This window comes from Toxorhynchites rutilus, chromosome 1, assembly GCF_029784135.1.
Source record: "Toxorhynchites rutilus septentrionalis strain SRP chromosome 1, ASM2978413v1, whole genome shotgun sequence".
Classification (NCBI taxonomy): domain Eukaryota; kingdom Metazoa; phylum Arthropoda; class Insecta; order Diptera; family Culicidae; genus Toxorhynchites; species Toxorhynchites rutilus.
The window spans coordinates 27,930,318-28,050,943 of NC_073744.1; the positions used below are offsets into that span (position 1 = coordinate 27,930,318).

General features: G+C 40.2%; 9 protein-coding genes across 17 annotated transcripts; 5 read left to right on the top strand and 4 right to left on the bottom strand.

The window, feature by feature from the left end:
• Positions 1-592: 592 nt before the first annotated feature.
• Positions 593-1,915, top strand: LOC129766256 (NAD(P)H-hydrate epimerase). The gene is made up of 3 exons (XM_055766774.1): positions 593-733; positions 1,060-1,559; positions 1,619-1,915. Exons 1-3 carry the CDS (start codon positions 677-679, stop codon positions 1,845-1,847), a joined length of 786 nt encoding a protein of 261 aa, XP_055622749.1. The 5' UTR covers positions 593-676; the 3' UTR covers positions 1,848-1,915.
• Positions 713-40,154, top strand: LOC129766248 (saccharopine dehydrogenase-like oxidoreductase). Of its 2 annotated transcripts, none has more exons than XM_055766771.1 (5): positions 713-733; positions 38,441-39,308; positions 39,367-39,457; positions 39,523-39,791; positions 39,858-40,154. In XM_055766771.1, exons 2-5 carry the CDS (start codon positions 38,482-38,484, stop codon positions 39,952-39,954), a joined length of 1,284 nt encoding a protein of 427 aa, XP_055622746.1. In that variant the 5' UTR covers positions 713-733; positions 38,441-38,481; the 3' UTR covers positions 39,955-40,154. The 2 variants fall into 2 exon arrangements, with proteins under 2 accessions (XP_055622746.1, XP_055622742.1); XM_055766767.1 differs by lacking the exon at positions 713-733 and adding an exon at positions 33,215-33,447.
• LOC129766193 (osmotic avoidance abnormal protein 3) lies at positions 1,921-33,690 on the bottom strand. 8 transcript variants are annotated; one of them, XM_055766741.1, is made up of 6 exons: positions 33,107-33,690; positions 4,563-4,927; positions 4,220-4,369; positions 3,476-4,156; positions 2,386-3,412; positions 1,921-2,330 (listed from the first exon to the last, which is right to left on the bottom strand). In XM_055766741.1, the coding sequence occupies exons 2-6, from the start codon at positions 4,632-4,634 to the stop codon at positions 2,038-2,040; spliced, it is 2,223 nt and encodes a 740-aa protein (XP_055622716.1). In that variant the 5' UTR covers positions 4,635-4,927; positions 33,107-33,690; the 3' UTR covers positions 1,921-2,037. The 8 variants fall into 8 exon arrangements, with proteins under 8 accessions (XP_055622716.1, XP_055622699.1, XP_055622680.1 ...); XM_055766724.1 differs by lacking the exon at positions 33,107-33,690 and adding an exon at positions 20,315-20,427; XM_055766705.1 differs by lacking the exon at positions 33,107-33,690 and adding an exon at positions 20,074-20,302.
• On the bottom strand, positions 20,660-22,403 carry LOC129766240 (saccharopine dehydrogenase-like oxidoreductase). Its single transcript, XM_055766759.1, has 4 exons — positions 22,228-22,403; positions 21,349-22,167; positions 20,943-21,296; positions 20,660-20,883 (listed from the first exon to the last, which is right to left on the bottom strand). The coding sequence occupies exons 1-4, from the start codon at positions 22,386-22,388 to the stop codon at positions 20,763-20,765; spliced, it is 1,455 nt and encodes a 484-aa protein (XP_055622734.1). The 5' UTR covers positions 22,389-22,403; the 3' UTR covers positions 20,660-20,762.
• Positions 40,155-43,174: 3,020 nt separating the features above from the next.
• On the bottom strand, positions 43,175-44,872 carry LOC129766233 (phenylalanine--tRNA ligase alpha subunit). The gene has a single exon (XM_055766752.1). The coding sequence runs from the start codon at positions 44,763-44,765 to the stop codon at positions 43,275-43,277; it is 1,491 nt and encodes a 496-aa protein (XP_055622727.1). The 5' UTR covers positions 44,766-44,872; the 3' UTR covers positions 43,175-43,274.
• Positions 44,873-48,955: 4,083 nt separating this feature from the next.
• LOC129767631 (cyclin-L2-like) lies at positions 48,956-64,541 on the top strand. Its single transcript, XM_055768705.1, has 4 exons — positions 48,956-49,458; positions 49,999-50,183; positions 62,803-63,762; positions 63,827-64,541. The coding sequence occupies exons 1-4, from the start codon at positions 49,165-49,167 to the stop codon at positions 64,122-64,124; spliced, it is 1,737 nt and encodes a 578-aa protein (XP_055624680.1). The 5' UTR covers positions 48,956-49,164; the 3' UTR covers positions 64,125-64,541.
• A 5,820-nt stretch (positions 64,542-70,361) lies between these two features.
• LOC129762673 (claspin) lies at positions 70,362-76,893 on the top strand. Its single transcript, XM_055761156.1, has 6 exons — positions 70,362-71,275; positions 71,333-71,476; positions 71,539-72,910; positions 72,968-74,217; positions 76,503-76,661; positions 76,723-76,893. The coding sequence occupies exons 1-6, from the start codon at positions 70,634-70,636 to the stop codon at positions 76,846-76,848; spliced, it is 3,693 nt and encodes a 1,230-aa protein (XP_055617131.1). The 5' UTR covers positions 70,362-70,633; the 3' UTR covers positions 76,849-76,893.
• Positions 74,415-76,298, bottom strand: LOC129762674 (cytosol aminopeptidase-like). Its single transcript, XM_055761158.1, has 2 exons — positions 75,962-76,298; positions 74,415-75,902 (listed from the first exon to the last, which is right to left on the bottom strand). The coding sequence occupies exons 1-2, from the start codon at positions 76,187-76,189 to the stop codon at positions 74,496-74,498; spliced, it is 1,635 nt and encodes a 544-aa protein (XP_055617133.1). The 5' UTR covers positions 76,190-76,298; the 3' UTR covers positions 74,415-74,495.
• Positions 76,894-87,628: 10,735 nt separating the features above from the next.
• On the top strand, positions 87,629-119,136 carry LOC129769057 (enolase-phosphatase E1-like). Its single transcript, XM_055771071.1, has 7 exons — positions 87,629-88,041; positions 103,592-103,747; positions 106,870-107,006; positions 107,360-107,616; positions 107,775-107,974; positions 110,341-110,941; positions 115,723-119,136. Exons 1-7 carry the CDS (start codon positions 87,949-87,951, stop codon positions 117,639-117,641), a joined length of 3,363 nt encoding a protein of 1,120 aa, XP_055627046.1. The 5' UTR covers positions 87,629-87,948; the 3' UTR covers positions 117,642-119,136.
• Positions 119,137-120,626: the final 1,490 nt, after the last annotated feature.

Below are 120,626 nucleotides of genomic sequence, written 5' to 3' on the forward strand. Positions count from 1 at the left end.
TTAGAGGCGCTGAAGTGTGAAGAGGATTGTTAGTATATGAATCATTTAATTCGAACGCACCGTTGGTCGTTCTTCGTCAGCTTGTGCTGAGGAGCGTGCCTGGAATGAGTGGCGGAACGGAACGGGTTTTCGCCTGCTTGTGAGGTGTGATTCTGTCAGTTATCGAGCGCTATACGACAGGAAATTTGTGGTGCATGGCTGAGATATCTAGTGTATAACTTTGATTCCATAGACGTATGTCCTCTGTAGTTGGCGTACGAATCTCGCGTTTAGATTATTTCTTCATGAGACCTGAGCTAGGATGCATGTCATCACACAGAGTATTTGAGAGCACTAAAAAAGCCTCAAAAGCAGTGCACAAGTTTTTCTGTGATGTTTGAAGCAGCAACATGAAGATTTTTTGAGTATTTTTCATTTTACGAATGAAAAAAGAAACTGTTTCAACACAACATTTAATCACATTTAAAAAATAAAATATAAACATATACTTATTTTTAGCAACTATTTAGTATTATCTGAACCTATCTGAACGAGGCAAATGTTGAAATTGAAAATTTTCACGACAAATAAATCCCACGGCTTTACGTTCTGCAGCACCTTGATGTAACCCACCTATTTTTACAATATTGCACAGCATTGAGCAAAACAAACGAACAAAAAACAAACCGGTGAAATTATGTTATTTCGAAATTTCATATCCTTTAATAGAGTCTTTTTGAAACCAATATTCCGAGTAAGTAAGAGTAATTTACTATTTTCTCAACATAATTATGCTATTGTTGCATGACGCTGGTTTTTGTCGAAGACCACTTAATAGTTGCAAATTTATGTTATCAGTATCAGCCATGAAGATACAATTTATTTTCAGATCACTCCTTTTTATAAATCAAAATGAAATTTTCATGAAACATTTCATAATTACCATATGTTTTATAGACTTTTTTAAGTTAAACTGTGAATTGACTTCATTACGGTATGAACTATTTACCGTGTATATTTTAGCTCCAAATAAAACATTATTCGCCATCAAATCCCTCTTTATTGTTTGTAATCATACAGTCGCCTGTTAGAACCTTTGCCACCCTTGGCAGGATGAAATACTTGAACCAGCGAGAAGCTATCAGCGTCGATGAGGAACTTTTCAACGAATACAAATTTAGCGTTGACCAGCTGATGGAGCTGGCTGGCCTCAGCTGTGCTCACGCAATCGTCCATTGTTACGGTACCAGGGGCATCAAGAACAAGATACTGGTTTGCTGTGGTCCCGGCAATAACGGTGGCGACGGGCTTGTAGCTGCTCGCCATTTGGTGCTGATGAACTACCAACCACTTGTGTACTATCCAAAACGAACGGACAGGGAATTGTATGCTAACCTACAACATCAGTGCGAATCGATGGGAATCGAAGTGATCGATCAGTGCCCTTCGCGTGAACTGATCGATAAGGAGTACGGTCTAGTGGTAGATGCACTTTTTGGGTTTAGCTTCAAGCCTCCGGTGAGGGAATCGTTTACTCCCATCATGGATGTCCTAAGGCAGACTAAAGTCCCGATTGTTAGGTGAAATTATCTCCCTGTTTTAGAGTTGGTTGTCGTATTATTTCAAGTTGTCATTTCAGCATTGATATCCCGAGCGGTTGGCACGTGGAAGATGGTCCTCAAGGCGAAAATGCAATTAGGCCCGATTGTCTGATTTCACTGACCGCCCCTAAGATGTGCGCGAGGCATCTCACTAACTCAAAACACTATCTTGGTGGGCGTTTTGTGCCTCCGAAACTACAAGAAAAATACTCAATGGAACTTCCAGCATATGTTGGAAACAACCTATTTGTTGAGTTGACTAAGTGAATGGAATCATTAAGTGTTATCATTTCGGATCAAGAAATATACCTATTTTTAACATTTGAAACACACAACCCTTTGAAACATTGTATATTTATTGCGGAAAAATAATCTTTGTTCATTTAATAAATATCGAAATCTCTAAATCGAGTCAACTAACAAAATTGTACAAAGTTTATAAACTCTCGACGCGCTTTCATTTATTGAAATTTCCCCAGCTACTTCGATAGACTAGCTCGGCTGCTCGTCGTGGACGGAAGTAGGCCAGCGCCACGTCCTCAATCTTGGGGAATGGATTACTGTTGGTGCTTTTGCTGAGAAATTCCTTTGTGCGAGAATCGCCAGCAGATGAATTGGTCTCGAAGCTAGGTAGTTTAGCCAGGATCATCGTTGAACTGCGCTCCAAGCGTCCCGGCGCGGTTAAAGATGTCTGACTATCGCGACCGGTTTTAGATGGTGACGTGGGTTGTGGTGAAGGGGTGGCTTCCGCTGAAACATATTTTCCAATAGCAGGTAACAACGACGTTTGAAAACATCTACTTACCAGGCGGCAAGCGCACCCGCAGCAGAGTGTCATCCGGTAATTTCCATTTCTTCAAGTCATCATTCCACTCCGAGTCCGTTTCCAGGCACTCCAAATTCCAATACCGTCCGTCCTTTCTCAGCACTGGCAGTGCTTTCTGGAACACGGCTTCATAGAAGAGCACTTTCTTCTCGAGAAGTCTTACCGTGGCCAAATAGTCAGCACGTTCCGATTGAAACTCGCCCTGAATATCCGTTACCTCACGCTCTAAAGCTTTTATCCGTTTCCGCTGTTGTTTCATTTGTTCATAGCGTACCTTCAACTCATGTTGGATATCGGTATAGTGTCCCTGAAGCAGATTTCGATCTTCGCCGTGTTCCACTCGACTGATCGCTTGTGCCAACGCATTCAGACGCTTCTCCGAAGCCAACTTGTTCCGATATCGTTTTTCCTTGAGCTGTATGTCATTAGCTCTTTCACCGCCTATCAGCGCATTTTTAATTTGTTTGATCCGTTCATATATTTCCTGTTTATATACTGGGTCCACAGGCGTGGCCATTGCGCTCACCGGTTCCGACAACTTTTCGGCATTTCTTTTCGATATCAGCTCCTGCATTTGTCCTTCGTAGTATGATTTGATTTTCTCTATATCTTTAACTAGTTCCTGTTTTGCCGTTTTTTGCTGCTCGTATTCTTTGCGTAGATTAACAACCTCCGTTTCGTATTGATTTTTTAGGATTCGTTTTTCGTCCTTGTACGAAGATAACGATAACGCGCCGGTAGGGTCAACAGTTGAAATGTCCGCATTCGTTCGACCATTTTCAGCTACCACTTTTCCTTCACTTGAAAGTAACTGTTTCAGTCGTAGAATTTCCTGTTGATACTCGCGAAGCATTGTGTCCTTCGGATCCTCGTTAACCTTAGGTTTGTTGGCGATATTTTTCGCTCGACTAGCGTAACGCAAGGTGGATAGCGTTTCATCGTAATTCGAATCGGCCGGTGAGATACAGGCGATCATTAGAGTTTTTGTGTTCCCACCTAGTGAGTCCTGTGAACAATTGATGATTTACAATATTAATTCCCCTAAAGTGGTCAGGGATGATTGCCTTACCTGTAACAGTCTCGTCAATTTGGAATCCCTGTATGGAACATGCCGAGTCTTACCATCCACCAGCGCCGAGATCACATTCCCCAGAGCCGACAACGAAAGATTAATTTTGGTCGCCTCCTTCAATCGGTCCCCCGTCGCACCGGTTTTACTCTGCCTCTCTGAACCAGCCAGATCGACCAGATTCAACTTCCCTCGCTTTATCACAGCCTTTTTTCCCGCACTCGCCGCCATCTGTTCTAAACTTATGGTGAAAATGGAATGCGATCGGGAACTTTCGATATTCATTAGCGTCGCACCGACCATCCTATTCTTGGCCCCCATTTCCAGCAGCTCGATACACTCCTTCATCCCGTGCACGGTGTGCATCGATAGTCCCTGCACGGTCACACCGTCCCCCGGTACCTCCTTGATCGCCAGACTGCTGCCGTTCGCCGCCAGCAGATCCCGTATGGTTTCATTGTATATCTCCAGGTAACTCACCAGCACCAGATAGCGCACATCGCTGGCCAGCGCGATGGCTTCGAACACGTGCTCGAACGAGCGTGGAATGATACCGATGTTGTTGGCGTTGTTCGGATCCGCTGCGGACAAATTATAGGTGGTTCCCTGCATTGTGTGCGATTTACCGCATCCGGTCTGGCCGTACGCGAAAATGGTTGCGTTGTAGCCCTCGAGGACACTCTAGAAAGAAGATACGGGAAAAATACTACAGTTGGAGTCACAAAGGTGTAGTTCACCCTATACCTCCACCAGCGGATAACAGATGTCGCTGTAGATGTTCTCGGTGGTTGCTGCATACCCGTAAGCACTGTCGAATTTGAACGATTTCTGTGGTGCGTTCGCATCGTTGGGATTGTCCAGATTAACCGTGGAATTGTCGATTTGGGTGATGTTCTGGAAGAACGGAATGGTATACGGAAAATACACATATATGAGCTTCATTGAAAACTATGTAAATCAATCACCGATTGGATCATGTTTCAAGAGAAGCTAATGCAAGCTAAAGTATGTAGAAACTTTGAGATAGATATTTTAGTTTGTGCTAATTCTATTCGAAGTTCAAAATATTGATAGTTATTTCTCTCACCTTACACCCAGTCTGCTGTTCTCGCTTGTTCATTGGCCGACAGCGGACTACAACTTTCACGTTTTCCGCCATTCTCGGTGCGTTTAATATCTACTACTTCAACTAGTATTCACAAGCGCATTTCACCAGCAAAATTCGGCTTGAGTGTGAATTTGATGTGATAGGTGGATGACACTGCTTAGTGCATTTCCGCAAACACGAGATAGCGGGAAAAAAGCAGATCTACTAAGGTCCAAAAATAGGGATGTCGTCTTCATAAGATTGCCGTATAAATCCATTTGCAGTAATTTCGTTGGTTTTACCCCTTTTTATAGTTGTTTAGATTTTCCTTTGTGGTCGATCGCACGCTTATTCATCACGGAGACCTGTTGAGGAGAACACGGCAGGAGAACATAAATATGGTAATCAATGGTGCCATTCAATGCCAGTTATGTATGAAAGGTAATAACTATGTTAATCGGTACAAATAATAATTCATTTAGGCGTAACAATCTGATGACGAATGGAAGTTTGTAAGCGGCAATATCCTAGTCATCCGTAGATGTCGTATAATCTTAGCACTTCATTCAATAAAGCCCCTGCTTAAGTACCCGTAGGTGGCAGCTTGTCCCAGCATTCAAATATTATTTCATCGGCCGCTATATTATTGATGACAGAATAATCGATACACATATGCTCGGGTGGGTCGGTTGGAACAGCAATCCTCTCTCAACATGTATATATCTGCCTTTGCATGTTTACGCGATTCCGCAGCTGAGACAAGGTCAGCAGGGAACGGAAATGAACGATTTGTTTGAGCCACATTAATAATACAAAGGTTCCCGGGAATGTTATTTGTACGGGCACTAAATGTGTCTTTGACCGCAGAAGTGTTCAATTGATTGATGGCAGATAACATTCTTCTCGGTCAGAGGGCCATTAAACCAAACCGAAAAAGTGGAAAATAGTGTATCTATGTGTTTAAAGACCGGATTAGGATACATCTTCTTCTATATGTATAAAAATGGATTTCTGTCTGTCTGTCTGTCTGTCTGATTCTTATGGACTCGGAAACTACTGAACCGATCAACATGAAATTTGGTATGTAGGGGTTTTTGGGGCCGGGGAAGGTTTTCGTGACAGTTTGAGACCCCTCCCCCCTCTCTCCAAATTTGGCATGTGGAGTTTTAGGATACAATAAATGTTTTTACGGTGGTTAGACACTCCGCGCCCTTCTCTAGGGGGGAGCTTCCATACAAATGAAACACGAATTTCTACATAACTGGTGAACTAATCAAGCAAATGAAGCCAAATTTGTCATGCGAATATTTTATGGGACACGAAACGTTTCCATGGTGAACAGACAATCCTTACCTCTCTCTGTCTCTCTGAGGGGGGGGGATGGTTGGGGGTGAGATGTCATACAAATGAATTTCTGCATAATTCAAGAATTAATCAAGCAATCAAGCAAACTGGACCAAATTTGGCATGTACAGGTTTAAGGGGACAAGAAACATTTCTAATGTGGTTCAACACTCCTCCCACCTTTCTGAGGGGGGAGGGGGGCTGCCATACAAATGAAACACAAATTTCTGCATAACTCATGAACTAATCAAGCGAATGGAACCAAATTAGGCATATGGAGGTTTTGGGGTACAATAAATGTTTCTATAGTGGTTAGACACTCCACCCTCTTCTCTAAGGGGGGGCTGCCATACAAATGAAACACAAATTTCTACATAACTGGAGAACTAATCAAGCAAATGGAACCAAATGTTGCATGTGGTGCATTTTGCATAGGGTGCAATCAATATTTTTATGGTGGTTTGACACCGGTAGTGAGAAATTAGAGAGATTCCTGCCGTGAAACACGTGACCGACTGTTGTTTATCGGTCCTCCCCCAACAGCTCCCGCAGGTGAGAGTGGACACGATTCGGCCGACAGTGGTCTGGCTGACTCAATGTAGTTATGAAGAAACCAAATTATCTAAAATCTGACAGTGTCCATGTGCTATATGAAACGTCCCATACCAGAAAAACAAAAACAACAAAAAACGAATAGAAAGAATAAATATGAAAAACAAATTTAGTTCAGCGAATATGCTTAAAGTGTAGGAGAAGATAATGAAAATTGTGTGTTAAAAATTTAAAAAAAGTTGTATTTGGCCGAGTTTTTCAACTATCCACAACCATTAATGAAATGTACTGATGCGGTGACGGCAGACGCAGAATTCATTTATTTATCTATAATTAATTTAATAAGAATTTTCCTATCCATCTGTCTATATATAAAAATGGGTTGCTGTCTGATACTTATGAATACTTATGATAAGATCGACGGTGTATTTATATCGTCTACAAGAGCTACCTTGAGTTTAAACAGAATGAGGGTTTGTTGTCATTTTTTCAAAGAAAAGATGAAAAAGTTGTTAAAAAAACTTTTCTCCTGTGAAAGTGCCAATCTTCCGATGTATGGGTGACTTGTCGGAAATTATAAGAACTATCATATGTTTTTTGAGAATTTTAAGAAAATACGTTGTCGTAAAAAAATAATTTCATTTTTTTTCCAGTGTCATTTTTGAAAAACAAAAATTTGGTATTTTTTTATGAAAATTCAAACAATGTCCTACATTTTATCCTTTGACCAGAATTTTGTAGATATTATAGTTTCAGGTTATAAATTGTTGTAGAAAATTGAAAAAAAAAATTGGCTCTTTTCAGAAAGTAGTCTAATTATTTTTTGAATATTTCAAATATGCAAATCTCATTAGATACTTAGAAAGTATCATACAAATAGTATTATTCAAACGAAAATCCCATTCGTCTTCCTATGCTCGAAGCCGCCGGACGGTTTTATATCGTTATCGTCCATCGTTGAAGTGATACCGTTATTTTCGTGGCTGGTGAAGTGAGTGTTGGACACTAACGGGATTCCCTGTGAATTCATTGAAGCAGACACAACAAGCGAGAGGAAGAAACGCTGCACGCGAGCGCTGAGTGCTGGTGTGTTATCGCCGTAGCACCGTCTTCGACATCATCACCGCGTGGTGCGATACACGGGTTCAGCTGTACCGAACGATCAACACGCAGCACCGTTATAAATAATCCGCACTGGTGTGCATAATAAGTATACTCAAATTAATAGGTTAAGGTTATTAGGTTAAGGAATTATAAAAAAAAATTGCAAAAATTATAAGAAAGTGTACATCTGCCATTTTAAATGGCAGAAGGTGAAGAAAGCGTTGACATGGATATCGAATCCACTGTCTCCCCCTCCCCAGCTACGGGTGCTGGGAAGTCGCTTAAACGCGTTCCCCCCTCAGAAGATGTCTCTTTACAGGAAGAGTTAACTCACCTCAACAAGCCTCCCTCAAGAAAATTTGCAAACCTTTCCTCTTCACCCCCTCATTCTCCCGCTCCCGTTTCCGCTCAACTCCCGAACTTGCCTCCCAGCCCTACTGATCCCGCTCCCGCTCAACAATCGACCTCGACCTCCCCCTCAGTTGCTTCCTCTCCTCGTGTCAAGGTCTATCCAGAAGATTCACCTGGAGCTGGCCCATGGGTTGTTTTTTTCCGGCCCAAACCGAACGGAAAATCCATCAATGTCATTCAGGTTTCGAAAGATCTGGCAAGATATTATTCCTCCGTGGTCGAAATCTCTAAGGTTAGACCGAACAAACTGCGTGTTGTCGTGAGTGATCGGAAACACGCAAATGCAGTTGTGATCGACGAGAGATTCTCCCTAGAGTATCGTGTCTACGTGCCGTCCCATGACGTAGAAATCTCGGGGGTGATAACTGAAACGGGTCTGACGTGTGAAATGATAAAGGAAGGAGTTGGTAAATTTAAAAGACTCCCGTTGGTGGGCGTTAAAATTTTGGACAGCCGCCAACTAGGGAAAGTATCCCAAGAAAAGGGAAAAACTAAATTCACGCCGTCAGACTCGTTTCGAGTAACTTTTGCTGGTTCCGCTCTCCCTGACTACGTCATGGTGGGCAAATTAAGACTGCCTGTGCGACTCTTCGTGCCAAAGCCCATGACTTGCCAAAAATGCAAGTCAGTTGGTCACACTTCAGATTATTGTGCCAACAAGGAGCGCTGTGCCACTTGCGGAGAGCAACATGAGGGGAAATCCTGCAGTGCGACTGAGCATAAATGTCCATATTGCGGGGGATCCCCACACGAGCTCTCAGTTTGTGAAACTTACAAGAGTCGCTGGGAGAAACAGAAGCGCTCTTTGAAGGAACGCTCGAAACGCACTTTTGCGGTTATTTTAAAGGGCGCTTCTCCACTGGCCCAACAACAACAACCAATCATCACACAAAATGTCTTCGCCACGTTACCCGTTGACGAAATGGAAGCGGACACAGCTAACGGGGGCACACCGTTCATTTTCCAAGGGAATCCCCGGCGCAAAAATGTGACCACTCCCAAAGTTCAAGGACAAGCCCCTCCGGTTATACCTCCTGTTAGCATGCCTAAAAAATCGAGTGCAGCGGACAAGCAAAATCAGGTTCCTCCTGGCTTCCGTGGGAATAGTTCACCTTCGAACGACCCAGCACTCGAGGGGACATCAAAAACCCCAAATGTCCCTATTTTTCCGTCCAGCTCAACTCCCCAATCGGGATTTATAAAGTTGTCTGACCTTTTGGACCAAATCTTCAAGTGTTTTAATGTTTCCGACTCCATCAGAACCATTGTCATTTCAATGCTTCCAGTATTAAAGACAATTTTGCAACAATTGATGCAAACATGGCCCCTCCTTGCAATGATTATCTCTCTTGATGTCTAATTCAAATAGAGAGGTCGGAGATATCACTGTTTTACAGTGGAATTGTCGTAGTCTTATCCCTAAATTGGATACATTCAAATTTTTAATTCATAACTTCAATTGTGACGTTTTTGCTCTGTCCGAAACTTGGCTTTCTTCGCGAGATGATATCTCTTTCCACGATTTTAATATTATACGCTTGGACCGTGTTGACAGATACGGAGGGGTGCTATTGGGGATCAATAAGTGCCACTCATTTTTTAGAATTGACCTTCCACCTATTGGGGGGATCGAAGCTGTTGCTTGTCATGCAAACATCAGAGGCAAAGACCTTTGTATTGTCAGCTTGTATTGGCCTCCGAGAGCTGCGGTTAGCCGCAAGCAACTTGTTGACATGTGCTCACTCCTTCCTGAGCCACGATTGATCTTGGGAGACTTCAACTCTCACGGAACTGCCTGGGGGGAACAGTACGACGACAATCGTTCATCGTTGATATATGACCTTTGTAACAGCTTCAATATGACCGTTTTGAATACTGGGGAAACAACACGTGTTCCTAAACCTCCTGCTAACCCAAGTGCTCTTGACCTCTCGCTTTGCTCGAATTCACTATCGTTAGATTGCAAGTGGAATGTAATCCAGGACCCCAACGGTAGTGATCACTTGCCAATCAAAATTTCCATCACTATTGGTTCGAATTCTTCTGAATCTATAAACATGGCATATGACCTCACAAGACACATTGACTGGAAAAAATATGCGGACGCAATTGCTCTAGCCATCAATTCCAGAGATGGTTTGCCTCCATTGGAGGAGTATAACTTCCTTTCTCGTTTGATATATGACAGCGCGGTTCGCGCTCAAACGAAACCCATCCCAGGCTCCACTTTTCGTCAAAGGCCTCCCAATCCATGGTGGGATAGCCAATGTTCCAAGCTTTATCAGGATAAATCGAACGCATTTAAAGCTTTTCGGAAACATGGAACCATTGAGAATTTTCAAACGTATTTGGACCTTGAAAATCAATTTAAAAACTTGATCAAAGGGAAAAAACGTGCTTATTGGCGAAATTTCGTGGGAGGTTTGTCACGAGAAACGTCAATGAAAAAATTATGGAAAGTGGCTCGAAACATGAGAAATCGCTCTTCATTGAATGAAAGCGAAGAATATTCACATCGATGGATTTTTAATTTTGCACGGAAGGTTTGTCCCGATTCCGTTCCTGTGCAAAAAATTGTTCGAGATATACCACAAGATAAGTGCGATCTTGATTCCGAGTTTTCGATGGTAGAATTCTCTCTTGCTCTCCTTTCTTGTAACAATTCGGCTCCAGGAACGGATAGAATTAAGTTCAACTTGTTAAAAAACCTCCCTGATGTGGCGAAACATCGCTTGTTGAATTTATTCAATCGGTTTCTGGAGCATAATATTGTTCCAGATGATTGGAGACAAGTGCGAATTATAGCTATTCAAAAACCCGGAAAACCCGCATCCGACTTCAATTCGTACCGTCCAATAGCAATGCTGTCTTGTATACGGAAATTGTTGGAGAAAATGATCTTGTTTCGCCTTGATCGATGGGTTGAAACGAATGGCCTACTCTCAGATACACAATATGGGTTCCGCAGGGGCAAGGGGACGAATGATTGTCTTGCGTTGCTTTCTTCAGAAATTCAAATGGCTTACGCCGAAAAAAAAACAAATGGCTTCAGTATTCTTGGACATAAAGGGGGCCTTTGATTCTGTTTCAATAGAGGTTTTGTCAGACAAATTACACTCTCGGGGTCTGCCGCCTCTGTTGAATAATATGTTATATAACTTGCTTTGTGAGAAACAGTTGAACTTTTCTCACGGGGATTCGACAGTAAATCGGGTCTCCTACATGGACCTCCCCCAGGGCTCATGTTTAAGCCCCCTTTTGTACAACTTCTATGTAAGCGACATCGACAATTGTCTTACACAAAATTGCAGCCTAAGACAACTTGCAGATGACGGAGTGGTGTCTGTCGTAGGATCAAACGAATCCGACCTGCAAGGACCCTTACAAGATACTTTGAACAATTTTTCAACCTGGGCCATTGGGCTAGGGATCGAATTCTCCACGGAGAAAACAGAGATGGTGGTTTTTTCTAGGAAGCATAGACCAGCAAAACCAAAGCTTCAACTTTTGGGTAAACCGATCACTCATGCTATGTCATTCAAGTATCTTGGGGTCTGGTTCGACTCCAAATGTACTTGGGGGGCCCATATTAGGTATCTGAGTAAAAAATGCCAACAAAGAATAAACTTTCTCCGTACAATTACCGGCACCTGGTGGGGAGCCCATCCCGAAGATCTTATAATGTTGTATCGAACAACTATTCTCTCAGTGATGGAGTATGGCAGTTTCTGTTTTCAATCAGCTGCCAAAACACATCTCATTAAACTCGAGCGAATTCAGTATCTTTGTCTCCGTATTGCGTTGGGATGTATGCCCTCAACGCATACCATGAGTCTCGAGGTTTTGGCAGGCCTACTCCCACTAAAAGATCGCTTCAATTTATTATCGCTTCGGTTCCTCATCCGGTGTAAGGTTATGAACCCATTGGTGATCGGAAATTTTGAGCAGCTTATCGAGCTAAATTTTCATTCAGGATTCATGAGCTCATATCATGAATTCATCTCCATGCAGGTTGATCCTTCTTCGTATACTCCCAACCGTGTTTGTTTTCCTGACTACATCAATTCCTCTGTACATTTTGATCTGTTCATGAAGGAGAAAATCCATGGAATTCCAGATTATCATCGATCGGGGATCGTTCCTACGATCTTCAATGCAAAGTATGGGCGTGTCAATTGTGATAATATGTACTTTACTGATGGGTCCTCTATGAATGAGTCCACAGGATTTGGAGTGTTCAACGAAATTTTTAGCACCTCCCACAGTCTTCAGAATCCTTGCTCTGTGTATATTGCTGAATTGGCAGCAATACATTGGGCGCTGGACAGCGTCGCCTCACGACCTGTTGAACACTATTACATTGTAACGGATAGTCTTAGCTCTGTCGAAGCTATCCGTTCAGTGAGGCCGGAAAAGCACTCGCCGTACTTCCTTGAGAGAATACGAGAAAATTTGAGTGCTTTAACCAGACGCTGTTATGTCATTACCTTTGTCTGGGTCCCTTCACATTGCTCAATTCCGGGTAACGAGAGGGCTGACTCATTGGCAAAGGTAGGTGCAATTGAAGGCGATATTTATCAGCGTCAAATCGCCTTCAATGAATTTTATTCTTTAGTCCGTAAAAATACCATCGTTAACTGGCAACGTAAGTGGAACGAAGATGAATTGGGTCGGTGGCTTCACTCGATTATCCCTAAGGTTAGCCTCAAACCATGGTTCAAAAGTCTGGACTTAAGTCGGGACTTTATTCGCACCTTCTCTCGACTCATGTCCAATCACTGTTCGTTAGACGCGCTACTCTTTCGTTTTAATCTTGCCGATGGCAATATCTGTGCTTGTGGCCAAGGTTACCACGACATCGAACACGTTGTTTGGTCGTGCGAGGAGTATCTTGTTGCCAGATCGAATTTAGAAAACTCTCTTCGGGCTAGAGGAAGGCAGCCCAATGTACCGGTGAGAGATGTGTTGGCTCGGTTAGACCTTGATTACATGTCCCAAATATATGTCTTCCTAAAAGCTATCGATCTTCGTGTGTGATTGTCCTTATATCCTTATATTCTCCTTTTCCTTTTCCTTCGCGAGAAATCAAATCCCTTCTTACTAACAATAGAATAAGGTGAAATGTAAATACATGTTAGATATAAGATAGGCTTAAGAATTGAGTATGATGAATGTGAGTGCGAATGTGAGTGTGAACATTGTCAACATATCCTTATATCCCATCCTTTTCCTGAAACAAAATGTCACCCTTCTAAACTCGAGCAAGCCGCGAGTAATCGGTTCTCTACCTCATTAACATTAGAATTAATAAAAAATGTTTATGTATACTTGTAACTATACAGATAGGAGTTTGGCTCCTTTAAACTTATGTAACTGAGCCTGTAAAAATAAACGATTTAATAAAAAAAAAAAAAAAAATATGCAAATTTGTTTAAATGATCAATGTCCTCAATGACCCACAACGTTTCACTGTTATTTGAGATGGGTCGGATGGATTAAACGAAAATCAGAGATGTGATGTTTGTCGTTTTTGAGTTATAATTTTTCAAAGTTAACGGATGGTCCGAGAAAAAAATTTCCCTTTAGTCAAAAAATTGCTTTTTCATAAACTCATAGCTATTTAACTACTGGATCGAATCAGATAATCGATATATCAAATTGAAAAAATATCACAACTCGACGAAAAAATGGATTTTGTTTTCGTAATTACAGATTGTAATCGTTATTTATAGACAAAAATCACATCTTTGTTTTTTGGATATATTATTTGCAAAAACTTAGCTCTAAAAAAATTAAAAATATAGCGCCCTCTAGTCCAAATTAGAATAATCAATAATCAATAATCACGAAAAGAAAATTCTATTTTTTTTCAAAAGACTAGCTAATTGGCTTTAAAATAAATTTTCTAAAAAAGTCATTTTTGAAAAAAAAGGGGGAGGGGAAACGGACCACTCTAAAATGGAAATGGACCCACTGATGAAGAAATAAAATACTAATATTTTGCGCTAAAGAGAAAATTTACCACTTTTCACGAAAATCTGAGAAGCACTATATCGGTTTGGCATGGGATGGTTGTATATAAACATATGCCGTTAGACGCTTGCTAAAGTTCGGTCGGAGATCCTTCCAACGGGTCGTCGGTCGACTCGGATCGCGTCATCTTGGCGGCTTGGGCAGGCTCGATTTCTTGTCCTCGTTAAACTTCGCTCCCATTACATTGACCTCAGAATAAATTTCAAAAAAACGAAAACGAAAAAAAAAATTTACGCAGTGGATGCCAGATATAGCAACCCGAGCATGATGAGGCATCTGTGTGAAAAGCATTAGGGTGGTGATGAATATATATATATATTTTTTTAATCTGTATTATAATGACTTTCAACTCATTTGGCTGGTTCGTCACTTTTACTTCCATTTTTGGAAGAATGTCGGGAGTGAGAATTGAACTCGTGACCTTTAGCGTGAGAGGCATGAATGTTACCACTACGCCAGATCGCCTCCCCAAGGTGATGAATATGCTATTCAGAATTGTGCCAAACCCTCAGGAGGCGATTGGCAATTGAGGGTAAGAATGTTTGAAACAAACTTATGCTACGTTACACAAATCCTAAGTCATGCGAAGTCAATGGAATATTTTTTCAAGTGCATTTTGCTTGCGAAACAATTATCTTGCAACTTTTTTTCCCTTCACTCTATCTGTCGAATGTTTCTAAGATCGAAGAAGTGTGTGATTAAAAATACGTTGTTTAGTGAAAAACTGTCTGAATATGAGTAAAAATACGTAAGTTTCCAACGTTTCCCCTCGGATGCATTCTTAAAAATGCACTGGGTCGGTTTTCGTGGAGACGACAAACTTATTCCGAACAAGGGTTCCCGTGTACGTGGAATAAGTGCAATGGTTGAATTATTATAAACTAATAGTATTGCAAAATTTTCATTTACTTTTAAAGATTTTCGGAATGTCATGTCACATGTCACTCAGATTTTACGATGTTGTCTGGATTAGGATCTTCCCGAATGAAATCCGTGTAGTTACGAATATAGCGGCAAAGGAATCTGCGCTATGTGTTGGTGATGGACGTAGTCATCTTACTCGACAATCGGCCTAATTGTTGAAAAGGCGTTTCGAAGTTTCACCAGGTTCCCTTCTCGGTTGAACTGGAACAACGTATTTCTATGAAAATTATCCTGCGACAACATCACAGAATCTGAGTGTGAAATCCCGAAAATTGTTAAAAACCATGCGGAAATCTACCAGTTGGTCCGGGGAAAGATCAAAACACCAAAATTTTGTGCCAAATATCAAAGGTAGTTTTTCTGTTTGTATGATACAATCCTGATTGATACATTCAGAATATTTTAATTACAGATTGCACGAAATGTAGCGACAGAAAGCTCAGTACTGGAAATCGAAATCCAATCAGCTGAGCAAGCACAGCGCTTCAGTGAAGTGTTCAATGAAGGCCAAATTCAGGTGGCACGATAGCCGAAGTAAGGTAATTTTAGTATTATTCATTGAACCTGATTTTTTTGCCTTTTGTATGAACTCGAATAGAATATGTAATTTGTATTTTTGTTTTCATGAAAGAAAAATATTCTTAAAACGTCTGAAAACACATAAAAAATTACAAATTTTGTCGGGAAGTAAAATTGTATTATATTTAGTTTAAATTATCTCAATAATACTGAAATATCAGCTCCTGCCAAAATATCAGCTAGATCTTTCTGATTCCGAACGCTAGTATTAATTTATGCAAAAAGATAGTTCGTTCATTTTTATGAATTTTGATTTATTTTACCTATGATAACAATACTTTATCTATGTAGTGGATAATTGTATTTTTCCCCTCCTGATTATTGGATCTCTTTTGACATCCGACATCCGAGTCTATCCGCATGACCCAGCACAAATATATAAAAAAAAGGTAAACAGAAGAAATCCCACACGGGAGCATCGAATCGATCGAATCAGATTCAATCATATAGGAGATAACGGTATCAATCAAAATTACAATTAAAAATTACCGAGACACAACCACATAGCTTACATAGGGTTATGTTAGACTATTTATTACATATTGATTGGGATTGAAAAATTTCATCAGTAACTCTTTGATAATAATTTGGGGTCCTAAAAGAATAGCTTAGCTTAGAATAGCTGCTTCGGTTTGCGATGCAGTTCCACTTCTCGTCAGGAACTGCACACCTAGCGATATGCACAAATGTATGCGATTCTCGCATGCGACCCTCGATTGAGTACAGTAATCATTCGACAACTAAACCTGATTTAAATAGACTGCTGTTGTACTGGCTTTAGCCCAGTTGAAAACCAGAATTTCGTAAACAATTGACGCCATATTCAATTTGAAGATTTACTGTAAGGGGCATTCGAATGTAACTTGGGATGTTATAAAAATTGACATTATTATATGTCCCTAAATTATATAACATATCTGTTGTCGCACTCAATGCAAAACTACCATAGGAAACCATTTGTTTATTTAATTTCACGATCAACGTGAATCAGTTAAAAAGCGAATGTCGATAACTGGTCTTCCTTTCTGGTTCAGTTACCGAATGATTACCGTAAAAGAGCTATCACAGCTTGCTATATCGTTCATAATGATTATGTTTAGAAACATAGAAGCTTGAAAAGGAACATTTGGAATACTTAAACTAGAGGCGAATGAACTCTCCGATTTTGTTGTAGCTTCCAGCAACAACAATAATAACATAAACTAAACTCTCGGCCTTCAAAAACATGTGATATGTGTGAGGCACACCAGCAGAAAACATACGCATATTTTATTGCACAAGCCAGTATTCGTTTCGAATGAGCAACTGAGAAAATAATTTCTAGTCTATGTAGATAAAAATGGAAGGCTTCTTCATTTTTTTGTATTCGTCTCTTCCCGTAGATCAATATAGTGGAGAGAAAAATCGTGAAATTTCCGGAAAACTCTGAAGGAAGGTAAAAAAATTGGGAAAATTCCCATATGTTCGAAAATTACATCATGATAAGCGTCGTTAGTCCATTCGGTGTTTGCGCTATCGAAATTGATCTTTGTTCAAAAGTGGAAATGGATTTTCAGGCAAAATAACGTACTCCTATATCTTCTATATATATAAATATAAATGGAAGGCCAAATGTGATGCGTAAAACTCGAGGAAGGAATGATCCGATTTGAGACGTATATTTTGTTGTATTCGTCTCTGCCCGTAGACCAATGTTATGGTGAAAAAAAGTTTAGAAATTCTTGAAAAGCTTTGAGAGAAAGTTTGAAAAAAAAATCTCATTAGTTCCACTATGACATTGTTGTTAGTCCAATTGGATTTCGCGTTTGCGGAATTGAGCTTCGTGTTCGTGTGAAGTTGGAAAATAAAAATTATGAATGAAAATTTACTTTTCTGTATCAAACGTTCAACGGAGAAGCATGTTATTTGCAAGTGAACCAAAAATCTTCAGCGAAAATCATGTCTGAAAATAAATTTATATTTTAGTGGTGAGTTTTGGTAGCAGTTATGGGAAATTTATAGTTAATGGAATTTGTACAGATCAATCAATGGGGAGTTCTGCGATTGAACCCACGAACGTTCACTCGGTAAGAAAACGTGAATGTTCGGAAGAGTTCATATAAAAAAAAATCTGGGCGGGACGAAGTTCCCCGGGTCAGCTTCTTCTTCTTCTTCTTCTTATATGGCACTAACGTTCCTAGAGGAACTCCGCCGTCTCAACGTAGTATTACTTGCGTCATTTTCATTAGTACTTAGTTGAGATTTCTATGCCAAATAACACGCCTTGAATGCATTCTGAGTGGCAAGCTCTAGAATACGCGTGACCACAGTGCAAGTCAGAGGAAATTTCTTTGAAGAAAAATTTCCCCGACCAGAACGGGAATCGAACCCGAACCCCCGGCATGTTAGGTTTGACGCTAACCATTCGACCACGGGAGCCACGTCAGCTAGTAAATAAATAGCTAGCCCCGGGTCAGCTAGTAAATAAATAAAAGCACGTGAAATTTATATATTTTACATATTTCTTGGGCGATCCATGCGGTGAAAACACTCCGAACATGATGCCTTCTGCCTTTTTACGAACACAGGAGATTTTCTGGCGGTTTCAGAATCATCAAACATCAAGTGCAATAGTACCGAAGTACAAGCCACGGGTATGAAACGTAAGAATTACTTCTGCAACCCTAATTATCTGAGCTTGACTGGATTTCTGCACCACATAGTTCAGCATGGATTTGAAAGTAGATGTCAATCAAATATTCTGACAATGTTTCGGTTTTTGGACATGCATTTCCTAATCAGATCTACCTGTAAAGTTTCATTGTTAATTCAAACTTCTGTTTCAACAACATATGCAGCGTTGGCCTCATAATCCTTAAGTTCTTTTGTGAAAACCGGGTATTTCTGGGGCAATTCGTCGGTAAAATGACACTTTCTTTTAGACATTACAAAAAATTAACTTAGAATATCGAGACAAAGCACAAAAACATCACCGTGGCCAGTGAAATAAAATCTCTAAATGAAAACAGATGAAAGATCTTGTGGAAGATCCAACTGCTACTCTTTCTATGCTCACAAAACTTTGGTCTTCAATAAAAAAAATTACTCAAAAACATAATACACTGAAAATAATTCTGATTCTGCAACATTGAATTTCTCTTGAAAATCAGGACAAAGGCTAGACTGTGAAAAACAAAACAGGACGCCCCACAGATGGTGACCCTAACCAGAACGCGTTTTCAGATTTTCGTTGAAATTATGCTTGATTTTTTTAAAAATTCCTCAATTATTCGATAGTTAGTTTCATAAAATAAAATATTTTCTTCAGAGTAATGAATTGTTATGAAGTGTTCAAATCGATTGATACGAAAATCTATATATGCTAGCTCTTGTCCGTTCAATAGGGGTTCAATTTGTATCTAGCCCACGTGGCAATGAGCGTTTGAAATTGAACAGTTTTCGCGATGCGATCGATTTTCGTTTTCCAACTTGTACCTCCGAGAGACGTCCTACGTCAAAAAAAAAGAATAGTAAATATAAGAATTTCTATTGTAATTTCTAACGATTTCACCCAATTGATTACCTGGCGTGGGCAATGACGCTATGAAAAAAACAACATTACAAAAGTAATCATTTTTCATGTTTAAATTCCTAATAAACACGCAAATAATCAACTGTTTGAACAAACAAAGTCAACAGAAAAAACCAACTACCACGGGTATCCGATAATATAGGCCACGGTCATATCCAGCGCTATTTTCCATTTGTCACCGTATTCCAAACTGACCACACCATGCAAAAGCATTTAGTTGAATCATGTCGAACTAGCGTGGGTTTTCCCGCCCCATCGGAAGCAAACAACCAAACCTTCCGCGATGTGTGTGTGACCCTTTCAAGTCAATGGTCACGCGAGATCAAAAGCCATCAACCGAGTTCATTCGGGTGCAGGTTCGAGGTGCAAGTACCACCGAAGGGCGGTAATGGTCGTCGTGGCGTGTCGAATTCACCTTTTCCAACTGCCCATTTCACTCACGAAAATTCACTGAACTTGACTGGTGATTTTAAGGAATTGACTCGTTTTGTATTCAACGAAACTATTAGCTTCTAGCGACGTCACTTCCGTACATATTTCATACGTTGCATAGCTGTAGGCGATTAGCGAGAGCAATTCACTTCACATAAATGTATCCAAACAATCACTTTACTGGCCGACGGTCAATTATTCCAGTTCAATTGATGGCGCACGCTGTCTGCATGCCAACATAGTGTCCGTTTTCCACCACACAGACACGCCTGTACGCTCGTTTACCAACCCCTGACTCCGAACGGGACAATTGCGCCCATCAATTCAACATGAACGGATAGGTGGAGCGACACTGCATTCGATGGTAATTTTATCATTATCTCGGTACTTGTATCTCGGTAAGTGGATGGCCATATGATGTATCATATTTTTGTTGTGACTCGCCATAACCAAGCAACAGCTACTGCTGCTGACCACAAATTATTCCGTTTTACAACAAGTCTAGCAATCGAAAACCGAAAAAAATGGAATTCCGTAATTCCCTGCCAAAAGTTTGTTTACCATATCGCTTTCATTGGGCCTATGTTTACGATGGTAGCTGCTACACAAAAATCCAAAGAAGGCATTCAATACAACTGCAATAAAGTGTACATTTTCTAGAATAGCTTCAATAACTCAATAATAAGGCACTTGATAAACAATGCTTAAGCCACATCGAATTCAACAACATTCACGATATCCTATAACCAATAAACGAAATTTCACATCCAATATTTGTAAATCACTTCTATCAATGTGGCACCTTTACGCCGGAACCGTTCGATATCGCGTCTCACGTGGGTTTGAACTGAACGGAACAGCGTGCCGATGTTAAAAGCAACTTTCAACAAGCGTGAATGGGACACATCCATGGATAGCGGATGCTTGTGAAGATTCTTCTATACATAGTTTTGAAACACGTATATGTGTCTGTTACCTCATTCCTAGGAACACCGAACCTTCTTTGCGCAAGCGTTCCTTTTTTGATTATCCACTCTCACAAAAAGTCGAATCTATGAAAAAAAAATAATGTTCGATGTGGAGTGGGTGTATGTATTTGATTGCGTTTTCTTTCTAATGATATCCAGGTGCCACTAATTAGGCTGCGTTTTGTGGTAAACAAACAATCATGATCAGTTTATCGAACAAGTTTAAAGTATAACAAAAACCAATACACAGAGAAACATTAGTTAGAATGAATATTAACGTTATCACTCGTTACTTCGCTCAATCTTTGATTTTGACAGCACCTCGAATGTAAATCCATTATCACAAAGCTCGGCAATCAGATTAGTTTTGGCGAATGCTGCACCCGGCGTCAGATAACCGCCGCTGGAATATTCAATAGGATTAGACGTATGCTTAGAACGTAACGATGAAATGAACCATACTTTCCTGGCAATTTGGCTGTCTCCTTCAGAATAGTTCTTGCCGATAGCAGCAGAGCTACGCAGGTGGCACCATATCCAGGGTTTGTTCCGGTTACTTTGGTTCGTACGATCTTGTTGGGAGGGTACACATATTTATCAAAGGGATCCGATAGGTTCTCTTCCCAGCCACGTCCCTCAAAGTACATCGAAAAATGAGTATTGTTCATCGCTTCATCTGATGGACCTTGGTGGGAAACTAAACCCAACGAAAACACTCGTGGATACTTGAGGAGCAATTGTTGACCGAAGGTGGTCTTTACCAGTAGCCAGAATACGATCGCAACAAAGGAAACCACCAGCGCCTCCGCCACACCTCTACAAAAAACAATTGAGTATATTTAGTTTGTGAGATAACTTATTTACCCACCCGAATGAAATGTAAGTCCTCATCTGCACTGGTCTTTTTCTCTCCGTCTCGTACAAAAACCGTTGCGTTCTCAGAACACACGATCGATCTGGGCCGACTAACGGGAGCGACCACTTGTTTCCACTCGACTTATGGATCGCCGGTCGTTCCTTCAGCCTAGGAAACAGCTCGGGCAACTTAACTTTGAACAGCTCCCGTCTGATCTGGCCAACCTCCTTCATGTTTGCGATCATATGAACAGCCGATGCCCACGTTCCATAGTGAATCGCCCCCAACAGTGACTTTCGCTTCATCCTGGTGCACACATAGCATTCAACCGAGTTGACAACACCCCCATCGAATTCTCTCTCCACAAACAGTGTCCCCATATCCGCTGGAATACTTTCGAATCCACAGGCCGATACCAGATAGATCCCCTTCTGCTTCGCCGCCTCGTGATACTTCAGCTGCATCCCTTCCAAAAACTGCTGCTCCCCACTCACGTCCACATGATGCGTTCCAGCTTCCAGGCATGCCTTGATCATCTGCTCCCCAAACAGTCGATACGGTCCGCAGCAGTTCACCACAATCTTGCATTGCTGGGCCATCCGAACCAGTGACTGCTGGTCATCCACGTCGGCCAGCACAATCGGGATGTGGGATAAATCTGTGCCAGATTTACGACCCATTTCCACCAGGACGGCCTCCAATTTGGACTTAGTACGACCGGCAATGGCCCAGCTCGTGTTGGCGAGGAGTTTCACTCCCTCATAAACCGTGTACTTGCCGGTGAATCCGGACGCCCCAAAGATGATGACGTCCAATTTGCGCATAAGTGACCTGAAGCAAAATTATGATACTCCTAGCGATTTTCAATAAATTTTTACACTCTATACTTACATTGTAAGCTGATTTTCTACTTGTTGCAATGAGTACTCAGCAAAAAAATAGAAAACAACGGGAAAAAGTAAATTAACACGTACTTGACTGCTGAAAGGAGCGAGTGCGCGATCACGATGACTGCTGCTTTCTATATGGCATGGGAATTTGTTTTGATCCATCGTCCACGGATTGTGCAATGTTTAAACATAACGTGATGATACGGGGCGCTACCAACACGTTTGCAGTCATAGCCGAAAGCATCGCACCGAGATTGATGAAATAATTTGTTATACCACATTTCTTATCTAATTTTGTTCAAAAAAGGAATGAATTCTAATCGATACAGACTGTGAAAATTTCGAAGATTTTTTTTTTAGATTTTATCAGAATAGGCAAAAATTGAACGCCATTCGTACGAGACTTCAGGAATTGTAGACATGCGGATTTAAAAATCTATTACTAACCCATTACCGTACGCTGTAATCGCACAAAAAAGAATGATACAACCAGTGCTAGGATTCGTTTATTCGTCGAATCTGATCTAGAATAAGAATCTGATTTAGAATGAAACGTTATTATAAGAATATCTTCTGTTTTCATTAAATATCTTTGAACTTTGCACTTGATACGTGCCATCAACTTCTGCACAAGCTGCTGATCAACCTCATCTGCTGCATTTTCCAGTGTCTGTCCATTGAAGTAGCATTTTTGACCATTTTCACACTATTCTTCAGTTCAGCTTCGTATACTTCCATACATTGGGATTGTGCGAAATTCCTCAAAATTTGAGGTGGGGTGTTCATGATCCAGGCTTCTAAGACGATTGCCAAGAAGCCTGCGGCGACTACAAAAAAAAAGAAGCCAGAACTTCGGATACCCAAACTTTCAAGCCGAGATATCGAATACAAGATGAAAGTTCCACAAAGAACAGTGCGGTGAGACAACAAACGCGCCAGGCTGTCGTCCAACATAAAGGTGAAAACTCCTTTAAAGCGGACTTCAAGCAGCTTCCGGGCAGGAGCTTTATGCATCTTCAAATTCACGAAACTATCCAAGTACATCGTCACTAGGTGTTGGGTTGGATAACACGAGAACTAATCAAGCAAATTGAACTAAATTTGGCATATGGAGGTTTTAGGAAGCATTAAATATTTGTATGGTGCTTCGACACACCTACACCCTCTCTAAGGGGTGGAAGGCTGCCACACAAATGAAACACAAACTTCTGAATAGCTCGAGAACTAATCAAGGAGAAATGTTTCTATGATGGTATGACACCTCTCCCTCCTCTGGAATGAAGAGAGAGGGTCCCATAAAAATATTACACATATTTCAAACAAACATGACAATTGAAAACTTTCGGGAAACTCCGAAGGAAAATGGGAAAATTTGGAAAATTCAATTCCCATATGTTCTCCAATTACGAAATCGAAAATCTTTATTGTATCATATTTTCTGTATCAAACATTTTTTCGATGTAACGGAGAAACATGTTAGGGGATGTCCATATACCACGTGGATAGAAAAAGCACAATTTTAGACTCTTCCCTCCCCCTCCGTGGACAAGCGTAGACATTTTCAAAACCCCTACCCCTCTTTGACACGTGAACATTTTTCCTTTTTTAGTTAAAATAATTAAGGAAATAACTGAATTGCGCCTACATTCCATTTAAGTTTATTTTAGTTCAAATTTTAATAGCTGTCCCTGCTGTACCAGCTATGCTGTGGTATCTAGTTTGCCAACACGGAAACTCGTAATGTATAGTTGACCAGGTGAGGATCAATCCCTATCTGAATATAAACTACACAACTTCAAAGATTGATCTTGACCTTTACTAATTGTGATTGCAAACGCCAATCTAATGAAAATAAATGGATTTAAAATCACAATGGATTTTCAAATAATACAATTTCAGTTCAGAATTCTTATCGACCATTCTGCCATTTATTAATCCTTTGCGGTCGTATGTCTGCTCTCAGCCACCACAGCAAAGAATTATACTAAATACTTTATCCAACCACATGCAATAATTTACACCTCCTCTGGACCGAATTGACGAAATTCCAATACTTTGTAATTTTTCGAGAAAAGTAATACAAAAAATTGATTTTACACGTCATTCTGCAACTGCAACTGCAACTGCAACTATACAGACATTTTTATTCTAAGACTAACTGTTCTCGAGGTAGAACAAAATCTATGCAAAATTATTTTTGATAGAAAACCCATATGCCTAATATCATGAAAAGTCAGCCATTGTGGAAGTATTTAATTTTTATAGTTTTTGGCTATGAAAGTCTATGCATAGCCCGTAACTATAAAAGTCATATGATCATAGGAAATAGCTCGATTGCTCACAGTTTACGTGAGTTATTTTCAAAATATGGATTTCAGTGAAGAAGTCCATCTAATTAGTTAAAATATATTAAGCACTCTCAGACAACTCAATCAAATAATAATTACGGAATACTCAGGTTGGCCGGAGTTTTAAAATTCTTGAATACGGAATAGTTTTCGTTTAATTTAGAATGTATCGGCGATTATATTTGAAAACATAATTAAAGTCTGCTTCATTTAATATTGGAACACAAACAATTGCGTGTAGTTCAGTCATTTATTAACGAATTCATAATTTGTTTTTCATACAAATGTAGCATTTTCTTTACTCTTTCATAAAAAAAAATTAAAAAATTATTCATTGCTGTTTCGAAGAAATTCTCGTACTATTCCCGTAATACGGCACATTAGGCGGCGCACACCCTTTTCGTCCACCGTTTTGGCGATTTGATTCCACCAGTTCTTCATTTGAGTCATGTTCCTAACAAGTTTTCCCTTTGCCTTAAGCCTCCGCTTCGTGATTGCCCAGTATTTCTCTATCGGCCGGAACTGGGGGCAGTTTGGGGGGTTGAGGTCCTTCGGTATTACGCTGACCCCGTTCGTTGCGTACCATTCCATAACCGTTTTGCTGTAATGGCAGCTTGCGAGGTCCGGCCAAAACATTACTGGACGGTCGTGGGCACGAATAAACGGCAGAATCCGTTTCTGTAGGCACTCTTTTTTGTAGACTTCTGATGTCATTGTCTTGTCAGTGAGAAAGACTTTGGTTTTCTGTCCACAACTGCATATCCCCTGCCAAATCATGTACTTGCGGGCGAATTTATCCGCAAACACGAACTTAAATTTTGCAGGTACATCCCCCCGAGCCGTCGCCAAATAAAATTTTTGACCTGGGATTTGCCCAAAGTCCGCCTTCACGTAGGTCTCATCGTCCATCAGAATACATCCGTCGAACTTGGTCAGCACTTGGTCGTACAGCTTTCGAGCATGGATTCTGGCCACATTGTTCTGCTTCAGCGTCCGATTTTGCTGTTTGCTGGCTCGGAATGACCTTATTCCTTCCCGGAGACGAATTCGTCGCACCGTACTGTGAGCGGCCTGGAACTTATTGGCCAAATCGCGGTCTGAAAGATTGGGATTCCTCTTGACGGCCTTGATGACTTTCCCACGCAGTTTCCGGTCGACAGTTCCACTCCGACGCTTCGAATGCGGCTTCCGAGCCGTCGTCAATGTTTCCTTGTACTGCTTGATAACACGCCATACGGTATTTCTGGGCATTTTAAGCTGTTTAGCTAGCTTAGATGCCGACAACAATGGATTTTCAAGAAAACTGTGCACAATTTTATCTCTCCGTTCGGCTTCCATGGCGGTTGTTTACAAAATGCTATCGTTTGGTGTTATGACATAAATACATGGTGAAAGGTAATGAATTTCCCGACACGTGGGTGAAAAAAGTTTCCAAATCCGTCCACTAGGAGCGCCACAATGAGCAAAAGAATTTGTTCCAATATTAAATGAAGCAGACTTTATTCTTTGTGTCCACGTGGGCATAGTCTATACCCCTTCCCCCCTCTCCGTGGACAAGCGTGGACATTTGTCCCCCCTAATGTTGTCCACATAGTATGTGGACAGCCCCTTATGTGCGAGTGATTAAAAAATCTTGAACGAGAATTGTGTCTAAAAATAATCTGATATTATAATGACGAGTTTTGGTAGAAGTATTAGGAATTTTATAGTAACAGGGAATTTCAAAGGGTCGATTAGAAGGTCAATCAATAAACAGTTCTGCGAGTGGACCCATGAACGTGCACTTAGTAGGAAACGTGAATGTTTGAAGGTATTGATAGCAAAAAAATAATTTTTGGCGGGACAAAGTTTGCTGATAAATATTTGGACACAATATGGTCGCGACTCAATGTTTAAACCATAAACGCTGTTAGAAATACAAAACAAAGCTTCTATCTGGAATGTAACAAACTTCATGATACAATTTCCAAAATCATAACCTCCTTCGCAGTGTCTTCAGCATCTAAGCATTCCTTCGTTGTGGAGAACAAAGCAGGTACATCTAGGGAGCTGTCCACATACCACGTGGACAACTTCAGTGGGGGTAGGGGTTACGAAAATGTCCACGCTTGTCCACGGTGAGGGAGGAGGGGGTTTTGAGAATGTCCACGTATTTTTAAAAGTAAAACATTCAAGTTAATAGTCAAAATTGAATGAGATCTGTTTTGTATTTACACGATTTTTTGAACTTCACGCCCGCCCTGAGTACTCAGTGTTCATCAAAAAAAAGGATTGAACTGCCTGAGAGTGCTGCACGGTCAACCATCCCGTGCACCATATCTCTGGAGATCTATTTCTTCCAATGATGTTGTTCTTCATTAATGTCTGGTAATTTTTGTAATACGCTTCTTTTGAGTTGTCTGGAAAGTTCATGCTGCTACTGCTGATTAATTAAAAGAAAAGATTGATTTTTGATGCACATGAATTAGTAGATTCGCTACAGATATAGAAAATCACGAAATATCATGAAAAACATGCATGCAACATGCAAACATGCAACAATGCATGAACTACATATTTACCCATATTACGGAACCCGATTGGGTTTGACATATCGCAATCCGAACGAAATAAACCTTTGCATTCTGCATTTCAAGGTTGCAACATTTGCACAATCCGATAGGATTTGACTCGATCAGATTAAGGGGGATAGAGACACGAATTTCGGACGTTTCTTCAAGCTCCGAAAAAGTAAAACAAAGAATATTTTTTACCATCCATTATATCACTATTTGTTTATCTAACTTTCAACAATAGAACAAAAATTGATCGGAAAATAATACATCCATAATTAGAAACTGATCAAGTGAGGGGGTTCAAAAAAAAGTTGTGCCATGGCGTACACGATTCCAGCCCTTCTGGTTATCTGAAACAAACAAATCGAACAGATTCTGAATCAGTAAAGATGCCACTATCGCATGAACCTTGAACAAGTCAAAAACGTGTTTTGACAAAAATGGCGGAAATTTGAAGAAAAAAATGCTGGTTAAAACATTTTTTTCAAGTTTCTTCATTTTTTTAAAATAGTAAAGTTACGAAATTATGATTTTTTCATTGGTTCATGCGATAGAGAGATGCATACAGATTGTATTCATATAAACATAGATCGGATAAGTAGAACTTGAAATATCGTGTAAGCCAGTTCGAGAAAACATTTCGAGAAAAACGCGTTTGAAGTTAATTGTTATGGCCGTACTAGATAAGATATCACGTCACTAAAATGGTTATAACTTGGTAAATAATGAGATTTCCGAAAAGTCTCTTCTATGGTATATTCTTAAATGTCTGAATTAGAGAAATATGAAGAAAAAAGACGGGTGGGTAATGTCGGGGACATAACCGGAGTGACGTAGGACTATACAAAGGGGACAGCTTTTGTTAAATATATATTTTAAATATATTGTTTTATTTTCTTCTCCTACGTGAATACCTACCTATCTACCTTAAAAATGGATTAGTTTACTGTTTACTCTTCATGAATATGTTGATGGTTCTGAAAAGAACCTTTGGTTGTGTTGTGTTTTTGTTATCACTCGATATTCCCATCTTGTTCGGTTAAACCTTACTGTTTAGCTATTTCGTTTGCCACTCGCCACAGCTTTCACAGTTGGAAAATTTCTTCCCATCCAGCTTGTGACATGTTGTTCAGTAAATTACATTTGATGCGACGTGCCGGAGAAACACTTTGCCACTCACTGAAACTAATTGTTGCCTTGATGAGCGCCGAACCGAAGCTGCTCTGTTCTTGATGCGGGTTTTCTGATTGTCGTGAGCAGTTTTGCAAGCCAACTCGAGCACTCCGACGGCCGAAACTCTATAATCGCTGTTAGGTATACTGGTGCTCCGGCACCAATCCGTTCGGCCTAGTTACCCTTGCGGAGCAATCAGTGAATGCGACCAACAGGGAACTAGAGACTTGCACAGTTCGAGTGAGACTTTGCCTTTCCCTTAACTTGTCCTCCTTTGTTACGTCCACGATGCCGATGCCGTACAACCACACGGGTTTACGGTTTGAAAGAAAATAAGATATTTTTTTGGGGTCCGCGTGTTTTATACTCTAGCGGTACACACTCACAGGATAGAGACAAATCGGCAGACTCAGCCAGAGGGGCGAGTCCAACGAGACGAACGAATGAGCGTTAAAAGGGAGCGATGGCAAAAAAAAAATCATTACGATTTGTTCGCTCGTTGGATTCACATGCAGGCTAAAAAGGGTCCTTTTCAGGATCACAAAATTATCTTCAATCTAAAGAGTTTATTGTTTTGTTATCACTCGATATCCCCATCTTGTTCGGCTAAACCTTTCTGTTTAGCGATTGCGTTTGCCACTCGCCACAGCTTTCAGATGGAAAATTTCATCCCATCCAGCTTTGTGACATGTTGTACAGTAAATTACATTCAATGCGACGTGTCGAAGCGCCACTCAGTGTCGGATTGGAGGCGATATTAACCTGTAATTGAACATTTGCGATGACAGTGGTACAGTGTCGACTTTCAATGTGGGGTCATAATTTGGACCCCGAACTCTATGTTTGCAAAAATGTCCAACTAAATATGTCGCATTACTGGTCCGTCCAATTAGCTAAATGTCGAGATAAGTGTAAATTACTGTACTTTCAATCTAGAAGCAATTGAGGAATTGGTGAAAATCAATAAGCTCAGAACAACTGCCAAATTCACATACTCATCATATCCTGGAAAACAAATTATGAAAAAATCAATTTGTGTTTTATTATCATTTTGGATATTGTTTTAGAAAGCATTGAACTGTATTTCCTAAACTCTTTTTTGGAAGGTTTAATGGCCCTGAAAAGCGCCTTGTTTTATGGAATGGTTCCAATTTAGAAAACTTAGTGGTTTCGAACGCCCTCGATGCCGCCTTGTTCTGGATTTGCCACCAAAGCAGTTTGTATAAAGAACAAACTTTTTTCTTCTGCTACCTGATGCCGTTTTGCGATTGCGTTTGCCACTCGCTACTCGCTGCAACTGCCTGTTGTCTTGATGTCCACCGAACCGAATGTGTTCTGTTCCGAATGCGGGTTTTCTTATCGTCGCGAGCAGCTTTGCCAGCTAACTCGATCACTTCGGCGGCCGAAACTATATAACGCCGACTAGGTGGACTGGTGCACTGGTACTAACGCGCTCGGCCTAGCTACCCTTGCGGGGAACTCCAGATCAACACGGTTCGAGCGGGATTTTGCCTTTCCCTTCACTTTTCCTCCTTTACCATGTCCAGACATGGCTGCTTGGGTTGGTTTGTTGATGTGTTGTGATGCGAACCGACGTGGTGTACGGTTTGAATGAGAATGATCGTTACGGCAGCGGAGCGGGGACTTTTAAGCTGACTGACTGGCTCGAGAATTACGCATGTGTGAGATTGCGACCAATGTTTCGTTCATTTTTTTCTTTTTCCTTTCCAATCGTGCTTCATTCTATTTCGCTGCTGCTCTGGTTGCCCGTTTTGGTCGGTTCGATTTGAGGAGCACAAAGTGGACCAATCAAAAATGGGCACATAGTGCATTTTGACAATGCTTGATATTTCACAATTATTCAATTATTTATCTCAAGAAAAATGAAATGTTATTCGTTATGATAGATGCGTAGATATATTTCCTATCAATTGATGCAAAAACCTTTGCGATCTATTGAGAAATGCTCGAGTTATAAGCGTTCCAAATCTTGCATTTTTTCCTACTTGTTCAGTGCCTAGATTTCCATTTCACCCCCTATATCTTCCGGTTAGACGTAGTCCTACGTCAAAAAAATATTTTTTTCAAATTTCTAAACTAGAATTCCCTCTTAAAGAACGCAACATTGTGCTAATTTCAAATCCGAACAGATTCCGGAATAAGGGTTTATTTTACCGAAAAACACTTGAAAGGACTTATCTCATACTGCGATTCGTTTCATAAACGCGACGAAAATACATATTTGTAGCGAATTGTAAAGGGCAAATCATTCACAAGAATGTAGAGTTAAAAAAAATCTTAGCAAGTAAATGGAACCCCGAAGCAGGTTTTCGCTTGAAGAAAGTTATGGCTGGGTCTGGTAGAACTGGAAGAAAATCTGTATCATGAGCTTCTACCAAACAAACTTGTTTCGATGAATTCCAACAAGTACTGCTGGCAGCTGAACGTATTAAAATCAACAATCCAGAACTCTTCTAGGGCACTTCTGAAACTACACCTGCCTTACTCACCAGATATTGCATCTTCAGATTATTAACTGTTAAGATTCTTGTAAGAACTTCAACTTACTGCATAGCATAAGTTCTGAGAGGATGGAATTCTCAAGTAGCATGAAGGATGCTGAAATATTCAGGAAAAAATTGTGCATCTATGATCGAAAAGATGTATGTCTACAAAAATATGCTTTTGGTTTTTTCCTTAGAATCGGCACGAATATTTTAGGATAATTTTTAGCATGATTGAACAATTAAGGGTTGTAGGCCAACGGAATTATCGATCACGATGATACTGCAGATGTTTTGTTTTTACTAGGTTCATTAGAGGCATCAGGCACTACCGAACCTGTAAAAACGAAAGTCATTGATGTTAAAACGAGAAAATTCTGTTTTCAAACAAAGTGCTTGATTTTATTGTCTGATTTTTTGAAAACTCAAACAGCCAGCCAGCTTTGATAAAAATAATAGAGAATGAGTTCACAATCGATATTTTAAAATGGATATGGAGATAACGTGAATGGAATTCGGAAGAAAAAAATGAGCTTCCGGACAATGTTGAAAAAAATCGAAGATTTCAAGACAAATCGTTACCATTGGTAGGGCTATAATTTTTATCAATGAAAATATGGAATAGAAAATAGAAACAAACTTGAAATGAAATTTAAGCGAACAAAATTAAATTTCTTGATTTTTTAACGGAGGAATGGCCACGTGGACAATAGGGGGAGGGGTATAAGGAATGTCTACGCTTGTCCACGGAGGGGGAGGGGGTGTCTAAAATCGTGCTTTTTTTGTTCACGTGGTATGTGGACAGCCCCTAGGAATGTTTGGTTCATTGGTTTTATTGTCGGTTCTATTCACTCAATAAAATTCTTTAAAAAAGGACCTTTTGATGATTTTTTGGGTTAACGTGGAGTTAGTACACCTTGGAGTTAGTACTCCATCCATCTCTTGACAATAGACTGATCCGATTTCTGAAAGAAACCGGTTTGTACAAGATCTAAACACTACAACAGAAATGACTGCCCTTCAGGTTAAAGTCCCTTAAAAATAAGAACAGAACACGGACGCTTTTGAATAGTTTTATGATAGGTAATCAAACCAGTACTTTTTTCTGAACGCCAAGTACCTACATATAGTTAATTCACTAAGAGCTGTGGTTTGAATGCTATGTCTCTCGTGTTAACATATTAACGACCGCGCATTTTGGGGCAAACTTGTACGCTTTATTTGTTCGGATTCCAAGAATGAGCCATCGCTAGGCCTTGTTAGATTCATGGCAGACCAAGGATTCAACCATCAAGTAGGGTTATTTCGTAATCCATCCATAATAGACGTAACGCGAAACACGAGAAATCTCGTGAGCGGTCCGCAACGTGTTAACACTTTGACGTCCGCACGGTTCGTAAAAAAATATGCGCTTGGCGCCGGCAGCGCTAACTCGGATTACTTGGCTTGTCGCCGCCCGTTCTTGACATTATCGGGAAATCAGACATTGAAATAGAAATAGATCTAGATCTAGATCTAGAAATATAAATCTAATCTTATCGTTAGTTTTCATAAGTTCTCAACCTTATTCCCCTAATTTCACCAAATTTCAAAGATATACATACGTAAATATTAAAAACATGTCCGTATTCCCCCCACCGGTCTGTTTCAATTTTATTAAAAACATTGAAAAACCTTCGATCGATTATTTCGAAAAACAGTACATTGCAATGCAAGAAATTGCATTGAGGTTTGGTAAAAAACGAGTTTCGAAAGATATAATAAAAGTTCTTCTTAATGTGTCCGTTTTTCCCCAACTTCCCTACTTATAAAAACATTAAAATTGATAATCTGTGTATGTTATTGCTACTTAAACCAAACCCCAACAGAATGCAAATTATACTCGAGTGCTATCGCCGGCCACTGAGATACTATGCGCACGTAACCACTGTGGTGTCGCCGGCAGTCAGGCGCTAGTTTGCGTGCGTAACCACTGTTGGTGTCGCCGGACGCCAAAGTGTTAAGAATGCTGAGTACAATATTGTGATTAATTAAAAATTGCGATAATTACTCATTAGTAAAACAAACTTTTATGGTTTGAATTATGGCTCGCGAAGCGAACCAATTGGTCGGTTGATAATAAAAGCACATCATGCCTTCCAAGGCTATGCATTGGATTTTCATCAACACACATACCACCCTATCTTTAACTGGGAGCTTTTTCCCACAAATGTTTAGTAAACCATACAAATAGAAAACTCAGCAAGAGAATACAATCCAAATGCACTAGCCATACAGATCATATTCTCTCTCTTTCTTACCCACACTTACTCCATCTGTTCAACTGGTGTGCTCACAGTGATAAATAATGTACTTCCTTCCATACATACTATCGTCATCGTTGCGTTGCTGGTGGATCGGCTGCGATTACTGAGTCATTCTTACAGCCGGCCGGCATTTCATTCGCGATACGTGTGTTCAGTCTGCCGTGTACTTCCGAGCTTTGCAGAGTTCTTCCGTTGTATCTCCGTTACTTCCAGGAATTTGTTTTTTTTCCTATTTGGAGAGCTCGAAATAGCCTGTCACCGCAAGTTCCATAGTCCAGTGTCAAAGTCCGAATCCGTCGTGTTTAGTGGTAAATGTGGATAGCCTAAAACCAGTGGTAAGTTCCAGAATTTTTGTTGTTGCTGTTAATCTGCGTTAATACGCAGTACATATGCGTTTCATAGGGAACATGGGAAGAAGAGTTACGAAATACACTAAAAAACACGAATATCTTTTGCTGCGCTTTGAAAAAATAATACATCAATTCATTGGTCACTATTAATCACGACAGAGATTAACACAAATAGATTTCTGGACAACCACGCAAATATTGGAGAATGTTAAACTGCTTCTCACTGTGTTGGTATTCGAGCTGAGGAAGAGAAAAAACAAGATCATGGGGGTTGGATATTTTAACTAGGCATTAGCTCATCGAGCTGAACGGGTTTTCAATTCGTTGCAACAGGCCAGCAATGAATGATTGCATTGTATGCACTGTCTAGCGAGGCTACGTGATAATATGGCTTGATACGAGTGAAGAAAAAACAGGCTGTGGTTAAATTAATCGATTTTCTTTTCCTCTTTTGGACTGTGTGCATCGATAAAATCGTGGGCTATTTTTAAACTGCATGAGGACGTAAATAATTCCCGATAGACTTTATTCCTAATATCATCGGAAACAGTATAGCATTCCAGATCCTGTTACAGCTTGATGAACCATTAAAATAGTTCTGATGGTTAGCTAACATTGCTCAAACTCAGCGACACTCAACCATTTTCCAGAAGGGCCACAAACACGTGTCAACCATGGTGTCGCGGGCCACAAAAAAATAAAGAAGGTCCAAACCAAGCCAGAAATTCATGAATACAACTCTTTAGTACAAACATTTCGTAGCACTGACAAGGGCTGATGAATGAATGCTTTCACTGAGTGAGCGATTCGCGAAGCAATAGAACACTGTTGATTGCTCTTTGTCTAGAGCGACACTGAAACACTGAATATTCAAGTAGTTTTTCAGTATCTCTTCGCAAAATAACATTTATAACACTCCCAAAAACAACGTCCAAAGAACACGACAACAGAAATCGTTTGCAGAACGAACTTCCGAAGAACGCAGCTCTAACCATTGAAAAATACCTTCTTGAAACGCGATGCATCTGATGTCACTTTTAACACGGAAACAATGCTCAATTCACCAAAATTTATTGATCAATCGAAAAGATCGCCAATAAGTCTTTCATATTTTATCAGTCATCCTGCAAGCGACCAGATGGCAGCGGCAGCAAGGCTTTCCGAATGGCTTTCCAGTTTTCCAAATTGATACTTTTTTAAAGGCTAGAAGCGAATGAACTGAAAGTGTCTGAGAGTTTGAGAAAGTGTAGCACGTTACCGATTCTAGCATTTGGAAGCCCCTCGTTTCGTTATTTTGAAGTTCAGATCCAATACAATCTTGCATGTGTGAATCTGAACCTCTTCCTTCTGTATTTGTTTTGGATGAATGGCTTAGCGAGCGCCTCTCCTCTTTTCATATTTGAACGACTTGCCATAATGTGTGCTGAATGTGACTGGGCGGCTGTGTTTTTAGCCAAGACACCCATATATCAACACATCCGAAAGACTCATGCTTTCCTTTTTTTTGCTATTTTTTCTATTTGGATATTTCCCCTAAATAGCAGAGTCTTTCGGCGAGGAAATATCCAAAACGACAATTGCGAAAAAAAAAGGAAAGCACGAGTCTTTCAGGTGTATTGGTATGAGGGTGTCTTGGCTAACTCAGCCGCCGAAGGTCGCTCAAATATAAAATCGGGAGCGGCACTCGCGTTGCCAAACATCCAATACATGGAAAGAAGAGAGAATCCCAGATCCACACAGATGAGATTGTGTTGGATCTGAATTCCAAAACAACGAAACGAGTGGCTTCCGAAATCAGTACCGTGCTACAAAAGCCTCTACAATTCAAAACATCATCATCATTACACCAATAATTCCGAACACGCTCCTAAATTTACAGTAGCTCTTTTCCAGCAAAAATTTATGCATATTCATTCGCCTTTGAGTTCTTCGGATATTATTTTCGAAAGCATCGACATTTTCAAAATACCTCTTTAGTCGAATATCTTGGTGGCCCTGAAAAGGACGGATGGGTTTGCATGGTTTTACGAAGCAGTTGAAGAATACACGAGATTTGTGACCTTCTTGCCAATGCACTCAGTATGCATCACGAATACTCTTCTCGTGCTAAACAAACTGTCGGCCCGATGTGATATCATATTTGTTCTCCCACCGCCGTTATCTATTTGATAACACATAATATCAAAAATTCGTACGTTTAATTCAATCATACACAGCTTATGTGGACGGTATGAAAACTGACGTGTACGTTCTATTTAACATTTCTTTTTTGTTTCGTTCCTGTCCGTCATTGCAAGCTCTACGTCATGCTTCCTTCGCGCGTATTCTGAGAATGTATTCTGGGGCGAACAATTTTGCACGTCCATAGTAGCTAAATAGCTACTACTAAATTTTGTAGCTAAATTTGAACTGAGGTTGGTTAGGACGAGCACAATATTAATAGTGCCTTCACGGCCATCCGACATACACCAATCGCTACCAATCTTGAATTTGATGGACTTTCAAGCATATTTACATATTCTTTTTTTCAGGTTTTTGTTATTTTAATAACTTTTCAAAACTGATTTGAATGATTTTTGAATTATGGAAAATAATTTTTGAGTCAAATAGTGTTCGAGACGAGATTACGGTGGGCAGTGCTTGGAAATATCTGTATCACATCAATCTTTTCAGCTGAATTTCCGGCCACATTCGATCATTATACCATTGCATTCGGGATACCAAAAATGAACCAACGCCAAACCTCATAATCACAGCAAGCCACTCACAGTTTTTTTCATTCTGTTTTTCGTTCTGTTCTGCGTTCACGGAATGTGAGCAAAACAAAATATCCCTAGTTTTGTCATTCATTGACATTAACATACCAGTTCATTCACTATCAGCATCATTCTCGGACACTGATGAAACGGAGAAAATCGTTGAGGAAGATAAGAAAGTACAGAATGCTCATAATAGTGACAATAAATTAAATTGTTCAAGCATGCAAGGTTTCCGTCTCAGTTAAATTGCTTTCATTTTACATAGTGAATATGCAGTTTCAAATCCACTTGTCAGAAATGCTTCAAAAGAAGAATTTCGATGTAAAAAATACCGTCTTGACTCAAATTTCAAACATTTAATTTTTCTTTTAAATTCTGAACACACGAACATAAAATGGTGGTGTCCAAGATACGACCGCAATGGGAATATTTCGAGCTTCCTTTTGCAAACGGATCATACTATACTATAGGATTAGCGGGTGAAATTGCCAACATCCAGCTTTGGCTGACATAGTTTGCATTCGCTGCTTGGATCGATTCTGCAGAATGCCCCCTCGCCGTCCAAGCCTAAACAATCCTTAGCTGTGAGTGTGCATGCAGATCTTGCTCTTTTGTTGGCATTTCCGCTTGCGCCACCAATTTGCGTTGCCCTTTCGGAGTAACTTCAAAAACAACTGAATAAGCAAGGCACTGACTCAATGAGAAAATCACACACATCGGGATATTGAAAATGAACAGTCACAACATTCCTGACAATTCAATGGCAATGAATAAATGTGAATGAATTCTCTTGACTCGAGCTTTAAGGAAAGCTCAGAGAGCACATAATGAATATGAATGAACACAGTTGTAAATTTGTTTGCCGTCGAATGAATGACAGTAGCATCGACAAGCAAAATAAACGCGTTACACTGATAAAAATATATTTTCAATGTTGCTTAACAAGCTCAATATTTCCAAGCTCTGGCGGTGAGCCTAATCGCGACAAGGTTTGCGTAAAAGCGCTTAAAAATTTGCGGCTAACTTCGACACCGCGAACGACAACTATTCCGACAGTATTTCTTTCAAAAGAACGAGAAGCGAAAAAAGAACGTGTTACGGGTTCAACTGGTTTGTTCAAAGTGAACGTATATTTCATTTGTGGCTGGTGGTCAAGCACGGCAAAGAATCGATAGTTGAGATGATACTGGACAAAAGGCTATTGATTGGGTATCGATTTGTCGTATTGTATGGGATTATCGTATTGTGTGTTAAATTCGAGGGCAATAATCTTTAAGGTGATGCGCTAAACATGGACTTCAACTGTTTTTAAATATGGTTTGAACAATTAGTAACAAACATCACTCATACACCTTTTATCTTTCAAAAGTGATTGTCATACCACTTCTTCCATCCGTAAAAGAAAAATTAACGCTCAGATCATTGCACCCCAAATTTAACACATTCGTTTTCGAAATTTGAAACATGCACACCAGTACAAATGCAGAAATGATGTAATGCAAAAATACAGAAGCGATCTCCACCGGACAGCGTGAAAATCGATACGGTGCCTCCACCGAATAAAATTGCACCACTGTTTACGACATCTTTGTTCGGTTCTACCTTTGTATCGAGCAAAACAACTGTGTCTAACCTCAGAATTGGAAAAGACAGATGTCTGCTAGTTGGAGCAATACTGTGACTTGTATAATGCTGATTAGATTCAATTTGTAGACACATCTCTGACATTTAGAGACATTTCTCAGTTCATTCGCCTCTACGTGAATGCTCTGAAATTGCGAATAGCTTGTTTATACTCAATAAACTGAAAATGAGCGGAGCCTCAATTGCAATATTAGAGGAACCAAATTGTCCGTAGAACGCACGCTACATTTGCTATTTATATTTCATGAGAAAGTGCTCTGTTTTCTGATTTGGCACCATTACTGAAAGACGTAGTCCTGCGTAAAAAAAAATTATGATTTCATAGGTTTCTGTTATTGTAACACATACAAAATAGTTTAAAATGAAGTAACGGACAATTGGGCCTGTCGGGCCGCAGGCTGGGTATAACTGATATAACTACTGGCTGCAAGAGCCAGAAAATCACATACCGTTCTATCCAAGCGACACGTGGGAGCAAACCCCTCGGTAACCCGTTTTCGTGCAAAATGCAAAATGACTAATGCCACCTTTGCAATCGTGGGTACAATCGTTGAAATTCTGGTTTTCACTTTCAGATTCCATTCATTCGTGCTGGGAGATTGCAGACTAGCCAACCATGACTGCCGAACGCCAGCTGGACGTGATAATCTTCGGAGCCAGTGGATTCACGGGTAAACACACAATCTACCAGGGCATTAAGCTGCTGGAAGGTCTCAAATGGGGCATAGCCGGTCGAAGCAAAGACAAGCTGACCAAAGTGCTCACAGAGGTGGAGAAGAAAGCCGACAAGGACTTATCCGAAACGCCGATCATCGTAGCCGATGTGAAGGATCCGGAATCGCTGAAGAAAATGGCTGAACAGTGCAAGATCGTTGTTAACTGCTGTGGACCTTATCGCTTTTTCGGAGAGCCAGTGGTGAAGGCATGCGTTGAAGCAGGCACACACCATGTGGACGTTAGCGGAGAACCACAGTACATGGAGCGCATGCAGCTGCAGTACAACGAACAGGCACGCGAGAAGGGCGTTTACATCGTATCCGCCTGTGGCTTCGATAGCATTCCAGCCGATCTGGGTACGGTGTTTCTCGAGAAACAATTCGACGGAGTCGTCAACTCGGTGGAGACATTTTTGGAGTCATCTAACAAATCTAAATCCACCGGGGGCGCTGTTTTACACTACGGAACCTGGGAATCGGCCATCTACGGGCTGGCTCATGCTAACGAGTTGCGTGAACTGAGAAGTCAGCTATTCCAGACGCGCCTACCCAATTTCCAGCCAAGACTGAAGGATCGTCCACTGGTGCACAAGAGCAAATTTGTGAACAATCGCTGGTGCTTGCCGTTCCCTGGATCCGATCGATCGGTTGTGCTACGTTCGCAAAGGTTCTTCTATGACAACGATAAGAAGCGACCGGTGCAGATGAAGGCTTATATGGCATTTGAGTATGTATGAGAGGAGGGAAAATTATTGTAACAGAGAATAATTCATTGTTATTCACAGTTCAATCTTCCATGTTATAGCAGTCGCCCTGATTGGTGCTATTTTTGCACTTATGACACGTACTAAGCTGGGAAGGCAGCTACTTTTGAAGGTAAATGAAAAGAATCCAATTCTATCGAACCTAATAATTCCATCCTTTTTTTCCATTTGAAATAGTATCCACGGTTCTTCTCGGTGGGCTTTGCCTCACACGAGGGTCCAACAGAAGAGGCTATGGAGAACACCGAATTTGCAATTTCCTTCAAGGGCGAAGGTTGGAACAAGGATGAAGAGATGCTCGAACCATCCGATCAGTACAAGGTCCCCCCGAACAAAAAACTCAAATGCAAGGTTTCCGGAACGAATCCAGGCTACGGTGCTACTTGTGTAGCACTTCTGCTCTCAGCCATTACCATTCTGAAGGAAAGTGACAAAATGCCATTCACGTAAGTTAGGTTGCTTAATTCGTCGACTTGCGTATATATTTTCACCGATGACACAATGGTTTTTAGGGGAGGAGTTTACCCACCCGGAGCTGCCTTCTATAAGACAAACCTGATCGAAAAGCTTTGTGAGAATGGATTCAAGTTCGAAGTGTTGAAGGATTGAGCAAACGGAAGTTGCACCAATTTATGCGCCCGGTGAGGCAATTTTCACTTGCTGTAGGGAATAAGATTTGTCCATTGTTTTTCTTCGGAGGAGAGATATATTACAGCTGCGTGTAAGCAGCAGTACATAATTTATTAACACAATATTCATGTATGCTTGTCAACGTTACTAAATAAAAAACTGAGCTTTTATCTTCTTAACAGTTTTTATTTATATGATTACAATAATGGCCCCTATTATTAGGTGTATCGGTAAGTTTCTTCGGTTTACAACAGTAGACGTAACTTTATTATTCCAGTGAATCAAATTTCCAGACATTCGTTGAAAAACTACTGTCAATGTGCGTCTTTTTCAGTGTATGTCAAAAAATTGAAGCGTAAACAATATAGTTTTTTGTCACTTCGAATATCACTTCGTACCAACGAGAGTTTTTGCGGGGAATATTACTTCATTACTTCAATATGAAGAAAAAAGCTGCGGAAAGTCATCACATTTTGGTGGAAGTTTATGGTGATCATGCTCCAAGTGAGCAAATCTGTCAGACGTGGTTTGCACGGTTTAAAAGTGGTAATTTTGACTTGGAAAACGAAGAACGTTCCGGACCGCCAAAAAAGTTTTAAGATGAAGAATTGGAGGCTTTACTCCGTCACAAACGCAACAAAACTTGCAAGTACACTTGGAGTAGCTCAGCAAACCATATCCGATCGTTGAAAAGCAATGGGAACAGTGGCGTCGATACGCCAGCGTCTTCTTGGCGTAATGGGAAGACGCCTTGTTCGGCCAGAAGACGTACTTCTCATCCGCGTGATGCTCGTTCAGGAAAGGCAGCAGGATTTTAACGAGGCACTCTTCTCGATAGATTTGTTGGTTGATTGCCAGACCGCTCGGCTGAAACCAAGGCTTTGAAATGCCCCGGTCGGAAATGGCGATGTACAACATAACCTTTTCTTGAAACTTGTTCTTGAACTTGTATTTCACTTCAGACGGTGCGGATGACTTGTCGCTGGAGTAGTAATTATCATTTCCTGGAATATGCGTTTTGGACAGCGGAAAATAGCTTTCGTCGTCCAGAACGAAAGACGTCCCGCGGTATTTTTTGGTCATCCACCGACACTGTGACACTTAACCGTCTCTATCTGCTCCTCCGTGTACTCCGGCGACTTCGTCTTCTTCCTGCAGACGATTCCTTCCATCTTGAGGGTCCGATGGATCAATACGTGGGAGCAGCCATATTTCCGGCCGGCGTCACGCAGGCTGGTTGCGTCCTTGTTGTCAAACAGCTTCTTCAACGATGTCTTCCTCTGCTTCGTCATTATCGTCACCGGACGACCACTTCCGACCTTCCGCTCTACGTTCAGGGAACCCAGGACACGATATACCGTACTGACAGGTACATTTTCTTCCTTAAAATGTGCCACCGTGAACTTTTTTCCTTGCTGGAAATGCGTTTCGTAGAACCGTTTCGACGCCATCTTTACTTTGACTAAATTCAAACTAGCAAAACCAAACACACCTACAGATATCTTCTGTATCAGGTTTCCGAGGGAAGTAATTAGTTTATGACCAGAACCAAATCCCATCATTCGACATATCGAACTTTATAGTTTATCAAAACTCATTGGTGACCATTTCAAACGTTTTGGTCATATTAGTTTAACTCGCACGGTTTTCGGATGACCTGCGGCTCAAACATTAGATCGAGATATGAGAAAGGCACGATTACAACTGTAGATGGATGCAATCAGATTAGGTATCCCCAAACTCTAGAATTATGATTTATTTGACCATAGGTAAAGAAATCAAATCAGATTTTTCAAAAATTCTAAATGATGTATCGCTTTTCATTTCTGGATAAAGGGAACTCAAACTCAAGGACATCCAGATTTGTGCCGAAGCCCATGAAAAACCATAGGTAGAGAAAAAAAGGGCAGAAAAAAAAATTAATTTTTGTAGCACTGTATTATTCAAAATGATGACAAAGAAGTGATTTTCTTTTGTACTCAAAATACGGTACAAGTTGATAAAAAGGCGGGACATTCAAAAAGGGTCGAAAAAACGATATGTTTGGTCAGCCTAGTTTATATATGCTAACAAGAATACTATCTCCAGATTTCATACGATGAATTTTTCCAATTACTGCGTCAGAGTTCCCTCTTGAGTTGGCAAACCGATTGGGACACTGCAAGTCTTGGGCGGTGGTTATATTCAATTATTCCAAAGGTTTCTTCGAGAGCCTTTGGCAAGCCAAACCTTTGAACCGGGTTGAACGTAAGTCGTGACTTCATTCGTGTAATGAGTAGACTTATGTCCAATCACTACTCGCTAGATGTGCATCTCCACAGAATAAATCTTGTTCAAAGCAACGTCTGTCGGTGTGGAAACGGTTACGATGACATCGATCACGCGGTTTGGCAATGTACGGATAATTACGCAGCCAGAGGGTACCTTTTGTTTGGGGGGTTTCTGTTGTGTGTTTGTGGGTTCGATTCCCGTTCTGGTCGGGGGAATTTTTCGTCAAAGAAATTTCCTCCGACTTGCACTGTGATCACGCGTATTCTAGAGCTTGCCACTCAGAATGCATTCAAGGCGTGTTATTTGGCATAGAAATCTCAACTAAGTACTAATAAAAATGACGCAAGTAATACTACGTTGAGACGGCGAAGTTCCTCTAGGAACGTTAGTGCCATTGAAGAAGAAGAAGAAGAAGGGTACCTTTTGAATGCCCTTGAAACCCAAGGAAAACAACTCTATGTTCCTGTTAGAGACGTGTTGGGAACTCGCGACATCTGCTATATGCAGTTGATCTATATGTTTGTGAAACGGTCTAGTATAAGTATTCAATGCTTTCGTGTTTTTCTTTTTCGTTATTAGTTATTAGACAGATAGTCGAACACCAGATGCCATCCTTGGTCATTATGCAGAATGCCACAGTGCGTGCGGCAACTCTCAGTTGAGACAATGATACCTCATATCCATATCTCTAACCTGACCCGTCCCACAAAAATTGTTGGCCTTTTAACCTCGAGTAAACCGCGAGTATTCGGTCGAATCCTACTAAACATAGCAATTAGTTGAAACTTTGTATAAACAAACCTTGAATTAGCGGCTCCGAAAGCTTATGCGATTGAGCCTTACAAATAAATAAATTGGAAAAAAAAGAATACTATCTCATCGGAAAAAAATCCAAGGACTGTCACCACGTTAAAACCAATAAAAATCATTATCATGTTTCGCGCTACACTGCTCTCTACTTTTCATTCAATCATTTATGTAGCAAAGTAAACTAAACTCACAAAATTCTTCCAACCCATCCATTCTGCTTAGCGATTCATCCGACAGATCGGTCCATCTTGCACCATTTTAAGATCTATTTTGGGCCCAATCAGATCCCGAATGTTGTTGATGCCGTACTTGATCATCGTGGGTCTCTCCAGCGAGAGACCCCAGGCGATAACGTTCACTCCCTCGGGGACGCCCAGAGGTCGCAACATCTCCGGTCGGAATACACCCGAATTGCCCACCTCGATCCATCGCTGCAAGCCAGGATGGAAGCAGAAAATCTCCATCGATGGTTCGGTGTACGGATTGAAGGTCGGCTTATACTCCAGCTCCGTGATACCGAGCTTGTTGAAGAATGCGTTGAATGTCCCAATGAGATCGCCCAGCGTGATGCCGTAGTCCGCGACTACGCCTTCAACCTGATGAAATTCGGCCAAATGGGTAGCGTCCAGGGTTTCATTTCGGAAGACTTTATCGATGCTGAAGTATTTAACAGGTTTGAAGCCGCCCGACTGGCGGGCGATTTTGTACAACATTCGTGCGCTCACACCCGTTGTGTGGGTTCGAAGAACATTCTTCTGTGCTTCCTCCAGCTTCCAATCGTAACGATAACCTATGGAACCGTCAGTTCCCGACTCATGCGATTCTTTAACAGCTTCGAGCAATTGGAGCGGGAATTTGTTGCTCATTTTTGGGTGGGATACGAAAAAAGTGTCCTGCTGATCGCGCGCTGGATGCTGCTGAGGAACGTACAATGCGTCAAAGTTCCAGAAGCAGGACTCTACAAAGTTGTTAGTTGGCATTTCAGAGAATCCCATCTCAAGGAAAATTTGTCGGAATTCCGAGCGAACTTTCATCAGTGGATGTAGCTGACCTCGCTCCGGTGGAACTCCCAAGGCATCAAAATTATAGGGTTTGAATTTGAGATCTTTCCAGATACCGGATGCCAGCATTTCCACGGTGAGATCAGTTTCCAGCTTTTTTAAACTCGTCGAAAACTCGGGTCCCTTAGATAGCACGAAACTTTTGATGACCGTTTCCGTCAGAATTTTACGCTTCTTATACTCATTCTTAACATTATCCGATATATCATTGTATCGTCCTTCCGCGACAGCCTTACAATGTTCTTTTACCACATCATCTACCTTTTCAACCTTTCGTTTTATCAGAGGCGTGACACCCGACTTATCCATTAGTATCCAGCCGCTAGACATAGCTTTACTGAAACCAACCTTGGCGTTAGGGGAAGTTTTCATCAGTTCCGCTTGGGCGATTCCTTCCTCCGGAATGGCGTTGAAAATCACAGCTTCATGGCTTCCCTTTTCCAGTATTAATTTACCCTCGCCGGTGAGCTCCCAGGATTTTCTAGTCGCTTGAACCGTATGGATCAGATCCGCTGCCGTGGACTCGATGCTCTTCACGGCGCCGACAATTTTCTGATGATCCTCACCGAACACCGACACCAAATCCAACGTATCCACGTCGCCATGCTGCTCAATATATTGAAGGATACGTTCGGTAAGTTCTTGCATGTTTTGGATCCACTTAACGGACGAAATCCGGATGGGCAATCGAAAAATACACAAAACAACGGTGTCACTACGGATTCTACTGGGCGAACTGTCAGTGTGCAACGTGTGAGCTGTGCACGGTGGGTTGGACAAATTTATTTTCGAAATAAACAACAAAACTTGAAAAAATATGTTGCTCATACACACTAAAGAGAAAATATGGAGTTTCGCATGGAGTTTCAAGTTAATCGCGCAGGACATTTCTCCTTTGGACGAATATAGGAGCGTAAGGCTAGGCGCAAATTGAGAAGCGTATAGCGCTCGTAAGCGAACGCGAGACTACCAACACGACTCATACGTGCCACAAACGTAGCGTGGTGGAGCGCATATTGAGTCGCAGTTTGGTGTAAATAACATGCCACTCGCATACAATGACTGATTAACACAGAGTTGCGCGATATATTTATTTACTAACACAATCACCCGACCAGTACAGCCATACAGTGTCAAACCCACGGCGCTATATGATTGTTCACCAACACAACTACCACAACCGGCATGACCAGCACGAGAAACTGTGGTTCAGCCACAGCGTCGCGCGAGTCGTGTCTCACGAGCGCTCCACCATCTCGCGTCATCTGGCCAATTTGCGCCGTTCTATCTGTTTTCATTAGCCACAAAAACAGGCGCTATATCACGCCAAGTTACTCGCGCTATATGCGTCTCAATTTGCGCCTTGCCTAATACTCCTCTCGATTAAAAGATCCAAGTTTTCATGATTTCTTTAATCATGTGTTACCATGCTCAAGCACTTTAGCATACTGTTTACTATTCAACTCTTCAACTGTGTATGAAAATATTTGTAAACTTTTGCAGCGAAGCTTTAAATATCGAATGCAAATATTCGATTTTATGTCGATGACAACTGTGAAAAATTTCTGTGAATACAATGAGCAAAATTTAAACCCAAATTTGAATTGAAAAAAAAATACACGGTGCTACAAATGTTTCCCCTTACTTTTTCAATTATTTTTTATTTGTGTTTAGCGCAAAAGTAAACATCGCAATGTAGTCATCGGTATCCACTGACTCTGCTCACCATCTTTCTGAAGATATCTGAAGAGAATTTGAGAAATCACGCTGAGATGACTTCGGAAAAAGTACTGTTTTAGGCACAACTCTTGACCGACTTCGTAAATCGCAATGCATTGGTAAAACATATGACTGGTACCGTTATCTGGGAGCAAATTGATCAGTGATTTTGTTAGTGTTTTTCATCAAATAACTTATTAAATTGCATAATAATTTATCTTTTTCTGAACAGCATTTTCGTTTCCATTTTTAAGCATTAATAAGAAACGTATTTTGACGTAAACATATTAATTCACAATCAGTTAATTCTTTACGAATTGGAATAGCAATCAGATAGTAACAATTACTTTTCAAACAAGTGAGTAAAACCAATTATACAAAAAGCATAATGAAATATAACTTTTTTGCTTGAATGTTGCGGCTCAGTTTTCTCGAAAACGGCTGAACCGAATTGAATGCAACAAGTTTCATTTGGTGGGAACATGTTTAGGAGCCTGAACATAAAGGGTCTGATTCTCGAATACACTTCACGGTGGAAACGAAATAAACGGCACGCCATTGAACTATGTTTTACGATTTAGTGAAGTGTTGAAGATAATAATGAATTTTCAGGCAGAATGAGCACTTTTCAAATAAAAAATCATTAATGAAAATTAACTTCTTCGTGTCAAACTGGTATTCAATGTGAGTGGAAAACTTTGTTCTCTTCATGTGGTATAATAATCTCATACAAAAATTTTATCTGAAGGTAATTTGATATTATAATGATAAGTTTTAGTGGGAAACTAATTTCGTATCCAGATGTCGACACCGTACCGATATCATCGCGGATACGTTTCATTTCGTTTCCACCGTGAAGTGTATTCGAGAATCAGGCCCAAAATAACACAAAACCCGCCATTTAGAAGCTTCATGATTTTCCAAAAATAGCTTTTTCGTGATTAATTCAAACCTATATGACCTTATTGACGTAAATCGGATATGTTCCGGATCAGGTTTCCGAAGGAAGCGACTACTTCATGACGGGAACCAAATCCCATCATTCGACATATCGAACTTCATGGTTTGTCAAAACTAGCTCATTGGTGATGATTTCGAGGGTTTTGCTCACATTAGGATAACTCGTGCGGTTCCCGGATGACTTGCAGCTCAAACTTTAGATCGAGATATTAGAAGGCACGACTACAACTTTATGTGGATGCTATCAGATAAGGTATCCTTAAACCCTAGAGTTATGATTTATATGACCATAAGTAAAGAAATCAAATCAGGTTTTTCAAAAATTAAAAATGATGTATCGCTTTCCATTAGGATGAAGAGTGTTCAAACTCAGGGACATCCAGATTTGTGCCGAAGCCCATTGAAAACCATAGGTAGGTTATTGACATAATGACAAAGAAAAAAATATTTTTTCTTTATACTCAAAATACGGTACAAGTTCACTAAAAGGGTCGAAAAAACGGTACGTTTGGTCAGCCTATTTTTATCAATGTTGTCGAAAAGGTTCCCACGAAGCGGAAATTTGAGTTTGGAATAGAAAAAGAAATCACACGGGGTCATACTTGGAGAGTACGTTGTTCAATAACATTCGTCCAATTTTTGGTCATGTAATACACTTCATTGGTGGTTTGACTGACACTAGTACCAACTTAATGAAAAAAATAAAAAAAAGCTTAGCACGAAAAGTTAAAATTACAAATTCCCGGTATATATTGAGATGTTAACTTTACCTAAAATCCCACGTTCACTGTCGCGAAACAAAATTCATTTTATCGGATTTTATCTAATCAACCACTTAGAAAAATCCTCGAAAACTACCAAATACAGTTGGTAATGCAAATATTAGTAGAATGCACAAAATTTTTGGACATATTTTCAACAAACCCGTATCCCTACCAGAGCTTAGTTTATTTTACTCGATAACATTAATAAATTTGAATGTTGTCATATCTGAAAAGCGCGTATTATCCATTTTTATTGTTTTCATAGGGCAATACAGAGGTATAATAAGGATATACTTCTTACGAATCATGGCTTAACATATATGTTTATTTGTACGGTAGAAAATGACTATAGATTGGTAGCATTTACCAAAAAATTCGTTATATTTACTAATTATTTCTCACAGTGTATCAATTCGTTAAAAAATTGGTAATCTAAACCAAGGCGCTTATATCAATGTATAACAGGTGAAGCAACATCATCATTTCAATAAGAAGGGGATTACGGTTTGTGGAGCGGGGGTTGTTTGTTTTGTCATTGCTAGGATACGCCATTATTGCATATTCACATGCGAGAGTAGTGGAAATGAGAATGAAATTCTACAAAATCATCCCTTCTTTTTCACATAAATTCGCGAAAGTCGAACATAGTAGGCATCGTTCGAAAGAGCGTCGTAGCAGTTTGTAGAGAGCCGCCGGCAGCGTTCTGATGCTGTTTGTAAACAATACCGACAGCAATTCCAATCAAGGCGCGTAGAAGTATATCCTAAGGTGGGCCAACTTGCTAAAACCACTCTTCAGCCATCTTGGAAGTCTACTGTGTTTTGTTTGTAAACAAAACACAATACGCTTGTGCCCAAGCTCGCTCGTGATCAGTCTGTCTCTTTCACGCTTCAAGGAAATAATTCCCCTTCTGCTTTCTTCCGTACTGTTTTCATATACCGCTCCCCTAACCAACTTAGTGACGAAACGGCCTCACCTAGTACCATAGACCCGTCTTGATTCCAATATGGCTGAAAGTGCATTTCATATGATTGTTTCACCTGGTATATATGGAGGCGCCTTGATCTAAACTATATTTTAATCTGTTTCGTTGGATTTTATTTTGACGTGTACAGACAAAGTCTATGGGACTAGGTGAGGCCGTTTCGTCACTAAGTTGGTTAGGGGAGCGGTATATGAAAACAGTACGGAAGAAAGCAGAAGGGGAATTATTTCCTTGAAGCGTGAAAGAGACAGACTGATCAGGAGCGAGCTTCGGCACTAGCGTATTGTGTTTTGTTTACAAACAAAACACCGTAGACTTCCAAGATGGCTGAAGAGTCGTTTTAGCAAGTTGGCCCACCTTAGGATATACTTCTAGGCGCCTTGTTTCAATCGTGACAGTAGAATATGTCAGAGCTCGTTTTGTTTCATCACTCCTCAAGGTGGTGTGTTGTGCGATTTTTTCTTTGATCGACGCGAGTGCAAGTTCCTGTGTGTAGCAGCTGGAATCCTGTTCTCGCCAGTCCGTTTTTCGTTTCCCCGTTAGAGCATCCCACTGGTTGCTCAATTAGTGCGTAGATTGGTTGGTAAACCTAGGGAAACGGAAGTGCTCACCGACGGAAATGAGCGCGACGAAGACAGTCACTGGCACAATAATGACTTCCACGGAAACGGCCTCGACCAAAGCTACGTCCCAGACGACATCCTCGTCAGGGTCACAGACCCAACAGCAACAGCAGCAACAACGATCCTATGGGAAAATTGTTCTAACGCTGGAAAATTGTCTGCTCCCAGATCCGAAACTCGAATTAACGCCCTCACAGGCCGATGGTCTCGATCGAGAAACGGAAGTTGACCTACGAATACTCGGATGTGAGCTGATCCAAACGGCTGGAATACTACTGAAGTTGCCTCAGGTGAGCATCATTGCAATGAAAAGGGGAAAAAGGCGAACAGCGTTTGTAATCGTTTTCCTGGTTTTCTTCGCCGCCATTTTGAACCTCGTCTTTTAGAGGATGTTTACGTGTGTTTGGGTTGGTGCGTATAGTGACAGCTGGCATTTGAATGTGTGTTTTGTTTGTCTGGTTTGAGGGGGAAACTTGGAATTTCACATCGATTAACAAATTTCCACTCAAAGTCATCTTACCAAATTTCTAATTTTTGATCTTACCGATATGCCATGCCGTGTCAATAATCTTTTCCATGATGGAAATTATAATTAACAAAACATACAACAGTTGTTTTCGCAACTTGATCAGATCAATCGTATGACTCACGGGAAAGTTTTCTTTTCTGTATGTCTTTCCTGGTATTATTGATTCTCATTTGAGAAGTACTACTTAATATGTTTTGCTAGCTTTCAGCGTTCGGCTTCTTTCGTGCAGTTAATAACATATTTTTTTGCTCCCTCTTCCCATCTTTCAATCCCGGGCACTCAAAAAATCGCCTTTCGCTAGGTGGCAATGGCAACCGGACAGGTACTGTTCCAGCGCTTCTTCTATTCAAAATCTTTCGTCCGACACAGTATGGAAGCGACAGCGATGAGCTGCGTCTGTCTGGCGTCCAAGATCGAAGAAGCACCCCGTCGCATTCGGGATGTGATCAATGTGTTCCACCACATCAAACAGGTCCGCGGACAGAAGTAAGTATCCGGCCGCAACTCGAAAGAGCTGCTCGCGTCTGCCCTTTCGCTATTGCCCTCCTGATTGGACAGCATTTATTAATCTATTTCAATTGTAGTTTTGTAGGTAAGACGCAATCTTACTCAAAACAAAACTAAAGCCAAACCCCCGTTCAAAAATGTATTGTGCAAAACCGAGTTTTCTTAGTTTAGTTTAAAATGAAATGTAAAAAAGTGTACGTGTTTGAAACAAATAATGGTACAAAAAAACGTGTAGCGACGGAAGGTATGAAACGGCAACGAATGGCTTCCAATCACCACAGGCGGCTTGGAAGTAGCGATAGTTTTTTGGATATCCATCACTTCCCACAGCAAGAGGAAACACTGCAGAGCGGATCCGGAATGATCTGGTTTAAAGTTTGAACAGTAATTTGCATTTCCATTCTATCACATGTTGTTTTTGTCAGTTGAGAATAGCTCTGGTGTGAGATGACGGACATCCAAAAAATTATCAATATTTTCAACCGCTTGTGCGCGATGGTATGTAGTGTCAAATGCTGGATTGCTTTGGATGTCCCAATGGTTCTATGCTGAGAATAATGCGATGGAGGAAACGACAGCAGCGAATGATAAGTAATTTGTATCATTAGAGGAACAAGCTTTCTAGAGCACTAATTGTGGTTTCTTTTAGATCGTGCTGATACGATTCATCACTAGTTTAATTCGGAAGGAAAGGTATGTTCAAAAACAAATAGGAGAAAAACATATTTTATCTTTCTACAGAGTACGAATTCTCGCAATTAAAAACTTGTAACCATGCGACTACTTCAAATTCTGTTTTTGATGAGTGATCAGTAGTCTTACAAATACACAAATAGTAAAGTCTATTTCATCTGGCATAATCGCCAACGAAAAAAAAATACAATTCAGAAGATATTTTCAGAGGCCCAATTGGAAGCAGTTCCGATCGGTCTTGACAAATGCAGAATAGAAAAAGCTCATCCTCGAACGACGTTTATATATTTCGGAAGATTGACGAGGACTCACGCATCACGTGGAAGGGTTGCTATCGATTTTAAACGAACTATGCTATTACGCTTCCTGTATATAGTTTGAAGACCAAATCTGTTTCATCGATATTAATGGAAGTGGAAGTTATGCAAGATAATTCGATAGAAACTATGCATTTGGCGAAAAAATGACAAAGAGCTAATAGATGGACATACACACTCAGCCATGAATAAATTCTCGGTACCCACCGTGTGGCGCGAACTATAGAGTCATTCCTTCCTGATTTCATCATCATTGGCTTAATAATTGTCTTACGCTGTTCTGAGTATCTCTGCATTGATGCGAATTGACAAAACAAAACTAATACAATCCAACAGCAGACGTATTTACTGACCGAACGGAAGAAATGGAAAATCGAGATCGGATTTGAATGTCATACTTCAAATTCAGTATTCAGCTGACTCGCAACAAAAATCGGTACATTCCTAATGCGGATGATGACTAGCCATGAAAACTGGATCGTGGAAATTTATTATCGGTAAAAAAAACTTTCTACGAAAATATTGAGGCATCATACGGAATGTAACGCAGCTGGAACGCGAATGTGATCGCTGCCCAAAACATGACATCAAGATAATTATTGGAGATTTCAATACTCAGATCGGTAAAGAGGAAGAGTTCAACCCCGTAATTGGTTTCCATATCCATTTCCAGCACATCTGGAGTCACCAAATCAAACAATTTCAGATAGACCATGTTCCGATAGATGTTACTTCTCGGACCTAACTGACATCAGAACCTATCGACCAATCGAACCTGTCGAGGCGCTAACATAGATTCGGGTCAATACCTAGTGATGGTTGAGATGTGTCCAAAATTCTCCGTTGTAAACAACATTCGGAACCGATGCCCGCTGCGGTTCAATCTTGCGCGATTGAAGAAAGCAAATGACGCCGAAAACTATGCGCCTTCGCTCGGAGCTGTGCTGCCGGGTAGAGAACGAATTCAGTCAGGCTCTTCTTGAGAACTGTCTGAACATAGTAAAAGAGTCATCAACCCTATTGGGTCGCTAGGTTGCTAGGAACGAAGACGACGAGACGAGTAGTTCGATGATGGATGTCAGCAGATGTTACACGAGGAGAACGCTACGCAGGAGCTAATGCCGTCAGAGCGTGGAGCGATATAACGGAGACGGCGACACCAACTTCTCCGGAAAAAGAAGTGCCGCCAGAAAGCGGAGGAGTGGGAAGAACTATAATAGCTGCACCGTTCTGATGAGACGCGAAAGTTCTACCAGAAACTCAGTACATTTCGGAAAAACTGTGTGCCACGAGCAGAAATGTGTCGGAATGAAAATGGGAATATCTTGACGAACGATCGTGAAGTGGCCGAAAGTTATAAAAGACGCTTCGATGAACACCTGAATGGCGTACAAGCAGAGCACCACGATAACGATGGGAAGGATTTACGTTGAGACAGTAAATAATACAGATGTGTCACCCCCAACAATGGGTGGAGTTAAAATGTAATCAAACAGTTGTAGAACAGCATATCAACCGAAAAGGATGGTGTCGAAGCGGAGCCTTTCGAGATAGACTCGAAAAAGTTTTAAAGGGAAGGATGTGTACAGCTAATTTTCTGCATCGACTGATTGTCAGAATTTGGGAAACAGTGAAAAAATTAAGTTATTTGGGCAAATATCTTCATGAAAGGTGACAAATCGGTTTCCCGAATTATCACCCGTCGTCTATCGTCACTAACGAACAGATTAGTGAGGAGTCGGACCAGTCTGAACAAGGCTACGATGGAGAGAATACACTGTTGTGTGCGAATATGGGGTAAATTATCTGATTCGTTGGAGTCCTACTGGGGACTTCGCCAAGGTCTTTCTTTTCTGTTATATGGTGAGTGAGGAGGGTGGAGTGGAGGAGGTTGTTATCAAACGAGCGGCGTTTAACTTTCGTGGAACGATGTTCAACAAATCGAGTCAATTCATTTGCATCGGTGATGACGTAGATATTGTAGGCAGAACATTGAAACGGTAGCTGAACACCAGACACCAGACTCAACAAAAACAGAGAGAGAGTTGGATCGAGAATCAACCCTTTTTGATCCGAGCACGACACGATCCGATTGGGCAGTAGTGTAGTGATCGACGGTGATTAATTAATGGACCAATTTGGTAATGGTAATGGACAAATTTGTCTACCTTGGCTCAATGGTAACGTCTGACAATGATACCAGCTGCGAGAACCGGAAATGTATTATCAATGAGAGTCGTGCCTACTACACTCGTAGTCTTTGAACGACGTGAGAACCATCTTCCGCGGTGTGCAGGAGGACGGCGTATGGAGGTGAAGGATGAACCACGAGGTCACACAACTCTCCGGTGAACCCAATATTCATAAGGCGGCAATAGCTGGAAGGACACACTTGACAGGACATGTTACATGAATGCTGGAAAACTATCCTGCAAAAATGGCGTTCTCCGGGAATCCGACTGGTACGAGACGACGAGGAGCACAGCGAGCATGGTGGTTTGAGCAATCGAAACAGGACTTGGTGAGCACGGGGTGCCCGCGGAATTAAAAAAAAATTATAGGAGGTTGTGTTCAAGATACGACCGCATTGTTGACGTAGAACTACGCTGTTATTATATATAAGTCGCTTGTTTATACCTTCGGATATTATTCTATAATGCTGTGAAATTTTAGAAACAACTGCTTAGTAGAATAATCTCTGAAATGATTTTTTCATTGTAGAATCAGTTGACGACAATTGATTGATGATTCATTCTTGCCCTCGCAAAACAATCGTATGTCGCAATTTATTTCATGTCAATGCATTGAAAATTTACCTCGAAGGCTATTCCGGTGGCCTTTTTCGAAATTGACATAGACTCGGCTACAGTCGATTATATACATGTTGCACCAGCACCATTATTCCATATCTCATAACTACATCAATATATCTTTGGCACCGCAACAACAACAATGACAACACAATGGCAAGTATCAAATATCATGCTACATGTTATTTAGTATTGCCTCAAAGGAATCGCACCTCTAGATATCGTTCGTACAAACTAAGCGTAAACCAAGCGCCAAACAAGCGTTCACCATAGCACGCATACAGAGCCATACATTGGTGGCTTGAAACTACTAGCAATATAAACATTTCTCATCATTTTGCGCTATTCTCAAAAGAAACGCTTCTGTTAATATTACTGGCCTCGAAAAGAGCTGCATTACTTTCTCATGCTCGAGAGATGCGCAGCTGTCACCCTTAGTGGAGGAAGTTATGCTACTGGCAAGCAAAACCTAATCACATACAAAATTCCAGAACATTTACTTTCTTGATGACTAAACAAGAGAAATACTCTTTTTGGTTATGACAACCTCGAAAACAGTAGCAATGCAATCCTAGTTGAAGGCAGTTTTGCGATTGGCACGCGAACCCAAATAACTTATAACATTCCAGTAAGACATTCAAGATGCTTGGTATTACCAAATAATTTTTTGGTCCACAACCTTAACGTCTGCTTCGCCATAACGTCAGTTCAATGCATTGATGCATTCTCAAAGGCACCAACGAAGCCCTTACGAAGACGGAAAATAAACAATGTTAACTGCTTGGAAAAAGACTGAATTATGCCACACAGCTTGTACTCTGCTGTAACACCCATCGATGCGAATTCGCTGATGAGTTTGTCAAGAGCGACCGCCTTCACCACCAGCGGAGGGAGCTTGATTTTGGTTGCTGCCTGGGCGTTTACATTTTCGACCGACGCGCCGAAATCGCCTACTTCGCTGTTGTTCGGTGCGGTGTCACATTTGCGAAGGCTCGGTTCAGTGCGAGCGCTTCACACTGCACTAACACCGCGTGCATCATTAGATGACGCTTACCTCGAAATTTTATTGCCCCTGGCAATGCGTTCGTTTTTTGCAGGGCTCGAGCCTGCCTTCCTCTTCTTCTTGCTCATCGCACACTACGCGAAGCGTCCAATTTATGACGCGGAAAGAAGAACACACGATACGAATAACGCGAAAAACGAACAGAAAAATCAAACGACGATTTCCAAGTTGGATTACCACTGGTGGGGTCCAATCTTAGATCGAAGCACAGCGAAAGCAAAGTGAACAGGATTACTCAACAGTCCGATGCCGAATGAAAGTTTGCCTCAGCGAGATCCACTGTTTATACTCTAGGCAAGTATTCCCCTCCATTCTTCTCCTTTCCCTTTGTTCACGGAGACTTTAAATCCTACGATTTCCCCTCCGTTGGTCGTCGATAAGTTGCTCGTTATTGATATCTCTGTTCGGGAAAGCACTCAAATGGACAGAACAAATGTCTGGGAAAATAGAAACACTTAAAGTTTTCATGAATTTTAACCATTTACTAACCAGGGGATTCTATTGTATGGCATATTAAACAAATCTTACGGAATTTCCGATTCGTTTAGTATGTAAATCGCCAAAATCCGTTCGCGGCAAAAATAGTTATGACCGTTAACTTTATTTCATAAAAACGTGACCTGTTTTCTGATTTGACACCCTTAATGAAAGACGTAGTTCTACGTCAAAAGATAACCAAGAACTGAGTTAATCGGAGAAACATTGTGAATCAGGCCATGTTGTAAAGACGTTTAGCCAAAATGAATAACTTCGAGTATCGGGCTATAAAGAAACTAAACAGTACCTTAGAGCATAACATTATGGCGAAAAACGCAGGCTCGGAAATTGTATAATCGGGCGTTGACCAAATTCAACCGAGTCATTCTTGAACGATGAAACATATTTTAAGTAAGGCTTCAAACAACTTCCAGGACAGAGGTTTTATGTAGCATGGGGTCGGGGAGATGTTCCCAAAATAAAAATAATATAAAAAATATAAACAATATAAATTTGTTTTCGCGGACAAGTTTGCCGGTAAGCTGATGATCTGGCAGGGTATCTGCAACTTTAGCCGGATGACTTAGATTTTCACCATAACCAACAATATGATCGAACAGCATTTCATTAAAGAATGCATGAAAAAACGTGTATTGTCGTTCATTAGGTTCTCGTCCAGCTTTGGCCGGATTTGGCGAGTTGTCACTACAGTAAGAATGCATAACATTGGTATCGTGATAACGTAGTAGACCTCGCTGAGAAAGAGATGAACCCCCCCAAATTGCTCGCAATTCCGTTCAATCGAAATGTGTTAGGTTACCATAAAAGCTAAACTGAAGAAGAGTGGGAAAAAGGTTAATAATGCCATTCATAGAAAAACATATTGATGCAGTAGCCACCAGTGTTGCTGAAGATCGTGATTTATCCGTTCGTCATCGTTTGCAACAACTGGGAATGTGTTATTCCACTACGTGGAAGATTTTACGCAAAGATATTGGTTTTAAGCCGTATGAGATACAGCTCGTTCAAAAACTGAAGCCGGCTTCGTATTTTCGGTGAATGAACTTTAGAAAAGATAGTGCAAGATTCGCTTTTTTGATGGGAAAATTGGATGGTCTTTAGCAATGGAGCACATTTTTGGTTGAATAAATACGTTAATGAGCAAAATTCGCGTATTTGGTCCATTTGGACCACAAGTGAGGGGCTTAGAATGCAAGGGGTGTAAGTGATTTGATCGATTTCTCTTCATCAACTTTTTCTTTAGTTAATAACTCAATTGCAAAAACGTTCCAATTAGAGTTTGCTATAGAATCCGATAGATGAGGTTCTGACCTATCATCCACATTGTAAAATACAGCTGGAAATATATTTGCTGCTAAGCTGTGACCAAAAGAGAGAGTCGATGTAGAGAAATCGATCAAATCACTTACAGCCCTTTCATTCTAAGCCCCTCAAGTAATACAAGAGCTGCCAATGCATCCCAAAAAATGCCATAAATTCTTGGCCCGTATTTGTTTTAAAGATGCAGATGAGAACAACGTTGCAGTCAATAATCATTGCTATCGTGCATTGATTTCCAACTTTTTATTGCCCAAAATACACAAGCTAAATCTGGTTGAATATAGTTGTCGAAGATCTTTTTAATAACTTAACTAATTTAGGATACAAAGCCAATGGATTCACTGATAACGTAATCATTTTAATGAAGGGTAAATGTCAGTGTGCTATTTCCAATAGAATGCAAACAACTCTAAACTAACGTGTGCATTAGAAAAATGGATTTTTTCGGATGGTGATAAAATACAACGAAGACAGATAATTGAGTTTTATAAATTTCCCATGGAGATAATTGTATAGCTCACTTGCAAAACATTCTACGCCCTTGCGAGCCGCCTTCCGGCAGTTAACCGGAACATTCGCCATTGCGGACGAAAACATGCGTGTAGGCATATTTTTGAGTTCTTTCTACGTTTTATTTATCAATTCCAAAAGAAAGTCAATTGGAGCTGTTCAAATCTGGCATATCATCCCAAACATTTAGGTGTCATGCTTGACTAAAAGCTGAATTGGAAGGACCATGTGGAGTATGCAATCTCCAAAGTCCACATGGCTCTTTGGGATTGTAGCAATATTTTAGCAAAAAAATGAGGCCTAAAACCATGAATGATTCACTTGATCTACTCGGTCGACCCAGACCAGAACCATTGCAACGTCTGGCATACTGAGCAAGCACTGGAGCAATGGCCAGCACAAGTTCGAAAGCCCTGGATGTTCTTTTACCCTTGCACCAATATTTACAACTTAAAGCAGAAAAAGGTTCTGACAATTCATGCCCATACCAGTATTTTGTCAGATAGCTAAGCTGCAAAGCATACAAATGTGATCAATCGAGCTAATCAATTATTCATTACCCTTTTAAATGCAACATACAACAAACACGAGCTAGGTACAGTCAACGTGAACGAAAGAAGAGACCACTTCTTCAACATCAGACCGGTATTTCTTAGGTTCAGCATCCATCCGCAAATCAGCGAAAACGGCTTAAGACCTATCGATTTCGCTGCCTCCAAGAACATGGTCATAGATAGCACCTTCCTCCTGCATAGCTTCTAATGCCGTCACCTGGAGATCAGCTCAGCACACGGAAACACAAATTGACCAAGTTTTGATCGACGATCGACACTTCTCAGATATCATCGACGTCAGCACCTATCGTGGCGTTAAAATCGATTCATCGATTGCGTTCTAAACTGGCAGTTGTCAATAACATAAGACATCAGCGCTCACCACGGTACCACCTGCGACGACTGCATGAGCCGAACGTTGCTGCAACATGCGCGCAGCGTCTGGTTGCTGCGTTACCGTGGGCAGACTAACCGTATTAGCAATTAGCAGCACAACAGACACCGTCATCGGGTATGAATAACGTGGACAACGGAACGAATGATTTGAAGAGTGCCGAACACTTTTGAGCGAGAAGGATAAACTCGACAAATCGTAGAACGATACCGATTGAGGCGAAGGCAGCAAACACATTTCTTTCGAGAAAAAACGACGCCTGGAAGAGAAAGAGTGCCGCGGAGATTCTACAAGAAAATAAACGCCTCGCACAAAAGCTTTATGCCGCGGGTCGAAATTCAGGAACAAGGAAGGAGGCACCTTGACGAACAAACGCGAGGTGATCGGAAGGTGAAGGCAGCAATATGAGGGAGACCGGAGAAAATTGTAGAATGTATGCACCCATGATAGTCAGGAACATCTAACGGAGGAGTGGAAAGATGGGGTAATCTGCCCCATCTTTAAAAAAGGTGACAAACTGGATTGTGGGAATTTCTGTGAGATTGCACACGATCCTCAATGGTACCTACAAAATTTTGTTTCAGATCCTCTTTCGTCGTCTATCGCCAATAGTAAACAAATTTAGGGGAAGTTATTAGGCCGGATACATGCTCGACGACGAATCATATTTTTACACTGCGGCAGATCCTCCAAAAGTGCCGCGAGTATCAGGTCCCTACGCGCCACATCATCGTCGACATCAAAGCCGCATATGGTACAATCAAATCGACGACAGCAATGGAAAATCATAGACGAACACGACTTTCCTCGAAAGCTGAAAAGACTACAACGCAACGATGATCGGTGCAGTGTGAGGATCTAAGGCGATCTGTCGGAATCCTTTGAGACTCACAGGGGACTTTGACAAGGCGATGGACTCTTCTGTCTGCTCTTCAACGAGGCGCTAGAAGATGTAATGCAGAGAGCGGGCTTCAACATGCGGGGCACGATTTTCAAAAAGTCTAATCAGTTCATCTGCTTCGCCAACGACGTCGACAAAATCGGAAGAACACATGCGATGAGCTCCCAGAGACGAACCAGCCCACGGCTAAAAGTCTCTCAAATAAAGACAACAAAAACACATGCGACGGTAGCGAACTTGAATACTCTGATGAAACTGCTCTGCTTCGATTGGGCTTGGGATCAACTCGTCTATAAAATAATAAATACATGCTGGCAGGAGGGACTGATATAGAACTATTCTTGGTAGTAGTGTTGAGATCGACGACGAGGTGGTAGAGGAATTTGTCTACCATGGCTCATTGATGAAAACTGATAACAATAACAGCCGTGAATTCGAAGACGCATAGCCAACGGAAGTCACGCCTGCTATGGACTCCGCAAATCCTTAAGGTCTAACAAACTCCAACCCCTTACAATTTCCTGATTCGACCAATTGTTCTCTATGGACACGAAGCATGGACGATGTTCGTAAAGGTTTCACAAGCACTTGGTGTTTCCGAATGACGAGCGCTCAGAACATTATATGGTGGTGTACAGAAAAACATAGTATGGAGAAAGAGAATGGACCACGAACTACGCAACTCTGCGGCGAACCCAACATCCAGATTGTCGCCAAGGCTGTTTCAAGATTGCTGGACAGCAGCCCAACAAAGATGATATTCGCATCGAATCCGGTGGGAACAAGAAGAAGAGGAGCGACCAGCGACCGAGGTGTTTGGAAAAGGTACGGCCAGGAGCTGGAGAACTGTAGCTATGGACCAGGTTCATTGAGGGAACAATGTTGTGAATAAGATCCGATTTCTCTATGGGCTGTAGCATCATTGTGAATGAATAAATAAATGAATACATTGACTGGTCTATTGACCGAACACTGACCAAACGGTTGAAAAGTAGTAGAACGGACAGATTTTTTTTTTCCAAAATATATATTTTTATCAATGCTCATATGACGTTAGCCTCACGGGGCCGGGAGTTCAATACTTTGACCATTTTTCTTATTATCTATGTTAGTAATATGTAACCGATTACTCGCGGTTGGCTCGAGGTTAGTATTACAAGTGTTTTCGTAATACGGATGTTGCTGTCTCCAATGCTCTGTACGTGTGCCCGACACGGGATACTTCCTATTGGGATGCAGCTGACCCTTAATCAGCAACGCCCCCCTAGTCTGTACCTCATATCTAGCGTGGTGCGTCTTTCTCGACTCGAGGAATCCAGGATAGAATGGTCACTAGCCGGCGCAATCATCAGTTCGTGTAGAGTTGTCATGAGCGGTACAACCTTTGGCTCTTGTTGAATGATCAGTGGACTGCACAACCTTTGGCCCGTGTATCTGTAAAGAGTGTGTGTATGTATTGCCGCGACTAAGTAAAAGTTTATCGATCGGATAGGAGGGATATAAGACGGGGACACAACGAAGGAAACATCATTAAACGTTGACATCGGCGTTTCTGAGGAACAGGTATAGATGAAGCAGAAGATCAGGATCACGGCTACCTAAGATATCCCGGACGGGGATCTCCGATTGTCTGCCTTGTGCTCTCAGTGCTCTAGAGAGCTGAGAGCGAGCAGTATGGAACCGGATACACGACCAGACAACATGCTCGATGTCGTGGTAGCCATCGCCACAATCACAAAGATTGTTTGCTGCGAGCCCAATGCGATAGAGATGCGCGTTTAGGTTGTAGTGATTGGACATAAGCCGAGATATCACGCGAATGAAATCACGACCTACATTCAATCCCTTGAACCATGCACTCGTCGAGACCTTAGGAATAATCGTGTGTAACCAACGACCGAACTCATCTCCCCTCCACATGCGCTGCCAACTTACGAGCGTGTACTGACGAGGAATGTGGAAAAATTCATTATAAGCAATTTGCCTTTCAAAAAGTGTGCCTTCTAAAGCGCCCACCTTAGCTAGCGAGTCCGCTTTCTCATTCCCCGGAATCGAACAATGAGAGGGAACCCTTGCTAAAGTAATCTTGAATAATTTTTCGACCAAAACACTCAATAGTTGTCTTATTCTAGTTAGGAAATAAGATGAGCGTTTATCAACCTTCATTGAGCGGATTGCCTCTATTGAGCTGAGACTGTCTGAAAAAATAAAATAGTGGTCGATGGGCAATGTTTCAATGATCCCCAGTGCGTAGTATATCGCACCCAGTTCAGCGACATACACGGAACAAGGATCTTTGAGTTTGAAAGAGGCACTGGAATTTTCATTGAAGATGCCGAAGCCAGTGGACCCGTTTATGAATGAACCGTCAGTAAAGAACATTTTATCAGATCTAACTTTCCCATATTCTGCCGAAAATATCGGCGGAATATAATCGGAGCGTAGATGATCTGGGATTCCATGGATTTTTTGTCACATGGATAGATCAAAAATGACAGAGGAATTGCAAAAGTATGGGAAGCAAACTTGGTTGGAGATGCCTGGTGAAGGGTGCACGTCGTGGGTAAGGTACTCATGGTATAAAGACATAAAACTTGACTGAGGAATCAGTTGGAGTAGATTTTCGAAGTTATCAATCACCAATGGATTCATGATCTTCCAACGGATGAGAAATCTGTAGGATAATTCTGTGAACCGAAGAGTAAGTAGCGGACAGTAAGAAGAGTAAGAACGGACAGATGCTAAAAGTCTTTCTTTTATTATGAAGCTGAAGCTTATTGTGCCAATGCAGTTTATTCAAAAGGCGAAGATTGTGGATTCTTTGAAAGGATGTTCTTACGCTAATAAGATATGATCTGTTGAGCCAAAAAAGGAAGTCATACTTTTTTGTGGGAGATGCGAAGTATGCCATTTAATCTTTTAGTTATAGAATGAACTGACATTGATTATATAACAATTTGGAGTGTACCAAATTGTCGTAATGATTCAAAGCTCCTGTAGAATGGTCTCGTTATGTTGACAAAACTTTTTGTTAAATCGATTAAAAATGTGTTCGCTTCCTATAATAGCGTCCTTTTTTTGTTTCACCAACTCTTCAAATAATGTTTACCTTTTCAGGTTACCTAGCGGTTAATATTGCTACCAGAGAAAACATCAAGCAACATCAACGCTCATCAGAGTGCTACAGATATCCTTCATCTTCATCCATGTTCTACTAATGCCTCCAGATGGATCGTTTTGCACAATACATTTTTGTTCGGCTTAAATTAAGTGACAAACTTTCAAACCACCACCACCTGGCACACGGATCTTCGTACCGGTCGTGTCCACGTTTCTCATCAGTGGTAGAGAGGCACCGACAGGCAGGAAATGTGACGAAAAAATCCAACGCCTTGTGGGAGTGACCCCGTACCGCTTCGTCTCTCAGAGAGGGCTCAGCTCAACAGCCACGGAGAAAGATTGAGGCAGCGTAAGCCTATATAATTTTTTCTCTTCTCTTTTCTTTCCCCCCCATTTTCCCATACCGTATTATGTATAGACCCTTGGTGCCGATGATTCTGGACCAGCACTACATCAACCTAAAGTCACAGGTAATTAAGGCGGAACGGCGAGTGCTGAAGGAGCTTGGGTTCTGTGTGCACGTGAAGCATCCGCACAAGTTGATCGTGATGTATCTGAAATATCTCGAGCTGGAAAAACACCACAACATGATGCAGATGGCTTGGAACTTCATGAACGATTCCTTCCGCACGGATGTGTTCGTACGCTATCAGCCGGAGACAATCGCCTGTGCGTGTATTTATCTCACCGCTAGGAAGCAGAACATTGCGTTGCCCAACAATCCGCAATGGTTTCTGATATTTCGCGTCACCGAGGAGGACGTTCTGGATGTTTGCTATCGGATCATGGCTCTCTACAAGCGGGCCAAGCCAAACGCTGAAACACTGGAAGATGCGGTGGAAAATTTGAAGAAAAAATATCAGGAACAAAAGAAGAAAGATCGATCGGAAACGAGCACCCCACCGGCCGTGGTCACTGTCGACCGTAACAATGGATCCCACAACGCTTGGGGTGGATTCATTTCGCGTACTCTACCCGTAACAGCCAGCGGCACCGACAACAACGGAAACAACAACAATGAAAAGGACAGTAAAAAATCCCACTCGAAATCTCGTTCGCGTTCGCCACGATCCCGTTCACGATCACACTCACGTTCCCGCACGCCCTCACGCTCGCGTTCTCGTTCGGGCACTAGATCGTCGCGTTCCAAGTCCCGGTCTCGGTCCCGGTCGGCATCGAGATCACGCTCGCGATCACGTTCCCTTGCGACCGGACGCTCCCCTCCGCACTATAACGAAAAGAGCGGTTCAAGGAAAACGAAGAAGACACGACATCGATCGCGTACCCCTTTGAAATCATTAGCCGGAAAGAAGAAAACCAAGCACTATTCGCGATCCCGCTCGGTTACGCCGGATTCTCCACAAAAGTACAAGAAGAGGTATGTGTTAAAATTCATAATTTCATGAATAGCAACTAAATTGTTTTTTCTTCCTAAATAACAGCGAGAAAAAGTACGATCGACGAAGAGACGACCGCGATAGCCGCTATAACAATGGGATTGAACGGGATCGTCCCTCGAAAGGAGAACGAGATCGAGACCGTGATCGCAGTCGCGATCACAACCGCGACCGTGCCCGAGGCTATGATCGGGAAGACTATCGCAGTAAGGATCACCGCAGCAGTCACGGTAACGGCGGTGATAAGCGGGATAAATATAGCAGTAGTGGAAGCAGGCACAACAACAGCGATCGGCATCGATCGTCCAAGCATGGCGCAAGGGACAGAGATCGTAGACGTTAAAGTGGTGGAACCCACAGCTGCTGTCCTGCGAATAGAAAAATCACCATGTTCTCTCGGGTAAATCTACAGCATCAGTTTTATGGACTACTTTAGAAATGCCATTTTAGACGTTGTTTTTACGTTTTACAATAAGTTAAATAAGAATTGGTTGATTCGGAGAGAGATGAAAAAAAGAAGTGTAGTGAGTTATTCTTTTGTAAATAGCATCCCAAGTTTGCTACAAACGAGAAAATGTCATTAAGCTTTAATTCGATCGCTAGGTTTTTGAACTCTGAAAAATGTCATATTTCCTAATTTGAACGCTGAAAACTATTGTTTCTAGAGCATTTGTAAATTTAACAGCAAAACCTGGAAGTTATGCTATAACAACTCCCGCAAATTTTGGCGTAATAAAGACATTGATTTTCTGCGATCCAATTCACTGAGTTTTTCGGAAACTTTTGAAACATTAACACAACATTTTTTTTCGCGCGACTTGGATTGGATTCCTTCATGTGTATACAAAGTATAGTTGACATTTCGAATAGTTAAAGAGAAAGAATAAAACAAATCTGAAAAAAATGGAAAATCATGAAAATTGTTTGCATTTTCGCAAGAACTGTCGTCCCTCACAATAATCTTTCTTCATTTTCCGGGAACTTTTCGTTCATTATCTTTGATGGACATATACAGTTGGAGAAGATTTCAGCTATTCGGATTTGTAAAGTTGTTTGAAGCACTTCCATTGGATTGATCGGACAGATTGCGTTTCCGTAAAAAAAAAACTGTGAAGTTTTCCATTAATCAGCGCAAAAGAATGAAAAAATGCTGTGATTGAAACCAAAGCCTGTCCACGTTAAATTTCGGAAACCAAAATGATGCCAGTAAAACAAAAATTCACGTAATACAGCAAAACCGATTGTTTATTTCAGTAAAATAGACTTATATCTAAAACAAGGAAAACTTACTTCGATGTTAATTACGCTGTCTGTAAAATTCACGAACTTTCTTGGGAACGTCTGCGTACAGTATCCTCTGATATGCTGGCGGCGGCTGTTTTCCATCTCCTCTTGAAATCATTAATGCCATTCGCTTTCTTCTTAGTTTCTAATAGTTTTCGCTTAATCAGAGCCCAGCACTTTTTCACTGGGCGAAGCTCTGGACAGTTGGGTGGATTTGCTGTTTTTGGCACATATTTGACCTCATGTGCATTATACCATTCCAGGATGTATTTTGCATAGTGACGAGAGACCAAATCTGGCCAAAACAACCCTGGAGAGTCGTGGCTTCTTATGAATGGTAGCAACCGCTTCTGGAGACATTCCTCCTCGTAGACATCTTTGTTGATAGTGCCGGTAGAGACGAAAGATTTGGATTTTCGGCCACAACTGCATGTGGCCTGTCAAACCAAGTACTTTTTGGGTAATTTAGACTGCTCCTTGGACCGGACACACTCGGTTACGGCATTCCTTCGCATTGCAGTATAAAAAGCGAGACTGGGAAGCTGTTTGAAGTCTTCGAGAACATAAGCTTCATCATCCATTATGGTGCATTAACGTTTTTGCAAAAACTGGGTGTAGAGCACATTAGCACGGCTTTTTGCAGTGAAATTTTGCTTATCATCACGATTGGGCACCTTTTTCACTTCGTACGCCTGCAGTCCATGCCTCTGCTTCACTTTTTGTACATATGATTTTGATTTTCCAACCATTCGAGCCACATTTCTAACTAAAAGGTTGGGATGTTTCTCAATAATGGCAACCACCTTCCGGTCCATCTGTCGGGAGCATACTTTTCGATTTGTTCCGCTTCCGACCTTCCGATCCACAGCTAAGCGCTGATCAAACGATTTGCACACACTAAACACGGTACTCTTCGGCAGTTTTAGCTTTTTGGCGAAAACGCGTACCGACAGTGTTGAGTTTTGCTGCCGTTCGCGCAAAATGCGTTTGCGTACTTCCACTTGATTCGAAGCCGTTTTACCAAACTGAAGAAGAATGTAAACATGTTGGACATTGAAATAAAGAGGAGGATTTCAGCTGTCAAGTAAGTGGAATATTTCATAAACTACACTGAAAGAAAAGTGTCTGAAATTTAACGTGGGCAGGCTTTATGAAGTCTCGTTTCGAGAGTAGAGGAATAAATATTAGTTTGATTTAAAAATTCTGACCCTTATCAATTCTTTCAGTTCGAAATTCATGCCAACTCGTCTTAGGAGTTGGCAGCACCATCTTAGAGAGCAGTAAAACGTTGTGGGTGTACAAGCATGGGTCATTTAAGCAACTTTGCATACTTGAAATCTTTAAATAAGAATTAGACTACTTCTTGAAAAGGACCGAACATTTTTTTCTTATTTCTTTACAAAACTAATATTTCAGTTTCTGTTAAAATGTCATTTGGGCCCTTAAGATTTTGACTAGCACTGATTTTATAAAAAAAAAACTAGTTCGTTCATTTCATCTGCTTATTTTTACTTTTAATAGCAACACTTTTCCTATGTAGTGGACTATTATAAGAAAAGTAAAAAAATCTGTTACGTCACAGAATTAAAAATCTCCCCACCTTTCATTTTCCTTCTTTTCTTATACCCAAGATGGAGGAGTTAACAGGTGGCTCGTAATTTACTTTATTTAGAAAAGACGTATGAGGAATGGCAAGACGAAAAGTTTGGATTTGTTTATGTTATTACTTACGTTGGTATGGTTACAATTGATTTCATCGAAGGTATTTGAAGCAGTATAATAAATAAACAGTTGTCGTTGAAAATAGTAACCTAGTAACCTTTATTCATATGCTTCCGCCAGCTGGCTCGGCTAATGTGATATGATTTATTCAGGGAATTTTTTGATCGTGGTACCGCCTCTGGCGCATAATTTGCAGCTTTGTTTTTTGTGCTGGTTCATAACAGCAATCAACCGTGCCGACGAAACTGTAGTCAATTTTTGGTGTTGTTTGGATACCATCTATGTAAATAAATTCAAACTTACGGGATACGTCTGAACGGCAATTCTGACATTACGTTTTACCTTCCACTTCACTTTCCTTGCTTATACCCATGATGTTTTTCTGCATCAGAATATTTCTAGCCTACTTGTAACCTTACACTTTTTCTAAGCGGTTGCAGTTTTTTCTGGAGCGATTTTTTCGGGAACCGTACATCCTAGTAAAGAATTCTAGCAACTTGTATGCAAGTTATGGGCTCTATTATAGAAATCGAGGCGATAAGAATTTTGCTCGTTAGCTCTGTTTGGTTCCCTTTTTGCATATCTTCGGAGGATTATTTTGTTTTGGTTTGCGTCCCTGATATTTTCCTTTGGGAAACATTTCAGAAACGCTTCAATATATGCAATTTGCAACACATGTTCGTTTGTTTTGAAATTTTATTTTACATATTAGCATTTATTTTACTGTGCTGCCAGAATAGTGTATACCAGGTAAGTGTTCAGTCCAGCATTATTTATATTAATCATGTTATAATTTACAATGCAGAATTTACTTCCAGCGTATATTTCAGTGGCTAAAAATGAGTGGCGGAAGAAAAAAAACCAAATCACCACCAGTTCGAACGGCTCGTTCGAGTTTCTTTCAACCGAATTTCCTACCTAAAAATTGCTTACCTCTAGTAGCGTACATTAGTACGTTATTTTTGGCATCAATTTTCTTTTTTATTGCTATACTATGCCAAACTACACCACTTTCACTACAATAGATCAAATCACTACAATAGATCAATCGCAGTGGTCGCAATGCTCCTGTAGAAGATTCCAAACTTTCTATACCATATGCTAAAGCTATCCTGCAAAACAATACTGATTTTATTTAAATTACAGGTTTGGATTGACATGAGGGGAAACGTAAAGAAAACACTAGCACACAACAAGCGAGGATTTAGAGCAACAGGTGGTGGTCCCAATACAATAAAGCTATTGACGCCGCTACAACAAGAAATCGAGGCTAAAAGAGAATTACATGTTGCATTACATGAATAACAAAAATTGTTTTGCTAAAAGAAAGTGAGATTCGTGCGTGACTCTTTTCAGAATTCCATTGACTGCAGTCATGAAAATACATGAATAAGTTCATTTTCTGATAATTATATTTTTTGTAAAGCAAATTGTTCCACGCTGTCGTTTTTATTACACATGCATGCGTGCTTTATGCCTATTAAGCTTTATTCTTTGAGGGAATATCAATTTACTCCATATTAACATTTTTGGAGATACATTTTCATAGCAGATGCCTCAAAAAAAGATTTGGCATCCTTTCTATAGTGCTTCGTGAAACATTTCGAACTTGTTTCAAAATATTTCATCACAACCGCTGACATTCAAGCTTGCTAACGAATCGAGCAGTTTTCCTCGATTTCTATAATTCCAGATTTTACTCGGTGTGATAGTGATAGTATCCATCGAATCCTCGATTCGATTTCTATAATAGGACCCTATATAAACTCGTTGTAAAATAACTGTGCTGACAGGGATGGTTGCTGTTCCCTTTGGGTTGCGGTTGACTTGTCCCTTTACGGATACACCTTATTTCGACCGAATTTTTCACTCGCTCAATGGGAAGATTCAAAATAGAGATGGGCTAAACAGTTAACTTTAACGAACGGTTCACTCATTAACCGTTCATCTAAGTGAATCAGTTCTTTTGAACCGTTCTTTCGCTCTTTCGTTCAGCGGTATCAAGAACAACATAGAATGTTAGCTGGAACCCAACATCAATAGACAGCTATCAATTGATATCATTGGATTGGATAATGTACGTATGGGATTTATATTTTTGAAATTTAGTGGGGAAAGATAAGCTGCTTTTTCTTTAAAAATCGTAAACTGTATGTGAAAATATGTTTATCGGTCGACAAAAGTTTATATAATAATTTGTTGCGCACAAAATATGTGTGATTTTTCATATTCTCTTTTTGGACAACACACAGGTTCCATCATATTTCATAATGTCCATTCAGAGGAAAAAATCAGCAGCGATTTTTACTAACAATCAATCATACAAACAATAACGATAACACGTACACGCAATATGTCAAACAATGAATTGAAAGCAACGAAAAAACATTGCCCTCACTATAAGATTTTATGTTTACCTAATCCATGAATCGCCCCAGCTTCCCCCAGATTTTTTTCTGATAATCAGGAAATATATGAATGTTACGCGGAATTGAAAGAATACATGAAATTGAAAACATATAGTTTTTTTAAAACTACGAAATCAAATACTACGAAAATCAAATTTAATTTTTATCCCAAAATTGAGTATGCATTAACAAAATCAACCCTGCGTTAGATGCATTTTGCTCATAAATGACAATATCGTTTTATTTTCCTTAAGGTGGCCGTACACTGTTTGCCCGGAGGTCAAATATTTGATATTTTTTGACAGATAAGGTTTGATTTGATATTTGTACAAACACTATTTTGTTTGCCACTCTTCAATTTTCAACAGTAGTAAACAATATCAAACACCGAACATGGAAAAAATCAACTGAAATATTCAAGGTAACCTAACCATATACCGACAGGTTCGAAGAACAGACTGAAAAAATATTTTAGGCATCCAATAATTGAATATTTGCTTGTCGTGTTTTGTGTAGAATATATTTGATCAGTACACGTTGGACAAAATTTATCTGTCAAAAAGAGTCAAATATTTGGCTTCGGTCAAACAGTGTATGAGCACCCTTACAAGCGTTCTCGTTATATTTATCCATTCCGTCCAGCACAAAACAGTTCAGCTACACTAGTTCGTTCGCAAACAGTTCGCCCGCAAACACTTCGTTCTCAAACAGTCCGTTCCCAAACAGTTCACTCTCAGTCAGTTGTTTCTCGTACAGTTCAGTCGCAAACAGTTCATTCACAAACAGTTCACTCCCAACAGTTCTCTCGCAAACCGTTCTTTCGGAATCAGTTCGTTCACAAACCGTTCGCTCGGAATCAGTTTGTGGGGAGAACTACCGTTCTTTGAAAAAGAACGACCGTTCGTTCACTCTTTTCGGCGAACTAGTTCTTTCGTACCGTTCTTGAACGGTTTGCCCATCTCTAATTCAAAACCTTCGTGCTTAGCCGATGCCCAGTCAGAATGTTCTACAAACAACTAGATAAAAAAGATCATCAAGTTCCACTGGCGGCGATATGATAAAGATCGGAACCCTTTGCTTGCACGACCGATTTAAGCGAAACCGAAACCGAAATTGCATTTTAGTGCATTTAACATTTTAGACAAAATGCTGCAGAAAGCTTAACATGGAATCCGAACACGAGTCGGACAAATGTGAGATTTCGGATTATACACGTGATGTTCTACTCAGTGTATGCAGCAGTCTATAGAATTCTGAAGGGCGTATCGTACAGAGCACCCTTTTTTTTGAGTTCCTTGTTTTGGTCACTCAAAATTCATACCTATGGCGGGAAATGGAATATTTTTTTACATGGTGACTCTGAGACTAGTGCGCTTATTCGGAATAGTTGTTCGAATTCATGATAAATTGAAAATAAACAATATAAAAACATAAAAACATGAACGAAGTAGAGGATACAACTTCCAGCCAGATTACTGACCCGTATGAAGTGAGAAACAGCGAATTAGGTTCCAACATTGGTTCACAGTACGATTCCGATTCGGAACTGCTTGCAAATGATAAGCTCCGTCTGGATGATTCCGATGAGGATGATGAGAAACCAAACGATGGCAACGTGTCTTCAACGCTTAAATATGGCCATTCAGAGAAGGCCGAGGAAAAACGCGATGCAATAGTGAACAGCGAATCTGAAGACGACAATAGTGAACATTCAACGAAATTGAAGAGGAAAAAAATTACTCAACTTATTGACAGCGAATCGGAGGAGGAACAACCCGATGGGAACGATAAATCTGCGAATCCAACCCAGAAGAAAGTTTCTCCAATCATGGATGGCGATTCTGAGGTAGATGATTCTGCTGAAGAGCGTCTTCAAAAGCAGAACCAGGAAATTAATGCCTTAGGGGACCAAATTGAACAATCGATGAATCGGCTGAAGACGTTAGTTGATTCTGATTCAGTCACCCCAGATGGAGAACCTGACAGTGATGTAAAGACGCGAAAGAAGAAAAAACTGAAGACTAAGAAAGAGCGCACGAATGCTAAGAAAAATACGAATTCCAATGACTTGTTGGCAAGTGTAAGTTTAAGCATATTCTATTTCGATCAATGATTTTCAAATTTTTCATAATTTTAGTTGAACCTTGACCTCAGTGACGAGGAGACACGTACTAATGGGAGTAATGATGATGACACGGGCGATGAAAATAATGCCAGTGGAAATGAGACCAAGAAAAAAAGAAAAACTAGCAAGGAAGCATCTGAAGAGAAGCCTCAAAGGGTATTGTTTAAATTGATGATATAAAAAGAACCTTTTCTTCCAATTTCTGGTCTGTTTTTTAGATGTCAGCGAAAACAGCAATGGAACAAATGAAAATCATCCAAAGCGAATCACAGCGAATGGCTCGGGAAGCAAGCGTGGCCGTTCCGTATCACCGCCCCAAGCAGCACACGCTGCAGGAATTTCTTAACCGCCGCACCGTGTTCAAATATAGTCTATCCCCTGCGGGAGGGATGGCTGAAGGTCGTAAAAAAGTGGCTGCTGCAATAAAAATGAATCCCGAAGAGTTGGCAGAATACGCGCGAAAACTCGAGGAACGCGAGAAAGAAGCGAAGGAATTTTTCAAGAGCGAAAGTGATGAAGATGAAAAGGGTGAAATTGTAGTAGACCCAGAAGGTGCAACAGAGACGAGTGTAAATCCTCATAGTGAAATCACACCGGAAGTTGTACCGGAGAGTCCTATGGAAATTGATACTAATCTAAACAAGTGCGAGAAAGAAAGTGAGGAACCGAAGCTTTGCGAAAAGAACACCGAATTCGCTCTATCCCTAAGGGTATCCGACACCGAAGAAGATCCTCTCGATGCTATGGTCAATAAAACTCATGATAATATCGAACAAATTCTGGCATCGCAGCCTGACGATACTGACAAACAATCTTCTTCACTGAGTTGTCCCATAGACTATGACATTTTCTCCAAACCGTCTAAATTAGCACAGAAAAAAGCGGAGCTACTTCTGGATGAGACCATTCCTATTGTTCCCAAGCTGAAAGGTAGTCCAGATTCGTTCATCGACTTGGATTGCAAACAACCGAAACAATCCGGAGCGGAAATTCTTTTGAAAAGATTTGCAAAGTGTGCAGGTAAGAAGATCAACAAAAGCACAAATTTAACTATTTTGAGCACAGACAACGGGGTGCTGCAGATGAACACTGTCCCCTTTGCACTGGATCCAGACGACCGAGACCCCAACGGGAAAGAACCCATTCCTGGAGCAGCTTTCATGAAATTGAAACAGACTTTACGACAGAAGATGGAACAGACTAGGCGTGAATCTCTGCGGCAGCGTCAAGAGGAGATTAAGAAATTGGATGAGAACGAGGACGAAGTAGAGCAGGAGGAGATATTGGACAGTGACGATGAGATCGAGGATGAAATGGAAGAAGAGGATCAACCGGAAAAGAATGATGACGGAAAGGAACTTCTCCAAGACGAGGCCGAGGAAATCGATGACGGGGAAGATGAAGCGGAGCAAAACATTGAAACGGAAATGAACTCTAGTGATAGTAGTAGCGATGAGGACGTTGCAAATGAACCACCTGTCGATGGGGTGAAGAAAAAAAGTAGAATCCTAGCGGCGTTTGACGATTCTGACGAAGAAATAAACAAAAATGATGAAGCGGCAGATACCGTAGAACTTCTTTCAGGATTAGGTAATATTTTTTTTGTTTTCCCAGCAAAAAAAAAAAACAACAAAATTATCATTTCAGGCACCCAAAAATTGACCCAGACGGATCGGAACAATCAAGAATCGGAAGGTGGCATCAGTTTACTCTGGAAAGATTCTACAGAACTAACGACGGCAACTCAAGCCGACGATGATCTTCTGGCGCTATGCAGTGGTCGTTTTGGAAGTACTCAAGCTGCACCGGAGATTGAGCAGGATACGGTGGCCGATAGCCAACAATCAGATGTAGCACTTCTTACGAACAAAAATAAAACTCCCAACCACAATACTCTCTTCGCACAAAACAATGACCATCCAACAGATGAAAATGAATTGCTAGCTTTGTGCTCTGGAAAATTTATTACACAACGAGAGACCGAAACGGAACAGAATTGTGAAATTCAACCGGATTTACTGACAAAGAGGAAAATGATTATAGCATCTTCAGACGAGGAAGAATTGGAGAATCGGGAGAGAACGAGATCGAAGAAGAAAAAATGGAAGCGAAAGAACGTCAATATATCAGATGACGAGGAAAATCCATCCGAGACAGAGGAAGGTGAAAACAGCGATGTAACAGATGATGAAGAGCCGGAGGAGCCAGAAGCAGAACATTTCGTCGATTATGATTCGGAAGAAAACGAAATCGATGTGGTGATGACTAAAACGGATAAGCAGAAGGTGGCTACCACTTTCCTCGAGAATGAAGCCGAACTGTCCGAGTCGGAATGGGGCAGTGCAGACGAGGACGAAAAAGATCTCGACCGGTACGACATTGAACTTGGAGACGAAGAAAAGTTTGACCAGGGGCAGCTTCAGCAGGAACTGGAACGTATCCACATGCGTCGTTTGTTGGAACAGGATAAAAAGGAGGTGAAAACGTTGCAAGATATGTTCTTCGAGGACGAGGAAAAGGATGGAGTTGGTCGGGAGAGACAGTTTCGCTGGCGGAATGTTGAAACTACCTTCGCGCTCGATTATGACAAGGAGCCGGGTGAAGAAAATGGGAAGGGGGAGGATGGGAGTGATGGAGAAAACGAAATGAAATGGCGTAAGATGCGCCACGAACGAGAGCAAGTGTTAAAGGAGAAAAAAGTAGACCTCGATGCAGTTAATTTGTCCACGACGCTGCTAGACAAAACTATGGAAGAAGATGAGAATAATTCCAGCGTCACTAATACGTCATCGCTGATAGCGCGGAAGAGAATAACAGTCGTGAGGTCGAAAAAATGTACGGAAATTAACACCCCCAAAGATTCTCCATTTCTGATTACTAAATCAACCGTCTCACAGGTATGTAGTGTCGGTCTTTGAAGTGACTTGCTTTTCTTTTTTCAATTTAAAATCATTGACCTAACTGACTCAATCACGTATTTGCTTTCCTATGTGTCTCAATTCCCAATTTCAATGAGTTTTACTGTGATTAAGCATCACGCCGCAAATAACACATTTTAAATGAGAGCAAAAAAGTGTAAGATAACACGTACAACTTCTTACAGAACATAATTTATTAGCCAAAAGTACAACGCTTAATATCGAAATAAATATTCGTCTCATCTAATGAATTTTCCTTAGTTACAACCGCTAGTTTGATTCTTACAGCAGGATTGTGCAATAAACTCAATCAGGGTTCTCGTAGGTCTACCTGCCATGCCCCTCCGAATGTACGGATAATCTTCTCCCTTGGTCGTCATGACATTATACGCGTCAATGTGCATCCACTGCCCACACGGCAAAAACTCTCTCAAGAACGCCGCTGCTTTGCAGGACTCACCCCCGGCTCCTTTGCCAACATTTTGCACATCCACGTGTTCGACGGAACACATTTGCTGAGTAAAGTAATCCCACAGAGGTAATCTCCATACGCGATCTCCCGTATGTATTCCGGCATTCTTGATTCGCTGCCACAACTCCTCGGAGTTGGTGAAAACAGCCGAACAGACCTGACCAAACGATTCCAACACGTGATCCGAGAGCGTCGAAACGTCTACAATGTATTTGGGGCCAAAGCTTTCCGCATACAGCAGCGCATCGACCAGAACCAACGGTCCTTCGTAGTCAGTGTCGACAACTTCTATACTTTTTCCATTTTTCACAGGCACAATGTCGCCAGGCTTCATGGCATTGCAGCCAATCATGTGCTCACAAAGCGGAATTAGCGCTCGAATGTTCACAGGAAGTTTCAATGCAGCGATAGCCCGACAAGTCGCGACTACACATGCAGCCCCAGCCATATCTCCTCGCATATCACGCAAGGCGTGCAGTTTTTTGGCGCAAATGCCACCACTGTCATAAGTATTTCCTTGGCCAATCAGAACTACCGGACGTTCCTCCAATTTCGTGCCATAATAGCTAAGTTCCAGAAAAATTGGTGGTTCGCAGGATCCCTTCGCAACTGTAAGATACGACGACATTCCTTGGCTCTCGGCCCAGCTCCTAACCTTCACTTCAACATTCACCCCGGAATTGCACAAGATTTGCACCACATTTTGTGCGAAAGTCGTCGGAGTCATGTGATTGGCCGGTGCCTCCTGTAAATGTCTGGCCAGATTCTGAGCTTCCGCCTTAGCCAGCCCAATTCTCCAACCATTGGAGTCGCAGGGGAGCGCAGGTTCATAGTACAGCTGCAGCTGAGGAATGAATATTCGCCTATCAGGACTCCGCATTTCTTGATTTACCCACATCGACATATGCGCTCCCTCGGCGGCTGATTCTGCGTGGCCAAAATCCTCCACATATATTCGGCTAGTCTGGAGCTTCTGCAACTCTTTGCAACCCGTAGCGGCTGCTATTCTTACAGCCTCCTTAGAGACATCCAATTTTTCCGCTGAATCGTAGCCAAGACATTCAGTACCAAGTCCACAGACTGCAACTGCAGAATAGGTCGGTTCTAAATTGAAGAAAAGCCTAGTCTCACCACGCTTCGGCATCGGGCCAGCAATTCGAAGCAGATCCATTAGTGCTCCGTTGGTGTAGCTCTTGGAGGAAAATAAAACGACATTTTCGAGTTTCCGTTAGTTACGTGCCTTAACCTTACCTCGTTGTATTTGGCCGCATTCGGAGTTAACATGCCATTGTCGAATGGGTCTTTCTCGTCGGCATAGATTCCCAATACTAAACCGCGGGATGGCGGATTTGAGCATTTTTCCGTTCCGACAATCGTCTGGTGTATGCTACGCCGCCAGATGGTGATCGCTAGCTGGCCGAACATATGACTATTTCGATACCACAACCATTGCGTTTTGCGCAAACAATGGATGTACATAATTAAAAATTTCCTTTAGAAACTAACTTTTCCCTAATGAGTGCAAAATTCTAGAATATTCGATAATTTCCTCTGGAGGAAATTTTGACTGCTTGTAGCAAAGGACTTGATGGTAATGCAATTTTTTCAGATAAGTGAAAAAGCAATGTTTGCTTGGTTTTTGACCTGCTTCTTAACAAATACTTTTTTCAAATCTGAGGAGTGCATTAAAACACACCGGAGAACAAACCGGGAGAAGAGGAGTCATTATTACATGGAAAATGTGTATAAAAGAATTCGACGAAACAATTAAATTCCAAATTTATCATTCTAGGGTTACAAAGCATCATTCCTATCACGTGACTCGGATACACTAAACAAGCTTGCAAGCATGGTAAAGATAAACCCGGATACGGAAGGAACGACCACGGTAGTAGCAGGAAAAGGTAGGAATTTCGTGTTTGCTACTGTAAGTCCGGCGGTTGATAAAGTGGTTAGTAATTTTAAATTTTATGTTTGTATTCGATAAGATTGTTGTCCGTTTTGTTTTGAAGGGCGGTGGTACCAAGCGATCACTGGACACCGATGCGGACGATCCCATGCGAAGTGCCAAAAAAGCCAGGAAAGCCACAAAACATAATAAAAACAGGAAAATATTGCTGCTGGATCAGCTCATATAGTCGCAATAAAGTTACACATCGTATGCATTAATTGGTTTATTACAAGACATGGTTAAATTTGGTTAAAGAAATCCGAAATCCATACGTAGCGCTCTGTTGATCAATCAGCATAGAAAGTTCAGGTCAACCCATCACTGGCCAGCCTTGAAAATTTCTACAGCGATCTTCAGATCCTCAGTAGCAATAAGATCCCCCGACACAGTTGCTTCAAAAACATTCTGTTTGTATCATCTTAGCAGAACAGGTAAATTTTTGATTTTGAAAAAAATCGAATCTTGACCCCGACGGACTAAAAATAAACAGGTGTTTGGGTTTATGCTATACATTTTCATTTACATCGTCGTTTCGCTTATACCTGGCTCATATATTTTTCATCTTCGATGTACAAACGTTTGCTTCTATAGTCCTGTTGATACCTTGCGACAATATAATCACAGTAGGTGTCGATGTGAAGCAAATAACGAAGTAGCCTTATATAACTGTTAGCTGAATAAAATTTTCATTACTGTTCCAACTGTCAATCGGAGTAGTTTGTTCTACGGCTTTAACCAATTCACAAGAGGTTATGGGCCCAGTCCCAGTGAAATCAAGTTTCAAGCAATTTTTTCAAAAACGAACATGAATTCAACAAGTTTCCAGACAGGCGGAGGAGATGCTGCACCAATCCGGATGTACAATCCAACAAGTCTGCCGTCCATACCACTTCTGCTAGGCCGTGAGAACTGGCCGACGTGGAAGTTTGCGGTCCAGACGTTCTTGGAACTGGAAGACCTTTGGGAAGCAGTAAAACCGAAGCAGAATGAAGACGGAACTATGGCGGTCGTGGATGCGTTGAAGGACCGGAAAGCCAAGGCGAAAATAATTCTCCTACTGGATCCGGTAAATTACGTACATGTGAGGGAAGCTACTTCTGCGAAGGACGCTTGGTCAAGGTTGGAAGCAGCGTTCGAGGACACCGGATTGACCCGGAAAGTTGGCCTGCTGAGAAAACTGATAACAACGTCCCTAGCTACTGGTGACTCCATGGAAACGTTCATCAACAGTATCGTAGAAACGGCACACCAGTTACGAGGAATCGGATTTGCAATTAGCGACGAGTGGATCGGAACTCTTCTACTGGCGGGATTGCCTGAAGAATACCGTCCAATGATTATGGATCTCGAGAATTCCGGAGTGGCAATTACCGGGGACATAATAAAAACCAAACTGCTGCAAGAAATTCGAGTACCTTCGTCGGGAGCTGCATACGCAAGTAACAGGCCTTGGAAGAAACCAGTCAAGAAGAATGACGAACAAGAACCGAATTCGTCGTCATCCAGCAAAGGACCAAAATGTAGGCGATGTCATAAATTTGGCCATATTGCGAAGGAATGTTATTCAAATCCTGCCAAGAAAGGAAATGCCTGGTGTACGGTACTGTCGGCGTTTAAGGAAAATGACAACGACTGGTACTTCGATTCAGGTGCTTCAAATCATTTTGCCAAATCGGAGCGGTTCTTGGAGAGCTCCTCGAGTAGCAGTGGCACAGTTGTTGCCGCCAACAGAGGAACAATGAAGGTAATCGCAAAAGGAAGCATGAAATTGAAGCCGGAATGCTGTCCAGATGACACTATTGTAGTGCAAAATGTCCAAGTGATTCCGAAACTTTCGACTAATTTACTTTCGGTGAGTCAGATTATTAAACGTGGCCATACAGTAACGTTCAGCAAGGATGGCGTTAAAGTCATCAATCCGGATGGTGAAATAATGGCTACTGGAAGTAGAAAGCGTGACCTGTTCAAGCTGGATCAGCTGCAGTCATCGGAAGCCTTGGCGTGTTCGTCTCAAGAGAGCGCGGAGCTGTGGCATAAGAGACTGGGTCATATCAACTATGACAGTCTGCAAAGGATGAAAGATGGCCTTGTTTCCGGAGTCGAGTATGATACGTCGTCCAGGAGGAGCGAAAAATGCAAGATATGTGCTATGGGTAAGCAAACACGTTTGTCTTTTAGCAAGTCCGGATCACGAGCGTCAGATCTGTTGGAAGTCGTCCACTCGGATATTTGCGGACCTATGGAGGTGGAATCGCTAGGTGGAAGCCGATATTATTTGACGTTCACGGATGACAAATCTCGCCGAATCTTTGTGTACTTCCTGAGGGAAAAGTCTGCGGAAGGCGTTTACAATGCGTTCGAAGATTTTCGTTCCATGGCCGAGCGACAAACCGGGAAGAAAACGAAGGTGCTCCGAACCGACAATGGTAAAGAGTTTACGAATAGAAGGCTGGAAGTCCATTTGAGGCGTTTGGGAATTCGTCATCAGACAACAGCGGACTACACACCGGAACAAAATGGACTGGTTGAGCGAGTAAACCGAACCATCGTCGAGCGTGCACGGTGTATGCTATTTGAAGCGGATCTGCCGAAGACGTTCTGGGCCGAAGCAACAGCAACGGCCGTGTACCTGGCTAATCGATCTCCTACTAAAGGGCACGAGATTACACCAGAAGAAATGTGGTCCGGCAAGAAGCCTAATCTGGCACATGTTCGAGTCTTCGGGTCAAAAGCAATGGTGCATGTTCCCAAACCGAAGCGAAAAAAGTGAGATGAGAAAGCGTACGAATGCATACTCACTGGATTCGAAGAAGAAACCAAGGCTTACCGTTTGTGGGACATGAAGTCCAAGAAAATTGTCAAGAGCCGAGATGTCACGTTCATCAGCGAGAGAGTAGAGCAATCGTCGTCAACTTTCAAAGCTCGATCAATGGCACCTGATCGTAAGATAGTCCGTCTAGATCTTGGTGATCCATTTACATTCGAGGAGGTCTCAGAAACTAGAGAACCACCACACGAAGAAGAAGACACAATCAATGTTGAAGAAGATGATGAAACGATAGAGGGCGACGAATCAAGCACTGATGAAGATTATGAAGATCCAGCAAATGACGTGACCTTCCCTGCGCTCCCCCCGCAAACATCTTCAAATCCACCCGAGTCACAGGTGTTGAGGCGAAGCGGAAGGGAGCGCTATCTGACAGGCAAGTTGAAAGATTTTTTCTTTTCAAGCAAAGGACTGCCCTCCGATCATTTTTCAGACAACCAACCCGAGCCTGGTACGAACGAGGGCACTGGAGGAAACTGCGACCTTCCTGAACCTGGGGCAAACGTACAACAGCAGGGACTAGCAGCCAGACGTCAACCATTGGTCAATAGAGATCCACGTAATGCACCCGAAGCCCTGAGAGGACCGAAGGCAAAACTCTGGAAGGATGCGATGGACGACGAGTATCTGTCTCTGATCGAGAACGATACATGGGACCTGGTTGAACTACCCCCGAACCGCAAGGCCATTGGTTGCAAGTGGATATTTAAAACGAAGGAGGACGAGAAGGGGAACGTAGTGCGTCATAAGGCTCGACTGGTGGTTCAAGGATTCACGCAGAAGTTCGGCGTGGACTTTGATGAGGTGTTCGCTCCTGTGGCCAAGCAAGTGACGCTCCGGACGCTCCTTACCATAGCAAAGCGGCGTGATATGCTGGTGAAACACATGGATGTCAAGACGGCGTATCTTCATGGGAAGCTGGAAGAAACCATCTTCATGAAGCAGCCAGAAGGTTACGCCTTGGGAGGTCCAAACACAGTCTGCATGCTGAAGAAAAGCTTGTATGGACTTAAACAATCTGCCCGTGTCTGGAACCAAAGCATCGACGCAGTATTCCGGAAAATGGGATTCAAGCCTTCGTTAGCGGACTCGTGTCTCTACATCCGAAAGAAGGACAACACGTTCGCCTTTATCCTGATATACGTCGACGACATGCTCATAGTGTGTCAGACTAAGGAAAAGTACAACGCAATATACCAGGCACTGCAACAAGCTTTTACCGTAACTGCACTTGGTGACGCTAAGCATTTCTTGGGTATCGAGATCGAGAGGGATGGCAACGGTTTCAAGCTCAACCAGAAACAGTACATTCTGAAGCTCGCAGGACGATTTGGTCTGCAAAACGCTAAGCCATCAAGAATACCGTTAGATCCTGCGTACCTACAGCAGAAGGAGGAGAATGAGACACATTTGCCAAACAATGCTCAATATCTGAGTCTCATCGGTGGTCTGCTGTACATTGCAGTTCAAACCCGGCCGGACGTAGCAGCAAGCGTATCCATCCTGGCTCAGAAATCAAGCTGCCCAACACAGCTGGACTGGCAAGAAGCTAAGAGGGTACTAAGGTACTTGAAATCTACCTTTGATCATAAACTACATCTTGGGTACACCGCTGCGGGACTGGAGATGTTCGCGGACGCGGATTGGGCAGGCGACCATCGGAATCGGAAGTCAAATTCCGGTTTCTTGATACGTTTTGGAGGAGGCATCATCAGTTGGGCATCCCGCAAACAGAGCTGTGTTGCGTTATCGTCCACCGAAGCCGAGTTCGTGGCATTAACCGAAGCATGTCAGGAATTAAGCTGGATGCGGAAGTTGCTGATCGATATGGGTGAAGATGTCTCCAAGCCAGTTCCTACCTACGAAGACAATCAAAGCTGTATTCGTTTGGTGGAAAGCGACAGAATTGAGAAGCGATCAAAGCACATCGAAACCAGATATTTTTACGTACGTGACCTTCAAGAGAAGCAGCAGATCTATCTGAAGTACTGCCCCACCGAGTTTATGCTGGCAGATATTCTAACGAAGCCGCTGCAACAATTACGATTGAAGACGTTACGCGAGAAGATAGGAGTATTGCAAGATATTGTCGAGGAGGATTGTTGATACCTTGCGACAATATAATCACAGTAGGTGTCGATGTGAAGCAAATAACGAAGTAGCCTTATATAACTGTTAGCTGAATAAAATTTTCATTACTGTTCCAACTGTCAATCGGAGTAGTTTGTTCTACGGCTTTAACCAATTCACAAGAAGTCCAAAATGAGATGTAAAACCTAATCTACTAACCGCCAGAGCATTCCAGGTAGTGAATAGACTGTGCATATATTACCAAAAAAGTGCCATGCTGGGTGGGTCCCCTTGGGCATTTACTAGCCGGTCATAAAAATTGATTAACTTTGGGAATCAAATTTAAAACCTTAGAATCAAAGCAAGGTTGAAAAGTTGAACTGTATTTCCGTTATCCGTTACATAAAATTGATGCCATGTGACGAATGCAGGCTTAAACAGTTCAGTAGAAGATGACATATACTCAAAACAAAACTTTCTCTTCTCTTCTTTTCATCAAATACCACATACGTTTCAACTAAAAAAAACCTCCACCCAAAATTGTCCCTACTCGCTTGATTTGGTAAATTAATCAATTCAGTTATTGGAAATTATTTTGAGAAAATAACAGATCTTTTGGAAAATGATTAAATGAATGTGGATATAATCGATCGTTCTTCTTCTTTTTTGTTTTAAAGAGGCTCTAAACTTTCCAGTTCATTCGCCTCTAAGGTCGATCGTTTTATTCCCAACAAGTCCAAGTGTAGAAGAAGTTGTAAGCAAACATTGTCAAAATATTGAACTCCCGGCCCCGTTAGGCTGACGCCATATGAGCCTTAATAAAAATATATATTTTGGATAAAAAAAGTCCAAGTGTAGATAATGTTCACTTGGATATTAAATATAGAATAAAATCTTTTGAGAAATACATCAACATCTATAATCAAAAATGGAACTTACGTATCGTCACCGGAGCCGAAATACAATACACCCAGGTTTTTTTTTACGCGAGGGATACGTACCTCGTAAAAAACCGCGTTAATTGGAAAATCCGCGTAAAAAAAAGCGTTAATTGGAAAATCCGCGTAAAAAAACGCGTTAATTGGAAAATCCGCGCAAATAAAAAAGCGCGTTAATTGTAAAATCCGCGTAACATAAACCATGTCACCTAATGATGGATATCAAATGGGACTATCCTTACGTAGAACGGAAGTAAAAAGTTGAGTGTTGCTCGCTTACGAAAACCTGTAGTTTTTTCCGGCAATTTCGTTGGTTACTGGTAGCTATAGTTCGGTTTTCCTCACGAATGAGGTCATCTGCTGTTGCTAGAAGATTCCCTTGTGATTTGTACACTCTGCTGCCGATGCACGTGCAGTTCCACTGTTGGACCGATCAGAGCTAAGTACACAGGGAAATTCATTCACGAATCGCTGCCCGTAAAACCCCGTCCCGTTGTATAGCCCGGTGAGTTACCCGTTACCCAACACCTAAAACCCACGTAAGAATCGTGATAAGGTGCGGCACTAATTTCCTTCATAAGCGCTAAACTCCGTTACAAGCACTAATTACCGTAATATGCTCTGAGGGAACATAAGAGAAAAATGTGAGCTGAGGGGGAGATGTGATATTGCATTGGTATTTTTTTACGCGGGTACTGCGTAAAAAAAACCGCGTTAATTGGAAAATCCGCGTATAAAAAACCGCGTTAATTGGAAAATCCGCGTAAAAAAAAACCTCGTAAAAAAACCGCGCAAATAAAAACGAAAGAGGATGGCAACCAAACGAAGATTGTTGCGCGCGTGTATGTGTGTGTGTGGTGGCTGCTCCTATGTCTCAAGCGGAACCGTCTGTGGCATCACTCCCCTCCTGATGGATTCCCTTCTGGCCTAAGGTGCACAAACAGACTCTTGGTGACACCGTTCATCAGCGCTTTCATGATAAACGAAGTTAGCTTCACCACAACAGCGACTACATGCTCCAATTGCTGTTCAATTATAACTGAGTGGATTTCCGAGTGGCGCTCGCTTATATACTGATTGGTGATTTCAAAGGTCTGTTTTGGAAGCAATTTTAAGGCTATTGAAACAAGTTTTCGGATGAAAAAGTAACAAGTATATAACGCGTAGACATTTTATCTTTCGAATGAAGTGTTTATCATACCATTTCGTTCGGTTGCTTAGAAGCTATTAACGCTCAAAATCTCGGTCTCCGGCGTAACGCTTACATTTTTGAAATTTTGATTTTACACCCCAGTATAGAAATGAAAGACGTAGTCCTACGTCAAAAGGTGACAGAACGATTAGTATCTCTGTAGGGACGGTTTTATCAATAAGAATTTGTATGTACATTTTTGAACATCGGTACAAGAAAACCAGAAAATGTCGAGTGTTTCTTGTTGATGTTGGAATATCTATCCGATTTTTTTCAACAGTTTACTATTGAAAATAGACAGGATTATAATTTAATGAATCCGGACTCTTTCTGCCACTACAACTCTAAGAAGACGAACTGGCGTTGTGGTAACACCCGTACCTATCACGCTAAAGGTTCAACGAGTTCAACACTCATTCACTCTCGTCATTATTCTAAAAATGGAAGTAAAGTGACGAACCAGTCAAAAGTGTTGAAAGTCACTTTAAGGCCTTGTTCTCACTGCAGCGGGCGTCAAAGTGGCTTGGGCGGGGCGTGTGACGCTTACGATTAATCGTGTGTGTTCTTACCGATGTGTTCACACCAGGCTGACGTGTCGTGAGCGTGGTTTTCACGTGTGGCTGACGTGCAAACGAAAACACTTCACACCGGCGATATTTGTACTTCTTCGCTTCTCTCTAGCATATGTTTGTTTGTAGTGACATATTTTTTTTTGTTTTTTTTTTTAACTTTTTATGTTTTTTACCCTCCGAGTTTTTAGCCGGATACGTCCAACGATGTTGGAATATTGAAAAATAAACCAATTTTCATTCTTTCATTCAAAAACACACATTGACAATTTTCATAGAACACGCCGAAGACACGCCGCTGGCACGGTGCAATGTGAGTGAATTGAAATATCGTGGCGAAAAGTGAACACGCCCCGCTCACGCCACGTTGACGACCCGCTGCAGTGAGAACATGGCCTAATAGAGAAAAAAAGGAAGAATGAGTGGGTTATATTTATGATATAACCGCAATATTGACGTGGGACCGACTTAGCAATCATTTGTTTGTATTTATTAATTGATTTAATGAAACAATTTTCAAATTCAATTGAATTAAACATATTTGCTGTGTTAGTAAAGAATTTGAATAAACGCCATATAACGTAAGGCACCTTAGTTTAGACGGCTCTGTTAGGGAATACATTTCGATGGGAACAAAAGTGCTCCCTCCTACTTGAACTTATTTGCAATGCTAATTTCCTTAGGTTCCTCGGTTTAGATGGCTGTGTTGAGGAAACCGTAAATCGGGCCAATCAAAACGGGGCAGTTAGGGCATTTAGATAGCGCTTGACATTTTACAGTTATTCAATTGCTTAATTCAGGAAAAACGACATTTTATTAATTGTATCAATTGATGCAAACATCTTTCCAATCTTTTAAGAAATGTTCGAATTATAAGCATTTAAAATCTTTCATTTCTTTCCTGCATGTTTTGTGTTTAGGTTTTCATTTTACACCCCATATATTCCTGTTAAACATCAAAACTACAACTCTTTGAAATTCAGTTCATATAACAAATGGTTTTGGCCACCATTTGGAGTGTTGAATGAGTTAAATTTACGGATTTCTGAACAATTACAAAATCTCCTCAAAACCCCACGTCAAGTTTCCGTGCGTGCCTCTAGGCTCATCCCTTCTACTTTTTATTGGATTATTTTTGGGAAGTATCTAGTCTACGTCGATTAGCCGCCCGCAGATGACTGATGCCTTTGAAGACAACGTTCGCCATGCCATTACAGATATACGGTCTCCATTGTTGCAACAAGCAGGGCCCGAAACCTCTTCATTAAACTGACTTCAATCCACATATCCATTTCCCCCTGATACTAATTTTATACACGCGTACGCACGTCCATATAAAGAGGAACGAAAACTTGTTTCCTGATGCAGAGAAGTAGTTACCCCATCAATGGGCGGTTTATTTTCTACCCATCGTGAACTCAAACCAACGAACATTTATCAAGTATGCTATAAAGGTCCTCGCATTAGTATTAGTTAGTATTAGGCGTGCAAAATAGCGCACACGCAGCACGCTATTTTATACGTGTGAGTAATTTTCGTGTACGATACAAAAAAATCTAGCTCAAACTCAAACTCAAACATCGATGCATGCATAAAGATACATGGGAAAGAGAGAAAGGAAAGACTGTTCAGTCGTTTTGGCGGAGAAACTGCGTGAAGAAGCCAAAAGCCATTACTAACTGACTACGGATATAGTCAGTCGGTTAGTCAGCCGACTATCCTCAGTTGACTATGACTAGGCCGAGCCCTGGCAACAAGTGCTCCAAAAATGGACTTCCTCCGAGTCGCCTAAAGGCTGAATTCAACCTATTCGACATGATACAAAGAATATTTTTAGTATCCATTATTCCATTATTTGTTTATCTATATTTTAGCAACAAAACAAAAATTTAACAGGAAAAAAATATTCATAATTAAAATAGTTACAAGCTGATGTAGTAAGGAGGTTAAAAAAAATGTGCCATGGCGTACACGATTTCAGCCCTTCTGGTTATCCCACACAAAAAAAAAAATCGAACAGATTCTGAACCAGTAAAAATGCCGCTATCGCATGAACCTGGGACATGTCAAAAATATGTTTTTTTGACAAAGTGGCGGGCGTTTGAAGAAAAAAAATGCGGTTTCTTGCGTTTCCCGGTTTTTAAAAAATAGTTTGAAGTGCAATGTTATGGCGGTGCCAGAGCAGATACCGCATCACTAGAACGGCTCTAACTTTGTAAATAATAGGATTTCCAAAAAATCCTTTCTAGGGTATATTCTTGAATGCCTAAACTTCAGAAATACGAAGAATTTATTTATTTTTTATTTATTTCTAGACTAGAATACTGCCTTAAGGGAGGCATGTTTCAAAAATCATATTGAAATAAAAATGGCTAGAAATTGTATCGAATAAAGCGAAATTCATGACGATTAACATTTATACCAGGGACAGACATACAGCTGTACTTGCGCTGTAAGGGTACAGCGTTGTACAGGTACTATCGTACCATGACAGACATACTTTAGTTGTTTCTTTAGGTGTCAAACTGACAATCAGAATTTTTTCCAAATTTCACCACATATTTCAATGAAAAAGGTTTTTATTTAGCGTCTAAACTATCAAACACAACAAATATGTTTCCAATCTGAGTTATTAACTCAAGAGAAAGTCAGTGAAAAGAATGTTTACCAAGTGTTTCGATTCGATTTGTTCATGCTACCGACCACTAGCCGTCTATGGCGCTGCGCACAGTACAACTGTAGCCATGTACAGCGGTAAAACAGGTCGGTACAGGTACAGCGATTGTACCGAGTTGCTTGCATGGTTCTAGCGCTGTACATGGTGACAGACATACAATTTTCGAAGTACAACGGTAGTACAGCTGTATGTCTGTCATAAGTATTATTTTAATTTGAAGTGCTTTCTTTAAAACGGCATCCCTATATGAATTTAGCCTCCCTTGAAAATTTACAAGAGCAATCGATTTTCTCACACACAGCCCATTTCTCACGAGAATGTCAGTTACAGCTAAAGCTATTTTCTCTAAACTGGCACAGGGGTGCCAGACGATTTCTTTGAAGATCTTTTTACATGGTACGAAAAAATGTTTTCACTAATGGGTGACACAAGAAACCGACCTCGAGTTACAACCAACGATGGTTAAACAATAATGCTACTATTAATTTTTACATAATTTGAAATAATCTGTAAACGAATTCATATATTTTAAAACAACTTCTTAAAATAACATGTCTTCATAATAAGTCAAAAGTCTTTAAAATAAATATCTGGCATCTCTGTACGCAAATCCGCCAAAAAGCCCACTGCAAAAGCTATAGCCAGCATCACTGTTTCAGATCTGTACCGGCAAGCTGCTGCTTCTTCAACTGCCTGCGCCGCGTTCAGTCTGTGAAAAGCCATCGGCCGGTTTAGCGTCTAGTCTTCGCCAATCTCGTTCCGCTCATTATTTTTCTCTAGCTCGTGGTGAGTGAATTCATTGCTTTGTGTTCCAGCAAAAAAAGAAGGAAGAAGCAGAAGAAACGATTTCTTGCCAAGAAAATTATTGAAACGAAGCAAAGCTATCGAAAAGTTTCTGGAGTTTGAATCCGGGGATCAAATAAGATATCGATTTTTGTCCTTCGGTGTGGTTGTGTGCCAAAGCGTTTTTTCGGTGAGTAGTGTTCACGAGCAGGCAACCGGAGCGAAAAAAAGATGGCAGCCGTTAGTTTCGACGAGAAAATCCTCGCTGCGAAGTCGATTATTTGCGACATCGAGGGTACCACGTCTTCAATCAGCTTCGTCAAGGTGAGTTCGTTACATCCGGTTGCTACCGGAGATGGTTTAATTTTTAGTTTCATTAGTATATCTGAAAAAGTCGCCCAAGAAAAGGGTTCTATTTTACGTTTCATTAATACGTTAATCTCTCGTTCAAATGTAAAAAAAACGCGTCTGGCTTATTCCCGTTTTGTCAGGAAAATATTTCACGAGAACAACTTTCCGTTGAAAATGGCCGAATCTACTAAGACTCAGCCCAACATTTTCCTTCTGATCATGGTGATGAAAAAAGACAGCAGAGGTGTACGTTGCAGAAAAATGGTGGAGAACTTCGTTCGTATTTCTGTCTTGCTCTTTTTCGCTTTTTCATTCCAGCGGGCCGATTTCTCTTGGTTGTTGGGGTGTCATCGATCGGTTTGGGGCTCCGACTCCGCCGCTTCTTTTCGCACACACATTTGCACTGTGTTGAGTGTTGCTGCCTTTTCGCAGTGGTTCCCCGTAACTTCTTGTGGTATAACAAAATGGTTGATCGCACAGTTTTTGCGCATTTAAGTAGCCTTGAGACTTCTGTTTTCCGCTTTCGAATGCATTCATTAAGATGCACAGAAAAGACTGATGCGAAATAAGCTTACTTTCGCAAGACCGGTACTTTTGGGATTCATATTTGCATTTCGCATTGAAAAGACACCTGCCCGTAGTAGCCGGCAACCGTGCTGCCAGATTACTTCTTGAAAAAACATTTACCATCCCCAGATGTGCAATATAACGGATTAATTTCTCTCTGTGCGATTGATCCGCGGAATAATATCGAGAGATCTTTAAACAGGAATAATGATAATAAAGTCCCAACGTGTCCATGCTCTGGTACCACTGATAAACAATTGTATCCTTTTTCACACATACCATCGCACGATTTGGATTAGCAAACGTAAACGTTCAGCGTTGCGTATGCCTCTGAATACATGTGTAAATGTGTGTTCGGCGAGCACACAAAATCAAAGTGCAAAAAAGTGTGTCATCGAATTTATTTCGTAATGTTTTGTTGATTGTTCATTATCTGTATGTGGGCAATGGAAACAGATTGAAAATAAAAACGAATTAGATAATGTTTGCACTGTCAATACACATTGTCGACATGTTTCCTTAATGTAGGGGACAAATTTAGAACTGAGAAGAATTTATGTATGCTGAAAACGAAAGTGATGTTGCAACCAAACATTTGCCAGGTCGTCTTGATGTATGACAATGTTCGTAAATGTGTGGAGTAGTGCCTTAAGAGGAGGGTAGACGATTGACGACTAGTAATCTCTTTCTTTCTGTTGCACTTCACTTTATTTCGTTTTCGTTGTGCTATTAATCTGAAACCGGTTGATCGTCTTTGAATCCGTTTATGCTCGCGTTCATGCTCATGTTCCAGTGTGTTCTCCTTTTGACTGTTTGCATTTGCTACTTCCAGTTTCACAGAGGAAGAGCGACAATCGTTTGGGTTGTTTCGAGTTCTATGTGCGCGATGACTATTAGCTAGAGATTTTCGATTTGCAACCCGTTTTGTGGGGGCGCATGATTGCGTTGGTGTGGAAAATATGTTCGAGTGTGTGTGTGTGTTACATGTAGTTGAATGAACGGTGAATGAAAGCTTAGTAAAGAAGAGTGAGACGGGGAAGGGATGGTTCTTTCAGAGCGGTTCGTTGTTTGGCGTTTTATGTATATGTCAGCGATATAATTTATGTGAACATGGTAATGTTAATTAACTCTGTATTGGAAGAAAATGGTTCACCGGTTTCTTCGTTTTTCTTTTGCGTCTGCTTCGCACGAGAACAGTGAGAAACATTCAACGATATGCTCTAGTTAATAATAAAAGGATTTTCTATGAAAAACAGTGCTAAATCTAACCATAAAAAGAATAAGAGGTATAATTTGCCAAACCCAGTCTACTAGGATCATCTCTGATATCGTTTACTTGATACACGTCGAACAGCACCCGCTTTATAAGAAAAGGGACACATAATCCAGAAAAGGAGATAGGAAGACAAGGTTATCTTCTCCTTGACATTGGTATTTCGTACCTTCTCATCATGGTATGTTGTGGAGCTTAGTGCCATTTTTTTATGTCTTACTCATCTTCATGCAAACCGGTTTTCTTCTGTCTATCTTCTGAAACTGTTCGAATTGATCGACTGTTCTAATTTTTTGCTATGGTCATGTATTATCTTAACTCCGCAAGGTAACGAAGTTTTTCCATTCGATTAATCTGACAACTCTTACTCTAAGTACAGCTTCCAAAGTTGAGCCTAAACCATTTTTCATAGAGGACCATATTTTATGAGCACACAGTCCAGCCAGCCATGTTACATGTTAGAAGCGAGGAACATTTCCAAACCATGTTTCCACATCTACCAATCGCTTTGAGCTTATGATTTTTCCTCAGTGGTCGCGGGCATTCTAAAAATAGTTCGATCACTCCGGAACCTGTTTTTCTTTCGTATCTCCAAACCCAAAGTGATGCTGCTGCAATACTTCTTTGCGATCCGTTCTTGTTTTCGCTCTTCCATGCAACATTCGTGGTTCGAGATTATGGGGCCTGGTACAGAATGGCGCAATGAACGGCAGAAGCCACTTCGCAGAAAAAGCCATTTGCGTGTTGTGTAAAATTTATACCGGCAGCGAAACTGAGAAAAATAATATGAAGAGAACGTGTATTTTTTTCCAATCGCCCCACTGTATGTTAATATTTATATTAGAAGCGCAATGCATAGATTACAGATTATTGAATATTTGAATTATTTCCGGATAGAGATCGGTTATTACTTTTGCTCCTTCAGTCGTAAGCTTCAGACCAAAATACACGCAAACTTTCATGAATCTCACTAAAATTAAACTCTTGTTGCATACGTAATTCATTGCCAATCACACCTTGACATTTCTGGTCCGTTGTTCCTGTGCATTTCTATCGATGCGTGAAAAGCATTTACAATCGGGGCGAATTCCTCTTTCAAGGCCAATCTCGCGCCATTACCGGCGAAGGGGGTAAACCATAAAAGTCGTTGCAGAGCGGAAGCCTGAACGATAACAACGGCGACAATTGCTGTGTGATACGATCAACTCCAGCAATGAGCACAAAATGGCTCTTCATATCTTGAGCCAAGTTCTTCTGAATTGAATTCTGTGCGCAAATTACGTCGCGCCAAAAATACAGATTTTAGACGTAACGCAACCTTAATCTTCTACTATAATAACGTGTTGTGTAAGTAAATATCAAACCTTTGCAGTCGTATTAAATGTTGTTATGGGTGTCGTGCTGGTCGGAATTAATTTCCCTTTAAAAAAAAACCTCTTATCTTTCCACGCTAATAAACATTTGTTCATAGCGAGTACTGCTATATATATTATTCATAGAAGCTGATTCGTGAACAAGTTCACTAGCCATCTTCTTATCTTCTTTGTTTTTAAGAGGCTTTAAACTTTGCAGTTCATTCGCCTCTAGCACTAGCCATTAAATTTCGTTTAGAAAAAATGTAAACTATTACAGGTCGGACTCGATTGTCTTCTTGGATGGCACTAACGTTCCCAGTGGAACTTTTGCCTTCTCAACGTAGGTATTACTTGCGTCATTTTTATTATTAGTAGTAGTCAGTTGAGAATTCTATGCCGGATAATACCTTCAGCATGATGATGTGGGTCGCTAACCACTCGGCCACCGGAGCACCGGACTGGATCATATGCAGTTCGCACTGGTCGGGATTATTTTTCATTGAAAAAGCAGTAATACATGCAAGATTATGAAAAAAAAAATTTCATCTATTTTGTGCGAAATCTTTCGAAATAGTCTCCAAGAGTTAATCATATGAAGTATAATCAATAGATCATTTTTATTATCCGTCGTGTTTCACACTTTTACCAATAATGCAAAAAATATATAAATAATGCCAGCAATGTGTATCTGAAAATATCATTACTTTTCAATTTTAACAAAGATTTTTTTACAGATTATTCAGATGACATAAGACACTTATGCATATGCAAACAATTATTCTGCTCTTTGAAAAAACCTTCTTCAACATAATTCAAACTTGTAGTTACTCTAATCATTTCATCGTATCCGAAATGAACTTTTCACTTTAGATGAACATAGATTTTGTCGCTTGAGACACGTACATGATTATTCAAATAACATAAGACATTTATGCAAACAGTAGTCCTGATATTTATGAACAATATTTTCCGTCACACCAAAGTGTTACAATGGCTAAATTCTGCTGTTATGATTTTTTGTCCCACATTCTTATGCATTCAACGCACTGTGCGTTATCTTGTGTGGGTGACCGCTTTGTTTGATACAGAGTACCGTTATCTATTGCTCATAGGAGCACTGTATAGATTCGTTAACAGGTTCAGCATAAACTGATACTTGGTTGTGTCAAATATAAGAATGTTACTTAAATCCACTAATTCTGTAGTTTCACAAATGTCTCCGGTATAAAATCTTATCGTTTTTCAAATGGAATTACAGGGTAACTTCGATATAACGTACATGTCACCTTCAAAATTGTGCATTGTATCGAATTGTACGTTATATCGAAGCATAATAAAGGACTCACAAACGTAGCCTAAAATACATTATTGTGTTGCTATTTCAGTAAAGTTAATGAATAAATTCAATTAGAAGACGAAGCCAGTCTTTCTCATGATGTTTCCCTTCGTACTGTTGATTATAGCTTGATTCATTTAGAATCCGGAATCACAAAACCAGCTGTATTTCGGGATTGCTTAAAGGTACAAACCATGTTTTAGCATCACAACACAGATAGTTCATTGTTCTTTCAGAAAAAATATTCAAAAAAAATTTCCTTTGCACTTTGGGAATGTGTACGTTATATTGAGGTAAAACGTACGTTATACCGAGTGACGTTATATCGAGGTAAAATGTACGTTATATCGAGTGACGTTATATCGAGGGTCGTTATATCGAGGTTTCCCTGTAACAAAATTGTTCTACGTAGCGTAATTTTTTAAATAAATTGGTTCAATAACTCTGTCATTGTTGGATTTCGAACATATGCGTAGAAAGATTTTTATCATCAAACATGATCCTATGTCGGTGAAGATACCAATACCAAGATACCAATAACTTTTTTTTGCAGCCGACTACAATTTTCTTCACTTGAATTAAACGCACACCATCCTACGAGAATATTCTGAGGTGGTGGAGTCATGGAATTGACCCATCTGGTCATAGGAGCCATTTGAAATTTTATGAAATTTACAAAAATGGTCAAGTGCTAAGGCAAATATTTTTTGGAACCGATAGAACGACAATTTTTTCACTTTCATTCACGAAAATGGTCAAGTCTTTCATATTTTTTCGCACTTTTTTTATAGGAATTTGATGAGATTTTACAATAAAACTAATAACAATATTTTTTTAAGAATATTTTCAAAAAAAGGAAAATATCAATTTTGGCGCTTCCGTCACTTCGCGAGATTACGGCAGTAATAGGAAGACTCGTCTGATTTAAATGAAAAAAGTTGATGGGTCTGAGCCTAGGAGCACGAACGGGATCTTGACATAGGACTGTGATGTGTGTAGTAATTACATTTGAATTGAGTGTTGTTCTAAATCTATATTTTTTTCTCTTTTGATGCATCAAATGGACGCCTTGTATCATTTAACCGCGGTAGAATCCGGAGCCACATTCTGTTCAAAAATGTACACAAAAATACCATTAAAGTCATTACTTAACCCATCTTCCAAGTTCATCCCTCCATTGATTCTGCTAACTTATAAATGCCTGGCTCGTTGCATCGAGAAGCAAAGTGAGTGCAATCGAAAAAACATACCCATTTTAATCGTGGAATTGTTTATTTTTTTCTATTAGTGTCTCAAGTAAAGAATTGCTGGATAATTTTTCGTAAATCTCATTAAATTTCAAACGGTTCCTATGATCAGATGGGTCAATGCCAAGGCTCCACCATCTCAGAATATTCTCGTAGGATGGTGTGCTTCTAATTCAAATGAAAAAATGTCATTCTATCGGCTCCAAAAAATATTTCCTTAGGACTTGACCATTTTCGTGAATTTCTTGAAATTTCAAATGGTTCCTATGACCAGATGGGTCAATTCCATGACTCCATCACCTCAGAATATTCTCGTAGGTGTGGTGTGGTGTTCAAATGAAATAATCGTCATCGGTTGCAAAAAAAAGTTATTGGTATCTTCATCGACATCATGATCCTCTGGGCCTGAACACGAACATCACTGCCACATACCCTTTCACTTCACCTATTTTTTTTTGTGTCTATCATTATCACGGACAGTTGCGTGTAAAATAAACTCCGTGATGTGAAAGTACCGGCCCTAGGGCATCCATATACTAATACACTACATTTGACAGCGTCAAACATGTCCTGTCACTCGCGAGAACTGCCAAACTCTCAAGCTGGTGTAAATCAAGGCGCTTAACATACTACCAGGTGGGTCAAAATGTGAAATCCACTCTACAGTCATTAATTTACAGGATGACATTAACACACTTCTAAAATAAAAAATAATGAATGAAAATTTGCTTTTCTATTTCGAATATGTATTCTATGCAATACAGTATTACGTAATATTGAACTGGAATTGTGTCTGATGATGATTTTATATTATAATGGCGAGTTTTTGTAAATGTTGTGTGTTGTGAAATATATATCCAAATGGTTAAGAGAGCGTCGTGTTTCAAGTAATCGAATAACTTAAGAATCTCCAAAACTGTCTTCTTTAAATTTTCGCGAATTTGACGATTGTTTCGAGTTAAATATGATTAGCGGATGGGCGCACCTTGTTACGTAAATCTGCCTTGAGCTCATCGAGAAGTTTGATAGTTTGGCAATGACAGCTAAATTTACGACACATCTTGACTCGCGAATCATATCCTCTTGGCCGGGGCCTGTAAAGTACAGATTTTGGGCGTTTGAACGTTATGTCGGTTGCATAATTTCGAACGTTTGAACGTTATACTTATGACAGACATTGTCTGTCTGTCACCATTTACAGCGCTAGAACCATGCAAGCAACTCGGTACAATCGCTGTACCTGTACCTGTACCGACCTATTTTACCGCTGTACATGGCTACAGTTGTACTGTGCGCAGCGCCATAGACGGTTAGTGGTGGGTAGCATGAACAAATCGAATCAAAACATTTGGCAAACATTCTTTTCACTGATTTTCTCTTGAGTTAATAACTCAGACTGGAAATTTGCTTGTTGTTTTTGATAGTTTAGACGCTGAATAAAAACCTTTTTCATTGAAATATGTGTTGAAAATTGGAAAAATTCTGATTGTCAGTTTGACATATGGTACAATGTACAACCAAAGTATGTCTGTCATGTTACGATAGTACCTGTACAACGCTGTACTCTTACAACGCAAGTACAGCTGTATGTCTGTCCCTGGTATTATGTAGGTAAAATCAATATAGCGTATGAGATAATATTCCATTCAATGAAGCGTATTATTTGAGAATGGCAAGTTTGCGATTATACCTCGATGATTCGGTATTTCCTTGTCAACTATTCGGGCTCATCCCATGATTCATTTGTTTGGTGTGTAGTTTGCTGAAGCAAACGCTGGAATACTTGATTGCTCTTCAATAATATAGTTGTTGAACATATGGGAATGTTATTTAATTTTCGCTTTTTATAAATTACTCTAGAGATAAAACATGACTATCATGTTTAATAATCGACATCTCGCCTATTCTTTTTCTTAGCTATGTCTTACTCGCTTGAATAGTGAGAAGCATTTAGTATAGGCCAAGGTTAAAATCATTTTGTAAGAACCATTTCTACAATTTTGTTGAATAAATAATACCTTCTTTAACTCATAGCGAACCCGAATTTATCCACCTCACGATCAGTATAATCTTAGCTACTTCCATATGGGATTCTGAATTTTAATCCTTTTATCCTTATCCACGAGGTTTTATTTAATTATTTCTACAGAAACTGTTTAACAGCATCGGTCAGAGACATACACAGCCCTATTCTGTATTCCGACGGATTTCCATTTCGTTCGAAATCATTGTTTCGTTCGAGCTATAATTTCGCTTCACCTATTTCGAACGTTTTGCCACTTTAACACCTTGCGGACCGCTCACGAGATTTCTCGTGTTTCGCGTTCCGTCTGTTACGGATGGAACACGAAATAAGGCGTGTTTTCTACACTTGATGGTTAAATCCATGGTCTGCCAAGAATCTCACAAGGCCTACGATCTCATTCGTAGCATCCGAACAAATGAAGTGTACAAGTTTGCCCCAAAACGTGCGATCCTTAATGTGTTAATGTTCTAAGAGAAACAGATCGAACGAAATGCGAAAACAACTCGAACGGAATACAGAATGGAATTTAATCAAGTCGTTCGAAATATTTCGAATCGATCGAAATACAGAATAGGGGTGATAATCTTCATATAAAATATCTGATGGGTTTTAAGGAATTTACTAAAAGCAGAAAGTGATGCAGATTTTGTTTAGACGGATATCATAATTATGAAAATAGAATTTAAAAACAGTATCTTGTAAATGCTTTACAATGATAGACTCATTCTTTAATTTTTAGACTTTCCTTTCCTTCTTTTATTTAATGTATGTCTTCAAAACAATACCGTTGCAAATTTTAATTACTTAAAAAGGATATTTTTATAACTATCGTGCGAATGTTTGAATTACAAAAATCTGCTCTACAATGTTGGAAAAACTTCACAGTTATTATTGAATACAATCATAATAATCGTTCTTCCTAATAAACGATGACGAATTGTTGTTTTTTTCACACTACTAAAACGTATTCGGGTCAGTGGCCTCAATTTCCATTTTATGGCGTTGAAACTTTCTGTTAGCCTAATCCTAAAAATAGAGATAAAAAATAACTATTCATTTAGGACAATCGGAAATAGAGTTACTTATCTTTTGTCATGTTTCAATGGGCCTGCTGAGGCTACATTTTTAGTCTTTAACTACACCCCATAGCGGAGATACGAAATCCAAATAAACAAATTTACGTCCTCTGGATACGTAAGGATTTCGTTCTAAAAATGCTACCAGGCGGGTAAATTGCTGTTTGTTAATTTTTTCCTTCCTAAAAAGCAAGACAGGATTAAAAATATTAGCGAAGAAGCTAAATGAATACACAGTACCGTGGTAATTATAATAACACATCCATACTACAAATGTGAAATAATAAAAAAAAATATATGAAATTGTCTACCTGCCCTATGAACAGTTTGAACAGGCAGACGAGACACCAATGCGATTAACACGTTCCGTGCCATGAGGAGCGTATACGACCCCCGCTACACTTTCCGTTCAGACCATAATTGAAAAACAAAGAATTCTTAAAACAATTTATTGTTAAGTTAAGTTGAATGGAAAATCATCAAAAATTGTCGTGGCACGGAACGTGTCAAGGAAACATTTTGATGGCATTTTTTTTTGTTTTCGATTCCTGGAAATTTTCTAACAAATTTTTCAACTTGTACTACTACTTTACGTACTTGGCTTGAAAGGATTGTTCGACACCGGAATCTCAGCTAGACGTATAACACATGTAAAATGTTATGTTGGGAAGGCTTAGGTATGTAAGTCATCATTTGATGCAAAACATTCCCATATGGTTGCTTTCCAAAGAAACGAGAAATCAACAAAGTTGCTGTTTAATTTTTCGAACAGCTGATCGTTATTGATATGACCAGAGCACAGTCATTCTAGTTATGGAACACAAACAAACACGACCATCAGTTGAACGTTTAAATGTTCTCTCTTTCTATCGAACGTATACAAAAAAGCAGTGGAAATGTGTTATTTTCATTCTATCATTCATAGTCATAACCATGCTTTAATTTGACTGTAGTTTTAATGTCATTTGACTGCTAATGATATGCATTTTTTTCTCGCTTTATTCTACTTTCAAGCGTAGCTGCACACATGCATCTACCTCCTCACACTTCCATACACGATGGATGGTATTTACACGGAATGCTCATGTCAAAGCAACCGTCAAACTCCCCTATCAATTCAGAATGTGCTGAATGAACGTTTTCTACGGTTTCCCGTGAACATTTTGGTTTGATTACAGAACGATGAACATAAAATGAATAAAACGAAAAAAGTCGAGATGTCATGACATTTTTAGTTCGACGATCGTTTGAATCTTCATTTTATAATGTTCATTAAAGCAATATTCTAGTCTAGAAACTAAAAAAAATAAAAAAAAACCCCAATATTTACCGAGTTATAACCTTTTTAGTGATTTAGTGATTTAGGTATCTAGTGATTTAGTGATTTAGGTATCTAGTACGACCATAACCATTAAGTTCAAACGCGAACTATTTTTTTTTCAAACTCGTAATCGTGCAGTGCGTTTTCCACTACAATTTTTTGTCAACCAAGTCAATAGCAAATCAAATTAATCTTATCAACGGATTTATTTTCACTGTATACAGCGTGGACTCGGTTATATACAGTCTCTGATTTCTTTTCACTGTATATAATCGAATCCTGTATATAATCGAGTCAAAAAAATATTTTTAATCGTTTTTAATGCATATATTTTTCGTTTATTGAAAATAAAAGAAGAATTTAATTTTTGATTCATCCTCTTAAAGTCAGAAAACACCTTTCTCACATAAAAAATATTTTTTTCCATAATCTCTCAGGAGGTGATAGATGATCATATTTGATGGAAAAAACCCGTCTACGCATCTGTTCTAATTTCAACAATGACAGAGTTGTAGAACATTTTTTTGTTTCGGACTCTGTTGCTTCAACTAACTCCACACTAAAAAGTACGCTACGTAAGCCAATTCTGTTAATTTCATTTGAAAGATGATAAAATTTAGTACAGGATGTAGTGGAACATCTAAATTAACGTATTTAAATAACATTTTGGAAGTAACAAATTTAAGTTAATTTTTAATATGTAATTATAAATATTATCCCAAAAATTCATATTAAACTTGATTTTAATATCAATCAAAATAAAGCTCTTAAACCACTCTACAATCTGTTCTTTGGTACCCACCATCTATCTTTCTTAATTTCGCTGCAATATTGATTTAAACAATTCCTGGTGAAAATTCAAGCAAAATCTTTAAAAATCGCGATTTTCACCCACTGTGCTTATTATAATAGCCTCTCAAATTTCACCTTAACGTTGAAAGGTTACCTTTTTTATTGAAATAAGTCATATTTGAACTATAAAAAATATTTTTTTTCAAACTGTGTATAATCGAATTACATATAATCAAGTCTGTATATAATCGAGTCTTGTATATAATCGAGTCAAAAAAAATTAAATCATTTTTTATGCACATATTTTTTGTTTTTTGAATAAAAAAGAAGAATTTATTTTTTGGTTCATCCCGTTAAAGACATAAAATACCTTTCTCGTATAAAAAATCCGAATTCATTCAGGAGGTGATAGAGGACCATAGTTGATGAAATAAATCCTTCTACGCATATGTTCAAACTGGCGCTACAGGTCATTTTTAGGGCCAATAATCAAAATGTACATGGTCGGTTTTTGAAATTTGACATGACCATTTTCGCTGCCACCCTAATATAGAGCTATAACCAAATGATGACTTTTTTATGTGCAATTACCATTTGAAAAGAGAAATCACTTTTGTACGATTTTTGTTATGTCATGTTATTCTTATGATTTTCAACAAATAGTGAAACACAATGTAATGTGCTCCCTTGGCCGAGTGATTAGCGTCATAACTAACATGCCGGGTGTTCGGGTTCGATTCCCGTTCTGGTCGGGGGATTTTTTCGTCGAAGAAATTTCCTCCGTCTTGCACTGTGATCACGCGTATTCTAGAGCTTGCCACTCAGAATGCATTCAAGGCGTGTTATTTGGCATAGAAATCTCAACTAAGTACTAATAAAAATGACGCAAGTAATACTACGTTGAGACGGCGAAGTTCCTCTAGGAACGTTAGTGCGATTGAAGAAGAGAAGAAGAAGAATGAAACACAATTCGTATCGTTTTGTTCTCTCTTTATTTCCTTTTTATATTTTGTATTTGTATATTTTGTACTAAAAGGGTTGACCATATGCGTAGAAGATTATTTTTCATAAAATCTCTATCTCTATCACCTTCTGAAAAATTCTGGGTAAGTAAAATGATTCTGTGTAATCTAGAAAATCAAGGATAGACAGATTACTTACGGCACATAGCTCACACAGCACTTAACATCTTCTTTCGCAAAATAGATCACGAATGAACATTTTTAATTAAAGGCACTATCCTAGTTGCTTATTTCTCCGCCAATAGGCTTTCAGAACAAAATCTATTCAGGATTATCGTAATGGTGGAATACATTTCAAATTCAAATCTTCCTAGTATTGTCAAGCAACATGCGTACAGCATCTTTGCCATAAATCGTTCATTCTCCAATAATCCATTAGAGGCTTTTTCCCTGCATGAATCCGTTCGCCAGCTGCGTTTTTTTTTTTGTTTCATGTACGCCGGCGACGACAACGACGAATTATCCCCGCAAATGGGAAAAAGCAAGAGAAATTTTAAATGTGTTCTAAGAAACATCTGTTCTTCCACAGAAAATTGTGTACTATAGAGAGACCTCAGAAAACCAGGGTATCATCACCTGGTTCTTGAAATTAATAGGACCGTCCTAGACTTTTTTTCTGGTTTCGTTACTTCGTGCATAGCTCAAACCAATAATTGACGGGCGTCTTCATCTAAAGCATCTTCAAGTGCGTTTCATCTAATGCTCCTTTTGGGTTTCATTTCATGTCGGGGTGATGTGTACAGAGTAGGGTAAATGATCTTGGTTTGTCCAATTTAGGGTGTTTTCACGCAACTAGTAAATGCAAATCGATTTTTCTTCATGTAAATGACATATACGATATCGATACGAGAGTGGGTTTGTTGAAGAGCCTCAAGTCTCTTGTTGCTAATACTACCATAAGGTGTTGAAATTATTTGAATTGTTATGTTTTTCAACGATTTTCCTCTAAGAGAAATTATGATCATGGTTTGTCCAAAAAATGATCATGGGACAAATCACCATTTTTGAATGCAAAAAAATCGAATTTTCAAGTATTTGTTGCATTTATCATTGTTTGAGATTACTGTCAGCTAATTGATCCATTCATAATTTAGACTTTCTTCAGAATATTCCCTTTCTTGGGCATTTTTAAAGTGTTCACCTCAACACGCTCAACACAGAGAAGTTTTATGTCTGCTATGCGCGAAGGACACCATAAACAAACTGCAGCGCGCCAAGCGGTTGCCATAGAAATCATGTGGACAAAACAACATTAGTGAATCGGACAACTCATGATCAGAATTGAGATCATCTAAATGCATTAATTACATGGTTTAGCTATGTAAATCTGACACAAATGGTGTGCAAGCATGATGTTTACAATATTTGTATGTGTTATACTCCAAAAAATGTCTGAATACGTACCAAATAATCATCTGGTGATTGATCAAAAGTTGGCTCAAATGAGGGCATTGACACCAATACAAGGTGGATTTCATAATCATCTAAAACATGTGAATCCGTAAAAATATGCTATAAAACTACTGTAAATAATGAAAAAGACTTTTTTATTTATATGTTTTGAAACATTCTAATACCTGATTCGACACAGGTGCGCTGAATTAGAGGATTCAAAGAAGTGAACAAACCCTGATCATATTTTCGGCTGGACAAACCAAAATCATTTACCTTATAAGAAGGTACATGTAGGTCAATGAGATACATATGAGGTGGAGCGGATATTTGGATCATTAAACAAAATGTGGTGACGTCATTATTTGCATTCAATATGAAGTGTCTATAGAAGAAACAAAACAATTGTAAAAATACTCACGGTTTCATAATGTTATGAGCCAAATTGCTCATGAAGTCTTGCAACTGTTTGTTTTTTAATAGCTGACAATTCTCGCGTAACTTTTGATAGGACCTATCTACGTTAATCGATTCTCTTGATCAACATACTCTTTCGTCAATAACTCACATTCCCTGATGTGTTAGATCAGAAGCCTCGTTTAAACTATGAGGCAAAACAGGAGCAAAATATGTCAGCAAGGCCGTGGTTAGCAAAAGGAAATGTCAAAGCAAATAGGTCATTTTCAAAAGTTACGCGAGAATTATATCGTGACTTATTCACATAATTAATTGTCAATATAAATATCGACGTCACGATTAGAAATGTATTTATGAAAACTCAGCTAACACTCACAATACCTTTGCAAATTCCACCATCTGCACCAACTATATTTCCTGCTCATGGCACGTAGGGTAAGAACCCGGCGCCAGTGAATATCGGCGAAAACTGTGACCTACCTACAAAGAGATATTCCGACAATTCGATGATAATGATCAATCCATCGGTCACAATTATTGTATCCTAAAGTTAGTGCTTAAAATACATTTCTTGCGAGCATTTTTTTTCTTATACATTCAGAATAGTAATGTGAAAAACAGCACAATCGATAATACGGAGTTTTCACACAAGGAAAGGTGGCGGTAGTTGATAAAAAAATGGAATAGACATGGTAAATGGAATGTTAAACGGTAACCGGTCGGCCGGTCTGCCTGCTTTCTTCTTCTTCAACCTATCTTTCCTTCCCGCTACATGAATTCGAGCTGCGTGCTGTTATTGGTAACGCGAGCACAGACAATGATACACATCACTAGTATTAGTAGTAAGTAGGTGAGCGTAGCATTATGATCATATGCACTTTGTCGAAAAGAAAGTGGTCAGAAAAAGCAGCATTGCCTTTTCCCTGGATCGTATGCGGATGGAGCACAAGGTAATGATGGAGTAGTGCACTTTACCAAAGAAGTCGACGTCATTACAAGTGTCGAAAATTCCACTTGAGGTTCCGTTATTTTTGACTTCCTGCCGTGGTCGCGCATTATTTTACTAAGCGTCTTTGCAATGTTAAGACGCAGTAGAATGCATTTAACACTTTCGTCGCCCCGTCGCACAGATATGGATGACACTTTCCTCGTTCAAATTGAATAGGATTTTTAAAAGGATATGTAGAAAAATAATAAAATATGACCATATCAATATAATATTATAATACTATTTATTTTTATTAATTTATAGTGCGGATGGTTTGCACTGCAGCAATTCGCGAAACTCATATAATATGACTTGGCATGTGTTATTGTTGTCAGTTCATCTTCAAATTGAATAAAATATTGCTAGATCATGTTCTCTACAAACTAAGTTTGATCTTCATTTAATCATTTATCCGCAAATTGGGCTCCGCAAGAAACGTCGCTTTGAGCGACGAACGTGTTAACAAGTAGAACTGGGCAGGTGGAAACGACATGCATAAATAATAGCTAGCACGAATGTAGTTTGGGAGTTGTTTTTCCAGTTTTTAAAAGTTGGCGCCTGACGTTTTTTTTTAAAGAAGAGAGCAGACAGCAATTGTTTCTTTTGTTATAATGACGCCTGTCGATGCTCCACACTTTATTGTAACGATTTCTCCATCGATAGTTTAGCATTTTTCTAACGTTTCTTTTCTCTCTGTTAATTTTATTGCAGGACGTTCTATATCCTTACGCACTGAAGAACGTCGAAGAATATCTGAAGACGAACTGGAATGAGGATGCAACTAAAACTGTGGTTGCCGCACTGCGTGAACAAGCCGAAGAAGATAAGAAGGCTGAGATCGAAGGTGCCGTTACAATCCCAGCAGAGGTAAGTTTGAGGAGTGTCTTCGGCATAGTAAAAATCAAACTGATATCCTTCTACAATATCATCCATGGTTTGGTGGTAATTTTATCCACGCAGTTTTCAACCCTAAATAGTCCGGATTTATTTCAAGTTTATTCGAGCCTTTTTCATACGAAGAGAAACTGTGCACTAAAGAACAACTCTAGATGAAAAGGTCCAGCTTATTTAATACATGTACTTACTATCCCAATAGCACTTTGAACAAGTTTGGACTAGAAACAATGCATAAATCTATTCCATTTACCATGAAATGTACAAATGTTCATTTTACCATCACCAGGTGACCATTTTAACCCCACACCAGAAAAATGTTCGTTTTTATATTTTTTTCTTTCAATGAAAAATGTACTACAGCGCGGGCTCGATTATATACAGTTCTCGATTTTTTTTCACTGTATACAATCGAATCCTGTATAAAATCGAATTAAAAAACTATTTTTTTATTTGTTTTTTATACCCATATTTTTCGTTTTTTGATTATAAAAGAAGAATTTAATTTTTTTATTCATCCCCTTAAAGTCATAAAATACTTTTCTCGTACGAAAAATCCTAGTCATCATTTCAGAAGATGATAGCGGATCATATTTGATGATAAAAATCCTTCTACGCATATGTTCGAATTCCAACAATAACAGAATTATTGAACTTTTTCTCTGTTTCGTGCCCTATTTGCTTTAAATTAGCTCTATTTAAAAACATATGCTACGTAGGACAATTCTGTTGCTTCCATTCGAAAGATAATTTTTTTTATAGAAGTGAAAAACTTCAAAGTTTGAGGTTTTTAAGGTGTAATTTTATCCAAAAAATACATAATAAACATGAATATTTTTTTCAACCAAATTGAAGGATTGGTTACCTACAATTTGTTCTTTGACACCCAACTTCCATCTTTTCTAATTTCGCTGTAATATCTTTTTAAACAATTCCTGGTGAATCTTCAACTAAAATCTACCTAAATCACGATTTTTACTTCACTGTACTCGCAATAGCCAATTAACTTTCACTTTAACGTTGATCCATTTAATTTTCTCTTGAAATAAGTCATATTTGAAATATAAAAAAAATATTTTTTTCGAACTGTGTATAATCGAGTCTAAAATTGTATATAATCGAATCATATATAATAGAGTCTGTATATAATCGAGTCCGACTTGTGTTTTGAGTTTCAGAGTAAAAAGTGTTTGATATCTGAAACGACAATTAGTTAAGCTATAATATTCTTCGAAGAATGATAATTGTAGCGGTAAGTGGACGTAGAAAATGGGCATACAGGTAAACTTCGATATAACGTACATTTCACTTTCAAAATTGTACGTTGTATCGAATTGTACGTTATATCGAAGCATAATAAAGTACTCACAAACGTAGTCTATAATACATTATTGTGTTGCTGTTTTAGTAAAGTCAATGAATAACTTCAATCAGAAGACGAAGCCAGCTTTTCTCATGATGTTTCCCTTCGTACTGTTGATTAAAGCATGTTTCATTTAGAATCCGGAATTACAAAACCAGCTGTATTTCGGGATTGATTGAAGGTACAAAACTTGTTTTAGCATCACAATACAGATAATTAATTGTTCTATAAGAAAAAAAATATTGGATTTTTTTTTCTCTACACTTTGGAAATGTGTACGTTATATCGATTGACGTTATATCGAGGGTACGCTATATCGATGTTTCCCTGTATTCCTTATGGTGTTCGTTTTACCACCCCTACCCTTATCATTAATTTACTAATTTCCATGTTTTTCGCTTCCAAAGTGTTTCGTAAATTCACTAATTTAGATACCTATACTACCTTTCTACGCATAGTTGTCCCATGTTACTCATTGGAAATTTTCACTTTTCTTCATAAAACGATGTTTTTATGCCTAATATTCCAGAAAACCACAAAAAATTGTTTGTTCGCAGCTTTTAAAAAACATCAAGTTCAATTGTCTCATGTTGATGTTCTAGGCATAAAAATGAATGCATTAGCCCTGCTGAATAGTGACATAAAATTTTTGTACTTGCACCGATTCATTTATCATGAATCTACAAAAAATACTTGTCCCACCATTCATGTACAAGAATTCTATGTCACGACTTCAGCAGGGCTAATGCACTCATTTTTGGTTTGGAAGAACTAACTAATGCTCAAACAAATAAAAAAAATTTCAACAGAACACGTGTACACCTTGTTAGAGACGGCCTAATAACAATGAGATTCATATTCTGCAAAGATGTTGCATAAAACGATGTTTTATGCACAATCTTTTGGGAAAACATCAAGTTCAATTGTCCCATGTTGTTATTCTAGGCATTGCTTTCAAAAGTTATGAATTTAAATTAAAAAAAGTGGGGAAAAGTGGAGAAAATAATTTATCGGATCACCCTAAAATGGAAATGGGCTCCTTAATAGGAAAAATAAAAAAATACGGATCTAATGTTTTGCGATAGAGAGCAAATTTACCACTTTTGACGAAAATCTGAGAACCACTATATCGTTTTAGCATGGAATGGCTGAATATAGATAATTATACAATTTCGATAGGTTATACGTTGAAATACGACTGAAATAATAACTCCTAATTTTTCATACTTTTGTGTTGACCGCTAGACGTTTTCCTGATACGTGATCGATCGACTGCGATTGCGGTGTATTTTGTACAAAGATTTTCGAAGTCAATATGTTGTGCATCGTTTTTGTCAATATGCGCATCGTTTTTGACATTATGATGCATAGGTAAATCATGCAAGGTTCAAAAAAATTAATGCGACTTTAAATAGATTATTCAGCGATAACGTTTGATGGTTGAACTCACGCATTTTCATTACTCGAAAAGTTAAGATTTAGAGAAAATCGCACATCGGGAAAAATATGCTTGATACGTTTGGTTCTCACAAAGATTTTACCTTTACTTTTTATCGTACTTCAAATGTTAACTTGGCACCATCAAAAATATTTACAGATGCACAAAGTATGATTTATTGATGATCCACTACAGAGTCGTAATAAAGAAGCGATATCAGTTCAATTATCTTACATTCACGAATCGTATTTTCTATCCTACAAATTAATTACTTCCCGCTTTCTTTATTAACAGGATTCAGAGGAAGTCATTCCCGACATTGTCAAAAACGTCGAGTGGCAAATGTCCCTAGATCGCAAGGCTGGTGCACTGAAGACTCTACAGGGTTTGGTATGGGCCAAGGGATATAAGGATGGATCCATCAAGGGACAGTAAGTCAAAAGTTGCTCTTCAGAGAAGAACCAGCCAACGGCTGAAAGACTCTGAAATAAAGATATAAAAACTCTCTTGTTATATACAGAAAGCTGACGCCAACCCGGATTATTTCAGGAGGTAATAGGGAATCAGATGAAAAAATCTTTCTGGAAGGATTTTTTTTTTGCATTAAATAAGGTGGCCCTTTATAAACTCCTGAAATATTTCGGGTCAGCTATTCAACTCCCTGTTTATGTTTTACCAATTTCCATCGTGTATATGCTAGTGGACGCTTCGAATAAACCAACTATATGGACAATTTTCCGCTCTTTTTTCTTCCCTTTTTTCTTGAAATGTGTGTCTGTTATAGCGTCTACGAGGACGTTTCGAAGGCATTCGAGCAGTGGACTGAGGGAGGACGCAAGATCTACATCTACTCGAGTGGAAGCGTCGACGCACAGAAATTACTGTTCGAGTACAGCGAACAGGGTGACCTGGTCAAATATCTGACCGGCCACTACGATACCAAGATTGGTGCTAAGCAGGAGAAGGACAGCTACGAAGCAATTCTGAAGAATATCGAAGCCACTGGTGAGGAGGCTCTCTTCTTGACCGACATCATCGCTGGTGAGTTGTTGATGCTGGAAAACAGACCGCTGTGGGAACCTGGAGATACTCGATTTCTTTACAGGATGATGTTTTTCGTTTTGTTCAGATTTTTGTATTTTCATGTTGCTTTTCTCTAATATGATTTGTCTTTTTTTTTGTTTTTCTCCCATCCACAGAGGCTAAGGCCGCCAAAGAAGCCGGTCTTAATGTGGTGGTCCTGGATAGACCCGGCAATGCCGAGCTATCCGAGGACGACCGCAAGGAATTCACAGTAATCTCATCCTTTGCCGACATCCCGTTCGAGTCGGTCGAGTCGGCCAACGGTGCCGCTGGAAAGCGTAAAATCGATGAAACTGCCCAAGACGACGAAGCTCAGGTATATCCCAATAAGCGCTAAATATTTTACTTTTTTCTTTCCATTTTTTCTATTACATAAACCTACATTATATACATTTTTTACGCAAGTCGTAATTCAAAAATCATGCACACGTAATGTTTCGATATGATAACGATAATGTGTATGAGGTAATATACTAGTAATTCTACTGCATTAGATGGTAATGGTAACTGGAAAAGTTTTGACTTAGTAAAAGTTTGACGCAGACATCAGCCGAGAGTGGAAGGTTTTCCAATAAGGTTCAGTAAGGTTCTCATTCAATTTATATGCATATATCTCATCTTTATACGATAATAAGACATTGAACAACATTTGACGTTGAACTCTGGACTGAAGAACTACAAAAAGAACTTGATATTCGTTTTTGAGTGTCAATACACCGAATCCACCTGATTATATTATTATATATTTTTAGATTTTTTCTTACGTTTTTTTGTGATAACGAATCTTGTTAACAAGCCTTTTTTTGCAAGAATCATTTTAAGGGTAAACGATATCTGTCCAGTGTCAGAATCAAATCGAAGTGAATTATTCCTATTAGAGATCAAAATTGACTATTTAGCGCAACAAAGAGGAAGTATTTCCTGTCTAGTACAACTACATTTAATGTTACATTTAGTAGACGTGTGTGAAATGCAAAGAGAGGAACAAAGAATAAAAAAAAGTATTGTCACTGGAAAACAATAAAATTGAATACAACACATATGATGATGCAGTAATTGATTGTACTTAGTATTATTAGAAGTTTGAAGGTTGATGTTACTAGATATTCTCGTATGATCCGCTCTAAAAGATCAAAACAGGTCAAGAAGTGAGTGTTTGGAAGCCTTTTGAAACTACTTGTTCACTCCTGGATTTGAAAAAAAACAAAGAGAAAGAGAAAATAAAAGATAGTTTTCGATGGATTGGTTCGGAATGCTTCTTATTCTAGAGTAGCCACACAAATCCTATGATTTTCAATAAAGAGATGATAAAGAGAGAAGCATTCCGACATCGATACATCGAAGCATTTGCAAACAAAAAACTTAATCGGTCGTGTTTATTCAAAATTTTCGGTTGCCCAACCCTCGCTCTTATTGTACACAAAAGAAGCGCCCCTTTCGGTGGTCAGAGTCATTGTGTTGTCGTTTTTAAAAAATGCGACGGGTTTCCTCGCCTCGCTCGTTTGTTATCGTCGCCAGTCAACCAGTGGTCCTTACATTCTCTATCCATACGTAAAAAGGCTTCGTCAAACGATGTACTTTTTGGTTCCTTCCTCTCATCTAAACGAACATCGATTATATGTGTGTATATTATATATTATAAACTGAACATCTTGGAACGAAACATGTATGTCATTGCGCGTGCTGCCCAATCATTCATTTGTTGGCAGACCAACGTCACCATCACCATCAATTTTCTGTTGCTATCATTTCGAGTTTTCTATCACTATTCTTCCATAACTATTCTATATGTGTAAGCTGATAATTTCGTTTTTGTTTTTAAATATCTCTCAAGTGGGATGGGGTGGGTGTGTAAACCTTATGAGAGATAAGGGGGGAAATGGCGAAGCTGGACATGCATGCGTTCAGTCGTCCTCAAACTACGATAGAAATAGTTATTTAAGGTATCATTTGGAAGGGAGAATGATTGTCCTGTGGAGGAGATGAAGTAATATCTGATTATGCAAATTCCCGTTGATACACTTCATACAATTCGAACTTTAGAGAAGATAACACAGAAAAAACAGCTGCAAAATCCGAAGTCTGTTTTCGTGACGTTCTCAAATGCTTATCAAGTTCAATACCATGTGTCATCCTCCAGTGAAATTTAAAAAAAATCCACTCTCGAATGCATGTTGTTGGCAACAACATTCCGGCAACTATTTGCGATTTATGTTTTTGCTCAAATACAGCGTTGATAGCGAGAAGAAAAGAAACACGATCTCCTATCACAAAATAACATTTTGAATGCGCAAAAAATTGGTCGCCATTTGGTACAAACACACTCAAAAGTATGCGCAGACATTGATTGTGTATTCTGTAATCATTTCATTGCCACGGAGCCGCGTCGATCCAGTTCTTAACGTCGTTGCCTGATGATGTCTATGCCTCGTTTTTTGGTTTAAATTTTTCAAGGCTAAAATGTTAGGTTTTTGTCCTGGCTAAAGCAAAACAACCGAAGCCACCTGACGGCAAATACGAAAGCTTTCGTTAGTCTAGTCACAAACCCTACTCTGTATAAATTTCAATTAAGTAGCCATCTGTAGTATTTTATCTTTTCATATGGGGAGTATTGTACTCGATTCATTGTTCGCATTCAATTGAATCAAGACTCTAATTTCTCACTTTATAATTTTGTTTCAGCCCCCGTCCAAGGTCGTCAAGGTAGCGACGAATGGCAGCACTGAGGAGAAACCCGCTAATGACGAATCTACTACGAAATCTGCCGAAAAAGACGGAGGCACCGTTCAGGCCAAAGCTAATGGCGATGCAGCCGCTACTGAGGTCTCTGCAGCTCCTGAGGGAATGGACGTCGACGTGGACATGGCTGATGCAACTGCGGACAAGCAGGTCGACAAACCAGTAGCAGAACCGGAAGTAACAAATAAGACTGATAAAATGGAAACAGAGGGCACAGCTGATGAAAACCCGAAGAAGAAGGAAGATGATGTCGAGAGCAAGGCAGAGGAACAAACAAATTCTGCCAAGAGGAAGGATGTGGAGGAAGATGAGAAGAGTAGTGAGAGCGAGAAGAAAACAGATGATGTCGAGGTAAAGAATAGCAGTAGTGAAACGCCTCCACCTTCGAAGAAGGTCAAATTGGAGGAAGACGGAAAGGTTGTGGCTGAGAAGAAGGATTCCGACGTGGTTGTGGCTGCGGAAAAAGTCGATCAAGAACAAAAACAGACGGTTGAAAAAAGCGATGACACAGACTCGGGATGCAAGGCTAAAGAAAATAAAACAGGTAAGAGAGCAGAGAACTGACAGGTCACATTCTGCTAATTATGCTTAGATATCTTCGGCATAGATGGGGTTACAACTACCGTGGAGAAATGTGATTAGGCCAACGTACGTGGGTCCAAGAATCCTTCATTGGATTATTTTCCGATTTATCTTTTTCAAGGCTAGAAGCGAATGAACTTCGTAGTTTGTTGAAGCCTCTATAACGGAACAAATCAATCAATGTGCTCCCCAAAAATGATTTCCTCTCGCTGGACACTTTTTTCGTTTGTTGTTCCTCAGAGCTTGCTCGTTCTCTTCTTGTATGGTAGATGGCAACGATGTTCTAAAGCCATGGTACCAGACCAGTGGGAAGGAATCAGCGCCGCCAGAAGATGGCTAGAAGTGTTCTTGTTTTCCTCGATTATGAAGGGGTAAGGAACAAGGATCTTCGTGATTTTTTCTATCTTCGCTCATTTTCAGTCGGTCTATTTTCGCAACTTCAGTGCCAATCAGCGACACTATGGAAGCGACTCCACCCTCATCTTACCTATTAGACTTAACATCTTATGAGTCGGGGCTAGTGATCCCCTATGATCGTTCGATTAATCGATTAATCGAATTCTTCTTAAATAAATCGATTATTAATCGAACGAATACTGCGCAACCAATAATCGAAGCGAACGAATAATTTACGTCGAATAATCGATCCAAACCCAAAAAAAAAGAAAAAAAAGTACTTCCGCTGCAGTTTTATCTTGAAATTAAATCATTATTTTTGATGTTCTCCTAAACTCGTAAACAAAGCTCAATGCAGCCAACGCGAATTGAGCTTCCTTTACAAGTTCAGGGGAGCGTAAAAAAGAATAATTGATTTTCAGGCGGAATGAACACTTTTTTGATTCCAGATGGCTTTCTATCGAATGAGAAATATTAGTCTAACTAATTGTTTCTCTCATTGTGACGATTAATCGATTAATCGATTATTGGGGGCGATGAATCGTATCAAATAACAAACTGCTGAAATGTATTCGATTAGCTGATGAACGATTAATTTCAAAATTCGGGGAACACTAGTCGGGGCCACAGTTTTATTTCTGTAATCACATATTTTTCGTCTCGGAGAATCCTAGCGACGGCAGCTGGGGTCACAACCCAGGTCCGGTGGGTTATGAGGTAACTACGTTTACCACACAACCACACAACTGGCGCCGTCTTGATCTAATGTTGATTTGTCAATTTTTGTAAAATAATTCGGCATCTCTCAAGTAAAAAAATGCTCTTACTCTCGACGGAGCGTCACTTAGGACGTTACGTACACTCCCGCCGATCCCATACATGTTTCTTAGGTCCTCGTACTTCGGGCTCGACGAAGATGATGATGCTGCAGTGGTCGCAAAGTTGGTGGATAGGCCCCCGTTGTAGCCATGTGATACCGAGCAGTACCCTGTCCTTATTTTGGACAGTATTCGTTGCTCACTCATTACATCTACATCGCTGAATCTGGTAATCGAAAGTTTCATTTTCAAAGAAATTGACTTGTTTCTGCGAGCCACACTGGTCCAAAAGGTGCGAACGGAGTTGGTGATCCACAATTTGACATCGTCCATGGGTACCTCCCGTATAAATTGTCTCGTATGATTAGTTCCAGCAAACCGGTCGGCCGCTTCGTTATCTATAATGCCACTGTGTCCAGGAATTCACAGCAGTGTCAGGCAGTAGGTACTACCTGACCGCTAGTACCAATGGGTGCCTGTATTTGGCTGCACCGAGGCCGTCGATGACACTCCCCGAGTCGGACGTGTCGGCAGTTGACTTCTTGTTGACGGGATTGTAGCTGCCACGTAGGTTCCAGCTATTTCAGCCGAGAGAATATGGCAGATGTCGGCTCGGAAATTGTTCTAGATACCGATTTTCACTCGAACAGCTGAGAACCCTTAAAATTATTCGTCCCAAATCTGATTTTATTTTTTGGCGAACGTTGGGCGATCGGAGCATAAGATCCCACGCTGCAAGGTTACTAAGCATAATCAGGTGTGTTTCCTTCCTGCCGCTGGGTTTAAATCGAAAGGGGGTTCCCCCATCTCAGCGCATTCATAGACTGCGATGGTGTGGATGGCAGTAGACCGGAGACAGTCCGCAGTGTTTTTGGGAGCTTATCCCCGCTCAAACAGGAGGTTGAGTTCGCTATTGATGATCGCGTAGACGCATCCCTTCACGTACGATTAAATTTTCAAAAGAGCGAACCAAATGTAAATGCTTCTATGGGTCTCCTCTCCTTAACTTCCTCCTAAGGCACTGGAAGCTAAGGTTGGGGTCGATACAACTTCAAGGATCTTCAGTGATTTACGACGTGGGATGAAGTCGTTGTACAGCTTTTCTTGAATTGTGATTCTGGTGTTTGTGATCGCAAAACACCATGTGGCCGCTATAAGGCGCTTAGTTTAATTTTTTTTTCAGCTGTCCATTTTCCGACAGCTTTGGTGGAGCTGCCTTCGTCTTGATGCATGAGATTTTGTGGAGGATGTCGTCCGCATAGACAAATACGAAAACTTTTCTTGGCAGGACCAGGAACAAGCTGTTCATCACAATTAGAAAGAACGGCAAAAATGGAGCCTTGATGTACCCCAATCTCCTCGCAGAACCTTTGGTAGCTGGTGTTACTTATTTGGAATTGGAAGGTCCGACGAAGTTCTTGATAGAGTATGGTAACTTGTCGTCTCCATCCTAATCTGCCAGCGTTTTCAGAATTATCGGGATTCACGTACGACTATATGCTTTTTCCATCTCAATGTGCTTGGGGGTTTCTGTTGGCTTCAGCTACCACTTCTCCAAAGGTCGCACAGTATTAGTTGCCATTATTAATGACCCGGGCGAAAAGCGAATTGCCAATAATCCAATTTACTGTTTTCCGAGAGGAAGGGGATCAGACGTCTGTTCGTCATCCTTGGTTGTACAGGAGGGCAAGGAAATTGGCTGTTAGCCTGATTACCGATGGGAAAAATTATGCTTTAGGGTTTATCAGAATGACTCCCCGGGACCACGAAGCTACTGACAGAACTTGTGTCCACTCTTCTAGCCGGGGTCTCGGGGCAACTCGGGGTCATATTCGCAAATTGAGGACATTCCAGAAAAGTATTCCCCCAGTGTATTTGCGGAATCTATCGGATTTCTGAGAGCAGTGTCTAACAAAAGCAAAAAGGGGTTGTGGGGTCTCCTCTTCTCATTGACATCGTAGAACCCGCCCCAAAGGTCGGCAGACTGCTGGTTCTTATTTATGGATTCCAGAAAGCCAGTCCAACTGTCCAGCTTTGCCCCTCTGATCAGAGGTCGGTGGTGGTCGGGTTGACTCTGGCGCTCAAGACGGAAAATATTTTGTAGGCTGCCCAGCCAGCATTATCATCGAATGTGAGTGATTTGCGGCAACGGGGTGAAGAGTACGATGGAGATCAGATAACAATCACTAAGCATAGAAATCACACCAAGCCACACTCACATTGCGTAACAAACGAATGAAACACGACGGCTCGACTGAATTGACAGCTTGAGCTTTGAGCGTGATCCCTTTCTATGAAGCCTACGCTCAATTTGTGTTGGTTTGAATAGGGATGTGAGAGCCTTGGTAAATGGACGATTGGATATCGAGTTACGATTTTTTCAAAAGTCAATGATTGTGAATACGTCCTTATAAAAAATCAGTGGTAAAAATTGGCAAGACATTGTAATTTCAGGTAGCTGTCACATATGTCACATTTGTACATTGTACATGCATTGGAGACTGCAACATCCCAATTATGACAACACATTTTTATACTAACCTCGAGTCAACCGCGAGTAATCTTGTCGGCAAAAATTGTAGACATATTAAAGCCCCGGCCCGTCAGGCTAACGCTATGTGAGCCTTAATAACAAAATATATTCAGGACAGACTCGATTATATACAGTCTCCGATTTCTTTGTATATAATGAATTTAATTTTTGATTCATCCCCTTATAGTTATAACATACCTTTCTCATATAAAACATTCGAATTCTTTCAGGAGGTGATGGATGATCATATTTGATGAAAAAATACTTCTACTCGTATGTTCGAATTTCAACAATGACAGAGTTATTGAACTTTTTCTCTGTTTCGGGCTCTGTTGGTCCAAACTGACTCTAATTCAACAAGTACACCACGTAGAAGGATCCTGTTGCTTCCATTTGAAAGATACGAAAATTCTCTACATGACACAGTTGTGCAACTTCCAAATTAGTGGAGTTAAGTAACAAGTGAAAAACTTAAAAGTTAGTGGTTTTAAGGTGTTATTCTTAATTTTGTCCAAAAAACACATGATAAACATAAATGTTTCCATCAACCAAATTAAAGCTCTCTAACCGCTCTACAGTTCTTTGACACCCAAATTCTAACTTTTTTAATTTCGCTGAATTATTTTTTTTAACGATTCCTGTGGATTTTCAACTAAAGTCTACCAAAATTGCGATTTTCATTTCGCTGTAATCATAATAACCAATTAACTTTCACTTTAACGTTGAAATATTTCATTTTCGCTTGAAATAAGTCATCTTTTGAATATAAAAAAATATATTTTTTGGACTGTATATAATCGAGTCTGAAATCGTATATAATCATATATAATATAATATATGATCGAGTCCGACCTGTATTGGGAAAAAAAACAAATGCACAAAGTCTAAAAAATCGGAGAGGGTCGGGAAAGAAAAGAACCCTCGCATTCCAACATTCGTGATGAATTTCCTAATAATAGTAACAATAATTATACACAATTTTCCGCTATTTTTCAGAGAAAACACCGGAGGCAACACCCGAAAAAGAAGCTGTTGCTGCCGAAGAAGCACCAGCTGCCAAGACAGAGGAAAAGACTGAAACTGCAACAGAAGAAAAAGTAGAGGAAAACAGCACTGCCGCTAAGCCAGAAGAAAAGCCAACAGAAGAACCAAAATCTCAGGAAGAATCCGTTAAGAAACCAGAAACAAAGATTTCGGCAGAGGCTGAGGAGAAAGCCAAGGGTACTGAGGAAACCACAAAAGATGAAGTCGGTGCTGTTGCGGCTGATCAGAAGAAGGCAACCGAGTCGGTTGAGACGGAGAAAACCGAAGCCGCCCCTACAGTGGCAGAGAATAAAGACACAGAAGCAACAGCATCCAAAGACAGCAAGGATGCCAAGGATGAATCATCCGAGGGAAAGGCTGCTTCAGAAGAACAAAAACCAGATGCTGGGCCTGAACCCGAAAAGCCGTCTGCCGAAAAGGAAGACAAGTCCGCTGAGAAGTCGGTTCCTGAAGAGGAGAAAAAATCATCTTCCAAAGAACAATTCGTTCCAGTAGAAGAACCACAAGCCGCTGCTGTAATGGAAAAAAAGATCGCCGAAAAAAAGCAATCCGAAGAGTCCAAATCTGCCACTGAGAAATCCCCAGTTGAGGAGCCCAAGCCAGCGACCGAGGCGAAAGTCGCCGAAGATGTGAAAGCCCCATCTGCCGAAGAATCGATGGAGGTGGACGAAGAGGCGAAGCCAACTGAAGAGAAACCTACCACGACAAACTCCTCTGAGGCCGTCCAGGAAGAAAACAATGCCGATGAAGAAAAAATGGAAACATCCGAGGACAACGTCAAGGAAAAACCCCCGGGGGCGATTCCAGAAGCCAAAGGAGTAGAGTCGACAACGGCTGGACCGGTTGAAGAGGTCGCCACAGAGGCTAAGGAAGATGCCATGGAAACTGACGCGGCACCAGAAACGACTGCAAAGCCAGAGGAGCGAAAAGACGACGTTAAAGTGGTGGACGATAAAAAAGAGAACGCCAAACCGGAAGAGAGCGGATCGGAGCCCAAGAAATCCGACGATACGGAAGAGAAACCCGAAGAGAAAAAGACTGAAGAGAAATTAGAAGTGGCAACATCTGAGGAAAATAAGAAAGAACTTCAAGTGGAAGAGAAAGAAGAGAATGTTGAAGCAAAGAATGAAACCGACACAGTCAAGGCAACAGAAGAAAAGACCGAGGTTGTAGAAGCGGAACAGAAGAAAGAGGTCATAGAGAAGGAAGAAAAGAAAGAGGCAATCAAAACGGAAGAGAAGAAAGAGGTTGTAGAAACGGATGACAAAAAAGAGGCAGCCAAACCGGAAGAAAAGAAAGAGGAAGTTAAATCTGTCGAAGCAGAAAAACAAGAGAAAGAAGGTACGAATAAAAAAGAAGAAGCTAAAGCGACAGAAGCTGAAGCTGAAAGTATGGAAACGGATTCAGCACCACAACAAAAAGATAAGGTTGCAGAAAGTTCGACAGAAACTAAAATCACTGAACCGGTCAAAGAAGACAACAAAGACACTGAAAAAACCACCACAGACAACCAGGTTGAAACTAAGGAGAATGGGACGCGTCAGAATGGAGTTTCAGAGAAAGTCAACGGAAAGGAAGAGCCTCGCGTGCCGGAGAATGGAAAAGCAGATGCTAAAGTTGTGGCTGACAGCACAAATGGGGATGATGACAAGAAGAGCGATAGTGATAAGGAGAACGATACTGCCTCAACGAATGGTGAAGAGAAGACAACCACCACCACCACCAACGGAAACGGTGTTGAAAATGGCACAACCTCCAGCAGTACCACCAGCACAACCACCGCTTCTGATTTGGCGACGGAAATCAAGGCCAAGAAAGTGATCGACGTTGGAGCAAGTGCTCCGACGCCACCGATCGAAGCGGAGTCGTAAATATATTATCCCTAAGATCACTAAAAACCCCCGTTGATAAGTAGATAAAAAGAGAGAGAGAGAATTAGAAAGTACGTTTCGATGCTTCTTACGGTATAAGAAAACAGAGTAAAGATGCAACTTTGCATGCTTAAGAACAGAAAGTAAATAATAACAACTTTTATATAAATATTTATATTAGCAAGACAAGTAAGATCACTAACCCTTTTCTTAGAACTCGAGAAAAAAGTACGTTTTCCGTTTTTTTTGTTGTTGTTAAGAACAATAATGTAGCAGCTTAATTACTTTCGCAAGAACGAGAAATGCTGTTCACGGTGACGAGAAGAAATATGATTATGTGTTTTTCGCACATACAGGATAATAGAAAAGGGTAGTAAGCAAGGGAGAAGATTTATGCTCACGATTTGTTACAGCTAGGATATCAATACATATTTTAGGTTGTACATGATCTGGAGGCAATTATCCATTACCAACACCATTCTTACTTAGATTTTTGAGCTGCAGTGTGCACACAGTCGGCTCAGTAATCGTTGATGAACAGACAGAGAGACAAATCAAACGATTCTTGACGAGAAAAGCAAGATTTTTTACATGTTTTATTTGTGATGCCGTTTAATAAAAGAAAACTTTTGTCAACCAACTTTTTCCTATTGTAACAAAAGTAGTGCAACATTTGTGAGAAAACTTTTTGGATATACATAATTTGTGGAAGTCGATTGCGGTTTGAAGAGCGGCCGACGAGTTTCTGTTCAAAGGGCAAAGAGAAATCTGCTGCATTTAATTATGTCTTCCCACACAAACCAGAGTAGGAGGGACAAATTACGAAAGACTAACCAGAAAAAATATAGTTCCTCATATTAGTTTTAGAGACTAACTAAACACACATACACCCTTCGATCAATGAAATAAGAACGCGAAGAGTCGACGGCCGGGCTCTCCAGTTGCAGTTGATTTCCGCCAGCGATAATGACACCTGCTGCAACAACAAACTGACTGCCAAACGATTTTTTTTAATTAAACTAGGACACTCTTCAGGAACATTCCGCGTATAAGCAACCAGTAGTTATGAACTGATACAAAAAAAAAATGAAACGAAAAATCCACACAGTATTACCGCTCAGAGCATAAATTTTTGATTTTGAGTAACGGACTAAACGTATGGAATTGTGAGAAAAAAATGTGATTGTAAAATGAGATTCACACAACTGTTTTTGATTTTCTAAAGGTTATAAACGGCAAAATGAAGGAGAAAAAAAAGAAAGAAGATGTATGTAGAAACTTACTATTCTTGTGTCAATAATTATATCTGAGGAAAGTAATGTGGGAAACATGCGTGTAAGTTTTTAAATGTGTTTTCCAATGACAGTGAAAAATCACGCAGCTATTAACAAGCCTTCGTTTGAAGTGCACAGAAAAATTACCCGAATAAACAGATGAAAAAAAAAAGATAAACGTAAAGAGGTAAATAAACTAACCAATAATATTTTAAGGATTATTTAGACTGAAGTTAGTCTAAAAAAAGAAATGTCCCTTCGAAGAATAGGAACTCACTTTGTGCGCATTGTCGTTTGGATATAGTTCTTGAGTGATTGAGAATTTGTTTTTGAGTTTTGTTCTTAGATGGCACTAACGTTCCTTGAGCAGGGGTTTTCAGATCTTTATTTTGGCGGCGCACTTCTTATAGCCAGAATATTTGACGGAGGACCTGCATTTTCAAGATCAATATAACGAATCCTGTTTGCGTTGACGTTACCCAACTGGGAAGAGCTCTATTTTGGGTTGATTTTCAATTCGTTTTATAGAAATTTCAGTTCATGTTTACATCGTAACATCGTAGTGGAAATGGCGCTTACGTCACTCCGTTTACTAGTTTTGGGGGTAATTTCTCCACATTTCTGAAAAACTTCGGTGTTTTTTGGAAGTATTTGGTATTTTTTCTGTCGATTCTTAACCATTTATAAGGCCTTGGAAACTAGGCAACTAATCGAGTCCAACTTCAGAGAACCACCCCGATTTTGCATTCCACCGGATTCGCATTTCATTCGAAACCATTATTCCGTTCGAGTTATAATTTCGCTTTCCCTATATCGAACGGTTTTATAGCGACTCTATTGAAATTTTTAAACGTATTAGGGCCATCGTTCCTTATCGTAGTGGAAGGTATTTTTGTTCGAAAGGGAATGCTTATAAGCTTATATGCTTATATTAGTTACCTTTATTATCATATGTTATTCTCCCCCTAGTGGGGAATTTGGCCATTAAAAGGGAGGAATTATGTAAACGAGAATTGTGTCTGAAAATAATCTGATTATATAATGTCGTGTTTTGATAGAAGTACTAGGAATTTTATAGTAAAAGGTAATTTTAAAGGATAGATTAGAAAATCAATCAATGAACAATTCTGCGGTTGGACCCATGAACAGCGCTTAGTAAGAAAACGTGGATGTGATAACGAAAAATATATTTTGCCCGGGCGAAGTTTGCCGGTTCAGCTAGTTAAACATAATAGTCATGTTTTATTTCTAGAGTAATTTATAGAAAGAGAAAATAAAATAACATTCCCATATATTCAACAACTACATTACTCACGAGCAACCGAGTATTCCTCCTCAACTTTGAACCAGCGTTTGATTCAGCAAACCAACGCACCAAACAAATGAATCATGAGATGAGCCCGAATAGTTGGCATTGAAATACCGAATCATCGAGATATAATCGCAAACTTGTCATTCTAAAACATACGCTTAATTGAATGGAATATTATCTCATACACTGTATTAATTTTACTTACAAAACGTTCAAACGTCCGAAGTTATCCAACCGACATAGCGTGTAAAAATGAATTCCGTGAAGTGAAAGTGTTCATTCCCGTTTATAAGAGACATGTTGGTTGCATAATGTCGGCTGTTTGAACGTTGTGTCGGTTGCATAATTTCGGACGTTTGAACGTTATGTAGGTAAAAATAATAAGTGTATGAGATAATA

Bases quoted from the DNA above. Each gene is read 5' to 3' on its own strand.
- LOC129766256 (XM_055766774.1), top strand. From the start codon at position 677: ATGTTATTTCGAAATTTCATATCCTTTAATAGAGTCTTTTTGAAACCA. The intron at 734-1,059 runs GTAAGTAAGAGT...GTAATCATACAG, and splicing joins TTTTGAAACCAATATTCCGA to TCGCCTGTTAGAACCTTTGC. The intron at 1,560-1,618 runs GTGAAATTATCT...TTGTCATTTCAG, and splicing joins ACTAAAGTCCCGATTGTTAG to CATTGATATCCCGAGCGGTT.
- LOC129766193 (XM_055766741.1), bottom strand. From the start codon at position 4,634: ATGGCGGAAAACGTGAAAGTTGTAGTCCGCTGTCGGCCAATGAACAAG. The intron at 4,157-4,219 runs GTATAGGGTGAA...TCTTCTTTCTAG, and splicing joins TCTGTTATCCGCTGGTGGAG to AGTGTCCTCGAGGGCTACAA. The intron at 3,413-3,475 runs GTAAGGCAATCA...AATTGTTCACAG, and splicing joins AATTGACGAGACTGTTACAG to GACTCACTAGGTGGGAACAC.
- LOC129766240 (XM_055766759.1), bottom strand. From the start codon at position 22,388: ATGGATCAAAACAAATTCCCATGCCATATAGAAAGCAGCAGTCATCGT. The intron at 21,297-21,348 runs GTGGGTAAATAA...TGTTTTTTGTAG, and splicing joins AGGACTTACATTTCATTCGG to AGGTGTGGCGGAGGCGCTGG. The intron at 20,884-20,942 runs GTATGGTTCATT...TGAATATTCCAG, and splicing joins ACAGCCAAATTGCCAGGAAA to CGGCGGTTATCTGACGCCGG.
- LOC129766248 (XM_055766771.1), top strand. From the start codon at position 38,482: ATGACTGCCGAACGCCAGCTGGACGTGATAATCTTCGGAGCCAGTGGA. The intron at 39,309-39,366 runs GTATGTATGAGA...TGTTATTCACAG, and splicing joins AAGGCTTATATGGCATTTGA to TTCAATCTTCCATGTTATAG. The intron at 39,458-39,522 runs GTAAATGAAAAG...CATTTGAAATAG, and splicing joins GAAGGCAGCTACTTTTGAAG to TATCCACGGTTCTTCTCGGT.
- LOC129766233 (XM_055766752.1), bottom strand. From the start codon at position 44,765: ATGCAAGAACTTACCGAACGTATCCTTCAATATATTGAGCAGCATGGC.
- LOC129767631 (XM_055768705.1), top strand. From the start codon at position 49,165: ATGAGCGCGACGAAGACAGTCACTGGCACAATAATGACTTCCACGGAA. The intron at 50,184-62,802 runs GTAAGTATCCGG...TATTATGTATAG, and splicing joins AAACAGGTCCGCGGACAGAA to ACCCTTGGTGCCGATGATTC. The intron at 63,763-63,826 runs GTATGTGTTAAA...CCTAAATAACAG, and splicing joins CCACAAAAGTACAAGAAGAG to CGAGAAAAAGTACGATCGAC.
- LOC129762673 (XM_055761156.1), top strand. From the start codon at position 70,634: ATGAACGAAGTAGAGGATACAACTTCCAGCCAGATTACTGACCCGTAT. The intron at 71,477-71,538 runs GTATTGTTTAAA...TCTGTTTTTTAG, and splicing joins CTGAAGAGAAGCCTCAAAGG to ATGTCAGCGAAAACAGCAAT. The intron at 74,218-76,502 runs GTATGTAGTGTC...TTATCATTCTAG, and splicing joins CTAAATCAACCGTCTCACAG to GGTTACAAAGCATCATTCCT.
- LOC129762674 (XM_055761158.1), bottom strand. From the start codon at position 76,189: ATGTACATCCATTGTTTGCGCAAAACGCAATGGTTGTGGTATCGAAAT. The intron at 75,903-75,961 runs GTAAGGTTAAGG...TTTTCCTCCAAG, and splicing joins ATGCGGCCAAATACAACGAG to AGCTACACCAACGGAGCACT.
- LOC129769057 (XM_055771071.1), top strand. From the start codon at position 87,949: ATGGCAGCCGTTAGTTTCGACGAGAAAATCCTCGCTGCGAAGTCGATT. The intron at 107,617-107,774 runs GTGAGTTGTTGA...TCCCATCCACAG, and splicing joins CTTGACCGACATCATCGCTG to AGGCTAAGGCCGCCAAAGAA. The intron at 110,942-115,722 runs GTAAGAGAGCAG...GCTATTTTTCAG, and splicing joins GGCTAAAGAAAATAAAACAG to AGAAAACACCGGAGGCAACA.